We start from the raw sequence: 121,896 nt of genomic DNA on the forward strand, positions 1-121,896 counted from the left end.
GGCATTACCCTGAGACTTCATTACTGTGACTTTGAAAAAATTCTAATGGACCAACTAGGGATTTTAACTTTGATTTTTCTCAGTTTCTCATTTTTCCAGTCGTAAGTTCAGTTCATCTCGAACTCCAGTGGTAAGTTCAGTTGTTCATCTCAAACATCCCAAACAGTCTTAAGTTTGGTTTATCCCGAACCTTCAGAATTTAGTTTTAAAAGTTCACATGAAAATTCATAAGTGCTTTTCTGCACATTTCTCCTAATATATGCATTTTTGTATATATTTATAATTATATTTTTGCAAGCAATTTTCATAATATAATGCATTTTCACTGTTATTTTCCCTAATATGCGTATTTTTGCACACTCTAAAAATAAAATTGGAGAACTCCATTGCAAAATTGGGAAAAGTGTGAATTTCAAAGGATAACAGAGCTTCAATTCACATAATGGTTCAAAAGTGTGACATTAATCTCTCGCCATCCCTAGGGCTAACATAGCTATCTAATCCTTTCCTATCTAATTCACACACAGACAACACTGAGTTTTGGTATAGCGCAGCCAGGATTCTATCACATTCCACTTTGCCTTTGACCCTTATTGGCACAGTGCTAGTCTTCGTGCGTTTTCCCATACTTACATGAGAACTAACTGGGCTCCTGCCACCATGAAGCCAGTCTTGGATAGTCCAGCCCGGACATAATATGCTACTGTGTTATATTTCTGTGTCAGACAGAAGTGGCTCACCCTACAAATATGTGAGCCCTGATGTGATGAGGCAGCTGGCTGATTAGAGGCATTTAGCATTCTTCACAATGCCAAAAGGATATTTTATCAAAATTCCCCCCTGCCCGCAGACTATTTTTCTTTAATGCAAACATAAAATGGTCTGAGAGATAAGAAGTACATTTATGTGAGTTCACACTGTAGCAGCCAAAACACTGCAGAGTAGGAGGGGGTGGGTGGAAATCCTCCTTGTGCCTCCTGATTTCCCCAATCAGCTGATCAGCCCTCACACACCCCACCATTTCCTCTCATTCTGTCCATATTCCCACAATTCCCACTCCAAACTTGGCTGCCTAGACTTTTCCTGCCAGTTCTGCAGACTTCCACTAACACAGCCAGAGCCAAGGATTTGTACGGGTGGAGGAAAGTAGAGATAAGGTTAAGAGAATTCACAAGCAGCTTTGAAATGCTGCTAGTCTGCCCTGGCGTAGCGAGGCCCTCTTTGCTGTAACTAAAGCCATGCTTGTCAGTAGTCACCTTTGAGATCGACAGAGAAGGAAATCCTGCTGACAACTCTCCTAGACGGTTGCCTCCATTGCCAAGTACACTTATGATGAGGAAGTTGGTCATAGCCAGCCATTCCCTGCCTTTCGGTAATGTAAATCAATTCCGGAACCTCCACCTCTATTCTGTCACTTTTATAGTGACAGAATAGCCTATAGAAGGGCCAAACCCAGACATGTAGATTTCCATGGACTTTGTTTAGATTCTGAAAAGAAAAAGAAGAAAAAACACACCACTTCCAGCCATGAAAGAAAAGCTAAATGATAGGAACAGGCAATCTAGGGAAGCTATTGAATTTCCTTTCTTAAAACCTTGGAGAAAATAGTGGATACTCATCTCTGGTGGTGCATAATTATAGTTATATTTATCCATACTAATAAAGCACAGCATTCAAAGGGACTTGCTTCAGACGACGCCTTGGGATTTCTTTCCCTTTGAAAATTCATGTGAGGGTCAAACTGGGCTTCATACCTGAAATGGTGTCCTGAATGTGCACCCCAGCCTCCCCTCAACTTGTAGTCCAAAACATCTGGAGGGGCCCCAATTCCCATCACCCCTGACCATTGGATGTGCTGGCAGAGCCTGATAGGAGTTGTAGTCCAAACATATGGGGGGGCACCAAGTTGGGGAAGGCTGGACTTCTGAAAAGAAATATCACCTTGTGGTGTGTTTTCACATTTATGAAACTTTGTCAATGGGTGCATCACAATCTATTGTCCACACACACCACTTTTTGAAAACAGGTCTAAGGGTCACGTTTTCAAGCTGGTCTTGGGATGAGCAGTGAGGTGGCCAAGTTTGCATATGACACCAAATTATTCAGGGTAGGTAAAAACAACAACAAGAACAAAGGTTTGTGAGGAGCTCCAAAAGGATCGAATGTGCAACACTTGGACAAATGTAGTGTTGGGGTCTGAGCTGGTGGTGACTGACCAGGAAAGAGACCATGGGATTATAGCTCAATGCAGACATTAACCACGTGCACAGCAGCTACAAAAAAAGGCAAATTCCATGTTAGGGATCATTAGGAAAAGTATCAAAAAGAAAACTGCCAATATTGTAATGCCTATATACAAATCTGTGATGTGTGACTGCACTTTGAATGTTGTGTACAGTGCTGGTCTCTCCATCTTAAAAAGGGCACTGGAGAGCAGGAAAAGCTGCAGAAAGGACAACCAAAATGATCAGGAGTCTGGAGCTACTCAGCCACACCCTTCAGGAATGGGGTCCTGAATGTGTGAACCAAATTTAATTCTGGTATCTCAATAAGTTATAAGCAAACTGACAAGCAAGCTTACTTACAAATGGAATGCTTAATGCAGACTGCCCCAACCTGGCACCCATGGGTGTCCATAGGACCGGGCAAGGGAGGCAGTGACGCCTCCCCCCCACACACACACCCCAGATGGGCTGTAATCTCCAGATTCTCAGCTTTCATTAAAAAAGCAAATCTCTAGCCCCTGTAGAACCCTAGATATGAAGTAAAAAGTGCAACTACTATTCTGCTGATTTGTTTTGTAAGAAGCTACTCGGCTCCTGCCATTTAGTGTTTTTAGCCAATGAATGAAGTCATAGCAATAGTTAACACACCCACTATCTGGAGAAGGGAGTTCTTGGTTCAATTTTGAGCCTTTGGGGTTTTTTCCCCGTTGGGAAGTAATTAGTTTAGTGTAGCTGAGATTGGGCAGTAGTGTGTCTACCAAAAAACAAAAAGTAGCATGAAAAACAGGAGTTCATGATCGTTCTAACTCAGGTCTTGCTAATGATTGTTTTTTCCCCTGAGTGTATAAACATTATAAAAAGTACCCTGATGCTGCCTGCAGACAAAGCTAATAATTATTACACATCATATTACATGAGACAGGGCAGTGGCTGAGAAAGTGCGGGTTATACCAGTCCTGCAAAGTTGCCCAGTGTTGTTATTCCCATTTTGTGTGTTGGGGGGGGTGCGCATGCACAGAGTAGTGTATGACAACTCTGCATTATAACATCCAGTGTTGTTATCCAGTCTCCTTGTATGTTGGTGTTTTAGGGAAATGCAGATGGGTCTACGAAGTTGATTGTAGCAGCAGTGCAATTTCTTAAGGGCTACAGGGGGTTGTTGTGATGTATATAGCTTTAACAAAACCCAAATTCTTGCAGAAGGCCCAAATGGAACCTCTCCTCATCTTTCTGTTAGTGCAGGCCTTGGAGCGGAGACAGTGTGCCACGCAGCTCCTCAGAAGGCAGTGTTTTCTCACATATTCTGAAAAACCCCGCTGTGAATGTGCCTGAATCTGTTGTGTGTTGCCTGCAGAGCCTAGCCTAGGAGTCGACTGCAAGCTGAGCAGGCAACCCCCTCCCCGCCACAATAGTAACCATACCCCTCACCCGTGTAGTGGCTGTTGGCCCACGGGGTATTGCAGAGGTGAAAGGAGTCAGGGAAAGAATTGGGGGTTTCAGTTGCAAGTGGAAAGCCATTGTTCAGACACCAGGTCTGTCCACTGAAAAACAACAGAGAGGTAGACCTGGGGCGTCTTCACACGGAGCTTTTATCCTGCTATTGAGATTGCTCACCCATGGAAGTTTGTGGGTCCTTTTCATGACATCGTCAACCTCCAGGGCATGTCCAGAGGTATTTCCTGGCTAAAAAGGTAAAGGTGTCCCCAACCAGTCGTGTCCAACTCTGGGGTGCGGTGCTCATCCCCGTTTCTAAGCCGAAGAGCCAGCGCTGTCCGAAGACGCTTCCGTGGTCATGTGGCCGGCATGACTGAACACCGAGGTGCATGGAACGCTGTTACCTTTCCCACCGAGGCGGTACCTATTTATCTACTTGCAATTTCTTGCTTTCGAACTGCTAGGTTGGCAGGAATTTCCTGGCTATTCCATCTCAAAAAGATCCGGAAATAATGAACTATTTATTTAAGTCAGATTGTAATGCTATTAAAACAGCCACTAGATGGCGCTGTTTCATTGATCTCTGTGGAACCTTGAAATTAAAAGCTTCCCCTCTCAGCAATCACATGGTCACCATTTGGGAGCCCGCTGGAAACATGGCAAGGCTCCACAACGGGAGGACTGCACGTCTTTTCTTTAGTGTAAAGGCAGCCCTGGTATACACATTTCTCATAGGCCAGTTCTTCCTATCTTGGTAGACCACCTGCCATGACCTTGCCACTGCTCAGTCACCAGATCTACCAGAAATGGCGGGCCTGTTCTCCAATGCTATCAGGGCTTTTTAAAAATGTGCAACCATACACAAAATATGTAGTTCCAGGAAATTATGCAATTCTAAAAGAACATTGCTGCAGTTCAAAAGTCAAGCCATGCAAAAGTTGAATTGGTAGCTGACATTAAAAAATGGCTGATAACAATGTGAAACGTAAAGTGAGTAGCCCGGGTTCCCCTAGCACAGGCCAAAGTACAGATCCTTTAAGACAGGGGTAGGCAACCTGGTGCCCTCAAGATGTTTTGGACTCCAATTTCCATCAGCTCCAGCCAGCATAACCCACGGTCAGGAATGCTGGGTTGTTTTACTCCAAAACATCTGGAGGGCAGCAGGCTGGGGAAGATGGCTGTAGAGAGTGTTCACCAGTGCTTCCAGGATGAAGGAAATCATTCCAGGACAAGTCATGTGAAGTTGTCAATGTTATGATACGGGCAGTGACGCCATAAAAGATGTGTTGCATGATATTTTTAAGACAGGTGTACTGTACTTGTGCATTTGTTTCCCCCTCCCCTTTATTCCTAGGGTGTGTGTTTTTTTTAATCCCTTGCTCCAAATAAAGTTTCGCTGGAATTCATGATACTTCCTGAATATAAAATTCTTCTGTATCAGTGCTGTTCAGTTCCCAGGATCTTCTACTACCCTGTGAAGGCTTTTAAATGTCATGGGATGTGACACTAAGCAACAAAGCGCACACAGAAGGAAGGCACACTGATGTGCTGTAAGGAGGCATGCTATGTGTACGAATTTCAACCACAAGTTGCTGTGCAGTTTTGCCCCCAACTTTGGAAAAATCCCCATGGATGCCTATGCTGGCACCCTCCAGATGTGTTGGACTACACCACCCATCATCTCCAGCCACCATTGGCCATGCTGGGTACAGTGATGGGAACTGTGGACTAACATGTCTGGAAGCTGTTAGGTTGGGAAAGCCTGGCTTCAACCATTGGCTTCATTTCTCTCAGCCACTAATTACTACCCTTCTTTCCCCTCTCTTTCAGGAGGCTTAAAGCACGTCACAGTATCATAGAAACATTTCCTGCAGAACAGCTGAGCTGTGATTAAAACAAAGAAAAAAACCCTACATCCAACCAACTAGTTGACTAAATCAACAACAATTATCTCTACAAATCCTGCTGGAACAAGAAAGCTTCTACTGTCTTCCTAAAAACCTGTGAAGTCAGGTGAGGCTCTTTGCCCTAGGGACTTTTGTAATTGTGATGCTGTGACTGAGAAAGTCCCCTGCTCCCCATGTTCTCAATGAATTAGGTGGAAGCTAGAGCAGGGCCTCCCTGAAGATCTCTCGGGTATGTTGGGACCAGGCCATATATGGCATTATCGGAAATAAATAATAGGGATCTTGACTTGGTCCTTGGAATTTACAAGCAGCAAATATTGGTATTTTATATTATCTTTGCCTTCCTCCTGGCATTGTGCACTAGCTGCATTTTCTAGAGTATGATCAAGGGCAGCCCCAAGAAGAATGCATTGCAGTAGCCAATTTGAAAGATGCCATAAACATGGATGACGCATACAAGGTCATTATTATCCAGGAATGAATAGTTTGTGTATCAGATATAACTGGTAAGAAGTACTCCCTGCCCTAGGTATAAGACTGGGTCTTGGAGGGCATCCGTTCATTTCATTTCCTTCATTCTTCCAGAGAAAAATGAAATTCAGTTCAGAGGAGGCAGCCTTACGTCACCCACAGTGCTAATCACATCCATCTCTTCTGGATACAACTTCAGTGTGTTTGCCTTACCCCCTTTGAAAGAAAAGAAAAACAGAATTGGGCATTATCAAATAGATCAGCGATCACCAGTGCTTCAGAGATGATCACTTCCAGCAGTTCATATAGATCGGGGGTGGGGAACCTCAGGCCTATGGGCCAAATCCAGCCTTCCTCAGGTCCCAATCTGGCCCTCTGGAGTTCCACAGATGGCCACCCCCCTTCCCCTGAACTGATTCCCTTTCCCTCAGCCACGAATCATTTGATTACTCCCCGCCTGATGTGCAGTTTGTTCACATTCTAAAAGGTTCAAATGCATTTCCTAAAGCTTAGTAAGAGCCTTAAGCTAGAATACGCTCATTTTTAAAATATATTTTGGGTATTCTGCTCCCACCCGTTTATCTTAGGCCCCACCCACCACGGGAATGCGGCCTCTGAGAGATTTTCGGAAATTGAATTCAGCCCATGGGCTAAAAGAGGTTCTCCACCCCCTGACATATTTAATAGGACTGACAACAGGATAGGGTAAGCATGTTGCAGTAGTCTACAGGTATACTCACAGGTATATTGAACAACATCTTCTGGAACAGACCAATCATTTATTTATTTACAATATTTATATACCACTCCACATCAAAGATTTTGGAGCGGTGAACAATAGGATAAAAGAATAAAGCCCCATAATTAAAGCATGTTAAAGACAGATTCTGAACTTAATAAAATGTGGCTGGTCACTCAGGGAAGGCCTCTCGAAATAACAATGTCCTGAAGAGGTGCCGAAAGCAACAGAATGTTGGTGCTTGCCTAACCTCCAGAGGCAGGGAGATCCACAGGAAGGGGGCCACCACACTGAAGGCTCTTTTCCTGGTGGACTCCAACCGGGCCATAGGTCCATGTGGAACCACCAGGGACATACCTTCCAATGACCTCAGTGACTGGGGAGGTTGGTAAGGGAGAAGGTGCTCTCTCAGGTATCCTGGTCCCAAGTTGTTTAGGGCTTTGTACGTTAGTACTAATACCTTAAACCTGGCCCAGTAGCGAATAGGCAGCCAGTACAGTTCCCCCAGCAAGGAGTTACATGCTGAAAAGGGGCAGCTCCCGACAACAGCTGAGCTGCTGCATTCTGCATTAGCTCCAGCTTCTGGACCAGCCTTAGAAAGATCCAGAGTCTCCTCTTGTAGCCAGGGGAACATTTCTTCCTGCCATTATCTTTCAGTAAACTCCTCAAGCTATACTGCATAAGTTATAATGGTCAAGGCCATCAAGGTTGAAAGTTGCTGAAGGTCGAAAGGTCATGTTGGCACTTATACATTTCTAGATGTAGATCAGATGTAGACCAGAACTATCAAAAACAAGTCAGAAGCCACCTGGAATGAATCCTTTGAGCTATACAGATATTGTTGTAATTCTACTCTTTTGAATGACTTGCAGGGAAGACATGCCCATTTGACAATCCAGAAACTAATTACTGACAATTGCAGAACAGTTTAAAAGATCTTACTTGGAAGTAAGGGCCAGTACGGTCAATGGAGACATACATCCAACCAAGATGATTGCCACGAAGAGAAATTTCAAGCAAACACCTCCTTGAAATGTAAACTGTGCAAAATCATGTCTGTATTCCAAACGTTGCTGGAACCTAAATATAGTCCTCATTTTCTAGCCAGGGGAACATTTATTCCTGCCATTATCTTTTAGTAAACTCCTCAAGCATGACCCATGCCTACACCAACACGGCACCACCATTCACCCGAGCACTCCTTGAACGTCCGTAGATGCAAGAAGATCCATTCTGTGGGGAAAGTACGCTGCCCCTGAGCATCTTCAGCCAACTCACCATGTGATTGTTTATGTTGCCACATGAGGTCACATGGAATAGAACTTTGACTTCCTGCCCCAGTCAAGGAACATGGAAACCTGGGTTGGGCGGGATTTGATAACTGCTAACAGCTGCTTGTGCCTTCATTAGGAGTCCTAGCTTCTACTTTCAGGGTCATGAAAGCAATCGTCATGGCAAGCAAATCTATATCAGTGAGAAACACTGCATATTACTGATTAAATGCATGGTTTATGACATTTGCAAAGTTACATATTTACCTGCTTGTCAATATGTCACAGAAGGATAGATAAATCATGCACCTTTTGTACAAATGACTACATTTTCCTTCACTGTTTGCATTGGTCTGTTGCTATGTGACTCCTTCACGCGAATTATTCTGGCCTTCTTTTAAAATTTTTAACCTGTCAGAGCAGTATATAGCAGAGATCAAGAATATCAGAAAGCAACACGTTCTGGGTGAGTAAACACACCTCTTTAAAATTACATTTATGTTCTTACTTCCTTCCGTAGTGTGAATAGGGTGGCCACTTGTGAATTGCCAAAAAGAGGACACTAATTTGCATTAACAGCATATGCTAATTTATATATGCAGATACAAATTTAGAAACAATTATTGTAATTTAAATAGAAATACAATATACTTCACCATAGTGTGGGAGGCTGTGACCAGGTGTCCTGGGTGCCTGGTTCAGTCTGCTAAGCAAGTGCTGTTGATGGAAAACTTCAAGGCCCAACTCTTCCTTCTGATGGTTCTTTAACTTTATACAGGACTTGAACTGGGCAGCCTTTCAAATAGAGGACGCCTTCAAAATAAAGGACAGTCCTCTGGTAGGCCTTCAAATAGAGGACTGCCTTCTGTTAAAGAGGTCACCTCACCACCCTAAGTGGGAATCAAGTTGGCAAACGTTGGGTTTCCAGGTGGTCTCCCATCCAAGCATTGATCAGACCCATACTCGCTTAAATTAGGGAAAACTGCTGTTCTATATGCTGCTATACCATGTCCTGAAAATCGTAGGTGGGACCATGCCATTTCTACCAAACGTGATCCATTTTAACAGAGTACTTTTGACAGTTCTAAAGATCTTGTCCCTTTAAGTTCCATGGTTGCTTTTAGAAAACAGTTCCGTGATGCTGTTGAGTTCTATCTTGCAATGCATTCAATTATTTCCATGCTAAGAGCTCCCTACTTCTACCTTGTCAATTGACTTCATTCCAGGCCTGCAGCAATGTTTAAGATTAAAGTTGAAGGCTCTTGTAATCAAAGACAAACCAGCCTTCCAAATTACATGATCACAGTGCAATATGTATGTATAAGACTTGAGTAGGAGACCACCCAGCTCTTTTTCATTTGTAAACCTCATTGCAACCAGAAACCAAATGTATGAGCACAAGATCATATTAGTACTCAAAACATTTGGAGAATATCCAAAGTGTCTTTGCATCAGTCTGAGTGCTATTAATGCTCATCAGAAGATTCAGACATACAGAGACAAAGGAAGCATCTGTGTTGCTTAATAATCACATTATAAATATCAGCTACTTTAAACATCAAGTAGCTTCCATGGCAAACATGGTTTATCTAGCTATGTGCATGATTGACTTGCACGTTGCTTCTTGTTACTGATGCATGTATCCATGGCAGTTGCTCTGTCAAAATCTCGAGTGAATATACTCTCTGTTCAGTCTGCAAGTAATCAATGGCCATGTCTGTAGAGCTCAGTAAACTCTGTTCCCTAACACACTACTATTCCGCCACTGACAGGTGTTGTGAAAACTCCCCTCAGCTCTGTATGGAATTGGCTTTCTTCCAAAATTATCAGAAAAATCTCACCATTTCCCAGGCATTCTCTTCCAGCTCATATGCCGTGTACATATGCTTGGAATTGTCAGCTGGAAACTGGAGTTCCAAGCACCAGCCACTGCACAGAAAAAGACACACGCACCCCAAAAGTGTACAAAGATTTCAAGATCTCCAGCTCTCTTCATCAGGCAAGACGTTATAAAAAAAACAACAACCCAGGTGTGCATAGGGGGCGGGGGAGTGACTAGATGGTGAAGTCACATTGTCTGCAAGTTCAGACTAGTCCCAAGATGTTGTGTGGGAGTAGGAGATAGGCTCAGCAGGTCATGTGATGGGTACAGGAAGTTCCTGCTGCCCCTGCTTATACTGGGAAGATGGAGGGGGGAATGTTTGATCCTCCATTTGAGAGAATATTAAGTCCAGCTATTTTCTGAAGCGTTTTCTATCCTGGTCAAAGCACACAAGCTCCTTTTGCAACTGAATCACAGAGAAAACAGTGGGTGCTTGGGCAAGTGGTCTGGTTACACAGTTCAGAGATATCAATGAGGGTTTTATTGGGAGTAAGGGCTGAGCCTGAAATAACTTTGTCGTTCATATCAACTCTTTTCAACTCTTCCCCTCCATGTGTAGTGAACATATGGAGGAAGAATTGGCATCACACAGCTGGCTCTGCTCCCGAGATCACCACACCTCTGTTCTCTGACCTCTACACATAGAACCAAAGGTCCTGAAAGGGCCACCTAAGAGCGTACAGCTGAACATGCACAGGTGCTTCATGTGACTGGGAAGCCTGTGTGAACGAGATTCCTGATCACGTGGAATGCCTCTGTGCATGCACCTCTGTGTATGCACAGAGGTGCTCGTTTTCAAACCTTTGGCTTAATGCACAGAGGTCAGGGAGCAGAGCCAGTCGGCGGAGAAACATTGGAGGCAGGGCCAGTGGTACATTTTCACTGCCTCGTGTAGTTACTCTACGTGTGGAGAAGGTATGGAAGGAGGTTTAATTTCACATCAATCAATAAGAGTTTCGGCAAGAGTGAGAGGTTTAAAGAACTTTGACACGTGCCTACAAAGCCACTGGTTTTAGGTTTGCCAGCAGAAATGTGTGTGTGTTATTCACAGGCATGTATTAACAAATGCTATTTTAAAAAACAATGATCTTGGTCAGCAGAGGGTGAAGCCAGGAACAGGTTAACTCCTCTCCTCCACGAGAAGAGTTAACTCATTCTTCTTGGGTCCACGCTTTGCTGACACATCTTTCCGTTCCTCCGAAGCTGCTCCTCCTCTCCTCCCCCCCCCACCTCAAGTAATACTGCAAATTTAGGACACACTGAGTCCCGAAATGCAGGGAAGTCACAATAAAAGGAAAATCTGTCACAAAACAACTTTGTGAAAATGCGATTTTTATGACAAGAAAATCCGGGACTGATACAGCTTGGGGGTAATGTCATGTGTCGTGCCCGTGTGTGAGGCGCAGTAGTACCTCAGTAAATTCCCCATCTAGATTGGGCCCTAGTGACCAATGAGATGTGGAGGTCTATGATGGATCCCAAATCCTGATGAACTCTTGCAAAACTTTGCAGAAATGTCCCCAGAAGTTTCACCTGCTTGAAGCTATTATTCTACTCACCAGAGTTCACATTTGTTGTAGAAAGCATTTTGAGAGCCATGAAAAGCAGGAACATGCGTAATGAAAAACTGCAAGGCTAGAAGTTTGTCAGAACGCCCCCCCGACACACACACATATGAATATGTGCAGTTGTGTACCACAGGCAACTATGGTTCAGCCTTACAGCATTCCAGAATTGGAAAACCTGTGTTTCAGCTAGCTTGGGTGAACTGTGTCTCAGAAAGAATAGCTATCAAGATGATGTTTTATAACTAAGTACGGGATGGTGGTTAGACCAAGCAAACTCTGTAAAATACATTGTACAATTGAATAACAGACCACCACTATGCATCGATTACCGTATTGAGTCACTGGATGTTTGGTTGATCTGATCATGTACTTTACCATAAAAAGGATGGTAGGAATTGGAGTGAAAAGAGAAGAGAAAAGAAAAGAAAAGAAAAAATAGGCTGGACATCTCACTCTTGCTCTGTTGTGGAAGTGAAGGTTAACACCTGCAACCTTCTTCTGTAAATAAGGAGATGGACCTTGCATTATCCGCTAATTAGTAGGTATGTGCTTCACAGTGGCAAAAGGCAGATAAAGAATCACAGCCCAGAGGGACTGATAAGGGACTTCAATTCATTGTTTTTTTGAAAAAGAAAACACATTTTCTTCACTTAAAATAACAGGGAGCCTTTATCATGGCATAAGCTTTCATGGACAACATTAGAGGCATTAAGTGTTATTCTGAGTTACAGGGGTATATATACACATCACTGGGGGTGGGGTGGCAGGATTATAAGCAGTGAGTAAGTGACAATTACATTGTTAACAGTGGCCATTCACAGAATGGTTGTTGCTGATAACACAAACATCCTGGCATTGGGCAAGCCAGTTAAATACCCACAGTGTGAACAAAAACTCTTTTACCCCAGTTCAAGCTTCAGGAGATAGAACTAAACCTCTTGGTGAATTATAACTCTCCTGGTCTCACTTTGAAGTTTCATTACTAAGGAATGGACACTTTTAAGGTCCATCAAAGTGTCCCGAGAGGCTGAAATGTTCTCCCGCTGGTTTCTGAATATTGCTATTTCTGATGTCAGATTTGTGGCAATGTATTCTTTTACACCCCTTCATGGATCACTGCCTTGTTGTGGCGAAGGGGCTTGCGTAACTCAGTGAAGCCATAAGCTATGCCGTGCAGGGCCACCCAAGACGGACAGGTCATGGCAGAGAGTTCTGACAAAATGTGGTCCACTGGAGAAGGAAATGGCAACCCACTCCAGGATTCTTGCCAAGAAAACCCCATGGAACGTATCACAAGGCTAAAAGATATGACGCCGGAAGATGACACCCTCAGGTTGGAAGGTGTCCAATATACTACTGGGGAAGAGCAGAGGGTATTTCTAAGTAGAGCCAGAAAGAGTGAAGCGGCAGGGCCAAAGCCGAAAGGACACTCAGCTGTGGATGTGTCTGGTGGTGAAAAGAAAATCCGATGCTGTAAAGAACAATATTGTTTAGGAACCTGGAATGTCAGATCAATGAATCAAGGTAAGCTGGAGGTGGTCAAACATGAGATGGCAAGACTGAACATCGACATCTTGGGAATCAGCGAACTAAAATGGACAGGCATGGGCGAATTGAATTCAGGTGACCATCATATCTACTACTGTGGGCAAGAATCCCTTAGAAGAAATGGAGTAGCACTCATAGTCAACAAAAGGGTGGGAAAAGCAGTACTGGGGTACAATCTTAAAAACGACAGAATGATCTCAGTACGAATCCAAGGCAAACCATTCAACATCACAGTAATTCAAGTCTATGCCCCAACCACTGATGCCGAAGAAGCTGAGGTTGATGGGTTCTCTGAAGACCTACAACACCTTCTAGAACTAACACCAAAAAAAGATGTCCTCTTCATCATAGGGGATTGGAATGCTAAAGTAGGAAATCAAGAAATCACCGGGATAACAGGCAGGCATGGCCTGGGTGTACAAAATGAAGCAGGACAAAAGCTAATAGAGTTTTGCCAAGAGAACACGCTGATCATAGCAAACACTCTTTTCCAACAGCACAAGAGACGACTCTACACATGGACATCACCAGATGGTCAATATCGAAATCAGATTGATTATGTCCTTTGCAGTCAAAGATGGAGAAGCTCTATACAGTCAGTAAAAACCTGGAGCTGACTGTGGCTCAGATCATGAGCTTCTTGTTGCAAAATTTCAGCTTAAATTGAAGAACGTAGGGAAAACCACTAAACCATTCAGGTATGACCTAAATCATATCCCTTATGAATATACAGTGGAGGTGAGGAATAGATTTCAGGGATTAGACCTGATAGACAGAGTGCCTGAGGAACTATGGACGGAGGTCCGTAACATTGTTCAGGAGGCAGCAACTAAATCCATCCCAAAGAAAAAGAAATGCAAGAAAGCCAAGTGGCTGTCTGATGAGGCTCTACAAGTAGCTGAAGAAAGACGGGAAGCGAAAAGCAAGGGAGAAAGGGGAAGATATATCCTACTGAATGCAGAGTTCCAGAGAATAGCAAGGAGAGACAAGAAGGCCTTCTTAAATGAACAATGTAAAGAAATCGAGGAAAACAACAGAATGGGGAAGACTAGAGATCTCTTCAAGAAAATTGGAGATCTCAAGGGAACGTTTTGTGCAAAGACGGGCATGATAAAGGACAAAGAAGGCAGGGACCTAACAGAAGCAGATGAGATTAAGAAGAGGTGGCAAGAATACACAGAAGAACTATACAGGAAAGATCTTAATGTCCCTGATAGCCATGATAGTGCGGTCACTGAACTTGAGCCGGACATCCTCGAGAGTGAAGTCAAGTGGGCCTTAGGAAGCATTAGTAACAACAAAGCTAGCGGAGATGAAAGCATTCCAGCTGAGCTATTTAAAATCCTAAAAGATGATGCTGTTAAAGTGCTGCACTCAATATGCCAACAAATCTGGAACACTCAACAGTGGCCACAAGACTGGAAAACGTCAGTTTACATTCCAATTCCAAAGAAGGGCAACGCCAAAGAGTGTTCAAACTACCGCACAATTGCGCTCATTTCACATGCCAACAAGGTGATGCTCAAAATCATACAAGCTAGGCTTCAGCAGTATGCGAACCGAGAACTACCAGAAGTACAAGCTGGGTTTCGAAGAGGCAGAGGAACTAGACATCAAATCGCCAACGTTCGCTGCATCATGGAGAAAGCAAGAGAATTCCAGAAAAACATCTATTTCTGCTTCATTGACTACGCTAAAGCCTTTGATTGTGTGGATCACAACAAACAGTGGCAAATTCTGAAAGTGATGGGAGTACCAGACCACCTTACCTGTCTCCTGAGAAACCTGTACGAGGGTCAAGAAGCAACAGTAAGAACCAGACATGGAACAACCGATTGGTTCAAAATTGGGAAAGGAGTACGACAAGGCTGCATATTGTCACCCTGCTTATTTAACTTATATGCAGAGTACATCATGAGAAACGCCGGGTTGGATGAATCACAGGTCGGAATTAAGATTGCTGGGAAAATTATCAACAACCTCCGATATGCAGACGATACCACCCTAATGGCAGAAAGTGAAGAGGATCTAAAGAGCCTCTTGTTGAGGGTGAAAGAGGAGAGTGCAAAAGCTGATTTGAAACTCAACATTAAAAAAACGAAGATCATGACATCTGGCCCCATCACTTCCTGGCATATAGAAGGGGAAGAAATGGAAGCAGTGACAGATTTTACTTTCTTGGGCTCCAAGATCACCGCAGACGGTGACTGTAGCCATGAAATTAAAAGACGCTTGCTCCTTGGGAGGAAAGCTATGGCAAACCTAGACAGCATAATAAGAAGCAGAGACATCACCTTGCCGACAAAGGTCTGTCTAATCAAAGCTATGGTTTTCCCAGTAGTAATGTATGGCTGTGAGAGCTGGACTATAAGGAAGGCTGAGCGCCGAAGAACTGATGCTTTCGAACTGTGGTGCTGGAGAAGACTCTTACAAGTCCCCTGGACTGCAAGGAGGTCAAATCAGTCCATCCTAAAGGAAATCAAGCCTGAGTGCTCATTGGAAGGACAGATCCTGAAGCTGAAGCTGAAATATTTTGGCCACCTAATGCGAAGAGAAAACCCTCTGGAAAAGACCCTGATGCTGGGAAAGACTGTACGCAAAAGGAGAAGGGGACGACAGAGGATGAGATGGCTAGATAGCATCACCGATGCAATGAATATGAACTTGAGCACACTCTGGGAGAGAGCGCAGGACAGGAAGGCCTGGCGTGCTATGGCCAATGGGGTCACGAAGAGTCGGACACGACTGAACAACAACAACAACAACAATTCTTTTACATGGACACTGGCCTGTTTGTCCGACATAGATTATTTATTTATTTATTTATTTATTTATTTATTTATAATGTTTGTATCCTGCCCTATATCATTAAGCTTTCAGGGCATTGTACAGATAAAATCAATAAACAGTATAAACAGTGTAAAACAATAAATAATTTAGGGTGCAATCCTATGGCCACTAGTCAGTGGCTAGACAGCCATAGGATAGGTCGGTTCCCTGAGAACTGACCTCCACCCTACCCACCCCCGCACTGTCTCGTAGGCAGCATGGAGTGGCCCTGTGCTCCGCGCTCAGAAGAGGAGCGCAGAGCAGCGAAAACAGGGTGTTCCTGGGGGTGTGCCGGGGCAGGGAGGGCAGAAGTGCCGTTCCAACGCTTCCTGTGTGTTATTCGGCATCCGCACCCCCGCTCTGACTTCCCGCCGTTCGACAGCCAAAATCAGCTATCTAGCCACAAAAGCAAAGCAGCTGAAGAGCAGAGGGGACGATCCCCTCTGTGCTTCTCCTGTCCTGCATTGGATAGGTGGTCGCTTCCGAGTTTGGAGGCGGCCGCCTATCCTGATAGGATTGTGCCCTTAAACAGCTAAAAGCATATTAAACCCTTAAACAAGGTAATATCAATTAGAAAATCTAAAGCAATAAAACAGTGTGCAACTTTAGGGAATTCAGTTAGCCCTCAAAGGCTTTGGTGAAAAGCCATGTTTTAACTTGGCACCGAAACAAAACCAACATCCGCAACATTTGGGCCTCCAAGGGGAGGGCGTTCCACAGGCGGGGTGCCACAGCAGAGAAGGCCCTCTCCCACATCCTACTGCAGTGTATGTCTTGCACTGGTGGGTCGCAGAGGAGAGCCTGAATATAGAAGGGCATCACTGGCAGATGATAGCATATATCACAGTAGAAGATGAGCAGGTGAACATACTCATTGTTTTGTGGCTGTAATAGTGTTGCCAGAGTAGCTCCAGGGACTGAGCTGGCATCTGGATTTAATTTGGGGTCTGATCCCCATGTTCGTCTCTTTGTTATGTGGGCTATTGTTGCTAGTGAGTAGCTGTTTTAGGCTGAAGGGCTGGTTGGCAAGCAGGACTATCCTCCTATAGAGGCTCTCCTTTGCTGTGTCTCAGATGTATGCCAGAAGTTGAATCTCTTCAGCCAACATTCTCCTCACAACAGTCTGAGAGGCAAAAGATAGAAATCTGCGCAAGAGGGGAGGGAAAGTGACCATCTCTTCCATGCCACCCCCAGAAAGCCTCCTTTGTTGAATTTCTACTGCTGTGGGAGCTGCTCAGTGATTTAAGCCTCAGGGCTAGCAATGCTGTAATATTAACTTACCAAAATCTGCAATAAATTTATTTTTTTGCCCCTTAGTAATCACTCCACCATGACCCCTTACTAAGGCACTACAGTTTTACAAGCTCTGAAGATCCACAAAGCCTTTTTTTTTTTTAAATGACAGCTTTTAAAATGATAAATCAGAGTGCGAGACTGGGTAAACATTGGACAAAACACCAATTCGCCATGCGACCTGCCCGGCATGTGCAGCATGTGGACATCAATTGTGTGCCTGATTTACTGGGCCTCATAATTAGCTGCAGTCCTAGACTGGGGGACAACATTGCTCCTCCCATATCTCCAAATCCAAGGGGAAGGAGGGAAAGCCCGCTGGGCCACACTGGAGAGAAATAAGGGGCAGTGGTGTGCTTAGGAATGAGATAGATACAGGATGCTTTGCGGAATGAGATTGCTTCTGTGACATTTTCTCCTCGAATTTTATTTGGGGAACGGCAGCAAAAGGGTAGGAAGGTACAAGTTCAGAAGCCCCTAAACTCAACACATATTCATACAAGGATCAAAAGCCTTCTCCGAAGATCATGGGGCTATTTGTAAGAAACAGTCAGTGGGCTTCTTCACATGGAGCTTTTATCCTGCTATTGAGATTGCTCACTCATGGAAGTTTGCAGGCCCTTTAGATGACACGGCGAACCTCCAGGGCGTCTCCCGTACCAAATGACCTTTGTTCCGTTTTTAAATAGATAGGAGATAATGAGCTATCAAATTACCCCGCTTGTGTTCCGCATGAGTTCCCTTGGTGAAAAAGGAAAAGCCACAAGATCAATGAAACATATGGAAGACTCAGATAAGGGGGAGAAGGGGGGGAAGGGGAGAGGGAAAAGGAAGTGCATGTAAAGGGAGTCTGTCGTGATCCTGCATTTAAAACAGAAGCAGAAAGCCCTGTTTTAAATGTGGGATTTTAGGCTGGTATAGAGATGCTCAATGTGTCCCTAACCTTCAGGTGGAGGAAGCAGTGGCAGCCACGTCATTTTTAATATGGAGAACTTCAAGAGCATCCCATTCAACTCCAATGCTTCCACAGGGTTCAAGAATGAAGGTTTGCAATGGCACCACCTACCAGAAGATGGGCCCCTGGTAGAGCCTGTACCTGGTCCTGCAACTGCATCAGCTCTTTTCTTTATAGCTGCCAGCTCGTTTAGTGGGCCGGTTCCTTTGCCTTCAGCAGAAACCTTTCCTGGCATGGAGATAAAGCGATGGGCAACACTTGGCCTGCTTAATTTCTCTGTGTCAAAGCCACAGGAGCAAGGCCACTCATAGTACAAGGCCACTTCTTTTCATCCATTTCCCCATACTGAGTGAAGGGTTTAGAAAAACAAAACCTGGCTGGCTGTTGAGATTTTCTCCCCCTCCTTCTGGGAGGCAGGCAAGGGAGCCAAAATTCATTTTTCCCATCCTCATCTGGTTTTCCAGATATATGCTTTGTATTTTTGTATTTTTAAAAAAACAGTCTTGCTGCCAGGGGTGGGCAAGGAAGATCTGGAAGGGTGTGTGCATATGGGAGAAATTCAGATCACCACCACACCCTGCATCTGGTTTGGGCTCTCTCCTTCCCATTGCAAGCAGCAGCAAAGGCTTGGCTGGCTACCAGCCCAATTCATTTGGTTGCATTAGACCCCAGCAGCTGCACTGGAGTAGGAGAAGGATGGACCACTGGGCCACAAAGGCAATGAGGCCAGAGAGAAACAGTGAGGGGAATGTGGCACAGTGGCAGAGCAAGGTCCCAGGCTCAATCCCCAGCATCTCCAGGAAGGGCTAGGAAGGAATCCTGCCTGAAACCCCGGAGAGCCATTGCTGCCAGTCAGTGTCAACAATACTGGGCTAGATGGACCCAGGGTCTGACTCAGTATAGGGCAGCTTCTTACATTCCTAACTCATTTGCTTGCTTTAGACTCCAGCAGCAGCACTGGAGAAGAAGGATGTACCATTGGGCAACAAAGACAATGAGAACTGCATTGAGCTATGTGGTGTATGTGTATGTAAGGACATTTCTACATGAGGCTTTTATCCTGTACCGTTACCAAGGCATCTGGATTTGTTGTGGGGTTAAGCTCAGCTCCTTTACATGTGCTTTTTTTCTGAGGGGTTTCTTTCTCTGCCTTTCTATATGTTCCATTACACAACCACTAGATGGCACTGTGGTATAGCAGAATTGCACAATGACACAAGATTCTCATTCCGCCATTTCTAAATAATACCAGGCTTTCCTCATTAGGAAAAAAAAAATGATAATGGTTGCAAAGCACGGGAGAGGCCCTGGAGGATGACGACGTTGTGTAAAGGGCCCACAGTCTACCATGAGGGAACAATCACCAGCGCACAATAAAAGCCTCATGTAGAAAGGCTCTTAGAGAGATATTCTTGTCTACATGTGAAAGAGCATGTGTATGAAAGGGGTGATTGGTAGAGTGTATTTCTGTGTGTGAACACATTTTCTAGGTGCTTCATTCATTGACCAATTATAAAGAATTTTGTGACAACGTCTAGTTTGTGGCTCAGTTGGCTCACTCTTTTAAATGATATGCTCTGTGTGGATTTTGAATTCTCTGCTAAGGATCCCTAGCTTGTGGCTTAGCTCACTTTTTTGAGTGAGCTGCTTTACATGGGTTCACCACTTGCCCTTCATATTAGAAAAACAGCCTCAGTGTTTCCCATCTGTAAAATGGATAGAGTGTTATTCACACAATAATGTGTGAATATATTGTTTGGTAGCTGGGGATTTGTAAACACAGAATAGTTTTATACCTTAGACAGTGTTTTCTGTGGGCCCATTACACTCTTCCTGTTTATCCTCGAAGACTCCATCCCTGGGGCCCCATGCAGGGACCAGAATTATGTCTTTCAAGCGTTATCAACCTTATCTTAGATCCAGAAATAAAGATTCAAGCCTCCCATCAGAACCACATATGCTCAGTAATTACAGCATTGTTAAGAGTGTTTTCCTGTCTTGGCTATTTATTTTTAAATAGAGTCGTGTGAGGAATTACCATTTGTGGCTGTAGACAAGGCTCTTTCAAATTGTTTCCTTGGCTAGAGAAGGAGACAGGGTAGGCTTTGCAAGGGTTTGGGACTCAAGATAAACATTTATATATTTCTAAACCATTGCCAGATGTGCGGCTCTTATCTTTGCCACTGCATCATGTGTCCCTTGTGGTCTAAAGCTTGTGGGCCAAAATCCATTTGACACCTCATCCCTCCCACACAGTTCATTGGGATTTGGGATATACAGTATGTGCAAATGACTGGCACAGGGTCAACTCCAGGGGACTGAAGGAAGTGGGGAATGGCAGATATGGGGCACATGGCTATCCTTCTTCAGGACAAAGTTGTGCCAGACATTGACAATGGATGCCTGTCTTTTGTGTGAACGTGTTTGGAACTGAGACCTCAGCCAGGTGAGCAATAAATAAACTTGGTTAACATGGATCATCCTGAAAGCCTTGTACAGCAAGCTACACACATAAGGCAGTAGATTTTTTTTTCCAAAAAAGGAACTTTTTTCTGTTGGCTTGCAAAGCATCTCAGCGTTGGCTGTTTTTCTTTCTGTTTTTTTTGTTTGGATTTTTGCAGAGCTCCCAGCCCCTCCCAGAATGTGTTTTCAGAGAGCTGGGCATGGGCTGCATTTATACTTTTGAAGTGTGCTCTTTAAAAATATAGGTGGCTAATGTTTTCAGTATGGACGAAATATACCATATGCTGTGAAACAAAAGGGGCTCTGTGCTATTAAAGTTGCGGCTCTGCACTCCCCCTCCCTCTCCTCCCCCCTCTTTCACCCTTCCTTCCTCTGTTCCTGCTCAGGCAACTCGGAGGGGAGGGAGAAAGAGGGAGAGAAACCCAGTTGCTCTGAGATGCAGGCTGAGGTGGATGGAGAAGGAAGTGTCTGCTGGCTGTCGTAGTAGCTGGGGGACCATCATGTTACTGCGGCAGGTAAGAGGGCCTAGCAGAGGCTAAAGGACATATCTTAGGGCAGCAGATTGGAATTGTATGGGGGTGGTGGTGTTGAAGCCAAATAGTAATTAGATGTTTTATTGTATTTCACAAAGTGTGAGGGGAGAGCAAGATACAGATAACTTAGTTCATTGATCTCATCAGAAACATATTATTGGAAAAGTCTAGGAGATTCCTTCTGCACAAGCATTGCTTTGCCATTAGTGTGGAGGCTGCACATTTTTTCCCTGCCACTCAAATCTAAACTGGCCCTTCCTCTCAGTAGGGCAGTTTGACTGGAGTCATGCATGTTTCTCTTAGGTTCTGGACTATCCTGACTGTGCTTAAAGATACTGGCCTGTCTGCCCTTTGGTATCTGAGAGCCAGAGGGCTTCTCTTCAAGGGTATGCACGCTCACCTCCAAGCTACACATTGTCTGCCTGTTCGGCCAACTTCACAATGTGCCTTTCATTATGTGAAAGCAGTGGAATAAAGCACAGGAGCATCACATGGTTTGGGGGCAACCAATCAGCACTTATCTCTAGATTCCGTTACCTGGAATGTCATGGAAGTGTGTGTGTGTGTGTGTGTGTGAAAGAACCATCCCTAGCGTAAGCTGCAGGCCTGAGCACAGCTCCACCTAACAATGTACAAATCCTCTTCGGATATGCTGAGTTCAAAGAAAAAGCTTAAGGGGGACCAGCAAGTACATTTGGGCCCATAGACATTGCAAAACTGGAATTTCATCGATGGGCCATTGTTCAGGTTGTATTGAAAATCATTCCATCCAGCAATCCTACACATATCTACTCAGAAGTTAGTCCCATTGAGTTCAGCGGGGCTTACTCCCAGGTAAGTGGGTACAGAATTGCAGCCTGATTTTCTCATTCGTCTTGTGAAACACCCTCCCCCAGCCTGGTTTAAAAGCTCCTTAGATTTCTGTGAGGGCCTTGGAAGCGTGGCTTTCTTGTTTCCTTTGCCTTTTGGATGGTTGAAGGTGTTGACATCTGTCATGGTGATAAAAGGCCTTTCTGGTCACCCTTAAATCAGCAGAATGTCCTTTGGCTTGTTTGTCCTGTCAGCATATTAGGGTTACAGTTGGTGGTGAAGAGCTAGATGGAAATGGGGAAGAAACAGAGTGGGAGGAAAAACCGGGAAAGGAATAGAAGCATTGTGCCTGAGAAGTGAAACTGCAACACATTCTGAGAGTTCTTTTGTTGTTGTTTGGTCCTGCCTTTTCCCATCACCATATCATCAAAATGCAGATAGCACAGGTGATTCTAGTGGAAGCTATCTCCGTTTCTCAAGTGAAACCCATTTCACCATGATTTGTCCACAAAGCTGTGGACTAATCCAAAGACTGGATAAAAACTGGTATCTTTAACATACAGTTTGAGCTACCTGGGGGAAGGGGGGGGGGATGGAGAGACACCCAGTCAATCTTGGAGACAAACACCCCCAAATTGAGACAACATGGCTTCTACTATAGAATGGTGAGAACACCAATGCATTATCTAGTCCTCTTATTCTTCAGGCTTGCATTCAACTTCCCTTCTCCCCTCTCTACATTTTTGCTTTAAATGCTGTGAATGCTCTGCTCAGTTCAGGTTTAAATAAGTTAAAGCTTCAGAGCTTAATCTACCTACCTCCATTTTTTCTACGCGTACATTATATTTATTTAAACATATGAATATCCTAGCTAGCCCTATCTTAATATATGGGAAATTATTTATTTAACACAACTGCATCCCATCTTCCCTTAAAAGAGGTCAGGGCAGCATGCACAGGATGATCCCTTTTTAGTAGTAGCACATTTTTTATCCCACCCTTCCTCCCAGGAGCTCAGGGTGGGGTACATGGATCTCCTTTTATTCTTGCTTGTCAGGTAGGTTACACCAACCCTGTGAAGTAAGTTAGGCTGAAAGAAAGTCACCCAGTAAGCTTTGTGGCTAAGTAGAGATTTGAACCCAGGGCTCCCAGGTCTAAGCCCAACACTCTAACCACTAACTGCACTGGCTGTTTTATCCACCCAACAACTTTATGAGGTAAGTTAAGCTGAGAGATAGTGATTTGTTCAGGGTCACCCAAGGAAGTGAGCAAATATCTGAGCAAATATTTGAATTCGGTTATCTCCAGGCCAAGTCTAATGTTCCGTCCACCATATTACACTGGCTCTCAGTGCCTTCAAACAGCAGCTAGACAACTGTAGCAAGTGCTACATGGGGCTCTCTCCTTGATGACTTTCAGAAGCTTGTGTTGAATGCAGTAGTTGCCTGTTTCCTAATGGAGCCATATCACAATGGAACACATTTACTCAGGTTTGTACATCGTAATAAGCAAGTAGGCACTGGCATCTACTGCTCTTCCTTCTCATCACCACCATTGTTTAGGCCAGAGCAAGAGGCCGGTGAACAAGCAGGTTTCAATGGTGAAGAGGAGGAGTAAGTCCAGGGTTATTCTAGGGTTATCCAAGCATTGTTTATCCCTCAAATAACCTACAATGCCCAGGTTCGCACAACATGACAAGCTGCAGCACACTCCTACCGTGGCTTTGTATTGCCCCTGCAGTAGGCCTCTTAATTTAGAGGTGCCAAGATAATGATAAGCCAGACCCAGGTTGTAAGCAAACCTTGATCTGACTTATCATTATCTTGGCACCTCCAAACCTTAGCAGCCATGGGGGGCATACAGGCTTGCATATTCAAAATGGCGGCCAGCATGCGTCTCAGAGCCCCAACAGGTTAACTAACCCATGGTGACTTATCATGACGTGTGAACTGACCCTCTGTAGCTATGCAGATCTGTACTGACTACCTATTTTCTTCTGGGCACAATAATATGAAATGCTGATTTTGATTTAGAGATCCCCTTCCTGCTATATGCTTAAAAGGTGGCTCCTTCCTTTTGTACTGGTATGATTCTCAAATGAAACACTCGGTTTGTGACAGAACTGTCATGCCTTGGGGAAGGGGAACTGAGTCTGTGGCTGGAACCTGCTGCCCCATGACTGAAGGATTGCGTGGGAAAAGAGGAAGAAAACTGAAAGTCTAGGCAAGAACGGATAGATCGGAAACTATGTGTGCAGGCTTGTTGCCTCTGCCCTTGCTGTATTTATTTCTAATTCACATGTAGCACTTTCAGGGAATGGCTCCAGACAGCTAAATACATATTCATTGGTATTGTCATTCTCACGGAAGTATGCACTGAATGAGAGCGAGAGCTGTAACCTTGTGCAGCTGTTCTTCCAGAGGAGGGGTTGTGATTGTGCCCCTGGCCTAGCCACCTCCACATGCTAGTGCTTTCATGCATTCCATGGAACAGATATCCAGCAGCTACACATGCAGACAACGATGCACATAGGTGGGAGTTGCACAATTGGTACATTTCATTTTTTCCCCAGTGTCCTGTTGATGTGATAACCATCTCCTCAGGCATTATTTATTTACTTATTTAAAACATTCGTACCCCATCTTTCCACCACATGTGGTTTACAAGGCAGCTTACAATGGAAAATACCATTAAATCATTAAAATATCAGTCCAAAAACAACTATCTGGCGGCAATCTAAAAACATACACAAGTTGAACCAAGAAAAACTAGAAGCCACAATAAAGTAGAGGGCCTAAAATGATGGACTTGTTCATATGGGACAGATACCTGTTCCCAGCTCATTTAGAGCTTTTGGGGTCAAAAAACAGCACTTTGAAAGGTGTCCATACGTCAGTGAAGATCTTTTAAGACCAGCAATATGTGTTCAGTATCATGAGTTCAGTCAACGGTCTGGCTGCAGTATTCTGAACCTATTGCCATTTCCAAATGTTCTTCAAAGGCAGCTCCATGTGTAATACATTATTGCAATAATCCAACCTGAAAGTGACCAAAACATGGATAACTGTGGCAAGAGCATCTCAAGCCAAATTGGTCCAATACTGGTGTGTTATCTGAATCTGATGAAAGATGTTTCATGCCTCAGATGCCACTTGGGTGACCAGAGTCAGGATGACCAGATCCAGTAACACCCTGAAGTTCCTTTAGGGCAGCTTCCCCAACGCAATGCCCTCCAGATGTTTTGGAGGACAACTCCCAGCATTCCTGACCATTGGCCATGCTGGCTGGGGCTGATGGGAGTTGAAGTCCCAAACATCTGGAGGGTACCAGGTCAGGGAAGGCTGCTTTAGGGGAAGTGTGACCTTATCCAGTACAGGCCCAACACTATATCCCTGGTCAGACAGACTGACCACCAATGGCATCTCCATCTTGTCTGGATTGAGATTCAGTGTATTAGTCCTAATCCAACCCATAGGAAAATAGGGCGCTGCCTTATACAGAATGAGACCATCGGTCCATCTAGCCCAGTACTGTCAACACAATACTGGCAGTGGCTCTGCAGGGTTTCAGGCACAATTCTTTCCCAGGCCTACCTGGAGAGGCTGGGGATTGAACCTGGGACCTTCTGCATGGAAAGCAGGTGCTCCACCACAGAGCTACAGCCCCCCCTCCCTTACCATCTCTAGCACATCCACTACCACTTCTGAGAAACAGAGAAATAGAGCTGGGTGCAATTGGCATGCTGATGACATTTTACCACAAATCCTTAACCTCATCCAGCAGTTTCACATAGATGTTAAACAGATGTTCATGTAGATGTTAAATGAAGAAAAGAAGAAACCCTGTAGCACTCTGTAACAGAGCAGAGCAAAAATCCATTAGCCCCACCTTCTAAAACCTGCATGCCGGATTAGAGCAGAGCCATCAGAATGTGGTGGCCCCAGTTCTAATACCAGTCAGATGGTCCAAAAGGATACCATGGCTGATGGTATAAAAAATGCATAGAGGCCCAAGAGAATCAATGGAGTTGCACTTCCCCATCTTTCTCCTGGTATAGGTTATCCCCCAGAGCAACCAAGGCAATTGGTTGCTCTGGAGAGCCAGTAGGGTGTAAGAACCAGTGTGGTGTAGTGGTTGGACTGGGATTTGGGAGACCCGGGTTCTAGTCCTCACTCGGCCATGAAACTCACTGGGTGACTTTGGTGCAGTTGCTAACTCTCATCCTAACCTACCTCACAAAGTGGTTGTGTGGATAAAATGGAGAGGAGGAGGACCATGTAAGGCACCTTGGGTTCCTTGCAAATGGAAAGAGGGCAGGATATAATTGTAATAAGAAATACAATTTTATTTTATTTATTTAAAAAAAAATATTTATATCCCACCCTATATAATTAGGATCTCAGGGCATGTGATTCCTAGACGGACATAGGCAGACATAATGTGTGTTCATTAGGGATGTCTAGAGTCATCCAGACATTGGCCACTCTGCACATAGTGTGATCAGTGCATAAAAGTTGGGCACATGGGACAGGCAGGGCCTGGTGCCACAATCTCCCCCTTCCATCCACACAGTGAACATCAGCATAGTGGCAATTTCCAGAGGGGTGGTGGTGTTAGTCTGTTGCAGCAAAACCAGTAAATTGTCTTGTGGCACCTTAAAGACTTATTCTGGCAGAAGCTTTCATAGACACTGTTCACTTCATCAGATGCATCATGTAAAGCGGACAGCATCAGCGCTATCCGCTGGCCTCTTCTACAACATTTCCAGACTTGGGATTGCCTGGGCAAACTACAATGAGCTTTTCCTGTTTTCCCCCCAAGTGAAGAACATGTCTAGGCATTTCCCAAGCTTTCTCTTTGGAGGCGTACATATTTCATATCAGTAATCACCAATGGCACAACCCTTGCATCTATTTGTCAGTGAGCACAATGTGTAATTATTTCAAAGCCGGAGCGCTTGCTTTGAAATGCAATAGCTCTGGATGAGATCTTTCTTTCAAGATTGATGCGACTTCTGGGAAATCTGGATTCTAGCCACAGATGTTGCACAGTCATGCTACCCTGTGGCAACATGAAGGCTGCGTCCTACTAACTTGTTTCCAATCTCGATGTATTACTGCTGCAAAGGATGTGACTAGAACAATGAAGTTTTGCATTATATTCAGCAGCCAGACTGGATCTCGTTGTTGTGTCTGTCTGTATCGCTTGCAAAATAGTGGGTAGTATAAGAAGGAAATGTATGGAGGGGTCTATCTTTATCCTTGTGTGCATATAGTATTAATAGGCCTGAGGTTCTGAATTTGGATGAAGCCTCAAGATACCCTATGCTACTTACTGCTATCACTATTACTGCTGCTACTGTTACCAGGGCCGGTGTCAAGGTGTCAAGGGCTCCTTGGAGGCCTCTCTCAGTCTAATCCAGTAGCCAAGTCCAGACACAGACAAAGGGATTCCTTTCAAAGCTTTATTCTTCTTTTACAACTTAACAACTATACCATTTGCAACTAGATCTGAGCAGCACAGTACCTATGCCCTAAGTTGGAACAGTTTGTCCCCGTTTGAAAGGGAATTACTGGCAGACCCCTGAACTTAAGGACTAGGGAGAGCCCCTCCCCTTTTCCCTTGGATCCTCTGGGCGCAGCCGTTGTTTGCGCGCCAGCCGGGCACTATGCCTCCTTTCTGCGCCCTCCATCTGGAGCCGCTCTCTGCATCTGCGTTGCGTGTCCACCAAGTCTGCTGTCCGCGCTCCGTTACTCCCTGGACTGCTATCTAAGCTAGGAATGCTGGTGGGAGGAATCTCCATCAGCTGTGGGCCCTGGGAAAGAGGAGCGCGCTCCCCTCCCAGGAGCGACTGCTCTTCTTCAGAATCAGAACTACCCTGGGATTCTATGGCTCAGTGTCCACCCTGACACAAGGGTAGGCATGATTGGGCACTTACTGAGGGCCCACACCCCAGCAGGGGCCCACTGACAAGAGCCCCCTGGACTTGCTCCTCCTCCTCTTCATCATTGCAACCTGCTTGTTCACCTGCCTCTTGCTCAGGCCCAGACATGGTGGTGATGAGAGGGAGGAGCAGCAGATGCCACGGCCTACTTGCTCCCTGGATTTCTGCCTGTCAAGCAAGGAAGCGGTGTCAATAATGACAAACAGGGTGAGGAGCAACAGGAGCTGGTGACAATGATGGGGAGAATGCAGGCTCATAGAGGGAAGGGGCCCACTGAGGGCATCTTGCCAAAGGGCCCTCAAAAAAATGGAGCAGGCACTGACTTACTACTATTACTCCTATTGCTACTAGTATTACTACACACATACAGGGCAGTATCCAGTACTGCCACTGTGCCTCCCCTAGTTGTGTTGTGCTGGTGGGACCCACTGGAAGTACAACAGGAACTAGCACTTTGTAAAGGAACCCCAGAAATGAATGAGCAGAACACCCATTTCCGGAATAGGACAGGTTAGTGGAGCTCCCTTCTGCAAGTTCCTTTGACCTGCACCATTCCGGAAATGAGCATTTCCACTTTTTTCTGCTCTCTTCAGGAACTGCAAGGTTCCCATTGCACTTGTGGTAGGCCTGCTAGCGCAGCGGCACTCTTGGATACTGCCCACAGATTCTAAAGTTCTTCAAAACAGCTACTGCATGGTGGACCATGATACCCACTGAAAGGGCCAGCTATCACAAAATTTCCTTTGCAAGTACACTCCAGGAAAAGTGATGAAACTCTCCATTTAAATTATGTATTATTTATTTTATTTAAAATATTTCCACACTGCCCTGGATTTCCTGACGAAGGTATGACTAAAACCAATCACACCAATATAAATATAATGCAATAAAACGTCCAGAATGATTGGAACAAACAAGAGGCAGATAAATGTATAAAAGTAATGCAAATATTTTGAAACAGATTCTTCCCATGGTTAGCTCCACATAATGGAATTCTCACTCCCCTAAAGCAGGGGTGGGCAATTTGTGGTCCTCCATATATTCTGACCTACAACTCCAATGATCCTCACCATTTCCTATGCTGGATAGGGCTGATAGGAGTTGTAGACCAAAACTATTGGAGTGCCACAAGTTACCTACTCCTGACTGAAAGGAACCTTTGTTTACTTCCTATAGAGCCCTGTGGTTTCAGTCTTACCTATCTGGAGAACTGACTTCTCTGGTATGTTTTCCCTTGGTCCTTCAGATCCACAGAGGATGCCACCCAGGAGGTACTATCTGTGTGCTAAATCAGAACATCAAGGGCATGGGAGGAGGCACTCTCAGTCATAGCTCTCCTTAAGCCTTGCTATATTGTTTTGGAGATGATGCAAAACATTTTGGTTTAGACATGCTTACAGTGACCAGTGATAATAGGGAAGCAGATGTTAATGCCTCCGATTCTGTACTGTTTACCGTTTCCTTTGGGAGGATAATATTATGATTTGATTTTCTGTATGCATTATTCAGTTTCTTCTATATGATCTTGCATGTCTGTGTTGGCCATATCCATTTAAAATAATTAAATACATATTTCTATGAAAGCCCATTCCAAAGAGTCTGTCCCAGTCTCCCAAATTTCTATCTGCCTGGTCTTGATGAGGCTGAGCCCATGGCCAGCTGGGGAGGAAGCAGATCTGGCAAGTCGCTGGGAAACATGAGCAGGAGGGAGCTGTGCTGCTCGTGCCCTGCTTGTGGGCTGCCCGTAGGCAACTGGATGGCCACTCTGGGAACAGAATGCTGGACTAGACGGATCTTTTCGGTTTGATCCAGCAGGGCTTTTCTTAGAAGGGGAGAGGAGGTGCAGGTAGGCAGGAAGAGACCAACCTGCGTTTGAGGTTCTACTGGGCAAAAGCCGTTGGGCAAAGCAGAAATCAACAAAACAGGGAGCAGGTGTGTGTGTGTCAGGTACAGATGTTTCAGAACCACAGGCAGGTCTCTACATGCAGATTACTGTCTCTAACAAGCGCTACATTTAACTAAAGCCCTATATCAGGGGTGTTGAACCTCACGCTCATGGGCCAAATCTGACCTGCCTGGGATCCCAATCTGGACTTCCAGGTTTCCCCGGATAGCTATGCCCCTTCCCCTGGCCCCACCCCCTTTCCCCCAACTGCCAATCATTTAGTGGTTTCCTGGCTTTGGCACACTCCCTCCCCCCCATTCTAAAAGGTTGAAATGCTTCTCCTAAGGCTTAGTTACTGGCAGTTTAAACTCTAAGCTTAAATGTGCTGGTATTTTTGGCTTTCTGGCCCCACCCCTTTTGTCTTCAGCCCCACCAACCACTGGAAAGTGGCCCCCTGAGAGCTTCTTTGAAATGGAATTTGGCCCTTGGGCGGAAAGAGGTTCTGCACCCCTGCTCTAAAGCTGGAGTGGACAACTTGTGGTCCTCCAGATGTTTTGGTGTACAACTCCCATCATCCCTCACCATTTGCTATTCTGGCTAGGGCTGATGGGAATCATAGAATCATTGAATAGTAGGGTTGGAAGGGGCCTACAAGGCCATCGAGTCCAACCCCCTGCTCAATGCAGGAATCCAAGTCAGAGCATCCCTGACAAATAGCTGTCCAGCCTCGTCTTGAAGGCCTCCAGTGTGGGAGAGCCTACCACCTCCCCAGGTAATTGGTTCCATTGTCGTATTGCTCTGACGCTCAGGAAGTTTTTCCTGATGTTCAGCTGGAATCTGGGTTCCTGTAACTTGAGCCCATTATTCCGTGTCCTGCACTCTGGGATGATCAAGAAGAGATCCTGGCCTTCTTCTCTGTGACAACCTTTCAAGTACTTGAAGAGTGCTATCATCTCTCCCCTCAGTCTTCTCTTCTCAAGGCTAAACATGCCCAGTTCTTTCAGTCTCTCTTCATAGGGCTTTGTTTCCAGTCCTCTGATCATCTTTGTTGCCCTCCTCTGAACCCTCTCCAGTTTGTCTGCATCCTTCTTAAAGTGTGGTGCCCAGAACTGGACACAGTACTCCAGATGAGGCCTAACCAGTGCTGAGTAGAGGGGAACTAGTACTTCCCGGGATTTGGAAGCTATGCTTCTATTAATGCAGCCCAAAATAGCATTTGCCTTTTTTGCAGCCACATCACATTCTTGGCTCATATTCAGCTTGTGATCGACAACAATTCCAAGATCCTTCTCGCTTGTAGTGTTGTTGAGCCACGTATCCCCCATCTTGTAACTGTGCATTTGGTTTCTTTTTCCTAGGTGCAGAACTTGGCATTTGTCCCTATTAAATGTCATTCTGTTGTTTTCTGCCCAGCGCTCCAGTCTATCCAGATCACTTTGAATTTTGTTTCTGTCTTCCAAGGTATTAGCTGGCCCGCCCAATTTGGTGTCATCTGCAAACTGGAGAAGCATTCCCTGCACCTCCTCCTCCAAGCTATTAATACAAATGTGGAAGAGCGCTGGGCCCAGGACTGAGCCCTGCGGTACCCCACTCGTTACCTCTCCCCAGTTTGAGAAGGTCCCATTGATAAGCACTCTTTGAGTCCAATTCTGTAGCCAACTGTGGATCCACTGGATCGTTGTTTCATCTAGCCCTCTTTGAGCTAGGAATTGTTAGCCAAAACGTCTGGAGGGCCATAGATTGCCCACCCCTGCTCTAGAGAAATCAAAGTGCATCGCTTAGTGACATTGTTACAGTTTGGGTTTACACTGAGCAGCCTCAAACCCCAGTGACAGTGGGAGGAGCAGTGTCCCAGTTCCTTCCTTCCTTCCACCACCACCACCGCTTCCAAAGGCAGAGCCAGGGTATGGGATAGGGAGAAATATGTTGTCAAAAGTCTGTCTATGAAAAACCAAGAAGTTGGTCCAGGACAGGGGAGGAAGAGAGGCATTGCTCAATTCCATGGTGTCCTTGTTGCTGGTGATTGATTGGGCCACCCCCTATTTGGTTTGGGGAGGGGCAGTGTTCCTGGCTTCCTTCTCATAGACAGCTTGGAGTACTAGGTGGGTAGAGTTGTATTTGTATAAACAGTTTTGGCCCCTATCCCTCCCCCCTATTTGCCATGATCTCATTGATGGACAGGAACTTTCTACCCATAGTTCCTTACCACTCCACTCATTGCTGAAGCTGTTGCCATTGGAAACAGGCTAAGGAAAGGCTGGATTCAGGCTAGCTTCTCCACCTAGGGAGTGGGTGTGATGAATGGGTGCATGGAGTGGTGCTGAGTGAAAGTGGGGAAAGGTCTAGATGTCTCAGTTCCTCTCCCACCTATAGTTTGTCTCATATAATAATGATCTAGACATCTTCGCCTTCATGTGGATTCTGTGATTCTATGAGAAGGCACAAGAAGGACAAGGATGGCAGATAAAGAGAGTGGGAGAGGATGACACAGACAACAAAGTGGGAGTGAGTGGAATTCTCACGTTGTAAAGGCACCTGGAGTAAGGCAATAAGAGAATGTGGAGGAGAATAAAAGTAAGATTTCATTTTAAAATGATCTCCCCCCTTCTACTCCCTCTTCGTCCAAGTTTTAAAAGCAACACTGAGTGCTTCCTCAGATCACATTACTGGATAAGCATACAAGCTTAATGAAATCCAGTGCTTCTTGAGGCTAACGCAACACAAGCCAGACAACATCACTGCCCCATCAGCTTCTTTTTACGGGCCACCCTTTGCCCCATCCCACAATGTCTCTTGCCTGTAAGTGTGACCTCCTCTGCTATCCAGCTAGCACTGTGAAAAAAGCAGGAGCAATAAACAAATTGGAGACAGAGAGTGGTTTTTTAAAATACAAGATTTTGGACAGGCATCTGGATTGTTTTTTTATTTTATTTTTAAGGTAGTAAATAAATGGCTGGAATTTGTTTGTTGGTGTGCGTGTATGTGATTTTTTTTAACAAGCATCCAAAAGGTTCTGCACAATGTAGAAATCCCCTACTGGAGGCCTAGGAAGCTCCGTGAAGCACAACAGGCAAAGGGGATATGGGAGAAAAATAATATCTTCACTGTTTATTCTACATCCTAAAGCAGGCTCCAGATGTGTTGGACTACTGTGCCCATCATCCACAGCCAGCAACCTTGCTGACTGGAGGTGATGGGAACTGCAGTCCTACACATACGGAAGGCACCAGATTGGGAAAGGCTGCCATACAACCTCTAGCTGAGCTTTAGTTGCTCACATAGCCAACAAAAGTCCCTTTGGGCCTATGTTGGATGAGTCTATTTTAAGGGACTTTCCTTGCCCACCCCACTAGGAATAAATAACACTGAACAATTATCCACTATCACATGTAAGACCAGGTCCTTATCACTGGAAGATATGGATAGGCAGAGGGACATATATTTGTATTTCTATTTAGGTTCTAATATTCTTGAGTGTTTAGCTATTTGGATATTAGCTCAAGGGTAGGCAGAAAGTATATCTCCAGGTATTTTGGACTTCAACTCCCAGCATTCCTGGCCATGCTGGTTGGGACTTCTGGGAGTAGAAATCCAAAACACCTGGAGATCTACCTTATACCCACCTTCGGTTTAGATAGCTCATACACAGCTGCTCCTGTCATCAAAAGGCTCCACTCACTCGGCACCACAGAGTGGTGCCACTATGTTGTTTTACATACAGCTGAGCATGCTCACTCATGTGCAATACAACCTCCAAGCATTAGGTGCTGACAGAAGCTGCAGAATGAATGGGGTCCTAGGAACAAAGGTACCAGTAGCTCCCTAGCCACACCCAGTGTCCATCTAGCCCATCACGATCCCATGGGTCAGGGAGATGCTCATGGGTGGTAGCTAGCAGGGAACTGAACCAGCAGCACATTCTTAAGGACAAGACTTAAGGAAGCTCGCATCTGTCAGCACTACTGTTTCTCCTATAAACCACAGAGCTAACGTACACAGTGTGGAAGCTGCAATCAGAAAATATAATCTCGTTTCTGGATCAGGTTAAGATGACCCAGAATCCTTCACATGTTCTGATCACATCCTTCACTTCTGAGACCCATAGCTTACTGGGAAAAGCGTTACCTGGCACATATGAGCCAACCTCTGTCTGTTAATGAGCATCAAACATGAGCCCACAAGCCTGGGAGAAGCTGACCACCCATCTTCCCATACACTCTTGAAGTGGGCGTAGTTGCCCTCAACTTTTTTTTTTTTAAAGGAGCGCCAGAAGCTCATGTGCTTATTTCTCAGCCGTGCTAATCTTATACCCCATCAAACAGTCTTAAAACCACCCTGATCTGAAACTGTGTGTACAGTCCTGTGGGCAGAAAGTATTTATCACCTCACATTTATAATATTGATCAGCTTCTTTGTTACCAATTGCCCTGTTTTTAGCAATGGGACACTACTTGTGGGCTAAATGAGAGGCACAGAGGAAGGAAAGGGATATAATTAGATGGTACGTTTCCTTCCTGGCCAGAGAAGGGGATGGCCTACAATTGAGGGTGGCTATATGACCTACTTTGGAGAGGACAGTCCTGTATTTGAACACGTCCTCTATTGGAAGGGCTGTCAGTCCAAGGCCAGTTTAATGATAAAGAACCCCAAGAAGGGAGGGGAAACAGCAGGGGCCTTGAAGTCCAGCACCTGAACAGGCAGGCACACAGGTCATCTGAACACGGCAGGCACACAGGTCATCTGAACACAGCCTTCATTCAGCTCACCCTTCCCCCACAGCTGCTAATGGCCAAAATTTAGAGTGACAGGAGGAGAGCCCATCACAGATCTCCATCACCTCATCTGGTTTGGCCCTTGGCCAATATGTTGAGCTGTATTGTATTTCTATTTAAATTATAGCCAGCATAGTGTAGAGAGCCAGCGTGGTATAGTGGTGAGAGTGACGGACTGGGAGCCGGGAGATCCGGGTTCTAGTCCCCACTCGGCCATGGAAGCTCACTGGGTGGCTTTGGGCCAGTCACAGACTCTCAGCCCAGCCCGCCTCACAGGGTTGTGTTGTGAGGATACAACGGAGAGGAGGAGGATAATGTGAGCCGCCTTGGGTTCCTTGCAAGAGGAAAAAAGGCGGGGTATAAATGCAATAATAAAATAAAAATAAAATAAATAGTCAATATTTCCGAATGTGCATCTATACATATAAATTAACGTGTGCCCCTTTTATACAAATTGGTGCCCCCTTTTGTCCTCTCTTTTTGGTGGTGCATTTCCTCTTTTGGGGGCAATGCATAACTGTCAACCCTGTCAACTATTGGTGGAGTGGGACTGGAAGAACTGATCTGAAGTTTCTCATAGGAGTCAACAGACCAGACCCCCTATGAGGTTCCGCTGGCACTTTAAGTTGTAGAACATCCACCCATTTGTTGACACCAATACAATACTGTTGGAAGTTCTCCCTATAAAAAAGAGGGGGGGTGGGGGGCAGGGGAGTTGGGACCTTTTGAGCAAAGTTCCCTTGATGAGCAGCAGATATTAGACCGCAACAGATGGCACGCGCCAGCCACAGGGCTGCCCTGTCAGCTCTGGATGTGCTCCAAATCTCATTCAGAGCTATACCTGGAATGGCATCTTGGATATCCACTATTGCATCACTAGGCTGCATTTCTCCCTTCGGAGTTGACCATTTGCCCTTCTGGGATGACTTCTAGCACCTAGTGAGATTATAAAATAGCCTCCATTATATTGGCATTAAACAACAAGGACTGTACATGAAAACATACATGTACAGTTCATGGGTTGTAGCCAATGTTAGTCCTACATAGAGTAGACCCATCGAAATGAGTGGTACTTCGGTTAGATTAACATTGGATATAAGCCCATATGTATGTATGTTTCCTCTAATGGAGTAAATAGCAACTTAGAAGGACATTTTCACTGGGAAAATGGCATGGGGAAAGGGTTAACCCACCCTGCCCTCAGCCTCAATGTAAATCCCTTCCTCCCCTCAGCTGCAATTTGCCAAAATTTAAAGAGGCAGAAAACTCCAATCACAGATCTCTGTTGTCTCATCTCATTTGGCTCCATCTTCATTCTCCGGTTTCATGCAGCCCTTTCTCTAGGAATGTGCTTTGGATAAGCTGTAAGTTACCTGGTCTCTTTCTCTGCATCCTTGAGTTTTTCTTCATTGCATTGCATAGTATCAAAGATCCACCAACAATGCTTCCTCTTGGTTAGGGTGTGTCTGTTGGTCACATCACTCACTCTGAGTGTTCACCTTTGTGCTCCTTTATGCCCTACCTATTCCTGGTAACCATCCATTCCCCACAAACCTTCAGTCACTCATGGATTGGTCTGGACCAGCCTTCCCCAACCCCTGGCCATGAGCCTGGGCTCGCTGGGTATGATGGGAGTTGCAGTCCAACAGTTAGAAAGGCACCAGGATAGGTCTTTTGAGAAATCCTGCTTCACAGTGTCCTGCAGGTTGGAATTGTATTCCAGTTGAGGGAGTTCTGGTTGTGGAAACCCTGTTCCCTGTCAGCACACTTAAAATGGATTGATTCCATGGCTAACATGATTAGAAGTTGCCATTTAAGTAAAAATCCAGAAGGCTGTTGAAATGCCCTCAGTTTTGGAGTGAGATCAGAAGATCTTGCTATCTCTTCTTCCTGTCTCCAGTCCTTGGTGTAAGAGGGCAAGGCAAAAGCAGAGACACACCATTCCTATTGCTCAAGGTACTAAGCTGCTGCTAGAGCTGATTATGTAATGTTTATTTGCAGCTCTAACGAGGAGGGAACAAATGTCATGGATTATCATAATGTGCATCATTTTCATGAACCTTAAAGCAAGGCTAGGTATCGTCTGCACTAAAAATATCAGAACTCTGCATCAAAAAAATCCATATTCTGTGCCCAGAAAAGCTGAAAAGTTAGTCCTGCAAATACCATGCAAATGAACCAGATTTGCATATATTTGTCTATTATGCATAATTATCCCCCCCCCCCCCGCCTTCCTGTCAGCTATGCAGGGCAATACAGTGCCATTCCTGACTACTGCACACTGTATTCACACACCTCCCAGAGCTTCTGATATTTCCCCAGACGTGGCTGACACACTTCCACAGCTACTTTTGTAGACGTAATAGAAAGTTGCATTTGAAACCAAGCTCTGCACAAACTTTCATGGCATGACTGACAGTTCAATTGCAGAACACACTGAGCACTAGTGCCCTACAGCACATTACGAGGATGATATCCTGCCATTTGCTATATTGCAATATTTATGGGAATCAGGCTGCTGAAGCACTCACCTTCCCCACCAGATGGAGATATCACGATAAGGAGATTTTCAGCAGGTCTTTGTTTCTTCAGTTTGATGGTTATTGAAGAAAGCCATGCCTGCCAAAACATAGTTGTGTAGGAGGTGGAAAGTTAACTTTAGTATTCCTTTTGAAAGGGGGTGTATTATTCTTTAAATCAAATAAAATGAAACGCAAGTATGTAATAATGTGTATTAGGGAGAGAAGATGAGAGTTTTCATACTATTGTCTGAAAGGAAATGCCTTTCAACCACTTACTGAATTACTGTTAGATTATCGGCAAAGAACTAGAGGTTCATTTCCGAGGTCACGTGGTATGATACTGTGTACAGAATCATACAAGATCAGTTCTTTACTTCTGAAGCCCAGAAGGGTGGAAACTACAGGAGGAAAATGAACACCGCTCATACAACAAAATCTGGATCTAATAAAGGGCTTTTCTGTACAACGCTGTTAATCCACTGCATCTACTTTCAGTTTCCTCACAGAAATGAAATCCAAGCACTACACAAGGAGTGTTTCTTTTTCAGGTTTTCCACTGTATAACCTCTAGGTGGCACTGTGGTATAGCAGAATAGCACAAATATACAACAGGAAATTGCACTTTCATTCACCATCAGAAATAAAAGAAACCCGCAGAAAGTGCTATTTACAAACAGAAGCAATACTAGGGGGTCACAATGTTGTGTAAAGAACCCATAAACAACTGTGAGTGGGGAATGACTAGCACACAACAAATGCCTTATGTAGAAAAGCTATTCAATGGAGAATGTTGGGTACTCATTACCCATTGAGATGTAAGCCTAAATGGAGGCTTCAGCTGCTCATGGTATCCAGTTAAGGCCTAACTAAACTTGACATGCCAGATGAATGAATACATCTCCCAATGCCTTTTTATTTTGCTAAAAACACTCATGGCAGTAGAGGGCGGGGAATGGGTAGATCAGGGCTGCAGGGCTGGAGAGGGACCTAACACGTTGCTCCTCCCCATTCCATGACCCTAATCCAAATTGCTCCCCATAAGATCCTAGTAACCATGTAGGGGAAAACATACAGACACTCCTATTGGTTTCAGCCATCACATCCAGTGCAAACAACATTCTGTTCACTGTGTGCTTCTGGTGGGCATTAGTGGGTACTAAGGGAGCTTCCAGATGAGGCTTGTAATGTGCAATCACCCTGCTTCATTCATGGGATTTTACCAGGGGTGTGGGGAGGCGTCCAGGCATTTTCAACCTCTTGTAATCCTTCCATGCTGGGATGCTGAGTGGATGATCGGGCCAGTGCATTGGTCGGTGTCACTTTGCTGTGCGCCGGCATTCCCCAATGGGAGAAGTCCTGCATGCAGCGAAGCTGGTTCTTAGCTGATGTCCTGGTGGATCATCCACCGAGTGCATCAGCCGGTGTGTGTGCGTGGCCCCACCCCTTAACATCACTCAGCCCATGAAGGGCTGGCTGACTGGGAATCATCCGGGCCCCCCAATGAAATTTGACCACCCCTGACCTAAGGGCCTAACTATACTTGACATGGGGTGTATGAATATATCTCCTGACATTGTTTTCTTTTGCTAAAAAGAGGTCATGTGGGGGTGGGGGATCACCCACCTTAGATTGGGGGCAGGGGCACACGGAGCAAGGCCTTGGAAGTTGATCTTAACGGTCGGGCAGGTTCATGTGCAAGTTGCATTTATACCATAGGGCTGCTTGCTGGAGAAGGAGAGACCAGCTATCCAGACTTGTCCTCCTCCTCCCAAGACATTCGTCTCCTTAATTTTTTTATTTTGATTTTTTGCTGGGTGTGCAGTTCACACTTGCAAAGAAAGCAGATGGATGGCTTGTGAACAAGCCCTTTCGCCTGCTGCTCCATCTTGAGTAACAGGAAGGGTAGCTGACTTACTCATCAGTAGATTTTCTCCAGCAGGCCTCCTGAAACAGAACCCTGCCCATCCTTCAGATCTGCTATAGCTGTTCATGGGGCACAGACCTGCAGGCTGGGAAGGAAGCCAGGCACTTCAGATAGGGCCTTCTGAGCTAGCAGAGCTGCACTGCTTTATGTGATAGGCTGGTGTGTTTGCTCATGAGTAGATCCAGCCTTCATATGGTTCCAGCCTGCTGGTTGAAGCTTCTCACAGCCAACAGATTTGCTGCAGGCTTTAAAATCACAAGCAGATAAACCTGATAGGCAATGTCCTGTGTGACGCTTATTCAGATTTGAGGTGGAACGCTGTGGAACGCGGAGAGCTCTGCCATCAAATAATAGTAATAATAATAATAATAATACGCCAGCTGTTTCTCCGCTGGTGTGAATATGCCTTGGAGAGATACAAATATCTTCCATCTTCTGCTGCCTTTTTTTATTGGCACAGGCATTGCATGTCACTAGCTATTACAAGTTGGATGTAGAAGGTCTTATTTTTAGCAGCATATTTATATTTTAATTTCTTATAAATGTTACATGCCAACAACCCACCCAGGAATTGATGGAGCAGATTGTGTAACCAAAGAGTAGATAGATCATTTCCCAAGGGGCTTTGGCATCCTTGGTTCTGCCATTCTCCATCAAAGAGGTTCAGACGCAAATATTGTGAAAAGTATTTGACTCTCCAGGATTGTTATGTTGGAATAATGCCATAGCGACAGAGTCATCTGTATTCTAATAAGACCTGCACACATACACTGCACACCTTCTACAGACACCATTTTAAAACGATCAGGCTCTTGACGCTCAGACTGTTTTCACATGTGTGATGGTAAAAAGCAAGTCTGAGCCTCGATGCCCTATGCAAATGATGTTAAATGTGGGATAGAACATGAAACAGGAAGGGAATGTACATTCTAGCCAATGTTAAGTTTTACACTTGAATTATGAACTAAAACTGGTTTAAGCAACTTAGGACCCAAACAGACATTACTTTCATTTTTAATCTAGTGTAATCAGTAATGTAGAGGCAAATTCAGAAGTGCAGGGTCCTTTCATGACAGTCACAGCCATGCCCCCTTCTAAGATTATACAACATTGTAAGATATATAGCCTTCAGCTGGGATCCAAAAACAGTGCAGGTGAGAGTAAGGCAGCGGTATTTCAATTGGACGTCTGAGAAAAAATGAAGGGGTGTTAAAATCTTTTTCACTCACTGACACACAAACATTTTAGGTTTTCAAAATATGATACTCTATGGAAGCTTCACCCTCTCAACTCAGCCCTCATGGACAGATCCCTTCTCATTTAAACAGCCGCCTTGCACACTCCCTTAGCACCCCAACATTACCCATTAGCCTTCCCTAAGCTCCTTCATTATACCCCCCCTCCCCCTCCAACAGAAACGTCCTCACACCCAGCTGGATTGAACTGCACACACACACACACACACACACACACACACACAGTGGTATAGTGGTAAATTTGGAGATGCAGGAACTCATTGTGACAGTCTCCAAGAGCAGTCCAAAAATTTCGGGCAGCTGTGTTGATCTATATCAACAAACCAGTTCTAGGAGTTTTCATCTCCACCAGGAGCGCGTCTTTGGTAAAGCGAATAGGTCTTAATTGCCCATTCCAGACCAAGTCATCCCAAATACTTCGCATTCCAACATGGAACAATATATTGTTGCTCGGAAAATTCATTCCCCCCACAGCTACAGTGAGGATTGCAGCTAAGCTCAGAGGGAACAGGGAATTCTGAGGGGGGTGGCAGGTGACATCAGAGTCCCTGCTAATGAAAAAGTGCTGGGGCTTCCTCCCTGCAAGCTCTGCCTCCACTACACTACTGAGTGTAATTGTAGAGTGCTCAGTCCAGATTGGGACCCTAGCATTTGTGTACAAGTAGGCAGGCTTTAGTAATCCATCTGGATCACTGTTTTGTAATATAAATTGGAGGTGCTGAGGGGAAATCTAGATTGGGCCCACAATGGGGGAAAGGATTAAAGCCCCCCTTGCACACACACCCTGTGCTTACACTAGAGTAATAATTACAAAAGACGTAGCTGCTAGCTACTTTTAAAACATTTATGTCAGCTTTGGGCCTTAGGGTGCTTCCAGACAAGGCTTTCATTATGCAATTGCGCTGCCTTATTCACAGACCAGGGGGGTCCAGATGATGTCACCTTCCACGTGTAACCCTCTCATGTTCTTCCACTGCTTCTTCCAGCTTTTTTCTTACTACAGAAAATCTGTTAAGGGGGAAAAGACAGAATAGTTGCACAATGTGCCCTTTATTGAGAGTGCTGAGAGCTCTGCATCTGGAAGCACCTTTAGTTCCAGAGTTATCTGAAAGTTTAGAATGCATGTGTGTATTCAGAAAAATTAAACAGGGGCCAAAGCTGGCATCCGTATCTAATAAACAGGCTGCAGAAGAGGGAGAGATGAGAAGCAGCACCACTCCATTGGCTCTGCTGGGAGACCAGCTGCCTCCTCCTCTCCCTGAACTGTTTCCGTTCCGTTCATTAAAAGAGCCATTATTTAACAAGAATTGGTGCCTGGGTTTGTGGTTTTCCTCTGCCACCCCATCACTTTTTCCTTTTGCATCCTGTAATTTAGATTATAAGCCCATGGACAGGGACTGCCATGTTTTAATGGATCATATGTAAGCTGCTCTGGGAGCCTTTTCAGCTGAAGAGCAAAGTAAAAAATGCTTTAAATAAAAAACACAAGCAGAAAGCCTCCAAAATATTATCCAGTTCAGCCACAGAGTCTGTGGGTATAGTCATATACCAAAACTAGCTCTACCTTAGCCACATCCCAAACCTAGTTCTTAACATCTTAATTTGCGCAATCTCTCCAAACTCACTGGGCAAATGAGCTGAGGCCTCATGAAACTGCAGATGGATGTGTGATACATACCAAGGTACGCTCTAAGGTAACTCTAGACTAGGGATACTGGAGAAACTTGAAATGGATTAAAATATGCTCGGATTTCTAAGAATCCAACCTGCGGAATCCACTGCAGAGCGACCCCCTCAGGCTGCACAGAGTCTGTGAACTTTCAGACCTTTTTTTTTTTTACTTTCCTGGAATTTACACATATTTATTCGTAGAAAAATACGCACATTTCTGATGAGTCGTAAATATACACAGGGAAGAGTTGTAAAGGAATGGAGGACAATACTCTAAATATTAGGGCTGTTGGTATGAAACGCAAATAACGAAGTGAAGTGGGCTGATTCAGAGGTGCCTCATCATGATACGAACAGACCAGCACCGAGGCACCCTGAAGCGAAGCGGCTCCTCCATGAAGCGCCTCATCTGCCTCATATATTCAGAGCTTTTCTTATGCCTTCTGAGCAGCCCAGACAGGCTACCTCCAAAATGTATCATCATCTTCTGAAAGATCATGTGGAGGGGCAGGAGAAGGAGGGGGAGGGAGGGAGGGAGGTAAGAGGACTCGGAGGCGCCAAATGTATCAATTTGAGAGAGATCTGACCACCAGGAGAGGCGGCGGAAGGGGAGAGGAGAGGGAGGAGGAGGAAGGAGTGAGTTTTGCTGTAAGTCAGCCTCCGTTTGCTCATTGTGAGAGAGGTGGTGTTACTGGAGAGGAGAGGGCTGTCTGAACGTTATTTGGCTAGAGCAGTAGTCTCCAAAGTGGGGTTCACGCACCCCAGGGGTGTGCAAGATGATCCATTGGGGTGCGCGAGCCACCTGATAATTGAGCAGCCTCCTGCTGCCCTGACGAGGTGCCATTGTATGCAACAATGGTGGTGGTGGTGGCAGCGGTGGCGGTGGCAGGAGGGGACGGGAGCTGAGAGAGAAGCTCCATGGCATTTCTCTCTCCACTCCAGTCCTAGCCACTGGGAGCAACTGCCCCAGTCTCTGCCAGGCAGAGGAAAAAGGGCCCAAGTAAAGAGTTGGGGGCTTGGTGGCGTATGTGTGTGGGAAAGTGGATTTGGATGTCCGAATCCCGCTTTGGCTTCGTAGGCCGAGGTGGGTCAGCAGCCCCCCATATCAGCCCGAGCTGATTCAAGCCCACCTCGGAAGCTCTGAAGCGGCTTCCAAGTCGGATTAGGGGGGTCTATGCACAGCCCTACTAAATTTTACATATTAGGGTAAATTATGTAAATTGTTGCAAACCCTCTTATGGAATTATTTGCATATTTTTCTGCATAATGAAAAAAATTCGAACCCATCTGTGAACAGATGATGGGGCAAAAGTCGCCTGACAATCTGCAAAACCAGGCAGAGTGGATTTTACATAATCTGTGCATCCCTACTCTAGAGCAGGAGTGCAGAAGCACTTTCAACCTGAGGGCCACATTCCATTTTGGAGGGAGGCTCTCGTGGGCCACATTTCAGTAGTGGGTGGGATGAAAGATAAAAGGGGAGGGGCCAAAATACCAAAAATAGAAGCCTGCTTCAGTGTAACATATGGGATTTGCCCAGAACATCTAAGCCTTATGAGTGATATTTCAACCTTTTAGAACTGGGGGGCAGAAACGACACAGAAGCCAAGAAACCACCAAACCATCAGTGGTCACAGGAAAGGAGGTGGGGCCAGGGGAAGGGGGCATGGCCATCTGGGGAACCCGGGAGGGCTAGATTGGGCCTCCAGGCAGGCTGGAGTGCGAGCTCAGGCCTGAGATTCTGCAGCCCTGCTCCAGACATTTGCATCCGTGGTCCCCTGTCATAGCCAGGACATGCCATAGCCCAAATGGAGCACCATCTCTCCACTTGGAATAATAGGACAGCATGGCCGAAGAGCATGGCCTTATCCCACCTTCCCCCTCACTCCCCCATGATGGAACTCAAGGCAGCATATATAGAAGTCTGGTGTTATGTATTCGGGGGTGGGTGGGGAGATGTGGGCTAGTTATTGTTTTGAGCCTCGGCAGCTCCTGTGGAGTTGGGAGTAGCAGCGGTGAGTGGAGCTTCTGCTGAGTTCTGCAGGTCTGCGTGTGATAAATAAGGGAGAGCGGTGTTTGAGGCCTGCTGAGCCCAACAGTCGTCCCCTCTACCTATACAACATCTAGTTTCCTACCCAGGCTAGACCAAGATCCGCTTAGCCTCACCAAGGTTGCTCCATCACGTGCTTTCAGACCATGCCCTGGGACCAGGTTCTAGTGTTTTCTTTCCATGGTTCATTCCATTCCTTTGACTTTGAATGCAGCTTTAATTTAAAAGTATTTTGTGTGGGGATTCTTGTGTATAACTGGAAATATAATCTAAATGGAAGGGGCGGCTGGCTGGGTGAGAAGGAAATATACCAGCCTCCCCCAGTCTGGGGCCCTCCTGATGTGTTGAACTACAACTCCCAGAATCCCCACCCTGCTGTGCTGTTGGGCATTGTAGTCCAACACATCTGGAAGGCGCAAGGTTGGGGAGGCTGGAATATACACTGTGAGCCCCAGCTTACGCAGATTTTGAACACGCTCCCAGGTCTGCTGCCTGAGCCTCGTCTCTCGTGCCTGACAGATTCCTTTCTCTCTGGACCCTCTTTGAATGTTAGCCGGCCGATGTGACTTGATGAAGCAACAGAAGGCCCTCCCAGACCAAAGAGATCACGGCTGCCATCCCAGAATGTATGGAATTTACCACTGAACTTGAGTCATCAATAGAGCCCCTTTGAGGGCTTTATCATCTCTTCTTCTTCTTAAAAAAAAAGAAGAAGCGGCCAGAAATAAATGAAGCACATACTTCAGAGAAGAAGGAAAATTAACTGTTTATTGCGTGGCAGTGAAAGAACATAGTCATCTCAGTATTACAGGGCTGACTCAGTGCAGAACGTTTGTCCTGAAGGTAACACCTTTATCTACTGTTTATTCCCCGTCCGGTCCAAAGCAACTTGACTGTCATTACTTTATAAAACTCCTTTCCTTCCTTTCCCACATGTCATCTGCTGGAATTATCCCCATAGAAATCCCAGCATGTTCATGAAAGACCACAAGGCTCTTGCTATATGTGTGTAACTAGGAGTGTTACTAGACACTTCAGGGAACAGGCCCACAGGACACAAATCCGCATAAAATTTGCATATGTTTATGTATATGGCCGTGGATTATGCCAGCTCTCTGGCATTTTTGCTGATGGGTTATTGCTTTTGGCTATGTAGAAGGTGTGCTTGGGTTGTAGAGTTTTTAGTTTTTTTAGTTTTAAATAGTTGTGATATTTCTGCTTTAATACAATACACTGGTTTAGTGTGTGGTTTGAATATTGTATCTGTATATTTTTGTGAGCTGCTTTGCGGGCCTTTTCACATAGAAATAAAGTATAACTTAACGTAAGGTAACATAACATAACATATATCTGTATGAGCAAATTTAGAAATAATTACATGGGTTTATTTAATTTATTTAGGGCACAATCCTATGGGTTGCACCCTCACGAGAACAGCTCAGAGGCTTCTGTGTATCCCATGCCCTGCTTAGCTGAAGACAATCTTCACCTTCCCATCCACCGATCACTGCATTTTTTGCTTGATGGGCTTTTTTGCCCATCTAGTAATGGTGCTTTGGAGGGGGGAAGGAATGTGGCTGGAAGAGGCTCAGGATAGCTTGTAACTCAGCCTTTCCAGTCTCCTCCCCTCCCCACCACTGGAACACCTTTGTTTCCCCCTTCCGAGGTCCATTTTCCCACCTCAGAGGCCAGCCGGCGCAATCCTTTTTGCACCGGCTGTGAGGGAGTGTGTGTATGTGTGTGAGGTCCCTATTATCCTATGTCCTCTCAGAAAATGTCTAGAGGGCATAGGATTTCTCCCTTGTTTATTTAATAGTTAAGGGCACAGGCCTATGACTTGCACTCGCAGGGAGCGGGAGCAGGCAGAGCGCAGATTCCCGGATCTGAGGTTGGAGTGCTGTTTCCGACCTTGGATCTGGGAAACTGAACTATCCTATCCCCTCCCACCCCGATGCTGTCTAGGGGCCATAGGACTGCTACCTAAATAAATTATTTATTTAAAATATTTAACTATTTAAATTTCACAGGAAGCAAAGCCAGTAAATTTATTTCTCATCCAAATAATCTCAAATAAAATTAATTCTTCCATTAATTTACACCCTGCCCCAGATAATCTCAAACCAAAGGAAAACATTCTTGTCTAAGTGTATGGCCTTGCAGAAGTAGATTTGGGGGTGGGGACAGTTAGCAGAATGTGGGGAGGGGAGGGTTCACCCTTCCCTCCCCAGCTGCAATCCCCCTTGAAAATCGCTCTGTGTATGGCCATTAAGCTAAGGAAAAAACTTTTCATTGCCACCAATGGACACCCAGGGCTCTAGGGAATAGATCCAGGGCCCTAGGAAATAGTTCTGGGGCCAAGGTCCCATGGGCCCAAGTCTAGCAACACCCCTGGCACAAACTATAGCCCTCAGCAAAGGAATGGGGAGACTTTAATTGAAAGTCTCCACGCTTCAAATTAATCTTTTTGGTGTTACAGTGGGCCCTCCACACAGACACCACCCTCCAAAAATAGAGAGACTATCATTAATGTCACAGTGGGCAGGTTTGCCTGATCAGCATGCCATAAATAAGCTATGGTGGTTTGTGGCACGTGCTGGCTTATCATACCATGTGAACCCAGGCAGGGTGGCTTGTTACTGTGGTTAACAAGGCAGCTCAGAACCCAGAAACAGTCCATGGGTTCTGGGTGGCTTGTTTACCACAGTAAAAAGCCACCCTGCCCAGGATTGCATGACATGATAAGCCGTGGCAACTGCCCATCACAGTTTGAATATTCACAATGGTGGCCAGCACATGTTGCAAGCCACTGTGGCTTATTGAAGCCACACTGCCAGCCACCAACTGTGCTCGGATCCTCAGAAGTGCTTGCAGAAGGTTCTTCTGGCAGAAAATGACATTCCCACCCACTCCATGCTCTGGCAGATAAGGAATAGCAAAGTTATGGAGCCCAAAAGAAGAGTGGGTGGTCAGCCTGGATTTCTGTGTGTACAGCTTAAGCTTCCTTTTCATGCATTTCTAGCCAGTTGTTCACACCACAATCTGAAGCCTAACAAGCAAAAGGTTAAGTGGTGGGAATGAGAAAGAGCTGCTTGGTTCAGTCAGAATCTCTGGTACCTGGTGATGGGGCTGACCATGGAAACATAACAATAGTATTCTGGGTCCTAGGGTTCCCACATGTTAAGGACAACTCTGGGCTAGGCAATCTTCCAAGTCCCTTCTTAATTGTTGTGAACCGCCCAGAGAGCTTTGGCTATTGGGTAGTATAGAAATATAATAAAATCAATCAATCAATCAAACAATCAATCCGTCAATCCCAACTAGCGTGTGAATCTAATGTGTGTATAGATTTATATTTTCAGTTTGAACTTGATCAGTTGAATCAGAATAAGTTAGTCGTGCTTTAGCCCCATAGAAATCAATGGAACAAGTTAGCAACATTGATATCAATGGGAGTAAAAGCATGGGTTGGATCCAATGGGTTCAATCCAATGGCAGCTTTGCACTAGCAGTAATCACCTGCTCTCACAAGGTGGGACACCCATCCAAGCCCTCTACCGACTGCAGCCTTGCACCTCACATCCCATACTGTTCTGGAACCCTCAGGCGTAACTTTTTACTAGGGGCCTGCAGTGGATGTGGGGGATCAGCAATGCCCTGCCTTGCACAATGGGAAGTGCTTTCCACTAGTGCACAACCACCACGACTATTTGTTATTTAAGATAACACAATATATTCATATGTGTAAGTAGCCCATGCAAAAGATGAAGATAAATGTCTTTCATACAGAAGACAAAGATTTACATTAAATGTATATTTTTGTGTGTTTCTTTCCTATTAGATTTGCTTGTTTTGAAGCTGCTTCATGCATGTAGTACACAAGGAAAATTCCATAAGATGTTCTGCTTTGTTCCTCTTGAGCAACTGAAGACTGCAAAGAAATGTAAGAGAAATAAGTCTGTTTTCTGGAGAACATCTCACAGTTAAAAGTCTGCAATTCCTCTTTGAAAGAAAAAATGCAACACCCACACTTGGTACCACCCTTCTCTGTATCCCTGCATTCAAGATCTTACTGATCAGGCTAGAGAAGGATTAGTGCGCTAAAGCACCCTGGACATTATTTACTCATCCTCCTTCCTGGACAAACCTACTGAAGTGTTCAGACTCGTAGAGTTGTTGTTTTTCCTCTGAGGAGGAATCAAAAGCTGATCCTTACTCTAAATCAATGAAACATTGAACCTTAACAAGGAAGAGTGAAAAGTGAAAGAAAATGCTCAAGGCAACCTTACTGCAACCTTGTCTCCAAGCTCAGTCCAGCTGTGCTGGACCCAGCAAAGTGAACCAAAATTCACACAGCTTGAAGAAGCCCAAGCCTGACTCTGCAGAAGGCTATGGAGGTTTGGGGAGGCTGCAAGGAAAGGAGAAAGAGAGCAATCAAAGAGGTCCACAAGTTGGAAAGAATTGCCCTGCAGATCCAAAGGGACCAGAGTCAACAAGAGAGCATTTCCTATGGGAATCCTGCAGAGCCAACGGAGATACGCTGTCACTCCAAAGAGATGGCAGTGGGTTGCCCACTGGTAGTGGGTGCCCTGTGACAAGAGACTCTCCAAGGCCTGCTTCTGACCTGCTCCATTCTGGGTTCAGCAACAGAGGTGACTCAAATCAAGAATGGAAAGTGGTGAAAGTTAAACGGGTCCTCATTTCTCCTGTTGGTGAGCCTAGAAAAGCAAGTAAGTGAGGTCCTATTATATTGTCCCACCCACTACTCTTGCTGTGAGAGGGTGCTAAGAAAAACACGAGATGATCGATCATCTTATGCTCACACAAACCATGTTCAGGCATTTGCCTCCACACGTTCACCAATAATGCACACAGCCCCCAACGTCCTTTTCTCTGCCATCTGCAGCTTTAGATCTTTATGCAATGAGCAGAAGGTCTGAAGGGGGGATCTTCATGCATTTGTTTGAAGGTATTCAAGGCCAAAACAGATGTTACTTTAAATGTGTGTGTGGCAGCGATGTCATATTTTCATTTTTACTCTAAAATAGGCACAGGGGCTCCTGATCCAGACCTTAAAAGCCCCCCTACCACCCCATACAAGGGTCCTGTTGGGGGCCCTTGCACCTACTCCAGGGTACATTTTTTTAAAGACATTGCTGCTAGACACACATTTAAAATAATGTCCGTTTGGCCCTTGGAATCCTCCATGCTGTTGGGAACCCCACTCAATCAAGGTTCCCAATTGCACATAGCAGGCGTAAGCAATGTGGTGCCCTCCAAATGTTTAGGACTACAATTCCCACCAGTCCCAGATAGCATGGGCAATGGTTAGGGATTATGGGAGTTGTCGCTCAGAACATCTGGGGGTCACAGGGTTGCCTACCCCTGGCATAGAGAATTCTAAGTGTGTTCAGCCAAACATGGGAAGATTCGCTCCGTGTGCAAAGGTCTGAGGCTGCAGCTGGCGACGACAAGGATCTTGGGGGCAGGACTAGCATGTCAGCCCCGTTCCTCCCTCCACACATTCTTGGTGAACACCTGAACAGGGATTTACATGGATATAAATCCCATTAGATTCAGCTAGACTAAATCATGTTACAAGTGTGGTTCGGCAGCCAATTCTCACCTGCATTAAAATGATCTTCTCCACATCTCTGCTGACTATAATTTTGTAGCCATTTTTAATCACGTTGAGTCTCTTTGCTACTGCTACCCTTTCTAATTTTGGTGTACTTGCCACACTGACTGGAGCTACAGACCAGTCACTCACAGAAAAAAAAATCTTGCTCTCTCTTGAAGGTAAGACAAGTAGCTGCTTGCTTGGCCACTAAGCAGACTGAATGATAGTCATAACTTTCCAAGGAAGCAGGATTTGCTGGAAGTAACTTCCAGTATGAAAAAAGGTGTAGATCAGTTGATCTTGCTGTTAGTGTGTGTGAAAGAGGAGGATGTGTGTGGGTGGGAGGGGGAGAGAGCGGTGGGGTGAGATGTCAGGGTTGGAGAGATGTGAACTATTTAGCCACATTGCTAGTACAACACAAGCAATAACAGGCTCATCTGCCCTCAACCTTTCATTTCTTGATTCCTTCATTAGCTGATTTATACTACATTTTTACAGCACAATCCTATGCATGTCTGTCCAAAAGTAAGCCTCACTGAGTCCAATGGGGCTTTACACTCTCAGGTAAGTGTGCATAGGATTGCAGCTTTAGTCACCTTTTGGTGACTAAATGTGGAAGAGGAGGAGAAGAATATATCAAAGGCCTGAGCAGCTGCCATTTCTGGCTTTGCCAGGTCAGGCACAGTTGCAGATTTGACCTCAGCAAGACATCTGAAAAAGGCAGTTGTAAGAGCCACTGCCCTAGCACAGAGGGCTTGTTCACACATGCATGCGCATCATTTCTCTTCACTTGATTACTATATATTTGAAGACAGGTGGTTGAATGTGTGAACCAACTCCATTGAAAAATATTGCATTTGATATGACCTGAAATTCTTATCTATGATGTCATGGGCAGTATCCAATGCTGTCACAGCACTAGCGCTAATGATGTTGCACTAGTGTAGACCAACACTAGTGCAGCATCATTAGTGCATGCTAGGCAAAGAGGAAAATCACACTGCTGAAATTTGGTGGCAAACTGTGCTGCCAAAATTCAGTGGCAGATCACTGGTTTTTCCCTTTGCCTAGCAAGCACTAATGACATTACACAGTGCATAGTTAAGCTATGGAATTCACTGCCACAAGATTGAGTGATGGCCAGCAATTTGGATGGCTTTCAAAGGGGGTTAGACAAATTCCTGGAGGAGAATGGCTACTAGTCCTGATGGCTATATGCTACCTCCAGTATCACAGGCAGTTGCTGGGGAACATGGGCGGAAGGGTGCTGTTGCAGTCATGTCCTGCTTGTGGGTTTCCCATGAGCAGCTGGCCACTGTGTGAACAGAATGCTGGACGAGATGGACCTTTGGTCTGATCCAGCACGGCTCTTCTTATGTTCTTATGTTGGTTTATGTTAATGCAATATCATTAGCACTGGCGCTGTGACAGCATTGGATACTGCCCTATAACTGTAATGGCCCATTCACACATGCAAGTAATTACTGGATGTTGCACTCATCAAGTAACCAACATGCACATGTGAAAATGTGTGGGCCTCAGTCACAGTGGCTAAGACAGAGGCTAAGACTGTGACTAGGGGGCTTCCGGATGGAAGGCTCTTAGTGCTACCACGGAAGCAAAAGTAGCAGCAAAGTCTGTGAGGCATGCATAGTAGTGGCGGGGGGGTATTTCCCCTACTGTCACAGGGTAGATCATCTCTCCATGTTACTTTCTATATCATAGAATCATAGAATCATAGAAAAGTAGGGTTGGAAGGGGCCTACAAGGCCATCGAGTCCAACCCCCTGCTCAGTGCAGGAATCCAAGTAAGAGCATCCCTGACAGATGGCTGCCCAGCCTCGTCTTGAAGGCCTCCAGTGTGGGAGAGCCCACCACCTCCCCAGGTAATTGGTTCCATTGTCGTATTGCTCTTACAGTCAGGACGTTTTTCCTGATGTTCAGCCGGAATCTGGCTTCCTGTAACTTGAGCCCATTATTCCGTGTCCTGCACTCTGGGATGATCGAGAAGAGATCCTGGCCTTCCTCTCTGTGACAACCTTTCAAGTACTTGAAGAGTGCTATCATATCTCCCCTCAGTCTTCTCTTCTCAAGGCTAAACATGCCCAGTTCTTTCAGTCTCTCTTCATAGGGCTTTGTTTCCAGTCCCCTGATCATCTTTGTTGCCCTCCTCTGAACCCTCTCCAGTTTGTCTGCATCCTTCTTAAAGTGTGGTGCCCAGAACTGGACACAGTACTCCAGATGAGGCCTAACCAGTGCTGAGTAGAGGGGAACTAGTACTTCCCGGGATTTGGAAGCGATGCTTCTATGAATGCAGCCCAAAATAGCATTTGCCTTTTTTGCAGCCACATCACATTGTTGGCTCATATTCAGCTTGTGATCGACAACAATTCCAAGATCCTTCTCGCTCGTAGTGTGGTTGAGCCACGTATCCCCCATCTTGTAACTGTGCATTTGGTTTCTTTTTCCTAGGTGCAGAACTTGGCATTTGTCCCTATTAAATGCCATTCTGTTGTTTTCTGCCCAGCGCTCCAGTCTATCCAGATCACTTTGAATTTTGTTTCTGTCTTCCAAAGTATTAGCTATCCCTCCCAATTTTGTGTCATCTGCAAATTTGATCAGCATTCCCTGCACCTCCTCCTCCAAGTCATTAATACAAATGTTGAAGAGCACTGGGCCCAGGACTGAGCCCTGCGGTACCCCACTCGTTACCTCTCCCCAGCTTGAGAAGGTCCCATTGATAAGCACTCTTTGAGTCCGATTCTGTAGCCAACTGTGGATCCACCGGTTCGTTGTTTCATCTAGCCCACTTCGAGCAAGTTTGCTCATCAGGATATCATGGGGCACTTTGTCGAAAGCTTTGCTGAAGTCGAGGTATATGAAGTCGAGGTATATGCTCCCTTTGCTATCATAACTGAATGTAGAAGGCATTTATTCAGTGGAGGCTGATGGCTTCGATGTCAGTGGGGTGGCAAATCTGCTCCGGGTTTCAGTCAGAGCCAGTCAAAACTCTAAAGGAGCTACCCAAGGTGACTCCACTGTGTTTATTCACTCTGTGATATGATGTGAAATCATACAAACTACAGTAAGTATTAGTGACATTGAGTGTGCTGTAAAGTTGAAGAAAACAGCAGGTGAGTTAACTGGGGAAGACTGGAATTGTTTTACATCCAGTGTAGGGAAAGGGACTAGAATCCCTAGTCACTATATCCTAGTTCCCAAGTTAACTAGAAATCATATACAAATTGCCTTGCTGTATCAGAGCTAAGGGTAGCTTTAAAGAAGCCACAGTGTTATCAATCTGTAATCCTAATTGCTTCCCCTAAGACTCAGCTAGCAACTCTAATCATGGAAATCCGAAAACAAGGTTTATAAACAAACTCCCAAATAAACAACAAAGAGTCTTTTTGGTCTTAAAGACTAACACATTTATTATGGCTATTATAAGCTGTCATGGGCTTCAGTCCACTTCATCAGATGCATGAAGTTTCAGGTATACATGGTTGTGGTTGTGTGTGTGTGTGTGTGTGTGTGTGTGTGAATAGTGAGGTCAGAGGGAAATGAAGCACAGAAAGCACAGGCATAATAATCATATATTAACAGTGGCCCTTCACAAAAACAGTTAGTGATACAGAGAACTGATTGTGTGTGAACTGGTTCTGAGACAACCATATGCATTTTGAATCAACAGCATCAAGACAGAACTACATGTTACATCATGTGACATAGAGGTGCCAAGTCTGTGTTAAGTTCTCACACTTCCCTATAACAAGTAGGGTAGGCATCAAGGGTAGGCATAGTTGGGCACCTGCCAAGGACCCACAGCCCAGCAGGGGCCCGCTGACAAGAGCCCCCTGGAGTTGCTCCTCCTCTTCGCCATTGCAACCTGCTTGTCCACCTGTTTCTTGCTCTGGCCCAGACAATGGTGGTGGTGAGAAGCTGGAGCAGAAGATGCCACGGCCTGCTTGCGCCCTGGCTCTCTGTCTGTCAAGCAAGCAAGTGGAGGCAATGATGAGAAAGAGGATGAGGAGCAATAGTAGATGGTGACAATGATGGTGAGAAGGTAGACTCGGAGACATAGGGAGACATTTTTCTCTGTCTTTCAAAATACTAGAACCCAGGGTCATCCTATGAAGCTGATTGGTGGGAGATTCAGGACAGATAAAAGGAAGCACTTCTTCACACAGCACATAGTTAAACTATGGAATTCGCTATGACAGGACGTAGTGATGGCCACCAATTTGGATGGCTTTAAAAGGGGGTTGGACAAATTCCTGGAGGAAAAGGCTATCAATGGCTACTAGTCCTGATGGCCATGTGCTACCTCCAGTACCAGAGGCAGTGAGCCTATATACACCAGTTGCTGGGGAACATGGGTGGGAGGGTGCTGTTGTGCTCATGCCCTGCTTGTGGGTTCTCAGTCGACAGCTGGTTGGCCACTGTGTGAACAGAATGCTGGACTAGATGGACCTTTGGTCTGATCCAGCAGGACTCTTCTTATGTTCTTATGCTCCCTGAGGGAGGGGCTCATGTCTTGCCCAAGGACCCTCAAGAACCTGTAACCAGCACTACATCACACTGTTGGGTAAGGGTTCCTTCATATTGGGAAGGGGATAGGGGGAGAATGACCCAAGGATGCCATTTTCAGTGTTGTAATATGTAGTTCTACCCTAAGCCATCTGATAAAGCAAATGTAGTACTTTTGGCCCTGGAATGCTGCATTATTGCTGGTTTTACTATGTATCCCACTCAAATGGGCACCTCCCTGTCATTTGCCACATCTAAGGCCACACCTAATATTTCGTGCCTTCTTCCTTCCTTAAGATTTTATTTGCTGCAGAAAAGTGACAAACGGTTCTGGAATTACTGTAGTCATACTTTTCCTGGACCACCCAACAAATGCAGGACCTTTCAAGTTAACCATGCTTTCCACAGACCTATTTGCCCATGTTATCCTGATAGCTAAAGGGCCTGAGTAATAATTTATGAATACAATTGGCATAGCATTTATATGATAATGTGACTGATTCTGTAACTGAGAGAAGGTGGTGGTGGTGGTAGCGGTGATGATTTGCTTCACTAATAGAGCACCAAGATACAGAAAAGTAAGCTGCTTGCCCAAATATACAGAGGAATAATAGGAGGATGGGGTCTTGTGACCCAGAGGAAGGGGCTGGCCAACCATAAATCTTTATTCTAGGCCACAGCCTTACACACAATTGGACTCTTTACTCTTGAAGATATTCTGATGGTAAAATAAGCGGGGCGCTGTTATTCTTTTGTTTGAAGTATGAGCAACAGGAGCAGACAAACTCTTTCCAAAAAATGTTGGGTTACTTTCAGAGACAGGTTGGCAGTCATGCTGGAATTGTGGTCTATTTTGCAAAGTTAAATACAATCGGCCCTGGGACTTTTTAAAAATGAAAATCAAACAGCAAAGCTGCTATGCGAAACCAAACCAATGACAGATGTAGCAATTAGGCATATGTGGTGCAATGCCCTGAAGTAGGTTTGCGCTGCCAACATTGTTAATGATAAACTTAAACTATTGCGCATGGAGTCGAGTTCTCAGAACTGATCAGTGACTGGAGATGCTTGAGTTTTGCTTAGAAATAGTTTTGGTGGATGGCTAAAAAGGGGTGTAACATTATCAGCAATAGAACTTTATTTGGTGCCTTGCTTTTCCCACATTTGGCATTCATAAAGCAAACCACCATTATAATCTACAAGTGAAGGGAATGCTTCTAAAGAAGCTTCCCCCAGCCTTGTGCGCTCCAGATGTGTGGGACTGCAGCTCCCATAATTCCCAGCCATCATGGCCATTGGCATCCATGCCTATTATACGGTAAGGATGATTTCATGGATGATATCGATTTTGCACAGCAGTGGCCACTAGAAGTGTGCCTTTAACTGGGAAGTTGAAAAGGACTCGTTCAGGCAGTGCTTGTATGTATGGCTGCAAGCTTAGCGAGGTGTTGTTGTGCCTTGTGAAGATATTGTGCAGCAGCTATTCCATCTTTTTCTCCTTAACGGATTTTCCACTGTAAGGAAAAAAAACGGAAGAGGGTTTTTTTTGGAAAACATGGGAGGGTTACAAGTGGAAGAGAATGACATCCGGACCCCTGTAACATTCTGTGAATGAGGCAGTGCGATTGCACAATAAAAGCCTCATCTCGAAGCATCTTTGGGTTTACTTGAAAATGACTGAAAACTTTTTCAGTATGTTGATCAGACCAAACCAGTTACCTCTTAATAGGGGCCAGCACTCCATCACAAAAGCGAGTTGTGATTCCACCCATTGGGAGGCCCTGGCTTTTGGCCTCTGGGGGTTTCCCTTCCCCATTCATCCTATTTTTGTTGTTCAGTCGTTAAGTCGTGTCCGACTCTTCGTGACCCCATGGACCATACCAGGCCAGGTCTTCCTGTCCACCTGAATCAACCTTGGATGGGGGGGGGAGGGAGGGAGGAGGAGGGCTTGTGTACGTGTGGATTCCCAGTCGCAAGTCAAGAGGAGGAACTTTGACCTCTGTGCTGGCAGAAATGAAAGCGATCTTTACTAGAACATCATAGATATATCGCACACCATCTCCATCATCTTCCCTGTTTAGGGGATTCCCACCACCATCCCCACCACCACGGTAGAGTAAAAAGGAAAGCCAAAATTCTCCGCCCGACCTGCGTGACCGGAGAGAGCCCTTCGGCGGCGGGAGCGGAGTGTGAGAGTGTGATGAGTCAAAAGAAGAAAGCGAGCTTTAAAATAATTTTTTTTTTAAGTGAGCTGGTGTGGGAGCCTGAATGAGTCAGCCGAGCTAAGCAATCCGGCTGCTGCGCCCAGCCAGCGCGAGCGTGATGCAAAGTCGAGTCCCCGGCTGGCCCTTCCTCGCTCGCGGTGGGGAGTCCAGCAGGAGGTGTGTGGGGGTGTTTGTTGCCCCCCCACCGCCCGCCGCGCGCGCGCGCGCGCGCTCCCCGTCCCTTTGACAGACACGGCCAGTTGCTGCCGCTGCGAAAGCCGGGACACCCGATCCCGGAGGCGCCGCCGCCGCCGCCGCCAGCAGACAAACACAAACAGCGCCGCTGGGCGAAAACGCGGCAGAGACGCTGGAGTGGAGCGGAGGCGGCTTGACCAGAGAGAGGAGCCGGGCGCTTGCGAACGGGGGGCCGAGGATCTAAGGCCACCCGCAAAAAGGGGAAAGGGGGGGAAAGGAGCAAAGGTAAGAGGAGGGGGCGGGGAACTTTCCGGGCGGTGCAGCGGGGTGTGGGGAGGACAGTCCTGCCCCCGGCTGGGCAACTCTTTTTTGCAGCCAACGGGCGCGGAGGGCCAGATGTGTAGACAGCAGCTGGACTACTGGGAGCCAAGGCTACCTGCTACAGGAGGCACAAGGCCCCAGGTAACGAAACCACCCGGTCTTTTCCCAAACCGTGGCGTTGTGCTGCTGGAGTCTCGCAGGGCAAGTTGACAGGCAGCTGCTTATAGAACTTCTTTGGCACTCGCATCTTTGGGGTTGGGATGCTGCTGGCGTCCCCGTCCGTTGGTGTCTCCCCTCCGCCCCGGTCTTTCCTGAAGAAATAATAAATGGAAAGAATCGGGCTAAAAGGAACCCCCGCTGAACTTTTACTTGTGGTTTCGATGGTGGTTCTTGCTGTGGCTGGAGAATAAGCGATCGCCTCCTGTTGAGACATAAGCAAATTATTCGGGTTATTTTCTCTTGGGAGAAACGTAGACGTGTGTGTGTGTGTGTGTGTGTGTTTGTGTGTTTTATTGGGGAATCTAAAGAAATTTGTGCTGGGAGAGCCCCCGCCCCCGCCGCCCAGTCCAGGGTACCTCCATCCCTTCCCTATTGTCAATCTTGCCTCTGAGGGCATCAAGCTGCACAAGCCTAGGGTGAAGTAGCTGTTGGGGGAATAAGGCTGTTACTCTCTTCTCCCGCTTTGGCCAGGTCTGGCCTTTTTAATGCTGCTGTGGATTTGGGGGCAAGTGGGGGGGGGGGAGAATAGATTTGCAGCATGTCCACCCACTCTAAATGTGCTGATTTGGGGAATCTGATCCCACCCCCCACGCATAGCAATGATGCACACAGCCTTGCTGACGTCCCCCGTAGCCTGCATGGCAGGGTAGAGAAATCGCAGGTCAGCCTGTGCTCTCTTGAATTCCATGTGCAAGGAAAAAGATGTGCAGAATAGACCACGCACCTGTTTCAGTGCCACTGTTTCAGACAGTGCTTCTCACAGTTTGGGTTTTGCAGGAACACAGCCCATGGGGGTCGTGGGGATCTGTCTCCCATGTGGACATGCCCCCATTCTAAATCCACACGTGCCTCTCTTTTTTCATAAATCTGGTCTCCTGCCATGACTTTTAAAGTGCTTCAGTAAAGGGGGGGGGATGGATTGAAATGTCAGGTTGTGGCTTGTGATGTCTCATGTCTGAAAGCAGAAAGGAGGAGGAGGAGGACAGTGAAGGGATCCTGTGCATTTGGTGGGGCTGAGCATCCCAGTCTTTGGTAATCCGTCTTTTGTATTGTTCATGCCTCCACTCCCTTCAGCCTGTCATTCAGTGTTATTTTTGCCCCTCAGTTTCTAACCACCTTGAAATCTGACAGGCAGAAAGACAGGGTATAAATAGAAATTATAAGTCAATAAAAAATAATCTGCCAGCCAGGGAATACCTCTATGATGAATCCATTCATAGCCATGCCACCCTTTGCCTGACTGTTTGGGCACTGCAGCCAAAACTTTCAGTGCAGCAGTTCTCCAGATCCATTGCAAATATTCTAACTTACCCATTTAGCTTTTAACTCAGTCTGTCACTTAGTTGGAAAAGGAATGCCTAAGATGAAGAATACATCTGTCCCATCTCTGCTGTGTCTCTTCTCCTTGTATTCGGCCATCCATTTTAACCTAGCCAGAGGGCTTTACTTAATAACACGCATCCTCTTGAAAGATGATTATAGGTATAACCCTAGTGGGCAGCAATTTGGCCAAGGCCCTAGAAAGCTTTGTTGTTATACCAGTTCTCACCACTCAACTGCCACACAACACTGGAGAAGACATCTTGGTTCTTTGTGCCAGTGGTTGTCCAGCTTGATACATTTAGGGAACCCTTTTCAAATCCACTTGCTGAGAAAACTCTGCAAGTCTTCCAAGGAACACCTTTGTGCCTGAGAAGATTCTGGTGCATGCTTTAGGCCGCACAGTCAGTTCACACAGAATGCTGACTAGGCATATTGAACCTCATTGATTTTATTTATTTTTAACATTTATATCCCACACCTTCAATGCCAGTGCCCTGCTGCATGGACTCAGAACACACCCAGCACTGCCTCATAGCTGTTCATTGCAGGAAAGAGTGGCGGTGGTAAACTTGTTCTCCATTACTGACCTTCTCATTGAGGAACCCTTAATAAGCATCCATGGAAACCCATCATTCCCCTGAACACAATTTTGAAACCACTGCTCTATGCCATAGTTTACCCACTTGGAAAATTAGGATAATCCAACTTCATTTTTCTTAGGATGTTTATAGAGATGGCAACAGGCCACATAGGAGATTCATATGATTAGAGTTCAGGGGTTATCAGAGATAAACACTGACTGAATCATCAAATGTCCCTTCATAACTTCGCTGACGTGAGGTACTGCCTGCACTGCCAGATCAGACCTTGACAACACAATTCTGTGTAGGTTCCTTCAGATATCCTACTGTGTTTAATGAGACTTACTACCAAGTAAGTGTGCATAGGCCTGCAGCCAGAGTGAAAGTAAATTACAGCACAATCCTATACATGTAGACTCAGTAGCAAGCTCCATTGGTTTCAATGGGACTTACATGTGTATTGGATTGCAGCCTTAGGGTGCAATCCTATGCAGGTTTAGTCAGAAAAAAAGTCCGACAACTCCCAGAGTTGTCAGACTTTTTTTCTGACTAAACATGCATAGAATTGTGCTCTTAGAAAGTGATAATCTGTAACAGCCTTCCCCAACCTGGCAGACTCCAGATGCATTGGACTACAATTCCCATCATCCCCAACCAGCCCAGTCTATGACCATGCTGTCAAAGGTGGTGGGTGTTGTAGTCCCCCACAGCCCTGGACTGGGGAAGGGTGTTCTAGCATGTGTGCTGTATTTGGAAGCTGGCGGGCATGTGTTTGCAAATTAATAGGTCAATGCTGAGTCTTAGCAATGAACAGGTAGAACACTCAACCTTATAGCATGAACACAACAAAGGCTGTGGTCCATGAAAGCAAATATATTTGTTAGTCTTTCAGGTACCACAAGACTCTTCATTGTTTTTCTACAACAGACTAACATGGCTCCCCCCTCTGGCAACTGCCTATGAAAGCTTATGACACACGTGTTAGTCTTTAAAGTGCCACAGGATTTTATGGGTTTTGATGGGGGGTTATTTTGTTACAGCACGTTAACAGGGTTGCTCTACTGGAGTGTGAACACAGCTGCTGAGAGCCTATTGATCTTAGTAATTCAAGTGAAGTCAAATATGCCACAGACATGTCCACGTAAGACCCCATGGTGAGTCTACTGCTTACTGCTTATTTAAGTGACACCCTAGAAGGAAAGAGAGTTGGTAAGAAGATTCCTGACAGTGCAAAAAAATGGCAGGTGAGAGGCATGCCTTATAAAAGTAACACTGCAGGGTACTAGAGGGAAATTCATGGGAATAGGGAAAATGTGCAGAACTGGGAGGATTCCTGGTGGGTGCAAATTTCAGCTTTTTGAGCAGCCTCCAATTCTGATGAGTTCACTGTTCTGAAATTCTCCAGGAATTAGGATCTGACATTCCTGTATGCTCATTTTCAGGCCTGACAAAATTAGCCCAAGATGACCCCCTCAGTAAATTCAGATCTACTCCGGCACTAGAAAAATGCAGAGTGACTACTTGGGGCAGATAGGGCCACCCAGTGATTGCAAAAAAGCAAATGCTTTTAGCCATTATGAAGTCAGCTTTAAATGCCTTGTGTTAGGCAAATGGTAGCTATCCTGCGCTGCTTTTGTGGTACTTCCATGTGTGAGGTCCAGTGGAAGGTGACAGCCATGAACACGCTGGGCATCCTTGGGAATCTATGTGGCTTTCCACACAGTGCCTGATAGATTGGGGTATAGGCATCAGTGATCACCTACAGCCTTTCAGGTTCATTGCCCATTGTCTATGGCAGGGGTGGCCATGTTTATGGCCCTCCAGAGATTTTGGCCTACAACTCACATTAGCTCTAGGAAGTATAGCCAATGGTAAAGGCTGATGGGAGTTGTAGGCCAAAACATCTGGAGGGCCAGGGGGTTGTCCACCCCCTGGTCTATAAGATGTGGTTATGTGTTAATGTCAAATAGACTCTTTCCATTGATCTCTCAGTCAATAGGCATTAACCCACAGACACGTTTCATTTTATTTCAAATTGCTGTTGTTGCTTCACTACAGTATGTCTTTTAAGCACAGGTAAAGCAGGTCCCAGAAGCTTTAAGTCTTAGGAGATATGAATTATTTTTATCCATGTGCCTACTTTAGTAGAGGGAGAGGCAGTGTGAATTACTCCACATACTGCATCTTACTATGTGTTCTGGAAAATGTGCTTCCAGAGTGAATGGCTCTGTGGCCTCCATAGCTTCTTGGATATTCTGAAAGGGGGTAAGGCAAATGATTGAGGGTTAGACAAAAACTTTCAAGCAGAACAACACTCAACAAGTACATTTCTTCACATCATTATAACATCGCCCTGAAAGTAGCTGCAACTTATGGAAGTTTATGGTTTCGTTGGAGCTCTTATTTGAAACAGAATACTCAGGGAAGAAGTTTTGGTGGTTTTGAACAACCTGGAAAGGCAACTTTTGCAGATTCTTAGGAAATGACAAACCCAGCAGTTCTGATAGACATATCTGATTATTGTTGTTATTGTTATTGTTATTATTTAATAGATTTATATACTGCTAACTATATTAAAATATCTCTAAACAGTTTACCAATTTTTGTTAAAGTACACCAAGGTATATAACACCAAGGTGTTAAAATACATTAATATACACCAAGGCTATATCACCAAGGTATTATGAACTGATGACAGCATCTTCAGTCCCATGGTGTTATCGGGTGCTTCCAGATGGACAGCTCTTATCAAATGATATTGTGTAGCTAATCTGTCTTTTCCTCCTAAACTGGTTTTCTGTGGTAAAAGGATGGAAGCAGTGAGAAAACACAGGAAGGTTACAAATGGAAGATGTCATTGTCTGGACCCCTCATAAAATTCCATCAGTGTGGCAAGGCAATTGTACAATGAAAGCTTTGTCTGGAGGCACCCACAGTGGAGTGGTCTACTCCTTTAAGAATGAATGGTGTTGTGATTTAGATCTCTTTGAGGGAAGCTTAATGTCATTTTTGTGAGATGCCATTATCACATGATAGCAATTCCTTCTGTATGAAAGGAATTCATACGAGGCCTGTGATTGATTACCTGTACACAAGGGCGGGGGGGGGGGAATCCCATCCACCCAGCTTTATTTTTGTGGTGCTGTAAGATGTGTGTGTTGCAACTGAACACCTTGGAAATAACCAAAGGGCAGTAGGTCTCAGCTCATTGTTGTCCCCTGTCTGTGGCACTTCATCACAGGTTGTGATGGAATCCACCTACCACTGGATGGTTGAATAACCTTATGACTTCACGTGGTGTTGGTTTAGTAGATCCAAGAGTAGAACCACACCACTAAGCACATGTAAGTGGATTGTTTGTTTGTTTTAAATGTACCACCACAATGGCCTGGTTCACGTGACGCAACAGCTCACCATGGCTTGATTTACCTGCGGGGGCTGTTGTGTTGTGGTGAGTACCTGTGGGCACCCGGCTTGCCATGTCATGTGAACCCAAGTGGCAGGGGTTGATGGAGGGTTAGACAACCCTTGAGCAACCCTTGGCCTGTATTAGGGTTATGTCAGGGTTGTCTAACCCTCCAACAACCCCTGCTGCCTGGGTTTGCACAACACATCAAGCCACAGCAAGTTGGGCGCCTGCAGGTGCTATGCAAAAATGGTGCCTACAGGTGCCCTGCAGGTAAATTAAGGCACAGTGGGCTGTCATGTCATGCAAACCAGATCATTCTTCATACCTCTGGGACGTATTTCCCCATTCACTACTCTGAACACTGTTGCCACTTTTTTCTGTCTGAAATAGTTCCCCATGCCCCTATCACTCACTCACACTCTTCTCCAGCTTTCCCAATACATAGCCCTGCTTTCCACATACCCCACACATCCTCCTGCATCCCTTGATTATCTTTGCATAACCTCCATCCTAGGTAGGGATGGCAGAGAATTCCGCCACGGATTCCAGTGAGGCCGGATTCTTCAGAATCCAGCCCCCCGGAATCCGTGGCGGAACGGCCTCCTGCCCCCCTGCCCCCTGCGGAATTCCCCTGGGACGGCACTTACCTGGGGCGGATGCGGCGGATTCGGCGCGGCTCCGGCGGCTCCAGTGGCTGGTCTCCTGGCCGGCTGCGGCTGGGCTGCTGCCGCCACCATTGCCATCCTGGCAGCCGTGATAGGCTACGTAAGAATTTACGTAGCCTATCACGGCTAACCCCCCTGTCAAGGGCTCCTTGGAGGTCTCTCTCAGTCTAATCTAGTAGCCAAGTCCAGACACAGACAAAGGAATTCCTTTCAAAGCTTTATTCTTTTTTTATAACTTAATAACTATACTGATTGCAACTAGATCTGAGCAGCACAGTACCTATGCCCTACGTTGGAACAGTTGGTCCCTGTTTGAAAGGGAATTACTGGCAGACCCCTGAACTTAAGGACTAGGGAGAGTCCCTCCCCTTTTCTCTTGGATCCTCTGGGCGCAGCCGTTGTTTGCGCGCCAACCTGGCATTACACCTCCTTTCCGCGCCCTCCATCTGGCGCTGCTCTCTGCGTCTGCGTCGTGCATCCACCAAGTCTGCTATCTGTGCCTGGTCACTCCCTGGACTGCTAACTAAACTAGGAATGCTGGTGGGAGGAATCTCCGTCAGCTGTTGGTCCTGGGAAAGAGGAGCGCTGCTATTTGTGTCCGCAGCAGCCCGTCTGTGGATGGAAATCTGGCTGTGGATGGCCCTAGCCGGCTGCTCCGCAGCCTGGCCGTGGAGCAGAGCCAGCCATCGAGGATTCCGGGGGGGAGGACCGGATCGCCTCCCCCCCCCCGTCGAGGATTCCAGGGGGAGGGATGGAGCGCCTCCTCCCCCCCCCGCAAAAGATTCCGCAAAAAGGTAAGTGGGTTTTGTACATCCCTAATCCTAGGGATGTACGAAAGTCACCTTTTCGCAAGGGTGATTCGTGGGGGGGGAGGCACCCCGCACCTCCCCCCGAAATCCTAACCCGGCCGGCTCCGCTCTGCGGCAACTCCACAGAGCCGCTGGCCGGGTGCATTCACAGGCGTCTGGAGCCTGTGGATGCAAATGGCGGCGGCTACGGTGGCCGCCATTTGCGTTCATGTTTTTGGCCGTGATAGGCTACATAAATATTTAAATACGTAAATATTTACGTAGCCTATCACGGCGAAAGCCAGGGGCGCAAATGCCGGCCACTACGCCATTTGCGCCCCTATCACGGCAAAAAAACCAGGAACGCAAATGGCGGCGGCTACGGCATTTACGTAGCCTATTGACGTATTTACGTACTATTTAAGTATTTACGTAGCCTATCACAGCTAAAAGGGGAAGCGAATGGCGGCCACAGATGCGGCCGCCATTTGCAAAGCAGTGCGAACGGCAACAAGTAAGTGCTCCATTTCGCGCGTCTTTCGCGGGGTGGTGGGGCTTCGTTCCGCCATGGATTTCGGGGGACCGAATGCGCTGGCATTTGGCTTCACTGAGATCCATGGCGGAATTCTCTGACATCCCTACTCCATCCTTTCAAAGCAGTTAGATGAAGTCTCACATCCATCATCTTTTACACAGAATATAATGCCTAGCAGCAATACTTTGGACCACTTGTTTTTGAAGTCCTTCAGTACTAGGTACATGTGTGAGGCATGAGATTATATCAGTACATCAGCTAGAGTTGCCAGGTTGCAAGCTGGTAAACCTATCTTTACATGGTTGTTGTGGTTGTTAACAGTTTAATAGATTTTTTTTCATTTTCCAATACCGTACAAATGGTAAAGACTTCCCCCCTCCTGCCCCCATTCCCTCCCCTTTAGGTTCCCTGCTTGCTTCTTCATATCATTCTGTATTTAAAGAGCGAAGGTTTCATGCATATAAAGTAAATCCTTAAGCAAACATTGAATAAATTGTTACATAGGAAAAACAAAAATAAAAGGATTGTGCCATGCATTTCTCTTTGCTGGCTTGCACTGGTTTTGCAGTGCTACCTTTACTTTATCTCAGTGGATTAGGGTAGGCTTCTCAGCTGATACGCTTATGCAATAGGAGACATTACAACTACTGTGCTACTTGCTCTGGGAAAAATTAAGTACCACTGGTTTCAGTAGATAGGAGAATATGGGAAGGATGTAGGAGGGGCTGTGGCCGTAATCATTTCCACTCCATTAATATCGGTATTGATAGAGGTACAGATCGGTTCTCCAGGTTGCCACTTAACAACCCTAACGTATTAGCTACACATAGCCATTAAAAAAGTATTTTGATGAAAATGCAGTGGGTTCCTTCCCTGGGAATATAGGGTGCTATTTCATTTTATTTTTGTCTTGCCTCACTGTGTGAACTTTTTTTTTACACATAGGAACATAGGAAGCTGCCTTATACCGAGTCAGGCCCTTGGTCCATCTAGCCCAGTATTGTTGGTACTGACTGGCAACAATGGCTCTCCAAGGTTTCAGGCAGGATTCTTTCCTAGCCCTGCCTGGAGATGCCAGGGATTGAATGTGGGACTTTCTGCATGCAAAGCTATGGTCCTCTCCCATCTTTGTGTAGGTAGGTCTTGTGTCATTGCTGAGCTGCCTGAAGGGGCGTCAGTGCCCAAGAAGCAAAAGAGCCACTGGCCGCGTAGATGTAGCATCTTTTTACCCGTATCATTCTGTTTCCTACAACCCAGGACAAATACAAGTCAAGGCAACAGCTAACTTTTGGGAAACACATGAGGATGTAAGTTCACTGAATACCATCCTTATCACAAGTAGATCCACATCAAGGGAAAGATACACATGTGGTCATATGTACAACATCTCCATGGAACCAGGCTTCATATTTCATTTAGACCAGTCAGATCTTCAAACCCTGTAATATGTAAGGCTTTGATGGGTGTGGGAGGAAAAGGGAGCTTTCTGACATCAGAAATGAGCCTGAAATTTCATAGGAGAACAGGCAAATATATATGTTGCCTTATGTGAAAAAAAAATCCCACGCAGCTGTTGCTAAGGCAAAGAGCCAGTCAGTTGCTTTGCCAAAAAACACACACAAAAAAACCTGTCTTCATTTCCTTATTGTCAAAAGCTCAAAACAGTTGAATGAAAATGCAGCGTTTTCCTTCCCTGGTTAAGCAGGCTCTTATTTAATTAATTTCTTTATTTTATGAACTTTTCCTTAAAAATATATCTGTGTAGGTCTTGGGTCATTGCGGAGCTGTTTGCAGACCAAGAAGCAGTAGAGTCTCACCTGCAAAACGATTGCACGGTTGATTCAATCCACCCCTGGCTGGCTCATGTTCCTTCCACAGCTAGAGTTTACAAACTCTACCATAAGCTCATTCAGCCACACTGGATAACATTCCTAACATAATAGACCTAGCCTGAACAAAGCCGTAACTCACACCAGATACAGTCATGTTGTTACCGGAATGGAATCCAGACAATAATCTTGCCTGCCATTGTCTGGTAAGTACCTTTTACCAAAGACTTAATATAAAACATCGTTAGAATGAAGGAGATATACAGCTCCACCTCTTTTCTCTCTACCTCACAATATCCTGGAATGAAAAGAGGAAGGCCAGAATCCAACAGAGAGTTAAGTGTACTTAAGCTCATTGATTTCAGCTTTTTGTTTGATTATGCACATGGTGTATTATATGTGGCTCTCCTCCTAAACATGTGGATACATCTTGGTCTGAGGTCTCCAACATGGTATCCATTGGCACCAATGTACCCTAAAAAACCTCTCTTGGTGCCTGCCAAGCACCAAGCCCTTCCTGATGTTTATTTTATGTCTATAAAATAGAATTAAAATATTATACACACATATATATATATATATATATATATATAATTAAAAAAAAACACAACTGTCAGGCTGGCCAGGTTTTTTGTTTTGTTTTGGAGCCTCACCTCTGCCTAGTACTTATGTTCTTGCGCAAGTTCTTTTCTTTTAGCCTCACCAGTTGCCTTCTGGGAAATTAGTGTTTTCTGACTGGCCATGCCCACCATCGTAACCATTTTATGAGTGGGCAACCCTCCCCATGGCAGCCATTTTGTGAGAACACCCATGATGCTCTCTCAAAATTCCAAATGTGCATACTGACCCAAAAGGTTTGGAGACCCCTGATCAAGATGCTGCTAAAGTTTCTTGTGAATGTCAGATGGTACCTTCACGTCATTTTACCTCGAGTCTCTGGGAGTAGCTGGGAAGTTTAAAATGGGAGTTTCAAAGGCATTTTTATGAGGATAAACATAGGATCCATTTCATTTTTATTCCATGTGGATGGGGAGGACCATATCCATTGCCTGGAGCTCCTCAAAGGAAAGGCAGGATAAAAATGTAATAAATAAAGAAAAATTCCCTCAGTGGTGGTGGGGGTTGGGGGGGGCTGCTTTTTAAGAAATGCAAGCACAAAGCCCTCAAAGAACTTGGGGGGGTCCACAACAATGGAAGGAGAAGCAAATGGAGGAGTACTGGATTTTTTTTAAAAAAAGGAATCAGCTTTGCTGCGCTTTGGTCCATGCAGGGCTCCACAAGCAAGTGCCCCGCACTTGTAAAAATCACTTCACAGAACATACTTCCTGGTGGGGGTGGGGGTTGGAGTGAATGTCATCTGACTGGCAGGGTCTGCTCAACCAATAAGAGAGGCTTCCCCACCCACTCTCCCCCCTTTCTCTTTTCCCCTGAAGCTCCAGATGCACCTGCATTTCAGGAGCAAGCCTCACTGAGCACAATGGGAGTTATTTCCAAGTAGACACACACATGCTTGTGCTGGAAAAGAGGCGGGGGAGCACAGGGATGGGAAACCAGCCCCTTTTCTAACCTAATGCTGAGCAGGATCTCTATAACGAAGGTGTGAACTAGTTACTTCCTAAGGCAATAGGCCAAACAATGGAGAATCGGAGACTCGAGATCATGCTTTACAGCATTTAGGGAATTTGTGCTGTTAACTATGCCATTTCAATTGAGGGGGATCTCTGTAAATTCTGATGTGGGCATTCAGGGGACAGGCCTCATTGAGCACAATGGGACTTACTTCTGAGTAGACACTAATTGGTTTGTGCAGGGACAGGAAACACACAGGTAACACCCCTTGCCCAGGATCACGGTGAAAGATACACCCCTAGGCAGGGCTAGCATACCCAACGTAAATGCAGGGGTTGGGGCACACAGCAACTATACTGGGGAGAACCCAACTTAAGGAAAAGAAATGGACTTTAAGCAGTCTCAGGAAATCTGTTTTTTCCCTGATAAGCTCCGGGGTGGCTGCTGGATGGCCACGATGTCATTTATCCCTAACAACTTCCAAACGCTGCCAGCTCAGAGTAAATCGGTCATGGAGACACACACACACACACACACACACACACACAGAGTCTGTGATCCTTTGGCTCTTGGCCGTTGTACTTCGGTACTTTATATTGGTTTTCATATATTATACTTGATAGGATTTGATAGTTTATTTCATAGTAGTATTTGACTCTGTCTGAAAGCTGACATGCAATGATGTCTAGTGTTTCCTAGCTGACATTCAATTATTATTGGCGTTGTGATAGTATTTGGTAGGAGATGGCTTAGGTCATTTGTTATTTGATCCATAACAACCAAGAAACTGCTAACATAGCTATAGGACTCAGATTTTGAATTTGGCATCAAACGTCATTTTCAAAATATGTATTTCAAAATGTGCCATTTTGACAAATGTCATTTTTTAACAGAATTAATTCATTAATTTTAGAATATTTTGGCATTACCCCTATACTCAATACAGCGCTCCAGGTGATGTACCATAAAAACAATACAAATATTATTTCTGTTAAAAATACAAAAGCCTAAACCATTTTTAAAACCGGGGATTAATAATGAAAACCAAGAGAGGAATTAACTATTAAAATTGCAGCTGAATGAAACAGAGCTGAATTCTCACTTTAGGTATATTATCTTAAAAATGTGTTTCAATGATCCCATCATTCCATGATGTTAAAACTTACTGTACGTGAAAAGCTAGTATGCCAGGGAGAAGGGTTCACTTAACCTTCTTTTGGGGGCAGTATTTAACAATGCCCTTGCTCTAGCGGGAATGACTACTAGCACAACAGGAAGCTAGCACTTGATTGCGTAACTGGAAAGTAGATCAAAGTAGCGCTTTCATAACAGGATATGTCAGCAGAGCTCATGGAAGGGAGCTCTGCTGACTTGTCCCATTCTGGAAGTGGTAGTTTGAGCTAGTTTCTGGGGTTGCACTATGAAGCCTAGTTTCCTGTTGTGCTAGTGGCCATTCCCAGTAGCGCAATGTGATTGGTGCTGGTGGGCTGCTAGCACTAGATACTGCCCCCAGTGGCCTAGCTTTCTATATGGAGATTTTTTTAAAAAAATGTGGAGATTTCAAATATGTGATTCCTGCACCTGCAGTCTGAAATGGAACAGTCCAAGAAGGGCAGTACCATCAAATATTTCTGAAAGCATAGTTTGGCTCTTAAAGGTGAGCAGAGAAAATCTGAAGCCAGCTCTTTGGAAATCACCTGCCAATATGCTTTCAGGTTTTTCATTTTCTGCTTGAGTACATTGTCATAGTCTGTTAAACTTCAGGTATCAATATTATTCATTTCTCATTGTTTTCTGGTGCTCATGAAAAGAACCTCTGTGTAACAACAACATCTATCTGATAAGTATTAACGTTGAAGAACTTCTAAACACTTCCTGTGACTGTCTACAATTGTCTTTTGGATACATGGTGGGGTAGTAATGTATAAAAAAAGTTGATGATATTCTAGTTCCTCTTAGATTAATAGGAACTGGATCAGTGACCTTAGTGGAACCATGGTTTTTCCAGGATGGAGATATTTGACAACGTTATATTTCACCAGGTGTAGATGGAGCTAAGCAAGAGATCAAATTTCCATCAATTTAAGGCTGCAGTCTTATACATACTTACTTGGGAGTAAATCCCAATTCCAAGTTAGCATACTTAGGATTGGTGTGTACCAGTGTGTAAAGTGTACCACTTTATATCATTACTTTTTATAATAATATTATAATAATCACACATGTAGGATTGCAGAAAAAACAATTTGGTTTTGTGTTTGGACATGAAAGAAGAAATCAGGTTGTACATTTTCCAAGAAGTGGAATTTGAGTGTGATACTTTTTGTGTCTGTTGCATGTCTGTCAATCCAGTTTGTTAGGGCTTTCTTTATGCCTTAGGAGATACCTGATGAAATGGGGAGGAGGAAGAGACCTCCTGCAGAAAGCACCAGTACTCTTATAGAGATGTATATGGGCATAGATACTTCTCATAACATTACTAACGATGAGAAAAAATTCCCTTTTTAGATGCCCCTGAATGAAGGTTTGCAGAGAACTTACCCACTTTACTGCTTGAGTCATGCAATCCTTTAAAAAGAGAAGAAATACAACACATCATTCTTCAAGTGGTGTATTGTTCTACCCTCCCATGCTAGAGTACACATCTCCTGGTTGCCCCACCCCCCATCAAAACCACAATCCCACTATAATTACAGTGATCATACTACTGGATTGGGGTTAGCACCAACGTAACAATAATGGAATAATAACCCTAAAAAGTTAATGGCTTTACAAATCAAATGAGAAATGTGAAACAAAACTCGAACTATCCATGAAGTAATACGAAGCAGTTCTCTTCAGGCAGGAGATTCCAGAAGAGGCACCATTTTACTGTTTTCATTTCTGTATGTTTAATTATTGTATTGCTGTGAATCACTCTGGAATAAATTTTGTTGATGGGCAGTATGTCAATATTTCAGATAGATGGATGGACGATAGATATGCCATTAAAGTAATAAATACCAATCCAGAAGGGGTGTAATTTTGACTTTTTATTTTGGATACAAAAATATGTAAGGCCGGCACTAGAGGTATCTTGGTGTGGTTGTATTTGGCTAAATGCATTCTTTGTTTTTTGTGGGTGCATGGCACTATAATCTAGACAACATGGGATAATCAAGTAGGGGTTGCTACTGAGTTTGGAGAACCCTGCTGTAACTCAGCAGGTTGAATGCAATGACCTTTTGATATCCTTTCCATTCTTAGAATTATTTGATTTACCCGAATGCTCTCACTTATCCTTGCCACTCAGCTTTGGAGGAAAGGAATGGGAGCCCTTGCCACAAAAAGCTTGACTTTGACAGCTTGGTAAGAAAGTGTTAAGCTCTCCGTTTCAGGGATGTCACTGAAGTCATGACCATGACATTTGGAAATCCAGGGAGCTTGTCAAGTGACAGATGCACATGCATACATTCCAGTGGCTCTCAGCTATATTTCTGAAACTGTCAGCATTTTTATTGAATGTTCTCTTGATGTACAGTCTAAAAGGCTGTACACACAACTAGTTTTCTGCTTGTTTTTTTTTTCTTTGCAATTCACACTGATACAATGTTTTTAATTCACAATGGGTTGTACTAGCATATATATGATCATTTGTCAGGGTGGTTCATTACACCTTTCAATTGCTGAACAGTCCATGTTGAGCTGAGTGGGTAGTTTTTCAAGTCCCCCAGGTTCCATCAATATGGGTGCATGCTGACTACTTGCATTCTTTGCAACCCAATGCATATTTACTCAGAAGTAAGGTCCACTATGTTCAATGGAAGTTATTCCCAGTTTAAATGTGCATAAGATTGATGCCTCAGAGAACTAGACCTGAATGGGGAGAGGGAGGAGATCTGCACCAGCTTATTTTGGCATGATTCGCCAATGAAAGTAGCATGAAGACCTTGAGCATTCTGAACCACAGTCCATTTCCTGTCACTGATTATTGTCTTATTTCCTGGTCTCTTTGTATGAAAGTTGGGACCTTATTTTAAAGGTACTAACCTTTTGGCAATTATTTTGACAAATATGCTGCAATATCCCCTCATCTTGGCTATTGTTCTGCCACACTTTCTCTCTCTCTCTCTCTCTCTTTCTTTCATTCATTCATTCATTCATTCATTTTCTCTCTGATTTTAGGCACAGTTGCTTGCCATAGACACCTCACTAATTTCTATTTCAGGGGACTGAGAGGTAGTTTTCCTGAACTTTTATAACCCTGACTTCTAAACAATCCTATGGAGACATTTCAGGGTGGGTGTGTCCCTTTTTGCATGTCATGCCAAAGTTATTGTAACATATTTGTTGTCCTTTTTCTTTGTTTAAAAAAGAAAGTGAGTGAAAAAAACCAATTCCAAGAGTAGGAAGTGTGTGTAGGTAGGAAAGGTATGGAGTGAGGGAATGGACCAGGGCAAATTGAAGAGGAAATGTGAAAACAGGGTGCTGATAAAAGACAAACCCATAATTACAGTCAGGAATCAATGTCTTTGCATTGAAAACAAAGACTTTCCTGTTAGAAATGGTTGACTTCTGCTCTCTCTATAAAGCCTTTGGGAAGAGGTCTAGAATTCCATTAAAACACTATTGTTGTTGTTGTTGTTGTTGTTCAGTCATTCAGTCGTGTCCGACTCTTCGTGACCCCATGGACCATAGCACGCCAGGCCTTCCTGTCCTGCGCTCTCTCCCGGAGTGTGCTCAAGTTCATATTCATTGCATGCTATCTAGCCATCTCATCCTCTGTCGTCCCCTTCTCCTTTTGCCTTCAGTCTTTCCCAGCATCAGGGTCTTTTCCAGAGAGTTTTCTCTTCGCATTAGGTGGCCAAAATATTTCAGCTTCAGCTTCAGGATCTGTCCTTCCAATGAGCACTCCGGGTTGATTTCCTTTAGGATGGACCGATTTGACCTCCTTGCAGTCCAGGGGACTCGTAAGAGTCTTCTCCAGCACCACAGTTCGAAAGCATAAATTCTTTGGCGCTCAGCCTTCCTTATAGTCCAGCTCTCACAGCCATACACTACTACTGGGAAAACCATAGCTTTGATTAGACGGACCTTTGTCGGCAAGGTGATGTCTCTGCTTCTTACTATGCTGTCTAGGTTTGCCATAGCTTTCCTCCCAAGGAGCAAGTGTCTTTTAATTTCATGGCTACAATCACTGTCTGCAGTGATCTTGGAGCCCAAGAAAGTAAAATCTGTCACTGCTTCCATTTCTTCCCCTTCTATATGCCAGGAAGTGATGGGGCCAAATGCCATGATCTTTGTTTTTTTAATGTAAACATTAAACATTAATGTAAACATTTAAACACTATTAGAGTTTTACAAATGTATGGTATGATCTTATGCATTTTTTTCTTTGAAAAATGCATTTGTATGAAAAATGCATTCTGCTCCATTGTGTTCATTTTAGTTACTCCACGGTAAATGTGTATAAGGCTGCAGCCTTAAACAGGTTTAGCAGTCATAACCTCCTGCATGTATCCTGGGAACTCTAGGTGTATAAGAGGCTTGAGGATCCCAGAAAGCCCTCAACAGTTTTGATAAACGATAATTCCCAGGATTCTTTGGAGGATGCAATGGCAATTAAATTGCTGTAAAACAATTTGAAAGTATGTTCGTGCTAGTATAAATATACACACAGTCAATCTAACTTTTAGCACAGAGCAACCTCTGGAATGCTAAATCCCAAAAAAGAAAAAGTGAAGAGATGAATAAGAAGCAATGATGGCAGAGGCTTTGAATCCCTGAGGCTTTGTTTTCATTGGTATCATGAGCTCTGAAAAAGCCAACATGGAAGGTCAGGAAGAATTTCAGGTTCACCTTGTCAAATGCTACACACTGTGGCAAAAATAATTATACCTAAATCTTCGCTTAAAAAGCCTCCAAAGAAGGAGAGTCTACACAGTGGTGTAGTGGTAAATTTTGAAGTGCATGCAATCATGTCAGTCCCCATAGCTATGCCCCAAAGGAGAGGCCAAAAATGCAGGCAGCTGTGAGTCATATCAACAGTCCAAGGCTGTGTTTCCACCAGCGATTTACTCTAACCTGGTTGTGCAGTGAGGTCTCTGTGTTTCCATGATGTCGTGGCCATTCAGCACCAGCCCTGCATTTTATCGCTGAAAAAACGCTTCTTCTGAGATGGCTTATAGTCCGACTTTTCCCGCTTATGGTGGGTCCATTACTGACCTGTTTCCACAATCGCACTGGGTCTGGTATCATAGTCCTGCCCATGGGGCATGTAGCCCAAGGTGTGTTGCTCTGACCTCAGTGACCCAACCCTTTCCCTCCCTGTTTTCTGGAAGTTACATCAACGTTTTGGAGCAGGATGCTGAGGGAGCAACTTTTAAAATATCATTGAATATAAGCACTAGAACACAGCCCATGACCCCAGTCAAGGGTTTTTTTCTCCCATTGTGCTGAATGAGGCTTGTCCTCTCAATGACCACAGAAATAACAGAGAAGCCCCTCACTTGACACAGCACATATCAAAGCCCTCAATTCCTTAAATGTGATTAAGAGCGATCTTGAGGCTTCAGTCAATTGCCTTAGGACATAACTCCTTCACAGCTTTCATATAGAGATCCTGTGTATTAAAATGGGGGCTGGTTTCGGTCTCTTTCCCACAAAAAAAACATTACTCCCATTGTGGTAAATGAGGTCCTCTGGGTTAAAATGGGGGCTGGTTTCTCTCTTCGTGTTCTCTTCCCCCCCTTTCCCATATGTGTGTCTACTCGGAAGTAACTCCCATTGTGCTCAATGAGGCTTGCTCCTGAAATGCAGGTGCATCTGGACTTTCAGGGGAAAGGAGAAAGGGGGTCTGGGGTAAAGCCTCCCTTCACAGCACAGCTGATTCCTCTTTACAAATCCCATACTCCTCCATTAGCTTCTCCTTACATTGTCCTAGAAACATGGCTGAGGAGGCAGGAACACTAATGAGGCAATCAGACCCAACTCAGACTCCACCCAGCCATCAAGAAAATAATTTGATCAGTGGAAACAGCACAGAGCCCCATGCTGCAGCAATGATATGCCCAGACTTTAAGCCCTGTGGAAACTGGAAAAAGGAGAAGATGTGATTGGTGAAACATCGCAACAAAGTTGCAAACAAAGTGAAGCCGATAGGGTGGAAACACACCCCAAATCTAACCATTTTCATCTCTACCAGGAACAGGCTTTTTATAAAGCTGTTATGTCATTATTGCCCATTCAAGACCAAGCCACCCCAAACTACTTGGCATTACAACAGTTAGCTCACAACTATATATTGTTGCTGAGAAAATTCATCTCCCCTCAACCTCAGCCAGCTACTGTGAAGATTGAAGATAAACTCAGAGGGAACAGGGAATTTGGGGGGCCGGGGGAGAGATTATCTCAGTGTCCCTGGTAATCCAAATACGTCGGCACTGTGTCCCCGCAAGCCCTGGCTCCGCTGCACTACTGATTCTACAACATCGAGACAATATCTGCTGTTACTCAGTAAAGCTTACAATATTCATGTTTACATGGCTACAGCTGAAATTAGCCTCCTTTCCTTCCTTCAGTGGCCATGGAGCATGATTAACTATTTTGCATCTGCCTACATTGTGGCCTTCGCGATAGCCTCGTAGCTATTTAAAATCTGTGTCACTCCTCTTCATCTTCCTCAATAAGAAACTTACCTGAATAATTCCTGTGTGCCATATTCACTGTTGGAAAACATCCTTATTTTGCTTCTCCATGTACAGGTTTCACTGAATAGAAGCTGCAAAGATAAACACAATACCAGTATTCCAAATCACTGTAAAAATGTCACAGGAGCTGTCAATAAGTTCTGCATTGTTTCTTAAAAGTGTGGGTTTAAGCTCAACAGAATATAGATTTGTTTTAAGGGAACATAAATATTTCTGAATTATTTCTACAAAAAGAGCCCGCCTTTTGCTTCCTCATCCTGAAATGAAGATTAAATGCTTAAAAACTATTCTTTCTTTCTTTCTCCCTCCATTTTCATGTATTCCTTTGTAGTACTGTATTCCACACTTTGTAATAGTCCTGGTCAGTTTGAACTGTGTCATAAACCCAGCAGGGGACACTGAGGTAAAACTTGTTAAAAACAACAACAGTATAGATACAGTATTTCTTGTACCTTCGTCAGGATGGGCTTTATTATACTGTCCTCCTTAATTCTCTTGCTCCCTTCAGTTTTGATAGTATTACATAGAATTGTAGATACATATAATTCAAATTACTTACTGTCTGAGCAGGGCTAAACACTTCTCTCTGCCAGTCTCCGTTGCCACCTCAGCTGCCACCGTAACAAAATGGCTGCTCAGGCCTGCTCAGAGAAGCCTAGTTCCAGAATATGGTTACTGGAACCAGATTCAGACTCAAATCTGGCGTCTGTCAGTTCTGTTGAACTTGATACAACCAGTCCTAGCACCTGCATCTTTCCATACGTCAGTGCTCAAAACTATAGCCTGCTCAAGTCCTCCCATCCCCACTGCCTCCCGTGGCTCCTACCTGCCCTGTTCTTTGCAAATCTTCCAGTCCCAAAGGAAGCATAAAACGGTGGCTGAAGCTCTGAGCACAGAAGTTGGAAAAATGTGTAGCTGCTGCAATTTATTCATTTATTATTTAAAGTATTTTAGGGGTTGCTTGTTAGGGCTCTGCCCCCCCTCACAAATTGCTAATAGCAACACACATTTTTAAAGTGATGGAAACTGCTGCCAGATCAGGGCCTTGTCTTCATGGGTGATTTGCTGCGGATTGGGACTGTTTGGAGGTCCTTTGTGGCGCATAACATCATGGCCAGTCTGCAGCCACCCTGAAGTTCACCTGTGGGGAAGCCACATTTTTGCAGAGTACTTCTACTCTGTTGTTTTTCTTTAATTTGGCTCCCTGCGTTTCAGCTGCTGTGTGCCCACCCCTCCGCTTTAAATTCGGTATGATCAGGTGTTCCTAGAGGTGTGTCTTTCACCTGGCCGTGATCTCCATAACGTAGTAACTAGAGTAACTACCCTGCCTTTCCAACTCATCAAAGTGCTAGAGCACTCTTCTGTGCCTTCAGAATCGCACTGGACTTCCTTTTTGCCAGTGGGAGTAACTAGCCTCCATTTCTCAGCCTGTCTTTGTTGAGAGATGTGATTATGTGCTTCTCTGATGCTTGTGTTACTTCCCCCCTTCTCTGACGCTTGCATTAGTTCACTGCATGGAGGGAAAGGGCTGGCTGGAGTTGCTTCCCTCTGCTAGCACTGCTGCTGCCTCTGCTGGCCACCTCTTGTCCTCCCTCTCCTGCATTCTTTAGTTTTCACTGTATCGCCATATCAGTATAGCAAAATACCGGGGCTGCAGGCTCCTGCTCCCGGCCACTTCCTCCCACTAGATAGCTAGTATTTGAAACAGCGTGACTCTGGTTTTCTCAGTGGGAAAAGGACGCTACAGATTCTCAATGGGGGGAAAGCAGGCAACAGAGGCTGGAGACTAGGAATGGGTGAAGTAGCTAGATTGCTGTATTTACTCCCTGGAAATACGCAACTGGAGTTTTATGATTGGGCAACACAGGCTGCAGACTGTCAATGGTTGAAGCAGCTAGATCTCTGTATTTACTCCCTGGAAAAGGAGAAAGGGGGCGGGAGCTCTAACTCCCTGACTGTTGGCTGGAATGGGGCGAAATTGCACTGGTGGGGTGCTCTCATAGGGAGCCTTCAGATGCTGTTGGGGGGTAATAACATGGTAGCAGGGGGATCCTGGACAGGGGTGGGAAACAAGCCTCTCATTGGTTTAGCAGCACCTGCTGGGTTGATGACATTCAGTTCTACTCCCCCCACCCAACCCGGAAGTATGTTGCTTTCAAGTGCTGTGTGACCCGTGAAAAGCAGATTTTTAAGGTCTGGTACACTCAGCTTTTCTTGCTTTGTGTGTTCCTGACAGACCAAAGCTGATTCCATGAAAATCCAGATAATATTCCAACAGGCGTCTCATTCCGTTGTTGTGAAGATCCCCCACTGCCCTGGTAAACCTATTCCAGAGCAGAAAAAAATGTACCAACGCTTGCATTGTACACCATGTGGTGCATTCAAACAAACTCAAGCAAGGATTGCCAGTCTATTTTCTTTAATTATCTGTAACATTTAAGAGATATTTCTCTCCTGAAAGGATGAATTTTTATTAACAACAGGACAGTAAAATCAGGCCACCTGACAAGGCTGCTGCATGTCCAGTCCAGTGTGGATGGAGGAAATGATACTTTAGGTCTCTATTATCAACTAATTTTTAATAGGAGACTCATTTTGAACTGAACAAGGGATGAACAACCAGCAATCAGCTCTGCCGAAATGAGCCCTCTCCCATAATACTGTAACCCAGGGTCACCCCATGAAGCTGAGCGGTGGGAGATTCTGGACAGATAAAAGGAAGTATTTCTTCCCACAGCTCATAGTTAAACTATGGAATTCACTGCCACAAGATGTGATGGCTACCAATTTGGTTGGATTTAAAAGGGGATTAGCCAAATTCATTAGCCAAAAAACTATTAATAGCTACTAGTCCTGATGGCTATATGCTACCTCCAGTATCAGAGGCAGTATGCCTACGTACACCAGTTGCTGGGGAACACGAGCAGAAGGATACTATTACACTCATGTTCTACTTAGGAATTTCCCACTGGTTGGCCACTGTGTGAACAGAATGTTGGATGAGAGGGACCCTTGGGCTGATCCAGCATGGCTCTTATGCTCTTATGAGCTGAAACAAGTAAAAATCTCTTTAATTTCCTCCCTCCATATTCAAACACAACAGAGACTGGCAAAGCACTCTCTTCACTATATATACAAATTTTCATGTCTGTCTGTCTGTCTGTCTGTCTGTCTGTCTGTCTATCTATCTATCTATCTCCATCCCTACCACTCACTCTCAGACAAAGAGCTTCCCCCACCCCACCCCAGTGTGAACAACAGCAGGTGTTTGTCAGGTGCCTTCTCTTCTGCATGTGAGTTGCGCATTCCCATCTGCTTGTGTCTTGGCTCAGGCTTAGGAGTTTGCTGCTGGGGTGTATAATGCAAGGATTCTGACTGGGCATCTGTTCACACACTGTTGAGCCCTCCATCTGTTTCTTAGAGCTGTGGAAATGTATCCCCCTCCCCTCCCTGCGGTGTAACATTTGGAAATACTCACCACATGGATTGGTGCCATCTCATTGTGAATTTCCATGCTCTTCCCAGAAGCAATCGTGACCTGTGTTCCAGCTCTTTCAGCGAGTACCTGAGGGGCATGACGAGATGTGTGCTCTGCCAAAAGCTCTGGTGCTGTTCATGCTGAAGAGGAAGAGGTTAAAAGGTTCATTTGCCAATATCATTCTCCAAAATGACTGAGGGCATAAAGAGATGGACACAGCGGTGTAGTGGTAAATTTCGAAGTGCCGGCATTCATCATGGCAGTCCCCGTAGCCACACGCCCAGGGAGAGGCCAAAAATGCAGACAGCTGTGTTGATCTATATCAGCAAACCACTTCTAGCTGTTTTCATCTCCAACAGGAGCAGGTCTTTTCATTTCATTTAATTTATTACATTATATTGCCCAATAGCTAAAGCACTCTGGGCAGTTTACAAAGATTAAAAAACTTTAAAATAAATAAACAATTCACATGAAAACATATAAACAAACAGCACACACAGAGACACATATACATCAAAAACAATTTTAAATGATCACTAATAAGAACAATCCAGGACCTGTTTAAAACCTTATCATATGCTGCCAAATGCCGGAGAGAAGAGGAAGGTCTTAACCTTGCACTGAAAAGATAACAATGTTGGCACCAGGTGGGCCTGGTCAGGGAGATCATTCCACAATTGTCCCTGGTGGTTCCTCATGGAACCATGGCCTGGGTGGAGTCCACCAGGAAAAGAGCCTCCAGTGTGGTGGCCCCCTTCCTGTGGAACTCCCTGCCTTTGGAGGTTAGGCAGGGCCAACATTGTGTTACTTCAGGACAATGTCTCCTGAGGACATTGTTATTTTGCGAGGCCTTCCTTGAGTGACCAGCCACGGTTTATTCAGTTCAGAATATGTTTCTTTTAAAATGTTTTAATTGTTTTAATATAGTGTTTTATTCTTTTATCTTTGTTGGAGTGGTATATAAATATTGTAAGTAAGTAAGTAAGTAAGTAAGTAATTAAATAAATAAATGGGGGCTACCACTGAGATGGACTTCTCCCTTGTTACTGTCTTCTGAGCTTCCCCTGGAGGAGAGTCTTAGATGAGGAATGTAAAGCGAATAGATCTTAATTGCCCATTCAAGATCAGGTCGCTCCAAAATACTTTGCATTTCCACAGGGAATGATATAGTGTTGTTGGGAAAATTCATCACCCTGCCTCCGCCCCACCTCCCCCAGCTACTGCAAGAACTGCAGGTAAATTCAGAAGGAATAAGGAATTCTGATGGGGATAGCAGATGACATAATTGTCCCTGCTAATAAAACAGTGATGGTGGTGTGTCCCTGTGAGCCCTGGCTCCACTATACCACTGGCTGGATTATACTAGAGGCCAGGTAGGATAGGAAACTTCTAGGGGACAGATGGAGCCGCTGTTACACCAGTTGGATTTTCTTAGTTTGTCCAGTCTTTTGATTCTGTGACAGAATACTGAATCAGCCAAACACTGAGCACCCAATCCTATCAACTGATTATACATTGTATTGTGGCTATAATGTGTGCAGATTTTAATCACAAAGTTCTCCCCTTTTTGGATTTTTTATCCCAGCAGTGAAGGGGCTCACTTTAGTATTCAGCGCATGCACACACACACCCCATTCTGCCCTTGTCCATTCCATTCCTTTCCTCTCTCCTTCTGAACACCTGGACTTTGTACACTTCACTTCCTTTGAGCTAAATTTGAAGGGCGAAAAGGTGACAGAAATGCAAAGCCTGTAGGATGCTCCCATCCTGTCAAAGATAGCAAGTGAGGGATTAAGAGCTCATTTGCTGGGGCAATAAGTCAGGCAAATGGACTAGGATGTGAAAAGCAGATGGGAGAATCCGGCAAGACAGGTCACTGGGGCAAAAGAGACCTTAAGGAAGCATAACAATCTAGACTAAAATTACATCAGGGTAATTTGCAATGCTCTGTCCGCAGCAGGCAGAAGACCATTTAGTCTCCTAAGGGGAAAGTACTTTTTACTCTGAGGTAAAAAGTATCTCCTTCTTTTCCCTCAGTGATAGGAATGTTATGACAAGTTAAAATACCATATTCCAGTGCAGGCTCTGAAGTATGAAAAGGGGCAAAGTGAATGAGCAGGTGAGACAGAGTGCTTGAGCAGGATGACGCTAGAGCATATATGTTTACATAAAGGAATATAAAATCCTTGCCTGTGTTAATTTGCCTTTACTCAAGAAAATAACATTTCAACAGAAATAATGACTATGAGTCAGGGGTATACAATGTGGTGCCCACAAACACCTTCCTTGGTGCCCACCGAGACACCTTATTCCTCCCAATATTTATTAAGAAGGGTTTAAAAAATATTTTCTTACTGCTTCAAAGTGAAGTCGGAGCCTCTAACTGCTGCCATCTTAATTTCCCTTGAATGCACCTGGGCAGGTTACTTGTCCTTTGAGACTAGCCATGTCCACCCGTGGCAGCCATTTTATGGCTATTGTTGTTGTTGTTCAGTCAGTTTCTCAAATTCCAAATGTGCCCACGGGCCCAAAAACTTTTCTACTCCTGCTATGAATATATACTGCAGTACTGTATGTTGTGACATAGATTTGGAACACTAACTTAAATAACATGGGAAATTTTCTATACTGCACTGATAAAAAGAACAATGATTGCGTGTAGGTGCGTGTTTCTACGTGTATACCATTCAATGAGTGATCAGCCTAAATGCAGTTGTGTAGATTTCAGAGGCTGGCAACTGACCTGAGTGTCAGGATTGATTCTGAGCACAGGGAGATAGTTAGCAGCTCAGATTCTGAAGAGGAGCAGCCAGAACTGGGGGAGGTTTTTTCACAGGCCGGTTCAGATATGGATGGCCGTGCTTCTCTGGTTACCAGCTCCCAGATGGCCTGGCATGAAACCTCACCCTCACCCCCGCTCTGTGAGAAACAGCGAGCAGGAGGAGGAGGCGCTTGAGGTCTGTGACCTAAGGGACGCCAGGCGGAGACGCAGAGCTAAGAGGGAAACGTCAGGGGCGGAGCTTAGACGCTCGAACCGGTTAGCAATGCGTGATAGGCTACGCAGGGAAGCTGCAGGTGAGGGGCGGAACCTCCCTCTCTAAGTTAGCCTAGTGAGACAGCCGCCCTTTCAAACTGCGGGCAACTCTCATTTATTCCCATTTGAATCCCCTGGAGGCTTTGCTTTGTAGCCGGAGAGTCTTCGAGTATTTGCATCTGTAATGAACCTGAGAATAATGAATTTTAAGGCGTGAGACTGAAGCCTCTCTTTTTGTGTGTTGTGAGTGCTGGAGGAAGGGGGGGGGCAAGGGAACCCTGACACCGAGTGAGCAATACTTCAGTTTTCAGTAGTGGAGTCATTCAAAGCCATTCCGAAGGGCCGTCTTTGGACAGTGTGGGATAGTGAACTGAGTATTGCGTTCAATTCCTAATTCATCCTTGAAGCTCACTGGATGGCCTTGGCTCAGTCACAGCCTAACCTGTCTCTTGTAGGGTTATGAGAAGAATTCTGGAGCACTTTGTAATAGAAAAATATGACAGAAGTATAAACAATAATAATCGAACTTGTAGCAATTCCAAGAGGCTCTGTAATGGTTCTTTGCAAGAGCTTCATATTTTTCCCCCAGTCAGCCTTGAACACACAGAAAAAAGTGCTGGATATGTGTTCAGAGTGTTTCAGTGTTCAAGCATGACATTCATATAATCATCTGGCTTCTGCAGCTTGTTTCTTAACCATCCCAGCATTCCGCAGCCATATTTCTTCCACATTCTGAGAAGATAAACACTTGAAAGGATGACCCACTGGAGGATGGAACCCAGACCTCCTCTGGCCCTTCTCCAGCCAGGGTTAGCTTCTCTGGCCACATGAAGAAAATGTTCTGTGTGTTCTGCTGCCAAGGAAAACAGAACTGAAATGTTAAGTTCCATTTAAAAGAACAGAATATTTTGTATTTTTTTGTCTCTGGTACATCAAGTCCAGAATTATCATTTTATAGATGACCATTTGCACTCTTACGAGCTTCACTTAATGGAGGGTAATCTGTCACTTAGAATCATAGAATAGTAGGGTTGGAAGGGGCCTATAAGACCATCAAGTCCAACCCCCTGCTCAATGCAGGAATCCAAGTCAGAGCATCAACTTCCATGGATTAAGTGATTCTGTTAATAATTTTAATAGAAATGAAATGTTTGAGGTGGCGAAATGGCGTTGTTTAATGCAATAAGCACAATGGGAAGTTGTGGAAGTTGGTGGACAAGAGCATGGAGAGGGATGTGAGTGGAGCTTGACCATGTTTTGCTTACACTCACTGAAACATGGTGGCCTTGCCTTATACCAGGTCACAACCACTTCCACCCCGCCCAAATTTCAACTGCTTTAAGTAGGCAAAACAAGCTTAATGACACCCATCATCTTGAGAATGCATGGATAGGCACTTCTAAGTCTGCAGTGGCTTCTTCTAAAGAGGGTCATATAAGATGGCTACTTCTAAATCAGCCTTCCCTGACCTGGTGCCCTCCAGATGTGATGAATGACAACTCCCCTTGTAGTCCAACACATTTGGAAGGCACCAGGTGTGTGTGTGGGGCGACTGTTCTAAGTCATAACTTCTTACGGCAATCAGAGAGAAGAAGAGAGAAAGAATGTTTCCAAGAAGCTTCAGGACCACTCCTGAAGCTGCTGTCCAATAAGCTACCAGTGTTTGCCATTGTTTCTACAACATTTCATAGGGCTCCACTTTGTTGTTGTTGTTGTTGTTACAGTTGTTGTTGTTATTATTATTATTATTATTTTGTATTGGTCACTCTTCTGTGATATATGGAATAACGTGTCAAATTTGATGGACCTTCCATTGATAAAGAGTTTTTATTCCCCCCTCCCCCAAATAATATATTCATTCATTAAGTAAAAAGAGGGAAGGAATTTTGAGTTGCTGTTCAGCCAGCTTAACATTTCTGAAAAGCCACAAAGGTTTAAATAAACATATAAATCACTAGAAAATGTGGAATGCAGGTATGGGTGTATCTGGAGGCAGTGTGTGGTATTAGGTGTGCGTGCACCTGGAACTACAATATAATTATGGTATATGCTCAAACACAGGACTTTCTTCAAGAGATTTCTTTGATATAAGGTGCTGTTCTTTATGGTTAAGGCTGCAATCCTAAGCATACTTACTGGGAAGTAACCTTGATAAACTTTGAAGTAAGCATGTTTAAGACTGAGCTGTAAGCTTACTAAACTACACTAATTGGGGGCATCAAAAGCATTGCTTACTGTAAAGGCAACATATTTTTTAAAAAATGATCCTGGGTTGGATCCAGACTTTTTGTAAACCTATTGAAATCATGGGGACATAAGTCTACTCTAAGTAGGGTCTACTGTAAGTATGACTAAATCTGGATCAAACCCTTTGTCCTTAAGAAGAGATGCAATAGAAAGATACTCTGAGTGAAAGACACTTTTCTACACAAGGCTGTTAATCCGCTGTATCTACTTTTGGTTTTGTCACATAATTGAGATCCAAGCACTACGCAGAGTTTTTCCTTTCCTGCTTTTCTGCTACATAACCTCTAGGTGGCACTGAGGTATAGCAGAATAGTGCAATTACACAAATAGAAAAATCGTTTTCTTTCACTTTCACAAATAATATCCCATTTTCCCTGCTCTAAAAAACTCACCAAAAGTACTGTTTAAAAACAGAAGTGAAACTAAAGAACCTGTAAACAACTGTGAATAGGGAATGATGAGCACACAATAAATGCCTCATGTAGAAAACCTTTTTGTGGTGAGGAAACTGAGTGGGTTTATTTGGTACAACTGCAAAATGATATAAACTGGAGGGTTGATTGTATGTACATTCATATTTGGTTTACAGTAACTATGGCCAAAGGCAAAGTCAGTGTAGTCAAAGGCAGGATGGGCAGCACCAAATGTGATTATTACTGATTTTAAGCATACTCAGAAGTAAGCAGGACAAGGCTTCTGTGTGTCTACTCAGAAGGAAGCAGGATTGAATCACACAGCAGGGCTTTCAAACAGCATCCCAAATATCAAGCCTATCATGTGTGCTCAGAAGTGAGCATGAACAGCATGTCAACTCACAAGTAAACAGGACACGCCTCAGAAGCAAGCAGGACTGAATTACACAGCAACTTCCTCCCCAAGCCCCACCCCCTTTCCTCTGCAGGAAAAAGCTCTTTTCTCTGATTAGCAGCTGATCAGGGGTAAGCGTTTTTCCCTAACGGGAAGGAGAGTGAGGCCTGGAGAAGAAACTGGCGGGCCAGATGGGGGAACCCCTGTGGGCCGGATCTGTCCCATGGGCCAGAGGGTCCCCTTCATTGATCTATAGGGTGGGCAGTAGAGTGTGTATCTGCATGTCTTATGTAGAGACTTAAGCAAGAGAACAAGTCATGATGCGTTGTTGTTCATAATAGAACTGATAGGAAAATGTGTTTATGAATCAATAGGCTACAGCGAAGCTATATTAGCTGTTCTCTAACTATGTAAAAGGACAGGAAGGCCTGGCGTGCTATGGTCCATGGGGTCACGAAGAGTCGGACACGACTGAACGACTGAACAACAAAACTATGTAAAACACCTATTCTATTGCTATTTGTGTAACAATAGGGGTAGGAGGAAGCTTCAGCCATGATTTGGAAATGGCTAGGAACTGTGAAAACAGGAAGAGTTGAAGTCCACAATTTCTGGAGGGCACCAGATTGGGGAAGGCTCCCCTAAATTATTTGGGACCAGGACATTTAAGGACCTCCTTGTCTATATGAACCTACCAGGAAACTTAGGTAAATACCAGAGGCTGTTCTGTGCATCGCCCAGATACATGGGTGGGAGTGTGTGAGATAGAGCCTTTTCAGTCATGCCAGCAGAGCTGTAGAATGTCTCCTGAGCAAGGCCTACTTGACACAGTCACTGCTGGCCTTCTGCCATGCTGCAAATACATTTTTCCCATAGAGTATTGAAAAGGGATGGGTGAAGACCCTATGATAGTGGTCTGCTAAAGCCCTGCTATTTTTATATGGTTCTACCATATGGTAGCTTTTTATTGTATATTTTGAACTGTTTTAATCAGTCAAAATTTGCTAGCTGCCTTGGGGGATCTTTTAAAAAGTCAGGAAGGTGGGCTATAAATCTGTAATAATAAAAGAGGATGTCTGTCTGTCAGCGCCGTAGCTGACAGACAGAAGACTATGAAACCTAGACACCTGAAATTTAGCATGTGGACTAATGGATCCCTAGTGGTGTGTACTTTGGGGCTATTTGGCTTTTAACATGCATTGATTTCTTATTTTTTAAAAATCTGAATATGTCCATTTGTTTGAAATCTACAGTGACTAGATGGCAGACTTCCCTAACCAACAGTTAGCTCTGCAGCTGATACAATTTGAAGCCACGGGGGTATCTTCCAAGAGACAGAGTTATACAGCTGCCCCGTCCCTCTTACTGTGGGAGAGCCCCTCCTCAGGAATGGGTGGACAGAGCCCTCCCTCAGGGGGCCATAGGAGTGCATCATAGTAGGGGCTGTGCCAAGGGTTGCCAGTGGTTATGGCTTCTTCCAGACAGGATGGGCACAATGCGTCCAACCCTGACAGCTGCGTAACTCTGCTGGAAGGCTTCTCTGTATCAAATTAAGGGCTATCCCAACACATGTGAAGCCGGGTCTGTTTGCTTGTATTTTTTATCCATCAGTCAGTCAGGCTTTACATAGACTACACAGGCATCAAGCATTCAGTAGCAGCATATGTAGGTTCTTTACGCCCGTGAAGGTGAATTTATGGAGGGCCAGCGGTGTTTTTAATACCTCTTTCTGCTGACGCCTACGCACATGTTCAGTCCCTGATGACAGGGGATTCTAAACAGTGTGGCAATTTAGTTGTGGAGAAGAGAGCACTGTTGAAGCAATATACATTTCAAACTGCATACTACCACAATTTCTTTACACCGATTTCCTGTTTGCTGTGAAAAATTGAAGCTTCCAAAAAGATCTGCCTCACTCTGCCAGAATCCAGTAGTGTATGTTTCCCCGTTTACATAAAACAGGAATATGACTAAGACATATGGGAAATGAATGGCCCACAGAAAACAAACATAATACGTTCCTGTCATGGGGGTATTATATTCTTTCTTTGGTTTGGTTTTGGTATTTTCTATCCTACTTCATGAAGATAAGGTGGGATGAAAAGCCACCTTTCTCCCATTGCTAGATCCTCTAGCAAGCAGTAGCTTGGTATAAACATGAAGTATGCATGAGTGAACACCAGCACATAATAACCTTGCAATACTTCCCATGAGCGGTTATCCAGTATTTACATATTTAATATTTATATATTTGTAGCTTACAGTATAGATGTATATCTTGCAATAGGGATGGGCCATGTGCTGTCTGTGGCTTCGGGCAGGACACCTATTGGGTGTAACTCTGTCATTGTTCCCAAGGGCTGTCACATGTAAAACAGCTCTGGGTAACTTCAAGTAGAGCAGAGAAAGACCAGGGAGTGGGGTGGGGGAGGGAAGGCTGTTAACCCTTTCATTCCTGGCTGTTTGCCCACAACACACAAACCCACACCCATGTGCACTGGGGGGGGGTGTCTTTCCTCCTTCTCCTAAGCAGTAAAAGATACAGATCTGGTGGAGGGGGCTCTTGGGGAGAAAAGCAGCATGGAGAGTAGAAGACCTTGAGCAGATAAACTAAAAGGAAAGGGTTTAGCAACAACTCCTGCTGATCCTCCAATCCACAGCTACTTTACCAAGGAAAGCCCTTGGAAATACAAGAACAGAGCCACAGGCATAGTGTACTTCCAGTCTTATTAGAAACTAGAATACCTCGCCCCCCGACCAGTCTCTCTCTTTCTTCCTTGTATATCTCTTGTCTTCGTGAATGCTGAAATAATTAGTTTGAAAATGTGACGGAAAAAGGATTACAAGGAAGTTGACAAGTACAGAGGAACAAAAAATATTTTCAACTCTTACATTTCATATATTTAAAAAGTATCCAGTTGAAGGTAACAGTTCTAGAATACTGTAAAATAAGGGTATTGTATTCAGAGAATCATAGAATAGTAGGGTTGGAAGGGGCATATAAGACCATCGAGTCCAACCCCCTGCTCAGTGTAGGAATCCAAGCTGTAGCTTGTCATCTTGCAAGGTTGCTTCCAGATGGAGGGCTCCTACTGCTACCAGTCAAAAGGCATTGTGTAGTTCTTCCGTTTTTTTCTCCTGAGTTGATGCGGGAGAGGGCACAGCGGTAAGAGAAATGTCTGAAGAAACAGTAGGAAAACATGGGAGGGTTACAGATGGAATCTCTCTAGGCCTCCTGTAAAATTCCATGAACGAGGCAGGGAGATTACACAATAAAAGCTTCTTTTGCAAGAAACATGATATATTCATGTCAGTCACTTCTATCAAACAAATATGCAAATTAGCTGTGGCTTTCCTCCTCGTGATTTATTTCTGATGTGACCTTCAGGGCTGACTATACTGCATAAAAGACAGAGGACCGGGGGGGGGGGGAGAGTGGTGATTGAAACATTAACCAACCACTCCCTTCTAAAGATCACCAGTACCACTTGAAAATGCCCACTTGTACAATGTTCAGCAATGTAAGTTAGGGCCTAACTACACGTGACGCTAATGACGCGATTAATAATCACTTCATTCGTTTTTAAAAATTAAATAACAGGTGCTGTGCTGTGAGGAGAGGCAATACTCTTCGGCACACAGTGTAGAGAAGGGAGGTTTAAGATTTCCTCCTCCAACCGCAGTATCAGCAAAAATTGCCTCTGAACAGCAATTAGCACTAAAAACTAGTGGCACCAGTAGGATTAGGAACCAACAGCTCTGTGTATGTGTGTTTACTGGGATTGTGGCTGCGGAAGGAAGGCATAAACTTCCCCACATACTGTGCTGCCACTATTGCCTCAGCCATATTGAACTGAATGTTTTTAATTTTAAAGTTTATTTTTTAAATAGCCGCGGCTTTTAATTTTTTTAAAACTATCTGATTGTTCAGTATGTTGTTAGCATCACGTGTAGCCAGTCCATATAAACAGACAACGCAATGATCATATGAAAGTCTTGTTCTATATTGCAACTATGAAAAGACAATAGAAAATAGAAAGAATCCAGCATGTGTAAACAACAGCACACCCACAAAAATTTCAAAACTGCTATGCTAATATATTACAGTGACAAAGTGGGGAGCACCATAACATTCACAATCTCCTGAAATGCTGCCAAATCTTAGAATCATAGAATAGTAGGGTTGGAAGGGGCCTACAAGGACTTCTTAAAGGACTGGTGCAGATGTGACTCTTTCTGAGTAACTTTATTTGGATTACTGATTTACTTAGTTTACATGACTTGAGTCCTCTTGAGTAACTTTACAAGGCATGAAATATGTAACTCTGCCTCACACAGCTTTCCCATAAAATGACAGTCACAAAAAGCTGTTGCTTCAGGCAGCAGATTCCAGAAGATGCTCCTTCTTCCCTCCAGCCTCCGTTTTTGTGTGTCACTTAAAAAAGAAAACAGAAGCAAGGAAGTGAGGGTGTCATTTTCACATTTTGTATCAGGTGGGATATATCTAAAGCCAGGACTGCCTATGGGGCTAAGGTGAAATGATACATCACCCAGTCTGATTGGGACTGGGTGAAATGATACATCTTCCCACAGAAAGAGTGGCTATGAGACACACAGTATACTCGCTGTGCAACAGGGGAAGAGTAATCTGTTTCCATAGAACTTCTTCTGGGAGGACATGAAACCTGAGTGTTGCTTCTCGCTAGCAACGGTGTTTCTAGGCGGAGGGCTCCTCTCAGGGCCAGCCCTATATGAGGCAGCAGGTGCATCAGGGGGCCCGGAATGGGAAGAGCAGCAAATTGTGCTGCTCTCCCCGTGCAAAGGGCCTGCCATGGCTGGCCCGGCCGTGCTGCTGCCACGACCTCCCTCCCTCCCAACCTGCTTGGCTGGCCACTGACTGGCCAACAGTTTGCGCCTGCCTGCCTGCCTGCCTGCCTGCCCAGCCAGCTGGTGGCAGCAGCAGCAGCAGCTCCTCCTCCTCCTCCTCCCCCTCCCTCCCTGCTTCTGGCCCAGCAGCAGGGCTCCTGGGAGAGTAGGGCAAAATATTGTGGGAGGTTCAGAACTCTCACAGGAGCAGCCGGGACTTCTTGTGGTATTTTGGCCAACTCCCAGGAGCCCCACGGCTGGGGCAGAAGGTGGGAGCGGCCAGCTGCCTGGTGAACAGGGAGGGAGGGGGCCACCCACCCACTGCCCAGAAGAAGTGTGGTGGGGGCTGCGGTGGCAGTGCCAGGGGCGGCAGTGCCACCTCACTTGAGGCAGCAATGTAGCTTGGGCCAGACCTGGCTCTGATTGCTACCAATAAAAAAACACTGTGCAGCTATACCCTCTTTTCTTCCTTAACAGATTGTTTCTGGAAAGAAAAAGTGTGAAAGAGGCATTGGGAAAATATGGGAGCGTTACAAGTGGAAGCCCCCCTGTAAAATATCTGGACCCCTGTAAAACTCCACAAATGAGGCAGGGTGATTGCATGATAAATGCTTCATCTGGAAACACCCCTAAGTCTCAGCATCCATGTCACTTCACTGTTAGGTGAGAAACAGCACAATGATGTAATAACAGATTAATATATCTATAAGGAAGTGGTAAGGGATGACTGAGTTACACAGTGGCCTGGTTCATGTGAGCACCATGGGTTAAACAAGCCATGGTGGCTGGTGAAGCTAACAACAGCCCATGGGTTATTTGAGGGCTGTTTCCCACTCAAACAAGCTATGCTGCCTGCGTTTGGCTGACAGAATAAGCAATGCCCAGGCAGGTGATTAGGCACATGGGATGGTACCTAGCACATGTCGCTGCCTAAACAAGCCATTGTGGCTTGTTTAACCCACAGTGATTCTGCGAATGGCCCAATGTCATAGTAATACCAAACAAGGGATGATCAGGCATGCATCTATTCAGTATAGCTTCACAATTGGGATAGCGAATTAGTACTAGACAGTTACTACGATGCTAAACAACATTTGTTAGTAAACTGCAGGCTGGTATCAAGATGGTACACTAACATTATGCTATTTTACTGACTTCACATTCTTTTTATAATACCCTCTTTGAAAGAAACCTTGAAGCACATTCAGGATTATCCATGTGAATGGATGACACATTTGCCATTCTTAAATAGATCCAGTCCACCAGCTACAGTGTCGTCATCCCCTTATCTGCACTGCGTGTTAAGTGGGGACAAGAGGAAGCCTATGTTGGTGGAATAACTGATCTAACAGGAAAGGTTCTTTGGAAAGCAGCCATATGTGAGATTCACACAGACATCTGAAGGGAGGGGGCTTCACAGCTGGTTCCATGCCCTTCCTCTGCAGCCCAGATCATGATGCTGGAAAGCAGGAGGCATGGTGGTCAAGGTGCTTCAGTGACTGATGTTGGGTAAAACAATAACATTAGACTAAAATAATATGGAACCTTTATGCTCCTAATAACACAGGCACTCACTGACATTCCAACAGCCAGGGATACTTTTGTTATTTATATTCTGATATCAGCTGATTCAGAACTTCATTGTGGCACTTTAAGGTATCTACACTGACTTGTTACTGGGTATATCATGAATTTCTGAAATGCATAGGATTGTGTAGATTGTTTTAAAAGGTTTAGATCAGAGCAGGGGATGCCAAAATGTTACGAACCATCTCTTTGGTGTAGTCTGACATGGATTTGCTAGCTCCCCCTACTCCCCTGTATCAAATTACTTAACTTTGCTTTGATTCTGAAATATTTCTCAGTAGCAACACCAAGTTCTTGGGACAGGTGGCACCAATTCCTATGATGCTGCCACCTCTGTCTCCTCCTCTTCCCATCCCTTTAACAACCAACAAATCACTATACCAGTTACTTCTTTAACAGTGCAACCCTATACATGTCTACTCAAAACTAAGCTCCACTGAGTTCAATGGGACTTACTACTAGATAGGTGTGCATAGGATTGCAGCCTAAAGATAGTTTAGAGGACTTCTTTGGTAGATGATTGTGAAGTTCTGGGGCTTAGAAAGTGCCCTTTTCATGCTACATTTATGCACATATCTATATATTGGGAAGTTCCAGAGTAGTAGCCCATGTTAACCTGATGCAGCAAAAACAACAGTACTTATGTAGAGCAGAAATTAATTAAAAATCCACTACAATGAATTTTTGATTATAAGTTCCATGGGAAAAGGCACCTGTTAATGTAACACTATGAGGCACTATGTAAACCATGGTATAAACAAACAATACAAGAACCAATCAAAGTGTATACAATCCACTCCCAACTAGCGGCCATTGGTGATGAATTGGTACATCAAGATGAATAGTGTAATTAAATACCTAAGGAAGAATTACTACTTTCTGTAAAGAGCTAGAATTTTCAAGTCCATATTTAGTCTAAATTCACAGAATCAAATTTGCTGCTGCATTCCAACTCAGTGGCTTCATGCTGGAATCTCCCTTTGAAACTTTTTGTTGCTGTATTGTGACTTCATGTTCTGCTACAGAATGTTCTGGAAGGAAAGGAATGTCAGGAAGGAAATTTACAGATCAATGCAGGTTTTCCCCCAAGAAATCTTTCTGTCTTCCCTTTACCTCCATTTCACTGAAGGGCTTTGAATTAGTAATTCCATTTCTCTGTTGCTGGTATATTTAAGGGGCTGAACCACTACTTAAAATACCCTGGAAAGATTCCAAGCAGCACAGAAGGCAAGAAAATGAAAAACACATGAAATGAATAAAAGTTAACATTAGACATGCTCAGAGTGGGTGGAATCAGTGGCAGTAACTACCCACAGCATACCTGGCAGCTCCGGAGAACGTCCCACACTCTTTCTGTTTCTCTCTTTCCCCCTCTTTTTCTCTCCATTCACACACCCCAGCCACCACCATGAGATTTTAAGCTGTGTTGCATAATTTAAACAATGCTAATTTAACTGAGATTGTCTAGATTCCTCAAACAGTCATGCAAAGAGGTGGAGTTGCAGAGTGTACAACTCTCTGCTCTCCAGTAACTAACCTCTGTTTCCCAGGACAAAACAAAAATGATCTGCTTTCTCGGTCTCCTGTTCTCATCTCCAGCAACCTACCCAACAAGTAGCATTTGCATTTATCTTCCTATGAAACCAAACTTGCTCATTTTTAGAGACGAGAGGACCAGGGATGTTTGAGCTCACCAAAATTCTCCGAACTTCATTTTGAAGTTCAGCTTACTGACGTTTTTGTTTCGGTTTGTTTGAACAGGAAAAGTGCACATTTCGAATGGGAAAAGTGCATATTTCTGGGCACATTTTTCAAAAGTGTGCATTTCCCCCCCATTGACTAACATGTGAAAATACATGTTTTTTAAAGTGCACTTGAGAGTGTACATTTTTTGAAGATACGCATTTTTCAAATGGGATCACAAATTCGGGAATGTGTGTATATTTTTCTAATGCACTCCCATTTGCACCTGAGCTTGCAAATGAAGCAAGTTCAGGTGATTTGTGAACTGAAATGAAATTCTTGTAGTCCTTATTCATTTTTAGTTCTAGTATCTTACTTGCTTGTGTTGACCCCTTGTCTATCTTGGTGTACACCATTTGGTTCTCTCCTTGATTCAGCCATGGGTCTCTGGCAGGGTGGGAATTTTCCCACAGCTTTGGACAAGCCCTATATTGAAGCATGCTAAGGCTGCAAATATATGCACAATTACATGGGAATGAGTCCCACTGAACTGAGTGGGAGTTACTTCTGAGTAAACATGCACAGGATAGGTCTACATGAATAACAGATCACTAGTACTTGCTCAGAGCAAGTAGGCCAGAATCATAATACTCCTGACAGGTAAGTACAGACTGGCTTATTGGCTTGGCATCTAGAGAGCTTGGATATCCAACATAATGACTGTAAAACACATCTTCCAACTTTTAACTTTGGATTCAGGTTGCACGTTAAAACAAGTTGGATCACCCCAATCAGGATATGTATGTACTTGCAAAAAAACTGACCACATCCAAATTAGTATGAATTACTAATGCCTTGATAGTAACATTTTATGTTGCAGTAATAGCTACAGTCTCTTTATATAAAGGAATTCATATATAGTGTGGATACACACAATGGCTTTCTTTTATCACAAGGTCTTTGCAATCTCCCCATGGTGAAACCCACACAGAATGTATTTTAATGGTTTCCACAATTCTTTGGGTACCAGGTATCCCACAAAGGCATGCCCCCCCCTTTGCAAATATTTGTACTCTTCACAGATGTGAATTTACCCCTTGTACATATGATTCTTTTTTAATGTGGGAAAACCCTCATTTCCATAAGTTCCTGTACAGTATGTAATTCCATGGGACTCTGATTTTTTTATTAGAGGTCCTCCACAGCACCCTGGTCAACATCTTCTATCTTTCGGCCTTGGGGGGCGGGGGCAAATACTTCCTTGAGAGTTTGTTTTTGAACAAGCTCATTTGTTGGGTGGGGGAAATGCTGTTAAAATGACCATACATGGGCTTGGCAAACAGCAGGTCAAAAGAAAGGAGACTGAAATATTTTAAACTCCCAAGAATATCTCACACCATACAAACATCAAGGACTGTGGGTTTTTATTTTTCTCAGACATCTATGAGTACATATGGCAATACAGAGAGGTAGATCGAAGGTACACAAGCCAGATTTTATTCTCAGCTGACACATGTAAAACTAAAGGGTGTTCTAGTTCCATGTAATGGCAGAGAAGTGACACATGTAAGATAGAGGTAGTAGTAGGTTTACCTCTCCAGTACATGTCTTTCTTTGTAGAGTCACCTACAGTACTTTTAGCGCCATTCTGGTTGCAAATCCCAGAGCCAATTTCCTGTTTTGTTTTTAAAGAGGGATATGTGAATCTACACGGATCTGTGAATCTAGAGCTTTATCTTGTCTAGAGGAAAAAGCAGTGTTTTTTCTAAGGAAAAGGTTGAACTTCACAGTGGCATGTGATTGTAACTTGTGGGCATAGCTTGCACTGTCACAAAATACCTATGCATTTTCCTTGTGTGTGTGCATATGCTTTGTTGCTTAGAGTCACATTTCATGACATTTAAAAGCCCACACAGAATGGCAGAAAATCCTCAGAACTGGGAAATTGATAGTACTCATGTAGAAGAGTGTTATATTCCAGCTTCGCTCAAGAGGCATCGTGAACTTCAACTTTATTTGGAATGAGAGATGGAAAAAAAAACCCTAAGAACAGGAGAAAAAAATAGATGCGCAAACACCATATAGCAGTCCCTATTAAAGATGTTATATTGGATATTTTTTGCCATCATCTTATAACATTGACAATTTCACATGACTGGTTGGGAAAGGGGTGCTCATGTTCTAAAATTATTTTCTTGATCTGGTTGGCTACTGTGTGAATAGCATGCTGGACTAGATGGGCCTTTTGTCTGATTCAACATAGCTCTTCATGTATTCTTATCATGGAAACATTGAACACTCTGTGGGGAGTAGCAGTGGAGTCTGTGGGGAGTGTCTTTGGTAGCGGGAGGAGAAATGGGTAGATTTGATCAGGGTTTGCTATTTCAGAGGAGCCTGGAGTACTCAGTTTACTTTTCACATTGCCATTGGCTACTTTTTATATCAGTTAACCTAATACACCTTTTGCATATCTTGAATTTTGAACTGCACAAATGTTATTTTGAAACTGCACATTTTCTCCTTGAACTACACATTTTGTATCTGATTACAGATTTTTAAAAAGCCATGGGAAAAAGAGAAGGCCAAATTCAGCCTACGCACATTAGCAACCTTGAGGTTTTTTTCTCCCTAGCACTGCTGTTGTAACTATCACCTTACAGCTCAAGATAACTTAGCTTGGTTCCACACCACCACCACCAGCTTTTGTCTTATATAGCACAATTTCTAAGTTCATGCCCAGGCAACTGAAAATGAAGCTAATGACTGTTGTCTAAAGACAACCATCCATCCTAATAAAAGCAAGAGCCCAGCTATGCTGATGATAAGGTAATAGGAAAATGGTTGTATTGGCTAGAACACCCAGACCTGATTCCATTCTTTGCCACAAATTTCCTATATGGTTTTGACGGTGTCACTTGTTATTGAATATTTTGTGTTCTGAAGGCTATAGCAATAGTTCCCTGATTAAGCAGGTTGAAATAATAAAGGCTATGAGATACTTGGGTACATGTCAGTGAGATTAGCATATATGATGCACGTTAGACTGTAATTCCTGCTGGGCCTGTGCTCCCATTGCACCAGACTTTGGCCAAGGTGAGGCTCAAAAAGAATTCTAGTCAATTCTGTGAGCTGGCCGTGATTACAGAAAGGGACAGCTCAAACAACTGACCAGCATTCTCTTTAAGCCTCACCATGGTTAGAGTGTGGTGTGGTGGAAGCACAGGTCACAGGTAGAAATTAACTAGCAATAATAGGAGGAAGGATTTTTTTTTTTTAGCATTGGGAGCTTTCATCCTTTCAGAAAATTATTGCAGAGAGATGTTCAGACTGAGAGACACATGACCTATGGCTTGGGCCAGGATGGGGTCTGACCAATATTTGTCATGGTTGAACTTTCCAGTTTTGCTTTGCCTACCGCTCCACAGTTGCTCAGGCTCTTCTGTTTTCCACCTGCGTTCTAGCTGAATTGCCTCACTCTTTCTCTAGAAGTGTATGACACGGCAGATCTTGAGCAGATACTACAAGCAGTCAGACTTGAACATTTCACAGTACCTGCTAAGCCTTACTAGATTGGGCAGAAGGGCATGGGAGAGTTGAGGAACATTGTATCTGCTGACATTGCTATTCCGTTTACAAGAGACCTGACTGATAATCCAGTATCAGTGGCGGTTGCCTGATATGACTTTTCTTGGAGCAGGCACGTGTGTGTGGCAGTTATTTGTTAATTCTATTTTATAAATTATTTTATTGGATTTTTAGGTGACATTAATCAGCTTGGGGAACTTTTAGATAGGGGCTAGGGGATCTCTGGCCCTCAGGAAGTTGTTGGATTACAACTGCCATTATCCCTGACCATTGGCCATGCTGGCTGGGGCTGATGGGAGCTGGACTCCAGGAACATCTGGAGGGCCACCGGTTCCCCACCATAGTTTTAGATGCAAAAGTGGTTTACAAACCTTTTAATAAATCAGTCAAACAGTTTCCTATAATTCTGACTCTTTCTGCTGCATGAATTGGGAATTTCCTTTCTGTTGATTCCAAGCAATCTCTCATATGAGTAACTCCTGTGGGAGCGCTGAGGAGTGGGATCAGGAAGGAATCTTTAATTTATTTATTAAATTTACATCCCGCCTTTCTGCCAAAAATAAGTTCACATTTTCTTTTGAATATCTAAACACAAGATCACACCATGGCTGCCATGGACTCACTTTTCCTCTACTGTCCATGTAGATGGGTGGGGGCAAGTGTGTGTGTGTGTGTATGCACATGCATGTGACCCCCAACCCTTTGCCCAGGATCACATGAGGCCTTTGGGCTAAAAAGTTGCCTATCCCTGGTGCAAAGGGAATATCATAATACTATGCACTCCCCACTTCAGTGTGTGTTGTGGAGGTTCCAGGGCAACCCTTACCTGGGTTTGGCTTCCTGTGGAGGGAGAGATGACTGGAGACTTATAGTGTTCTGTAGTATTTGTGGCTGCGGTGGCTTAGTGGTTAAGATGCTGAACTGCAGACTGGAAGGTCGGCAGGTCAGCAGTTCGAGACCCGAGTGCTGCATGATGGAGTGAGCTCCCGTCTTCAGTCCCAGCTTCTGCCAACCTAGCAGTTCGAAAGCAAGAAATTGCAAGTAGATAAATAGGTACCGCCTCGGCGGGAAAGGTAACACCGTTCCGTGCACCTCGGTGTTCAGTCATGCCGGCCACATGACCACGGAAGCGTCTTCGGACAGCGCTGGCTCTTCGGCTTAGAAACGGGGATGAGCACCGCACCCTAGAGTCGGACACGACTGGTTGGGGACACCTTTACCTTTTTACCTTTATAGAATTCAAGTGGAGGCAAACAGCACAGCATTCCACCAAGCAAGTCCACTGCTCCCAGATCAGATCTCCAGAAAGAGGCACCCAGCATTCCCAGGTGCATTTCGCTTACATTTCTGGTTCTCTGATTTGGGTTGGGAAGGAAAAGGTTAATGCAGGTCCAGATGAAAATGCTCCCCTCCCCCTTTGCTATTATTATTTTTTAACTGCCTAACACATTAAGCATGAAGTCTATAATGGCCCTGACTCAGACTGCAGTTCCTGGACTGTTCTGTTCTGACAAAAGGAAGCTATGGGCTTCTTCACATGGAGCTTTTATCCTGCTATTGAGATTGCTCACTCACGGAAGTTTGCAGGTCTTTTTCATGATGTCATCAACCTCCAGGGCATATCCAGAGGTATTTCCTGGTTATTCCATCTCAAAAAGATCCAGAGAATATGAGGTATCAAAATATATTGGATTGTTGCGCTATTAAAACAGCCACTAGATGGTGCTGTTTCATTGAGTTCTATGGAACCTTGAAAATTAAAAATGTCCCCTCTCAGCAATCACATGGTTGCCATCTGGGAGCCTGCTGTAAACACGGAAAGGCTCCACAAAGGTAGGACTGTGGATTTTTTCTTTAATGTAAAGGCAGCCTATAGCCCAACCTGACCTATAGTTAAAGCTTTTACCAACTTTAAGCAATCCTTCCTGCCCCATTAACCCTATCCTATTCAAACCCTCAAACTTGCAACAACAGCATGGGAGAGAGAGATCCTGAAACTGATTGCATCTGTTAAGACTAGATGAAATGTTTCATGAAAGCTTTTTTTCTTCTTAAAAGGGCGGAAAGGGGGATTTAATGCTTTTTATCTGTATTGTGAGAATGCTAGATAATGACAGAAAAAATGTAATTTTTTTTAAAAACATTGGAACATTTGTCAGCACATGAAAATTCCATTCCCATTCTACACACACACACACACACACATTGGAGAACAAGATTCTATAACTACAAATCTGTGTTTCTTTCCAAAGATCTGGAGCAACCTGTTGCAAGACATTTCAGCTCACCTTCACATAGTCTCTCAGATTTTCAGTTGTTTCCAAAAGAACAAACAAAAGACACTGACTTGCTCAACAAAAGGGAAAATTTTTGGATCTATAGACTGAGAACTCTTAGTCCCAATGGCCTTAATCTGGAGCACGATTCGTAAGCATTACGCCAATCATACCTCTGTTTTTTCTCCTAAGGAACCTCCAGGCATTCCAGACTGCCACTCCTGATACCCATTGAACAGCACAGCTACTGATGAGGGCGGGAGCCGAAACATTTAGCTTAAAATATGTTTTTTTTAATTCTCTGTTGTTAGTCTTTCTGTGTTTCTTGTATATTTTACCTTAAGACTGACTGCATCCACAGTGGATCCAGGGCCTCCTTGTTGCTTTGCTGTTGCGCTGCTTTACACACACCTCTCTCTCTCCCTCCCCCTGCCCCCCGCCCCTATATATAGAATATTACACAGGTCCACAGAGGATAAGAAACTCTTTGTCCACTTTCAGTCTGGATAGGTTAGGATAATGGGATATTCTTCCTCCTGAAATCATTTCTTGATTTCACATGGAGGCTATAATAAGAGAGTGCCGCAAATAATGTCACACTCTGACATTGCTCACCTCCAGCTCTGAACTTCGTATTCAGCCCTGTCTGTCAATCCAAGACTTCAAGGCTCAACTTCCAGGATATTCCATGACCTAGGAACACTTGAAAGAGAGAGATGCTGTCCTGGTTTTCTTCTCTGTGTGTTTCTGCTCTTTCTTTTCCTCACTGGCCTGTTGATTCTTCTTGCTCATCCTCTTTTGCAACTTTCCTCGTCTTCTCTCATTTTTTTAATTCATTTTCCTTCCTTCCCTCAATTTCCTTCCTGAGAGCCAGTGTGGTGGTTAGAGTGGAACTCAGGAGATCTGGGTTCAAGTCCCCATTTGACCATGAAGCTCACTGGGTGACTTTGGCCAGTCACTGACTCACAGCCTAACCTACCTCACAGGGTTGTTGTGAGGATAAAATGGGGAGGAGGAGGAGGACCATGGAAGCCACCTTGGGTTCCTTGCAAGAGGAAAAAAAGGTGGGATATAAATATAATAATATATTAAAAAATCTCAGCTACAGCATCACACCGTGGAGGGAGGCAGAACAATGGAACTGAGAGAGAGAGAGAGATGATAGCTAGGACCATCTTTGTGCTCTCTCTGTGTTTGGGGTCACCACTATCTTGCTGCATTTCTGCATTGTTACAGGATGAAACTGAACAACACGATGGGTTCATATCTATGCAATTAAGAAGAAAGGAATTTGCCTTTGACTAAGTATTAAGGCTCCAGGAGTAGCACTAGCCTAATTGCAGCCAGAGTCATCTAATTACCTAGACTTGTAGAAGGCAGGTTTTAACATGGATCCCCCTATTATCGTGGGAAGCATAGTCAGAATAATGGAGCATGTCATCTTCTGTTCTGCTCAAAGCAACCACACTGGATCCTAGCTAGTTATAACATGGGAGCAACTCAATTACAAGTAGCATGATTCTGAATCCAGTTGCGAGACAGAGAGCCTAAAGAGGACCTGGGAGAATCATTTGCCTGGGCAGGCTATCTGGCTGCTGTCTCATGCCACCATCCCCAGTAGGAATGTCAGCAGTTTGGCTGCAAACTTTTTATTACCATTCTTTGTTTCTGATGTTTCCTCTTGCCAGATATATTAAATCATGGGAGTTTCAGAAATGTTGCTCATAGGAAATGTCTCACCCAGAGAAAATGTGTTCTGTGTCCTTCCACATCCTTTCGGAGCTTTGCTCACAACAGCTTTTGCCATGACCCAGGGCCAAACCATTTTAAAAGCTGGCAGCTCCCCACCTCCTCTAGATAGTTTAGGTGGGTTAGGAGGCACGCAAATGGCCTATATTTCATGCTTTTATGAGATGGTAAGTGGGTTCTATTCTAGGAAGCTCTTGGGCTAATTAGTTTTGAATGGCTGCTTAGGAAGAATACCGAAGGCCTGAAAATGAAATGTTGCAGATTTATTATCAGATGCTGCCATCTTGTGTTAAGTCCAAAGAAAATTATTAGAGCAGCACTGTGCATCAGTTGTGCAAGAGGCAAGCCTCCAGCAGTGAGGAGACAATGTTTATTTTTCTAATTTTTATGATAGCCAGCACATTGTGCTTAGCCAAGCCTCTGAAGAGAAGGGAGATCTGTGAGACAGTGTAGAGCTGGCCAACTTCCTGCTTGGAGCATGTTTGTACAGGGTGTTTGAATTTTGAAACCAAATGAACTGCAACCTGAAACCTTTTGAAGTCTTTCAATGAATTCCTTTTGCATACAGTCATTTCCAATCACAAAGCAAAGCTTACAAGAAAGGGACACAACCTCCCGGTGACTTTTCTCCTCATTTTGTTTACAAAAATTGGTCTTGTATAGGAAAGAATGGAAGTTCTGAGATTTTTCAATTCTAAAGCAATGCATTATAAAGCCTTTGGGCATGGCCATGTGTCCTCTTTTACAGAGAACAGTCCTGTATTTGATGGTCTGTTGGAAGACAGTCCTGTATTTTGAAGGCATGCTCTAATTGAAGGGCTGTCCAGTCCAAATCCAGTATAAAGATAAAGAACCATCAGAAGGAAGAGCTGAGCATTGAAGGAGCCCATCAACAGCACCTAGACAGCAAGGCACACAGGTCATTTGATCACGGTCTTCCACACCATGATGAGATGTACTGTATTTCTATTTCAATTATAATAATTATTTCTAAATTTGCATTTATACAAATAAATTAACACATGCAAATTTTATGCAAGTCACTGTCCCCTTTTTGTCCTCTCCTTTGATGATGCGTTTTCTCTTTTTTGGTGGCTACCCTATTGGCTGCCCTATTGGCTAAGTGGCTACCCTATTGGTGGCAGTTATACACATGTGCAATGGTCTCTGGATGTCAGAATTCAGAAAAAGAGTCAACATAATTAGTTGGGGGAGTGACGAATTTGTATTGGGAATGGGGAGTAGATTGCTGCCAAACTCTTGCAACTAATGGGTAATTTCCAATACCTAATAATGTGTTCATTGGGTTTCTGCTATACGCTGTTGTATGTTTGATTTAATTACTTTAATCCCAATCAATAGGAAAGTCTGGTGTAGGTTTAATTTCATTTGGTTGGCAATTAGTTCAGAATCCTTTTTTTAAAAGTTCCTTCTCTCTGGCAAGACCTTGGTCTAAATTTGATATTTATAAGACAGATTTGATGATGATGATGATTTATTACATTTTTATACCACCCCATAACCAAAGCTCTCTGGGTAGTTTACTAAGATTAAAAACCATTAAAAATACAGTACACAAAGTTTTAAAAACCATTTACATGAAAACACACAGACAGTAACACAGAGACGAGATATATCTAAAAACAACTTTACGCAATCAACCATAAAACAAATCCAGGACCTGATTAAATCTCATCTTGTGTTGCCAAATGCCTGAGAAAAGAGAAAGGTCTTAACCTGGCACCAAAAAGATAACAATGTTGATGCCAGGTGGGCCTCATCGGGGAGACCATTCCATAATTGGATGGCCAGCACAGAGAAGGCTCTGTCCCTTTTAGACATTTAAGAGGAAAAAGGGTGAGATATAAATGCAACAAACAAACAAACAAACCAGGAATGCTTCCAAATGAGTCTTTGCCATCGGCCTGCCTCATTCACGGAACTTACAGGGGAGGGACCAGGCAATATCGCCTTCCACTCCTAACCCTCCCACGTTTTCCCACCACTTCTTCCATCTTTTTTTGTACTGTGGAAAATCTGTTAAGGAAGAAAAGATGGGAAAGCTGCATAAAACCTTCCATCTCTTAGCACTAGGACCCCTCTGTCTGAAAGCATCCCAGATTTTATATGGCTTATTCCGTGGTTTATCGCAAAGATCTGTGACACATTTGTGCAGTGAATTTTCTGAAAACTGGAAGATTTTTTTGTCATTGCTGTTTCTTTTTATGGCTTCCTTCATTCCTTTTCTAGCCCATTACTTCCTGGTTTTAGCTATTTCCCCCTCCCCCAGCATGGCCATGCATCCTGTTTTAGAGATGACAGTCCTCTATTTGATGGCATCTTCTATTTCAGGGGTGGACAACTTGTGGCCCTCCTGATGTTTTGGCCTACAACTCTTATCAACCCTAGCCAGCATAGCCAATGGTGAGGGCGTATGGGAGTTGTAGGCCAAAACATCTGGTGGGTCAGAAGTTGCCCACCCATGCGCTATTTGAAGGGCTGTCCAGTCCAAGTTCAGCATAAAGATAAATAATCATAAGAAGGGAGACAAGGGATCTTGAAGTTGCCCATCAACCATTAGTACCTGGACATCAGACTGAGCAGGCAGTCACACAGGTCATAGAAGAAGACCCCACTATGGTGAGATGTACTGTATTTCTATTTAAATTATAGTCTTTATTTCTAAATGTGCATCTATACATCTAAATTAGCATATGGATTTTTATGCAAATTAATATCCTCAGTGACCACTCTGTTCCCCCCCCCCCCCAAGTTTCAGTATGGTACAGAGTGGGCTTCAGTCCTGAAGTCGAAATGCCCTCGGAAAGCCCTGAATGTTTTCTGCCCTCTGAAACTGTGGGCCTTTGTGGAGTCTACAGTAGTCTTCTGAACAAAATATTCTAAATCCAGTAGTTCTGCATCCATTATTAGGGCAATCAGGTGAAGAAAATGACAATGCTCCTGTACTATAAACAGGATTTTTGCCAAATGCAATATGACTAATGATAGTGATGCATGGATGATAAGAACTGGTGCCATTTCTATTGAATGTATAGATGGCCTGCCTTCAAGGGCATCTTTTCACCTAATCCATTTCTCTCAAATAGTAAATAAAATAAAGAATAGGAAATAATAACAGGTTAAGAAGGCATAAAAAGCAAGAGAAAGTTCTACATTTCTCTAAAACCTCTTCAGTACCTTCCTTTTCTGTTTGAAATACTTTGAGCGGAGGGACTGAGATGAATTTAACTCACTTAATTCCTGACAGACCGTGGCAGCCATTCGTTTGAAATAGATTCTGGATGGCCAAGGGAGCCATGCTTGTACTGCTGAGTTAGCCCATCCAGTTTCTGCTTTTCTTTACAACGGGTGGGCAACTTGTGGCCCTGCAGATGTTTTGGCCTAGAACTCCCACCTTCCCTCACCATTGGCTATGCTTGCTAGGGGTGATGGAAATTGTAAGCCAAAATGTCTGAAGGGCCATGAATTGTCCATCCTTGCTTTAAAGATCCTTCTAAATGGCAGGCCTCTAATATGTATAAGAACACAAGAAGAGCCCTGCTGGACCAGACCGAAGGCCATGTCTTGTTTCCCACTTTGGCCAACCAGGTGCCTCTGGGAAGCCCACAAGCAGGACATAAGGGCGATAACCCCCTCCCACTGTTGTTCCCCAGCTGCTGGTAGTCAGAGGCATGCAAAAATGTACTGCTCGTTTGCTCTGCTGTTAACTTTTTCATCGTCATCACATCCCAGGCATCAGTGTGTGGTGCATCCTTTATTATTGCTTCTTTACAACTTAAAATCAGTGGCACTGACTTATCACAAGTGAATCCATGGTGGGGCTAGGATTTAAACTCACTTTCATCTTGTCTGCCGAACTGTGTTAGCATCTCAACAAAGGAAGTCTGTACTGCTGCTTACTTCCATGGCCTATTTTTTGCTGGCATCAAGCTCTTGCCTTCTGTATATGGCTCACATCCTAACATGGGCTGGTGTTTTCTGACTGGGGTATGACTAACAAGCTTTGAGGGAAACACACAACCAGGAGAAACTACTAATCATATTCCAGTTTTATCTCTTAAAAGTGGGTAGACAGTGTGAGTGAGTGAGTGCACACACGTGTGTGTGTGTGTGTGTGTGTGTTTTCCAGGACTTTTTGAGTCTTCTTTTAACACTGTCTTCCATATTATTATTTTTCTTCCTCAGATATTTTGAGAAGCTCAAGTCTTTCTGAAAAAGAGCTGAAGGAAGCAAAAGCCAGAAGCCAGAGAATAGCTGCCCAGCTGACAACCCCACCCAGCTCCAACTCCAAAGGGGTACTGCTGTTTCACAGGCGGAAGCAGCGAGTTAATGCATTTACCTTAGAAACTCCCAAGACAGCAAGCAGAGAACAGGTAGCAGGGGAGGACAACCCCAGAGCAGCTGCTCACCACAGCATCCCAAGCCATGGGAAAAAGTCCCATTTGAAGCAGACCTTAAGAGACCAGAGAGAGCCAAAGGGATTATCTTGCACCAAGGATTCTGAATTGTGGAAGCAAAAAAGCACCATGGAAAAGTATGAGGAGAGCCTGGCTGTGGAACAGAATCTAGATAATACACAGGGCCTCCAGTGGAATAAAGTAAACAGTGAGGAGAGCCTTTCCCCAATGAACACAACATTATCCTCTGAGGAGGTTCCAGCTGAAGACTTTCAACAGATTCCTCTCAGTGTGTACCTAAAGGCAAGTACAGGGACAGCTTCAACCAATGGAACACATGCACTTACAAGCCACGAGTTTGAAAAAGCACCTCTTATTGAACAAGCACCAGCTATGGACAATATAGAAAACATACCGCCTGTTGTTGATGATGTGCCTGTCACTGACAGGGAGAATAAAAGCACCATTCTCGAAAAGGAGCCACACGTGCTGCATATTGGCAGAGAAAATAATGCTCTTGATAAAGAGCCATATTTACCCATTATTGGCAGTGAGAATAACAACAACATCCCTGACAAGGAGCTGTATGTACCTATTATCGATAGGGAGAATAATATTGTTCTTGACACGGCACTGAATGAACCAGTTATCGAGAGGAAGCAGAATGGAGAGATTCTCAGCAAGGAGCAAGATGTGTCGCTCCTCGACAATGAGAACATTTTCCCCAGCACCGATACTGCGAAACCCATTCTAGCCACTGACATGCAGCCAAACGAAGTGCCCACTCACACTAATAAGCAGTACTGTGAAGTGCGCCTGACTTTGTCTAGACCGATGCCTGTGAAGAACCGAACTGCAAGACCATTTGGGACTCAGTCATTAGCGACGACCCACACACCAGCAGAAAAAAGCCCTGTGGCAGAGCTGCCTCCACCACCCACCTATGCAGAAACATTTTCCAGTCCTCCTCCAGTCACAAGGGTACGGTCACCTCCAGCCTACTCAGCACTGTATCCCAGCAAGGAACAGAAGGCCCCTGTTCCACAAGGGGCTAAGTATGAAGACAGCAGACCAGGACCCCTGCCTGGAGAGAACAGAGGACCTCCTCCAAATAAAACAGGCCTTCTGGAGGAGTCTGTAGCCCACAGAGCAACCAAGAAGTTCATGTTTACCTTTGTTGAGAAGCCAAAAGTGGCTCCAAATCCAGACCTTTTGAATTTAGTTCAGAAAGCAGATAATAGGAAAAAGCAGAAAGGACACGGAGGAGCCATTCCTGAGGATGAGCCATTTGCTCTGGGAGCAGAAGCCTCTAACTTCCTGCCTGAAAGGAGATCGATGGATGGTGCAGCCCAGGCTCCTGGAGACACAGCACCAGAGTGGTCTTCATGTCTAAGGTCACCCAAAATCCAACCCAAGCCTATGATCAAATCCAACCAAAGTCTGTCAGAGGCAAGAGGGAAGGGGGCAGAACTCTTTGCCAGAAGGCAGTCGAGGATGCAGAAGTATGTCATTGAGTCCCCATCACACCCAGACATAGGCAGGTCGCCCTCACCTACGATGTCCCTCCCTCCCTCCTGGAAATACACTTCAGAAACTCATCTCTCCCCCATGGCCTTCCAATCCGCACCCAAAAGTCCAGCCAGATCTCCAAAGGCTGCTCCTGTACCTTTGTGCAACAGCAACATGTCAGAGAGTGAGATTTCCAAAAAGGAGCTGGAAATCTCAAAGCAGCAGCCATACCAGCTCCAGTCATCCTTGTTCATCCTTTCCCCAGTCAAAGGCCCAGTAAGGTCTTTACCAAAAGGGGCACCACCACCAAAGCCCGTGGTTCCGGAATCCAGTTATACGAGACAGCTTTCTTGCCCAACATCTCCCTTGCCGCCACCTCCTGTTTTGCATCCACCGGCCCAGCCCAGTCCAAGCAGATCGTTGCCTGGTCTTTTTGCCCCATCAACTGAGACTCTGCTTATCCCTCAGAACATCAGAGCAAGTGCTGAAACACCGGCAGAAGCATCTTTTGAATACTCTTCTAGAATTTTGTCTCCACGAGCTAGAGGAGTCTTCCAAGCTCCAAGGCCTTCTTATTCCACCAAGAGTGCAGGAATTGAGCCTCAGGTGTGGAAACCTTCTTTTTATTACAAGTAACGGTATTTCATTAAAAGTGTGTGTGTGCAAGGGTTTGGGTCAGTGACGATGGGTGATATGCAAAAAGGCAAAATGAAGACAGCTTGCAGGTTACGAATGCAAATACAACTTACATATTGTGTAGCCCTGTCTCAAACCCCAACGGGCCGGAGCCCTTTTACGCTAAGGAAATGGAGCTTGAGCAAGCCGACAGGGGCTCCCTCGGGCATGTCTAATTAAAAGATCTGTGGCGGGAGCCCAGTCTAGAGTAAGGCTGACCTGCCTTAGCTGGGCCAGTCCTGGCAGAACTGTGCAATCAGATCCATACATTTGTGCAGATTACCTTCCAAAGAGAGCTAAACAGCGTGTGAATGCAGTGCACAGTAGGACTATAAAATAATCCAAGCATAGGAGTCCTAGAACATTGTTAGCCGAAGCTTGACTGAAACAGGAGGAAGCGTCTCATGCCTTCTTTTTTCTCATGCCCAGAAACTTTATGGAGCATCACAGCTCTGGCTTCACCTCTGCCTTGCCTTTTGAATTTCTTCTTTGCTCTGCAGGGATGTTTTCCCTCTGTCCTCTCTTCATTCAGAGTCTACAGCATGACACGCTTGCAGCCTCTGCTTTCTGCTGACGCCGAAAGGCACTCGCCCTTTCCCCCACTGATCGCCTTTGATTTCAGACAGCATCACTTCCAGCTGGTATCTGTTCCTGGCACCCCTATATTTCTGCTTCATATGTTTCCCCTGTCTACTATTCTTTCATTGTCTCCTTCAGACAACAACACTGCAAATCTCCTCGGGGTGAATAACCAAGAACACAAAACTCACTAGCCTCTGAGCATCCTGTATTTAATGCTCAGTCATGCTGATTTACCTAGCCTGCTTTGCAAAAATTAAAAGCCACCCAACAGCCCCCGTCCCATCATGAAGGGTCTAAAGAGACACAATGGGAATCCTTCCCCTACAACCAGGGAGGTTTATGCTGCTGTCCTGCTATTAGCTTATAGAAAGGCAAAGTGGGGTCATGGGTTTTGCACCCAATTTACACTGGTGGTTAGGTGAACACAGAGAACATCTTGGTTAAAGTTGGCAAAAGCAGGCCTCTATGCAACTGTAACATAGAGATACACGTAGCTGAGTACCACCATTTAGCCCCTGGTAAATATTATAGTGAGGATTCATATGACAGACAATAAGCTGGTTTTGCAGATCCGATATCAGCAGCAGGCAACTTACTCTACAGTTGCCCCACAGCAGAAGAGACATTTTCAGCACTTGCAAATATTAACATAAACCGGGGATGTACAAAACATGATGCCATGATACAGTATTTCCTGATAAAACTGTAATCATTTATATTTTTCAAAGTTTTCAACTTATGGTTGTGGAGGGGATTGGGGGAAGGAACCACAGGATGTGCCCTCAGTAGACTAAGAAATCAGAGGGCAAATAAAGTGATCTTCCAGTGTTAAAACTTCTATAGTTCTTAATTTCACTCCCTCCGGTTATTTCTCATGAATACTGGGGGTTGAAAACAGTGTCAGCACATAGATCAAGAACAAGTTCACTTTCAGTCTGATTCTGCTTCCTCTGACATTTAGATGTAAGGCAGGGATGGGGAATTTCTGGCCTGCAGTGCACTAGGAACCTCCGGCCCACCAGGAGGGCCCCCTGCCTCCCCCCAAGAGGGGAAAGGGGAAGAGAAAGGGAGGGGGCCAAAACCAGTTCAAAACACAGCATCTCCGCGAGGTGCTGGCTGAGTCCACTCCTCTCCACTTCCCCACTGGGGAAGGCGAGAGAGGAGACAAGCCAGCGGTGTGCTCAGCCAGCATCTGGAGGAGTGACTCCTCCAGGCACTGGCCAAGGGTGCAGCTGTTTCACCCACCTCTCGCCATCCGGGAATGGTGAGAGGTGAGCGAAGCCAGCTGCTGAATCCCTTCCTCCATGCAGAGAGAAGCGCGGAGCAATGGCTCTGTGGAAGATGCCAGGGGGTGAGGCTTCGGGGGAGAGGCCCCTCCCCTGACACCCTCTGCTCCCCAGATGGCTCCCGAGAGGAAATCTGGCCTCCAGCACCTACCCAGCTCCCCAACCCTGAAGTAAGGGATCCCTTCAGGCAAACATTTTGATTCAAAGCTTAATTCCCTGCAACCTTCTTTTACTGCCCAGAGTATTAAGCAGGCACAGTTGAAAGGCCTCCTCATCCCATTTCCGTCCCTCATCATGATTGCTCCTTTCCCCCTTGCTGGGAGGCCTTCAGGCCAGCTATGTAGGCCAGTACAACATGGTCCAGGGAAAGTAATTGAGCACCTTCTTTGGAAAGCAACACATCTGGCATTGCTTCATACTTTTGACAACCCGCACACTCTTATTGAGGAATCTTTGAGCGGCGCTAGACAACCGGGAGCCATACATTAGTCACAAAATGGGTGGCTGTGGGGCCTGTAAAAGTCGGTATAGAGAGCAGAAGTGCGTATGCCTCCAGGCAAATGGGGCTTTGATTCATACATTAATTTTGGCTTCAAAGGGTGGCTCTGGAAACAAACTAACTGCCGAATGACCTTTGGGAAGAGGCAGACTCCACGTAACAGGTGTTCACAGCACTCTGTTGAGTGAAGACTCTCTAGAAAATCCAGCACTTCGCACATTATTTTAGTCACTGCTCTCCCAGTCCCCGTGACTTTTCAGATCAACCAGTTCTATTTAGTGACAATTGTAAGACAAATATATAACACAATAAATTAAAACAGTAGATGCAGTACATTTCAATGCAGGTGGTAGAGAAATCTAGTTCTCTTTCTCTCTGTCTCTGTCTCTGTGTTCCTAGGCTGCCTGACAAATCCTTCTGTGAGGACATAGCTGAGGAGAATTAAAAGTCTTTGCTGGAATACCAACAAAGCAATCAAGACCCATGAATTAAGGATGTTTTCCATACACAAGACTTAAATTTGGCTGGCAACACCAAATGTAAAATCAACATTACAGTGTGTCTTTAGTTCCACTTCCACATTCTGTCCTGTGTTAACAACATTCACTTCTGGCACAAATAGTCCAGGTTCAAATGTGCATTGAAACCGTCCCAGCTGAAAACCCTTGCCAACAGAACAACATGTGATGGGTACGAGCCAGCAGTGCTAGCTGTACCTGGTAATTGCTAAACATAGCACCAGTAGGGGAGCATGTAAAGACATAGGGGAAAGCTCTGTAATATTAACAGATTTATAGGGCAAATGCCTGTGGAGGAGCGGTATGTGAATGATATGCCATGAGCTTTTGAGAGGGGATAGTTACAGAGGTGGCAGGAAAATTACAGGGTAAGTGCTATGGGATATCTGGGTATTTATAGAGCAAGGGCTTCTGTCATCAGCTCTGAAGTCATGTTTGTTCATTTCCACGGAAGGTGCAGGTTTAGGCTATCATCTTTGGCCAGAGAAATCCACAGTTTAATCAAGATGTAGCAACTTTTCCTCACATCTCCTTCATAAAACAGAATCCGCAGTGAAGATGGCAGCCTTTCTGAGTGCATGTGCAAATCTCTAGCTAATGTGATAGATAGTTCCGCCTATTTTGACAGTTGAATACAGGCCAGATATTCAGGGAAGTCTTAGGAGGGACTAGTTAGGACGTCTTCCCAAGCTCCATCACATTTGAATAAAATGGAAGAGAGGGGGAGGATCCATCGATGTCACAATGCTAGCGCTATCGATGTTCCACTAGCTAAACCAATGCTAGTACAATGTCCATAGTGCTCGCTAGTGCGATGGACTTCCTGGGAAACCCGTCATCCTAGCAAGCGCTACTGATGTTGCAGAAGCGTTGGTTTATGTGATTGCAGCATTAATAGCGCCAGTACTGTGACACCACTGGATCCTTCCCCGTGTGTCCTACTATAAGAGAAAAAAATGTAGCTTAGCTGTAGTAAGAGGACGGAACACTGCTGGCCTCCGCTATCGTCAGGGCTGTGGCCTCTCCAGAAGAGGGGGGAAAGCAAAAACAAAACTTGCCATTACCCATTTGCAGGTGTTAGCACGTAGGAAGGTATGCATATTTTACTTGTTGCCTAGACCTGATATTGGAGTGGGGACAGTGGAGGAGAGAGCAGAAATTGTTGTAGGTGAAACACACACACACACACGAATGCCGAAGCCCAATTTAAAACAGTTCTGATGTCACACAACTTCAAGGACCAGTGGGTGTCCTTTCTCATTTTCTTTCCTTCTTGTATCTCTCAGTCAGATGCTTGCAGGGGCATGGCAAATTCAGGGTGGGCTGTTGTCCATCAAAGGACTGCCTCCACTGATGGCATTAGTGGCTCCCATTTGGCTATGGAGGAGCTGTAGCTTAGTGGCAGAGCACACACTTGGCATGCGGAAGGTCCCAGGTTCAATCCCTGGCTTTCCCTACCTGGAAAATTAAAACGGTTTTTAATTTGGTGAACTGCCTAGAGAGCTTCGGCTATGGGGCGGTATAGAAATAGAATGAATGAATGAACGAACGAACGAATGAAACCCAGGAGAGTTGCTTTCCGTCAGTGTCAACAATACTGGGCTAGATGGACCCAGGGTCTGACTCAGTATAAGGCAGCTTCCTATGTTCCTACGATGCCAGAGCTCATCGTGAAAATGGGTCACACTGCTCGTAGGAGCTGTTTCTCCCATGACTTTGTTCTCTTAAATGCCAGCCCTACTAAATGCAACCCAGAGGAAGGCAGGGGAAGAAGGCTGATCTAACACCACCCTGAGGGAAGGTGGCAATTGCAGTTATATACTTCCAGACATGCCAGCCAGAACAGTGGTGAAAAGAAGCTCAAACGTGCTTGACGGTAAAGCTGGGGTAGGGTGGGGTGGGGGTTGCTACTGAAGCACCTGGGACGAATTCCAGCACCATAAATTTGGATGGGTTCATGGTCACTTCCTGCGGAAGGGATGCGGGATCAACCAAAGTCTGCCTTGTAACAAAGGCCATAGAAGGAAACGCCCTGAGAAACAAAGCAACAAGGAAGCATTCATCCGCTCAATATCTTCCCTTCGCTGCTGAGACGTTGGGTTTCAAATATAATGGAAACTTTGGGGATAAGATTCTGAGATGCTTGAGTTAGGGCTGAGCAGGAAACAAGAAGCAATTTTCTATTTCACTCTCTCTGGGTAAACACATTTACTTAGGGAAGTGTTTTTATTCACTCTCCATTCTGCATCAAATGTTATTGTCAAGAATCTCACAGCACGCTATGAGCCTGTTCTTTAGAAGCAATCCAGGTGTTGAGTTCCAACCCCATTTTAGCCTTCGTCTGATACTCCCACAATCACAATGGCATGATATCGCAGCTGCATGTAATGGAACAGATGGGGTGGGATAGCCTTGTTGTTGTTGGTCCCTTTTTAAAAAGAAAAAAAGTTGACCAGCTGTGCATTGCAGCACAAGTAAGGGGCAATTGGTGCCAACTTCAAAAAATACATTTTAAAAAATACCTCAGCAAAAGGATTACAAAATGACAAGGTGTTGCTGCAGAGAAATCAGAGGAGCCTTGCTGGTGTTCACCACTTCATTAACAATAAATAGGGCTAAATGAGAGCTCTCCTGCTGAAAACTGTGCACCCTCCAGGGGAAAATAAACATGACAAAGAGACCTTTTCAGCACTGTTACCACTGCACAAAGTAAATGAGGTAGAGCAGCCCCTCTCTTTCTCTCTCTCTCTCTCTCTCTCTCTCCTTCAACTGTTTGCCCCATGCAATAATCGTGTTGAACGTGGTGGCACTGAGAAGAATTCTCTAGTCAATGTGCAATTATTATTATTAATTTTATTATTAATTTCATTTCTATACTGCCCAATAGCGAAGGCTCTCTGGGGAGTTCACAGCAACTCACAAAAATACAACCACAACATTATAAACACCATCATAGAATCGTAGAATCATAGAATAGTAGAGTTGGAAGGGGCCTACAAGACCATCGAGTCCAACCCCCTGCTCAGTGCAGGAATCCAAGTGTAGAAATCACATAATACAACATTATAATAAAACACAGGCTAAAAATTCTTGACATACAAAATTTACAACAATTTAAATAGCTAAAAACAATTTCAATACACTCCCAAGTTAAAACGGGGGAAGCCATTCCTTCAGCTAGGCTACTAGGCCTGACAAGGATCCAATGGAAAGAGGGCTTACCTTGTCAGGTCTATTTGTACAGATCCAAACTTTGGGTCCCCAGAAATTGTTGGGCTACAACTCCCATCATCCCCAGGCACCCAATGATTGGGGTGGTAGAAGTTGTAGTCCAACAACATCTGAGGATCCGTGGTTGGGAACTGCTGGCCCAGACAGTCACTAATGACTGGGAGAATTTAGATAGTGTGTCTCACATTGGCTGGAAACCCAGTGGTGGACAACTTGTGGCCCTCCAGGTGTTTTGGCCTACACCTCTCATTGTCCCTCACCATTGGCTATGCTGGTGATGGGACAATGACAATGGTGATGGGACAAATTACCCACCCTTGGGCTAGGAAGTCCCATCAGAACTACTGCTACTGCAGTCACACCTGCTACAAGAGAGAAATAGAAGGGAGTGAGAAAACAGTTGTTGGATTGGAACAAGAGGGAAGGAGAAAGGACTGTGAGGGGTCTGAAAGTGTGTCGGGGGCAAGGGGGCCACAGCTGGCCTTGCCATGCAGCAGGGTGAAGTGACCTGCTTCAGGCGGCATATGAGAGCGGTGACAGATGAAGGCAGCAATTGGTGCCTGAAGCATGCAGCAGGGCTTTTTAAAATGCTGGCCCCAAGGGGAGGGGGCATTTGGGCTCTGCTTGAGCCAGTAAAAAAGGAATGACAGCTTTTGAGTCTAGGGCAGAGGTGGGCAACCTCCAATGTTTGGGGGGGCCACATTGCCCCCTTGGAACCCACTGGGGGCTGCACCCCTTTGCTGCTGCCACATTTGCTGCCAAAACTGCTGCATCAACAAAAAAGCAGCAACTTTTCTTGAAAACAAGGCACGTGGGGAGGGCATGCTTTGTTTGGAATCAGAATCTCACTCCCAGAAAGCCTCCAGCAGCATGTTCCCTGTGTGCCTTGTTTTCAGGCCAAGTTGCTGCTTTTGCTTGCTGCCACTGCAGCAAATTCAGTAGCACCAGCGGTGGGGGGGGGCCCTCAAAAAAGGCCAAGGGGCTGCATGCAGTGCACAGGCTGTGTGTTGCGCACTCCTGATGTAGAGCAACGGGGCTGGGGGATAGAAGTGAGGAGGAGAAAACATGGCATGGGAGAGAGCGCAAGGTATTGGAGCACCCAAGAAATGTTATGGACCTTTAGCTGATGTATTCTGTATGTCTGCATATTCAAATGCATTGTTTTTATGTAAGAAAATCTTATGCATACAGGTGATACCAGTGCCATATTATATATAGTTGGCATGGGGAAGACGGAGGGGGTTATGGCCCGTGGGGGTTTCCCATCTGTCCTGTTTGCCTCCTTGCCAGATCCTACCCCTTCTCCCCAGGTACTAAGGAAAAGCTCTTATCTCTGGTTCTGCAGCTGGTTGGAGATAAGAGTTTTTCCCTTCTCAGCACTAAAAAGGAGAGGCTTTCTCGCCACGCTGCAAGGGAAACCTCTTAACAGTACGGATCGTAGATAAGAGCTTTCCCTTGTTCTGTGCTGAATTTATATTATATAGGAAACTTAAGGCTAGGAAGGATCTGCATACTCAGACTATGTATAGAAAACCATATTTCAGAGACTTGAAGGTGATATTGCAGGCCTGTCAATTCTCATAGTCCACATGCATATGGTCAAACCAGTTGTTATACTTTACAGGTCAAGCTGAACCCTAGAAAACCTGAAACAAACCTGAAGAAGCATAACTAGCAGTGCTGTGATAAATGTGGATACACTTTTGTGTGACTATTGCAGTGCTTTTTAGATTCTGCCCATGATGAGTTTCACACAGTTTTAGCTTTTGACTTAAAGTACATGACGGATTTTGCCGAAAGGTGATTGAGGAATGCTTTTGGTTTGGCAGGTGCTTCATGTCTGGACTCCTCAGTTTGGCAGGCTCTGAATTCCCTTTCCTTTGCTGTAACATCATAGCAACAACCAAGACAGAGATGTAGTGTGGGGAGGTGGGGTGGGGGGCTTCATAGACAATAGATTTTTGGAAGCAAAGGAAATGTCAGCACTCTCTCCAATCATTTTTTGCTTTGATGCAGTTCTGGGTAGGATACAGAGCATGAACCCAAAGCCTGTAATCCTTGGAGCAGAAGGATCAGCAAGCCACTTATTTCCCTGTGTCAGCATTTCCACTAGCAACAGACAGTGAGGTGGTTGGTAGCACTGTGAACATGCTGAGGAAAGAGATTCACACAGCTGGATGGGAGGGAGGGAGGGAGGGAGGAAGGAAGGAAGGAAGGAAGGAAGGAAGGAAGGAAGGAAGAAATCAAGCTCCAGTGAAAGAGGTTCTACTTGCCTGTGCAATCTAGGTTGCCAGCTGCTCATACCTTTTGAAAAAATCTCATGTTTTACCTGACATTTCTTATCATTTAGGATGCTTTTTCTAGGCCGCAAGGGCCATAGTTCAGTGGCAGAGCACCCGGTTTGCATGTGAGGGGTTGCAGTTTCAATCCCCGGCATCTCCAGGTAGGACTGGGAAAGACTCCTGTCTGAAAACCTAGCTAGCCCCTGCTGGTCAGTGTAAACTATTCTGCGCTCTAGCTTAAGGCGGCTTCCCCTATTCCTTTACATCTAGTTGCAATTTGGGATGAGAAGGACTACAATATACTCATGAATTAATTTCACTTCTGCGGATCTGGCTCCATGCACAACACTGGGTCAGCACCACCCACAGAAGTAACTGGAGCCGTTATGCTCAGAGAAGGTGTGTGTGAATGGGTATCCCTGTGCATTAAGGTCAGGTTGCAGCAGGCTGGAATGCACTGTAGTCAGCAGAAAAACATCCTCCAAGCAATGGCTTCACATTCCAGCCTCACCGACGACATATAGAATTTACAGATTAATGCCAGGCAGAGGGAACATGGGTGCACGTCATCTAACTCAAGCGTTACCCTACTTCTGGCAGTTTCTCCATCCTTTTCTTCTAAATACATTCCATCTTGTTGCCATTACAAATCTGGGCCTCTTCTGCTGTGTCTAGCTACGAAGGCATATCTTAAGACCTTTGTCTTAAGAATGGCTGGAGGTTGGTCTATTCCAACTATGAGATGCACATCGGAGGGAAATCTAGAAGCTGGCTGGCCAAATGCTCATCCCAAAAATAAAACAGAGATGTGCATTCCAGTTCTTACATGATTTTCCCCATGTGTCTTAAAACATGCGGAACAAGATCCTGTGGTGCAAGCAGGGGCAGAATATATATGAGAATATAGAAAGTAGGAATGTGTAAATGCCCTAAGGTCTGCTTTGCATGCTAACGTCTTAGAGGGACACAACTTTGAATTCTTTGGATTCCTTTCTTTTCCATTCCTGCTGCTGCTTATGTCCTGCTCTCGCCTAATGTCCACTCTTATCTACAGGGAGCTTTGCTGCTTGGCCTGATGCTGCGTTGCAATGAATGAGCAAAGCCTTGTGGGTTTCCCTATTCACAGAATCATGACATTGGAAGGGGCCATTTGGGCCATTGGATCCAATGCCCTGCTCATGCAGGACTCCAGTTTAATGCAGCCCTGACAGATGGCTGTCCAGCCTTTGCCTGACTACCTCCAGTGACAAAGAGCCCACCGCCATTGGTTGTTTTGCACAGAGCAAGGGCAGCCTGATAATATCCTCCCTTATCCAGTTTGGCTTTTATGGCCAGTGTAGTTCTTCTGTTTCCTCACTGCCAATAGGGGACTGAGCAGACCGCCATTCATTTTGTACATGGAGGAAAGAGATCACAGGGAACTCGGTCTGCTGACTCCCGTACGGACTACGGGGCAATTGTGAACTCACGGCTGGTCTGCAAGTTCACATTATACACCTGAGCAGTGTCTCCTCTACACTCCCACCACCCCCTTGGTAAATATGTCACACTCCACTGGGTTCTTACACAGCTCATCTCATTTTCACAACAGCACTGCATGACACGATCGGTGGTTAGCACTGGTGTGGAAATTCTGTACACCAGGGCCAGGCAGAAAGCAGAGTGGGATCTCTGAGTTATTTGCAGTTGATCAGGGATGGGCAACTTCAGTGGATTCAGGAACCATTTTAGCCCCTTCCATGGATACTCCCCCCCACACACACACACACAGAGCATTGAAGAAAACCTCAGTGGAATTTCAGCAACAAACCGCTTCAGTGCTCTAAAAAGCGCAAATGTAGCTTGCTCTACAGTGACGGCGGAGTGCTAAAAGGCTCAAATTTAGCTTCAGGACAAACTAAATTTGATCTTTTTAAGTGCTCCAAAATGCTAAAGCCACAATTAAAAATGAATTCACCAACATGGCAGAGGTGGCAGGGGCTGCACCAACCATAGTGGGGGGCCACACCAGGGTGGTGGCAGCAGGCCCACATGTGGCCCACAGGCTACGTGTTGCCACCTTTGCAGTAGATCAACAAAATTGCAGGCTCTCGATAGTTTAATGATAGCGAATAAAATGGCAAGGTAGAAAAAATTATCTACCATGGTTTGCTTTCTGCTAATCGTTTATTTCTCATCCTCACTTTTAGGGATGGACAGACTCCCCAGTGCCCGGCTTTGTCGGGTGCTCGCTGAGCTGCTGCTGCGCCCCACCCCTGCTCGTTGCACCACATGAGCTTCGTTGTGGCCTGGTTAGCGCACAATGAAGCCTCAGGGCTGCCCATCCTCCCTAGCGAGCCCCCATTGTGCGCAGCAATAGCAGCTGGGGCACTTCCAGGTAGATCATGTTGCACCCTCGACAGGCTTGAAGGGGCCATCTAGGCAACATTGCAGGCATGAATGCTCCATTCACACCTGCGATGTTGCATAGATGGCCCCTTTGCAGCCACCAAGTACGCAACATGGCCTACCTGGAAGTGCCCCAGCTGCCATTGTTGCACACAACAGCAGCACGCTAGGGAGGACGAGCTGCTGCCGGGTGCTTGCCGAGCTGTGGGGCGCTCACTGAGTGGATCCGCAAGTGCCCTGCAGTTCAGTGAATGGGGTCCAGGATGGCAGGCGAGGGGGAGTCTGTTGGACTCCACCACCACCCTGCGGACTCTTGCAACATCCCTACTCAGTTTCCCTTACCTGTAAAATATTGTCACGTGCCTTCATCCTCCCCCTTTGCAGTCAACACACTCCAGGAAACAAGGCTTCGGGCTACACTACTTTATTAGTTAATGACTAGCTTCTTTACAAATGCAGATTCTAGGAAACTCTCAGATTGCAATGAAACAGCTCATCCACATATCTATGAATATCAATAGAGGAGGCAAAGTGGAAGCTGGAGAAGTCACCAGCAGTCTGGGCATGAACCTCTTGGCCAGACTTGCTTCGCAGGGATACCCCTCCCATAGGGTGGCTTCCTCCTACGTTGGCTTCCATGAGTGGCCAACCTGGTGGAGCATCTGAACCCTGCCTCTAACTTTTCCCGCTTCGCTCTGCGACAGACCCTCGCGTCCCCTAAATCATGCCCCTCACTCTCCTCCTCCTCCAAAACATGGGTTCTTGTGGTGGAGGAATGGGGGAGCCATTCAGGCTGGGCCATCTGTGTGTCAAGGCCTTGGGAAGAAAGTCTCGCCATATCTGGGCTCACTAGGGAGGGTGTCTCCCTCTGTTCTGGCTGTTCCCATTCAGATTCTGAATCTGAGCTGCCAGACGTCTCCACATGCTCAGATTCATTCCTGACAAATATATGGACTGGATTAGGTCTGCAGGCTGAAGGTTCTGCACTCCTAGCTTAAAGCCATATGTCATTCTTCTGGGATTTCTCTGCCTCTCTCTCCATGTTGCATTTTCAATGCTTTTCACATTGGTTCTCAGATATGAATACCACATTCTTGCAATAATATCACAATATTTTATTCACTGAACTCACAGAGTAATGGTAATGCAGGGAGGTCGTGTGTCTTGTCCAAGGTCACCTGTGGAGGGATTGATATGCTGGGAAAGAAATCCAGAGCTCCTGCTGCTCTCTGGACCACATTTCCTCCTACAATGCCCTTTTGAGATGGCCAAATATCCTGTTCCACTTGTAAACTCAGCCTGAAGGGCGTCAAAGGGACAGAACACTCACCCTCCTCTCTGTTCCCCTTACAGGAAAGAAAGGTGTCCTTGCCTGCTTCCCCAACATGGACGCCGCGGCAGCTGCGACGGCAGCCTAGCAGTCTAGATGGCTGGCTGAGCCCAGTCCCAACTCCAGAGCCTGAGGAAGGGCTTATTGAGGCCTTTCGAGCCACCAGTGTCATGAGCCCGCCACCCCCCATGTCCCCATCCTGGAGCGAAAGATCTCTGTCCCCATTTCGGCAGGAGATGGATCCCAAGTCCAGCCGGCAGATGCAGCTGCTCCTGGCCAGAAACATCATCAATGCTGCCTGGAGGAAGAGCACTTCCCCCAAAACCACGGGGATAGAGAGCTTCAGGCCTTTCACTCCCCCTGCCACTTCTGCCGACATGTCATCCTCAGGCGGCAGTCCCAAGAGCGTGGGCAATCATTCCCCAAGCCCACTGCAGTCTCCCAGGCTCACAAGAACGGACGGATACAGACGCGTCTCCCTCCCCATCTCCACGGCACCGCCACAAGTCAGCGCATCATCAAGCAACAGCCCCCGGTTGCTGGCCAGCCAGTCTCCAACCTACAAAAGCCCACTACAGTCACCAAAAGCGCTGCGGGTGAACGGGAACAAGTACTTCACCCTGCCTGCCAGCGCTGGGGCATCCCTCTTCAATGCAGCAACAGCAGCATCCAATAATGGCCCGAGAACAACGGGCACTCATTCTGTAACCCACAGGGAGCCAGCGCAGTCTCCAAAACCAACCATCATGGATAGCCATCGGATCTACACCCCACCGGCAAGTACCAGCAGAAAATCATCATGTACCAGCCCGAAGAATTTGGGCCCCTGTTCCCCAACCCTCAAGAGCCCCCTGCAGTCTCCCATAGTGAGAGCGCATTCTCCAGTGAAGCGCTACACCTCTATGTCACCCACCAACTCCGATGTATCCCTTGACTCTGAAGACTCAGGGATCAAGTCACCCAGTATCCGCAGCTTCAACATTTGTCCCCGAGGCTGGAATGGGAACCTGCGGCTGAAGCGGGGTAGCCTTCCCGCAGGAGCACCCTGCACCTCCTAAACGTGGGATGACAGAGGACTCATGAAGCCTGTTGCCAAAACATTTACACAGGCCAACGGGCACTTAATCCTGGCAACCGCATGAAGCATACGGAGGAAGCAGCCGGGGGTCTGTGGAGATCTTCGCAGACCTGTCACTTTCTGGGGACTTAGAAGGACAGGGTAGAACAAGGCTTTATTGGGGGACAAGACTTCTCAGGGCAGAGTTGCCTTAAGCAGAGGGAAATGTGGCTGAGTTTCTACCCCAGCACACCAGATCTCCCTAGGATCCCTTTTAGTGCCTTCCTCGATCACGGCATTTGTATGCGTATTTGGCTTTCACAGGCTTTGAATTATCTATCTCCGCTGGACTGGAGCCACCAGTGACTTCCTTTGCTTAGGGGACATTAATAAGGCTTTGACTGCTTTTATTTTCGCTCTGAAATATCTTGTGGGAGGAGGACCATCACACACACACACACACACACACACACACACTGCATAATCCCCAGCAGACCGTCAGTGAGAGAGCAGAACGAGAGACCTGCTAACCTTGTGCCTGCCTTCCATTATGGTTGTTATTCTCCCCCCACCCCTGCCCTCTACTATGACGGGGCCATGGGTCAGGCCTGCCTCCATGCCAGTTGCCTGAGGGAATGAGCAGAGAGTGCAAAACAATTGGCAAGAAGCTCGCTGGGCGGTTTATCCCTGCTGTCTGAGCTGCGTGATTTAGCTTTTCCTCCAGATAGTAGGCCTGGCTTCATATCAGTCCTATGAACCCAAAGAGGAGTGCCTTGGGAGCCTTCTTCTCTCTGGATTGCTGGCGTTGAGACACCGCAGGACACAGGAGGATGGAGGACTGAGCTGAGCAACCCTGTAGCCTAACTATGCTGGGGGTGGCAGGGAGAGATGTCCCTGCTATGCCAGTGGAATGGCTGCCATACCCTATATGTGCTCTGCCCTGGAGGGGAAATACACAACACAGGGAATTGGAAGACAGCATGAAATGACAGACACCCCCCACCCCGCCCCTGCCCAGCTCCCTTGGAAACACCACCCAAGCCTGCCAATCAGGGACTGTGCCAGTGACGACGCCCACACCTTGCCCAGACACGGAGGAAGCCAATCGAGTTGCAGTGGTGGCTGCACGCCCCCAGCACATGCTCCTGCATCACAACACACGCCCCTCCGTCAGCCCCAGCGGCACAGCCAGCACCGCCTGTGGCCTTGCCAGTCCCCAGCCATCCCTACGAACAGGGGTTCTTCAGATCCCCTTATGCTGCTCACAAGCACTGCTTTGGAGCACAGCACAGGAAGGGGAGGAAGGAGGAGCTCCCTGGGCGCACAGCGCTCCCTGGGTCATGGGTTCAAGACCCGCCCAGGGATGGAAAGACCCTTTTGCTAAGCA

The 121,896-nt window shown here is 45.1% G+C and overlaps 1 protein-coding gene across 1 annotated transcript; it reads left to right on the top strand.

Annotated features, from left to right (window-relative positions):
* The first annotated feature begins 20,978 nt into the window (after positions 1-20,978).
* Positions 20,979-120,939, top strand: SYNPO (synaptopodin). Its single transcript, XM_084839160.1, has 4 exons — positions 20,979-21,100; positions 47,791-48,679; positions 104,941-107,267; positions 119,476-120,939. The coding sequence occupies exons 2-4, from the start codon at positions 48,220-48,222 to the stop codon at positions 120,508-120,510; spliced, it is 3,822 nt and encodes a 1,273-aa protein (XP_084695286.1). The 5' UTR covers positions 20,979-21,100; positions 47,791-48,219; the 3' UTR covers positions 120,511-120,939.
* The last annotated feature ends 957 nt before the right edge of the window (positions 120,940-121,896 follow it).

Source organism: Heloderma suspectum, chromosome 2 (genome assembly GCF_057233095.1).
Source record: "Heloderma suspectum isolate Gila_16-S chromosome 2, 16-S_ref, whole genome shotgun sequence".
Taxonomy (NCBI): Eukaryota; Metazoa; Chordata; class Lepidosauria; order Squamata; family Helodermatidae; genus Heloderma; species Heloderma suspectum.

Excerpts from the sequence above, each read along its gene's own strand:
- SYNPO (XM_084839160.1), top strand. The coding sequence starts at position 48,220 with ATGCTCAAGGCAACCTTACTGCAACCTTGTCTCCAAGCTCAGTCCAGC. Across the intron at positions 48,680-104,940 it reads TGGTGAGCCTAGAAAAGCAA|ATATTTTGAGAAGCTCAAGT; the intron begins GTAAGTGAGGTC and ends TTTCTTCCTCAG. Across the intron at positions 107,268-119,475 it reads GTGCAGGAATTGAGCCTCAG|GAAAGAAAGGTGTCCTTGCC; the intron begins GTGTGGAAACCT and ends TTCCCCTTACAG.